The following is a 139,869-nucleotide window of genomic DNA, read 5'->3' as shown; positions in this document are numbered from 1 at the left end:
ATTATCAACCTACCTATATATATATATATATATATATATATATATATATATATAAAATCACCATTAATTGAATGTCTAAACCATGTTGAGAAACACTAACCAATAAGCACAGAATAAAATCATCACCAAAAAGCCAGTACTGAAGCTTTAACACATTTTTAATCAGCTTAATCGCGATTTGCTCTTGATAAAAGCACATGTACATAAATATTTGCAGCCTTTGCCATGGCCTTCAAAATTTAGCTCAGGTGCATCCTGTTTCCACTGATCATCCCTGAGATGTTTCTATACCTTGACTGGAGTCCACTTCAGTTCAATGGTAGATGCAGTTAATTGGACATGATTTCAAAAGGCACACGCCTGTCTATATAAGGTCCGACAGTGAACAGTGCATTTCACAGCACAAACTAAGCCATGAAGAACATTGTCTGTAAACCTCCGTGACAGGATTGTATCGTGGCACAGATCTGGGAAAGGTACGGAATTTTTTTGCAGCATTGAAGGTCCCAATGAGCACAGTGGCCTCAATCATTTGAAAAATGGAAGAATTTTAGAACCACCAGGACTTCTCATAGAGTGAGCCGTCTGGCCAAACTGATTAATCAGGGGAGAAGAGACTTGGTCAGAGAGGTGACAAAATAACCTGATGGTCAGGAAAAGAGCAGCATCTCTGCAGCACTCTACCAATCAGGCCTGTATGGTAGAGTGTCCAGATGGAAGCCACTTTTTAGTAAAAAAGCACCTGGAGGACTCTTAGACTAACATTTTTGTTGTTGTTGTTGTTGAAGCCCCCTTGGCACAAATTACAGCCTCAAATTTTGAGGAAAATTATGAATTTAATCAATTTTGGAATAAGGCTGTAACGTACTAAATGTAGAAAAAGTGAAGCGCTGTAAATAATTTCCATATGTATCGTATCACCAACACTAACCAATGGTCTGTTGACAATAGGACAAAATAACCACAATATTATTTACTTGATTTCTTTTACTAAATCATTAAATACAATATAATCATATTTCCCTCAACTTAGTTAGACATCAGATTATAATTTGAATTTTATTTTTGATGATAATGTATAAGAAGATAATTGCTATTGGGGACCTATTTCAAAAAATATCCTGATTAATAAAGAAAATGTAAAAGTGAAACACTAAAAGGGATGATTAAACAATCATTTTGAAGGTGTTGTGTCAAACCTTTGTAATTAAGGGAAATTGTGCAGGCTTGTTTTAAAGTCTCTAAGTAGACATTATACTGTATATAAATAAATATATGCCCCCTATATTTTTATATATTTTGATATCTCATGCTTTATTATCAATATATTAGAAATGACAGATATGACAGGCGACACGTTCCTGACTTTTGGTATCGTAGGTAGCATCATCAGCTTTTACCTCATAATGTAACGGCAGTCATCATCAAACATCATAACGTGTCTGTGATAGGCGTTCCTCACTGAATGTAACGGTAGCGAAAATGGGTATGTCAGGCCGAGATCATAGCTACTGAAACCCCGAACCACAGACTGTGACGTTTCTACAGCGACGGCGCATACCACAGGCAGAAGTAAGGCTTGTCTGAATATTGGAGCAGCCTCTATAGCGTTGGCAAGTTGACCACACAGTCCATTTGCAGGTATTGGTAACACACTGCACAAAAACCTGCAAGCAGGCGAAGCGGTGGGTAACCTTAAGTATTTATAAAAAAAAAAAGCAAGTGTTCTGTGGAAGAATCTAAAGCACCAATACTTGTCCTTTTTTTAAAACTTAATCACTAGCATGATTCATGAAAGACTTTAATATACATCTCAAATAATGTCTGAAAAATGTTTGGGCAATACTGTTAAAAAATAACAATTTTGTGACAATATTAAAACACATTTTCTGAGCATAAGTCAGTGCCTTTATAACGCTGCTGTTAAAGAACTTGCACAATTCCCATTTTTAAAAATTATTGAACAAATTTCGATCTCGAGTCAAATATACATTTATGTAAACACTGAATAAAAAGGACCTAAAAGTATAGCTACAATGCGTTGATCTTTGTTAAAAATACAGAGTATTGTGCTTTCACCTTTAATTAACTAATTTTGCCATATCATCGGATCTTTATCTCAATGCTAAAAGATCCCACCATCTAGCTTTAACATCCAGATACTATTACAAAACCTGAACAGCAATAAATTCAAATTAAACCCTGGCCGATATTTTGTAGGACAGTACTGTGACAGGTCACATGAAATAGTTTTGATGGTTCCAACATTTTTATTTTGTTCTAGCTTCAAGTACACCAGAGCAAAAAAAATTCACAATATCATCATCATTATATCTGAAGTTCATCAGGCAATCTTTGATATACATACGATATACATTGCTATGGTTTAGAAAGATAAAGTCTGCTGACAAAAGGTCAACCAATTGGCTTTTTTTTCATTGACAAAACAAAACAAAAATAATCTGCTGCTGAAACAAGGGTTGATTATTCTTTCAGAAGTGCAGACGACATCTAGAAAATTGTCCAGAAAATGTTATTACAATATGATAATTATAGAAATAAAGACATCAAACAGGACCTTTGCTTGTCTCATGAGTGCTACCATAACAGGGAGGTTTAAAACTTTATCCTTAAAGATCACCAACACACGTTTAAAGTTTGGCCTTGAAACAATGAAAACTAAATGTAAGTTTACATCTTTCCAAGTAAGACACATTAAACGTACAAAGGATGTATGCATGATGGTAGCGCCTCAAGTGACAGGGAAAAAGTACTCTACTCCCGAAGGTGTAGGACACTCATTAACAGGCTCAGGTGTGTCTCGGTTTTGAATAAAAAAGACGCAGATTATATCAAAGTGTTAATAGTCACTATCGTTTGCCCTGCTTCATTGCAGGTCTTCGTCCTTTGCCTTTGGGACCTTTTCCGGGACCCTTTCCGGGACCTTTACCCTTCCCTTTTCCACCCTGAGCATGTCTCCTTCCTTTCCCAGGTGCATTCCCTCTTCGTCCCTTCTTTCCTCCTCTCCTTTCTGAAGATTCACTGTCTTCCTCCCTCATCTGCTTGTTCACGGCTTTTGTGATGTCCAGACGGGGTCTCTTGCTCTCCATGACTTTGAGCATCTCCAGCTGTTTCTGCTTCTCTCCGGCGAAGTCACCGATCAGAGGCTGGAACTGTCTCTTCTTGCCGGTGTTTCTCTGCGGTTTCTCTTTAGGAAGTCGCTCCTGGAACTTTCCCACCGAAGCTGTGGAGCTTTTGGCGACGCTCACGGCTTTGGCCAGCTCTGCTTTGGACTGCTGCGAGGCTGGAGCGAGTCCCACACCAGGCACCTTTACCTTCTGCGCCCTGGCGATGTTCTTCAGGCGGTTAAACTCATTTTTGGCCACTCGCTCTTTCTTGGCCTGGTTCCTCTTGGCGAACTGGTCCTCATTCGGGTCTGCGCTCTCAGGCACCTCTATGAGCCACTCCTTCGTGTCATCTTTGGCCCGTTTATAGCCCCAGCGCCTCTTCCACTCCTTGTGCACTTCATCCCACACCAGGTTCGTCTTCTTTTTCTTCTGGATGCCCTTCAGCTTGGCGAACTGCTCCCACTTGGTCGGGGGTCTCGGCTTGGGGGCTGGTTTTTCTCGGGGTAACGGCGTGACGGGATCAGGCAGCTTGACCACGATCACCTCGTCCACTTTCTCGCTCGGAAGTTTCCAGATCTCGTTAATCAGCAGCTGAGTGTTGTCACGCGCCAGCGCGCGAAGAAACTCGTCCTTATTTTGCTGCTTGAACTCGCGAGCGTTTATCGAGTTCTTGTCCAACGCCAGCAGATTTCCGATATCAAACTCGACGTCTAACTCTTTGTCTACGGTGATGCTTTTTAATCTTTCTGCCTCGTCTTTTTCAGCTTTATCGAGCACGTCTTCGATACTGCACGCCGCCATCTTGAAATACAGAATTCACACGTGTTCCGGTTCTTTTTCTTCTGGCTTCATGCGGTTGAAGTTTTAGCCAACTGATTTTTTTTCATCGCCCCCATCTGGACAAACGTGTACATGACATGGTTTCTTCTTGAACGATATTGTCATATCCATCCATGTTCCCCCTAAAAACGAATTTTGTTACAAAAATACTTACAAATTGTTCGATTTCTATTGAAAACATTTAGACTTTAATCTAATATTGAGTGCAGTGCAATAATCGACTCTCTATCATCACCTGGCACTTATTTTACCTCCATGTGTCCGTCCTTATTCCAACTGAAAACGTTTGTCGCCCCCAGGTGGACAACAGTGCACATGGCAGCGCACTAAAAATCAAATCCAAAAAACTTTAATTTTCTTACAAAACAAACTGTTCGATATCTAAGCGACACCGTAATTATATTTTTGTACAAAATTATATAAAATTTTGATTTCTATTTAATTTTTTAGACTTAAATTTAATATTAAATTAATTGCGATAATTCATTATCTATCATTACCTTTCACTCATTTTACTTCCCTGTGATGTCCGTAATTATTCCAACTAAAAGCCCCCAGCTGGACATCAGTACACAAAACAGGGCTTTGTTTTTAATCATATTGTCATAATCATGTTCATCCTAAAATGAAGTAATTTTCTTTCAAAACAATGTTCAATTTCTATTGAAATTATATATAAAAATCCAATGTTGATTGTATTGCAATAATCCATTCTCTATCATTACCTGAGACAAATTTTAGTGTCCTTCCTTATTGTTTTAAGCCATAAATTTGTTTAAATGTTATATATAAACTTGTCACCTAATTTCTAATTACATTCCCTCATGTCATTCTTATGCCCAGGAATACACATACAGTACTTTCACCATATTATATTGCATATGTTGCATTTCTAACCTTAACCGCTAGGTGGGGGTGTTGGCTAATTTTTTACATTTTATATTAATGTCTGGGAAATGAAATGGAGATTACATTAATAGCTTAGATCACTTTAAGGAAAACTAAGTACTAGTACATTTTCATCAACTTTATTGAACATAATTAAGAAATTCACCATGAGACAATGATAAATAATATTAAACTGATTATATGTAAATTAAATGAAATCACAGATGAATAAATTAAATCACCCTTTCACTCAAAACAAGTGTTTTTACAGCTCTGAAATAATAAAAGTCTTATTTATGGACAGAATATTTGCATTTTTAAACCTCAAAAGTTCATTCAATAGTCTATTGACTGTCGTCCTCGTTAAAAATTAGGCATACTCCTACATTTCTGGTCTACGGCTAATTATTTCAGTCCCAGACAAAGCACAGAGACACTTTGAAGCCTCGCCCACCGTCCCTGGGGGACACACAGAGGGAGAGGGACGTTTTGTGAACTTAGTGATAGAAGGAAGCTGATCCTCCTTTGTTTCTCTGTAAGCGTCCCCCTCTCTTCTCTCTCATTAGTATGGGGTCCATTTTCTTTTCTAACTAGAATCCTGAACCTTTGACTGGTTTCTCCCCACAGACTCGAGGGCAACAGTACATCCTTCTGAATAAAAATTTCCACTGATTTCACATAATTGCCAGCGTTCCTAATTGTCCCTGTCCAAAAGACAGCGGAGTGCCATGTTTTCCCTCAAACTGATAATCAGACTGTGTCATAATCAAAGTAAATCATGGATTTAGAGAGAAGAAAATCATCCCGATTGGTAGATATGACAGCTGGATTGGAATTAAACCCACATTTTGATGAAATTGAGGAGATTTGTATGATCATTAGTAATGATTTCTATGCATGTGTTGAATATCAGAATGCTTTATGTTAAATAATTACATAACACTATAGAACATGTACAAGATTTGTGCATCAAAAAGGCACTAGCGGTGCTTCAGTATGTTTGAAATGCATGCACGTGTTGGTATTCAGAATAAAATGGCAAACTGAGTCAATGCTTTTTATTTGTCGTTTAGACATATTTACAGCAGGTTCGTGTTTTAATAAGGATTATGAAAAACAAGATGATGAAGGGACCTCTTCATGATTTTAATCCATAATAACAGTGAGATGTTCAATAAACTCTGCTTTAGCAGAGTTAAACATATTTTCAAAACATTTTACCCAGAAACCCTTGCAAAGTCACTTAGTTTGCTTTCATGGTCAATACGTGTGTTGAATCACTTCAGTTTATTGAAACGCAACTCAGTTTGCTTCAACATCTAAATAAGACATGAATGTCTCATATTGCTTAAACGACTCCACTTGAACGTTCATGGGGTTTAATTTGCAATGCTGAAGGCCTAGTGGAGAATCCAAGGTGTGATTTAGTATTTAGGAAATATCTACGAATTTGTGAATGACATTGATTTATTTTGAGCCCTGCTAATTAAAGGCACAATTAAGTCTTGACGGGAAAGCAAGGCTCCTGATGGCTATGGAACTGAGAGCAGGAATGACGCTACGCCACACGCCTGCAGGTACATAACTTCTCACATTCATGATTGCATTACACTTTGATATGCACACACCTTTACACCCTGACTTTGCATAATTGTTACCCCAGGCATGGTATTTCCGTACCGTGCATGTTAATTATCTAACATCCTTCCTGCATATAGACTCTAACATTCCCTTACAGCTGATGAGTCATGACTTCACGTGTCACAAATCAGCCTTGGGAATGTGCGTATCCCACTAAAGGTCACGCTGTCAGAGTGTGGATGATGGGATAATCAGTCTTCCAGAGGATTCCCCTGTAACATGATCAACAAGCATAGATGTCCATGATCCATTAATCACTGAACTCAATGAGGCCACATCACTTAAAGCACGGCTCCGCCCCCTCAAACACATTATGTTGAAATTGAAATTGGGATGTTTTTAGTGTGTGTAGTGCCAAATCGTTTAGTGGTACTCAATTTCCATTATTTCTTTGGAAAGTTTGCAGTCACATTATTTTAAATGCTTATCACAATAATGTTAATGGTTATTTCCCAAACACAGGACATTTTTTCGTCTCTAAACATTTTCGAGCATTGTCGGACATCATATTAATAAGAAATCCATTTTAGGTTTCAAGGATGCCAGTGCAGACTCGAGAAGACCCAGCTACACACACTTTACAGCATTAAAATGCCGCCGCATCATTTTCTTAAAGCAGAGATAAACTAGAGATTAAATTCGACTGGACTATGAGGTGATCTCCAACGTGGGTAATGTTGGATATTGATGACCAATTAAAAAAAAAAGCAAGCAAGAAATGTCAAACTGAAAAAGAAAAAGGTTTAGGGTGCCTGTTAATCATGACGATGATATGGAAGTTGATCAGACTGGACTTTTAGTCTGATTCCCTCACTCTGATTTATATCTATTTTTAATTACCTAGAAAAACCTAAAGGTAAATCGGGTCAAAATGGTTAATCAGACTAAAATTAAAAGTGACATATTTGTTAACAGGTGTGTTGCCTACTTGTATTCCTAGCCAAAGTGAGAACCTCTTCCTAAATAAGGAAAAACCTTCAGGGAGTGAGTGTTAGTACGTCTTAAGGGATGATGAGCTTATAATAAAATTGTTGGATTTTTCCAGCAACCTTGAAGAGTCTGAGATGTTAAAGAAGCTATAAGAAGATCAATAATTAAAAGGCGAGCAGAAGAAATGGACACGAAGATGACATTTGATATAATTTATCGTAAATTTAAAATGCAAATTTATTATAGTATAGAAATTATAAAGACAATTTATATACGAGTAAACGAAATCCATGTTTTATTAGCTTTTTTTGTATAAAAACAAAACAAAAAACTGCACACACCCTTTCAGGAATGCACACAAATCCAGTTCCATATGTTTTACAGGAATAGTCCAGTGTTTTCCAACCTAATCTCCATCCACAACATCTGTAGCGTATCTGTTGTGTGATCAGGACAGATGAGAATTTCAACAAGATTCCTTATAATGAGAAAAGAACAGAAAAGTTCTCTACTAAAAGTGTATTTCCTGTATAAATCGAAGGCCAGTTAAATCTGTATAATTCCTGCCTCCACAGCTGTTGTTACTCGTATCAGATGCTGTATGGATTTTTTTCCCCCTCTATTGCTCTGTCATTGTTGGAAAGCTAAATAAAACTTTCAAAAGGATGTTCCATTATGTGTTTCTCACCTTAAATCATATTGTAAGTTCAGATTCATGTTATATGTATATATAGATATTAAAAGATTATGAACAGACATCAACAGCTAATGTTATGCTTTTTTATACTGTAACTACGTTTGTAGAGAAACATGATTTCTATTCTTTTCTCATGATCATAAATCTTGTTGCATATACTAATTACGCATATGGTACAGATGCTGTTGTTAAAGTTTAGGTTGAAAAACGCAGGAGTTTTCCTTGAATTTCTTACCGTGGAAGAAAGCGGAGTTAAATCTGGCTGGTGTTAATCAGCACTGTCATGCAATAATACCAAAAAACACCTGAACACATACCGCCGTTAATTTTATTTCCTCTGATGTTCCTTTCATCAAGAAGAAATTCTGACGTAGTGAGACAAAAGGTGGCTATATTTAGACAGAACTAAAGCGGGATAAGGTGTGTTTAGACTTTTCTCAGGAATGTCCTTCGTACACACCCAATATAAGCAATTTTAACCTGAGATTCAACTGTGAATACCTTCATCAGAAAAAGTGAGGGGCTGATGCAGAAGTGCTAGTGATGCTGATTTACATGATGCTGCGGTTATCAACCAAGAAAACCGGAGCGATGGAGTGGAGGCTACTTTTCATCTTTAAGTTTGCACAATACAGCTGAAGTGTGGTGGATGTTCTAGGAGATGTGGCAGACACCGAGGAGAGGACGTGCAATCAGAGAGTGGGAGGAGAGCAGGCACACTGGCTGGACACGTTCCTAGAAAAGACCCAGCATGTGAGCCAGAGTCCTTGAAGTGATATTCCAAAGTGCGTTTTTTTCGCCACCTTTTTTCTTTCATGCTTCAGCAGCAGCCGCGTGGTTCACGCTGTGGTCTGGAAAGAATATAACACAAATGGCAACAAGCCCTAACGGAGGTCATCCCTCACCCGAGTAGCATGCAGGGCGTTGCACCACATCTAGTAGCACTAACTCACGAAGGGAAGCCCTCAGTCACGTTTTCACCCCCTGACGGTGAAAAACCCTCACAAATCTAACTACAATCCACAGTGTCAGTAAGGCTAATGATGCAGCCCTATAATTATTATTGCCTTAAGCCATAGGGCTACATGCTCCTTACATCGTTCAAAATTAAGTCCAGTGTTGGAAATAACAAGTATGTAAATGTGTGGTGTCTGGAATTGCAGCCAAACTAGGAACCTTGGCCATACAACCCCAGATTTATATATATATATATTACATATGTAAAACATGAACCACCCCAAATACTTAAGAGCAAATACTTAAAGGCCATTGATTGGATAATTACTGCAGTAATGTATTTTAAATTCAAACTCAAATTGAACTTTTGTCACATACACAGTCATACACAGTACGATATGCAGTGGAATGCTTATACGACTACCCGTGACCTTAAAAATAAAAGATTATTAATAGGAAATGAATATTAATAAAAAAAGAAATAAAATAGATTTATATAGAATAGATTATAGAATAATAAGAAGTAAACTTAGCTGTACAAATATGGGGAAAAAAAGATTCTTTACAATATAGAAAAATATAGAAATTTTAGTGGAAAAAAAAAAGACTGGGGGGTGTGCAAATATGCATGTGTCTTATTTAAAGTGACTTGTGTGCAATAAGCAAAAAAATTAAATAGAAATATGTAAATGTGCATGAATGTGCAGGTGAGCAGTGTACATAAATGTCCAGAATGAGTGCAAAGAGATAATGTCATAATTGTGCGTGTTTAAAAATGGTTTAGTCCTGTGTGGTGTCCTGAGTCCTGTTTAGTCCTGAATTCATCCTCAGTCTCTCCATGTTGGCCTTCAGGGAGCGGAATTGCTTTTCTGACCGCAACAGAGAGAACAGTCCATTGCTGGGGCGGCTGAGGTCCTTCACAATCTTCCTGGGCTTGGTCCAGCACTGCTTGCCATAGATTGAGTGCAGGTCAGAGAGCTCGGTGCAGATGATGTGCTCAGCTGATCGCACCACCCTCTGTAGAGCACGTCTGTCCTGCATGGTTCTGTTTCCAAACCAGGTCGTGATGTTTCCCGAGGAACACCGAGGTATCTGAAGCTGTCCACTCTCTCCACCGGGCTCTTGTTGATAACGAGGGTCTGGTAGTTTCTCTGCTTTGTACTAAAGTCCTCTATCAGCTCTTTTGTCATGCTGATGTTTAGAAGGATATTGTACCTCTGGCACCATTTGTCCAGATTTCCAATCTCCTCCAGGTAGGCCGTCTCATCGTTTGTTCGTGATCAGGCCCACCACGGCGGTGTCTTCAGCAAACTTGATGACAGTGATGGAGTTGGTAGTGGCCACGCAGTCGTACATGTACAATGAGTACAGCAGGGGGCTCAGAACACAACCCTGGGGGGCTCCAGTGCTGAGAGTGAGGGAGGCTGAGACATCCGCCCATCCTTACTGCCTGTGGTCTGCCAGTTAGGAAATTGGAGATCCACTAATACATAGATGAGCTGAGTCCCAGGTGCTCCAGCTTGGTGATGAGTGTGGAGGGAATTATGGTGTTAAATGCTGAGCTGTGGTCGACAAAGAGAATAATAAGTCATAAAACATAAGTCCCTCCTCTAGTTTTCAGGTGAGTGAGTGATGTATGGAGGAGATGAGAAATGGCATCATCTGTAGAGCGGTGTGGATTTTAAGCAAACTGTAATGGATCCAGTGTGTCAGGTAGTGAAGAGATGATGAAGTCTCTGACCAGCCGCTCAAAGCACTTTATCATTACTGAGGTGAGGGCTACAGGGCGATAATCATTGAGGAAAGCAGGATGGGGTTTCTTTGGGACAGGAACAATGATGGACTCCTTAAAGCAATTGGGGATCATTGACTGAAATAAAGGTAGGTTGAATATCTCTGTGAACAGAGGTGCTAGCTGGTCTGCGCCTGAGGTCCGAGGACTCGACCTGAGATGCCGTCTGGTCCTGCTGCTTTCCTGGTGTTCACTCTCCTGAAGGTTCTCCTCACGTCATGCTCGGAAATGATGACGCTCCGGTGCTGGCAGTGTCTTCCTGTCTGCAGCCGTTAGTGCTGCTAGCATTAGCATTGCTAGCATCTTTAGCTGCAGCGTCGAAGCGAGCATAGAAGGTGTTCAGCTTGTCTGAGTCACATTCTAGTTTGTCATACCGGATGTTGGTGCTTTGTAGTCCATTATTGTCACTCTGTTGGAGCTGTGGCTCGCAGGCTTGTACGGGTCCATGTCCTCCAACACAAGTCCTGTGTTATATAGGCAGCAGTGCAAGATCTCAGAGCGAGAAGAGATTTAGCTTGAATTGGGTTAATAACCTGGAATTCAGTTAATAATTGTCCAACACCAATAAAACGTGTAAAGATAGCACTGACCCATCAACTCCGTCTGTGGCTGTAATAACAAAAAATAATGAATGATTATGGTCAGAGATCATTCTGAGAAATCACAGGACTGGGACTAAATAGCTGTGTCTATACGAAAACCACTTATTAGTGAGACTCAAGAAAAAGACTTTAGCATTCTAGAAAGAATAAAGATTGGACTTGCAATGGAAAAAGCTCATGTGTCCAGAAGGGGAGAAGGGAAGCACATGAAGCGATGCACCCATCATGCTCATTGTTTATTGTACAAGCCTCTGGAGGCAGTTTTATGTTCTGGGGTTGCTTCAGTTGCTTAGGCATAACTGTGGCAATTAAATGAAGTCAGCTGATAAACTTAATGCTATTAAGGCTAATAATCATTAATGTACTGAATGGCCAGGTCTTAAATCCATGGAGTTTTTCGACCCTGATGGCACGTCCATATTCCTAAACACAGATTACAAAAATGTGGTTTGGGAGCATGAAGAATCATTTTGACACAGGAACTGGTCATCACAGAGTTAAACTTATTAAAAGTCTTTAGGATGTGCTGGAGAAGATTTTATGTAGTGGGTCAAGTCTTCTATTATCAATACAAGATCTTGGCAAAAATGAATACAACTGGATTATACAGTAAGATTGTTGTAACAATGCCATGGCAAATGCATTCCATGATTAATGCCAAGGGCAGTCCAACAAAGTATTAGAGTATATAAATGTCTTTGGGAAATGGGATGAGTAAAGTGCTTTGGTGTGTTAGCTATCTTGGGGGTCTGAGTAATCGTGTCCAGGTTTGGAATTTCAGTATGATCTGCTGCATTGTACTACACTTTACTACCTGAGACAGATTATTTCTGACATTTCCTTTGTTACGGGAACTCCCAGGAATTTGCGGTGTTCAAGATCAAATTGGTGTTGTTGTCTGCGTACCACTTTTCCAGATGTCGGATCTCCTCTTTGTAAGCTGTCTCATTATTGTCTTTCATGTATATATCAACAAACAAAGTCACAGTTGTGTTTGACGTGTGAAGGGAAGTGCAATTATGTTTGAACAGAATGAACAGGGCTGGCCTGAGAACACACAATATCATGATCAGTGACACAGAATGTTCAGAATGATAGTGGAAGATGTTCAATTCCCCTTTCTCACACTTTTCTCATCTATTAGTTAGGAATTCATTGATGCTACGAGTTTTTCTACCAATTTTTGAAGGATTACTGTGATGAAAGGACAGCTGAAATCGACAAATTGCATCCTAACATAAGAGTTCTTGAGCTCCATGTTGTTTTTTTATGCACTGAAATAATAATAGTAGATTTACAACCATGTCATGTTGACAGAATGAAAATGTTGAAAACAACCTCTGCTAACTGATCAGCAAATATCCACAGCCTGACACGCTGTCTGGGCCTGATGCCTTGTTGATGTAAAGCTTACTCAGATTAGATCTCACCTTTTGTGGCTGTAGTACGAGAGTCTGCTCATTCATGAGTCCCTTTATGGGTATTTCATCGGCAGGGTTTTGGTCATCAAAGAACGCAAAGTGATGATTCAGGGTATCTGGGAGTATTTTAGTCTAATGACCCTCTTTAGTTCTCCCCAACCCTTCCTGTAGTCCAGTGAGTCACTTTGCTTCAAAGTGGCATCTTGTAACCTGAGCCTGTACTTTTCCATCCAGCCAAGGCTTCCGATTATTAAACAAGTTGATGGATTTAGTGGTTAATGCAGAAGTATATGTAGGCCATAAAAGATGAAGAGTATTCCTCTTAATCGCCTCTGTGTGCAAACAAATCCTAGTTTGTGATTTCAAAGCAGTTCTGCAAGAACTTCCAGGACTTGGACATGTTTAATAGTCAGTCTTATTCTTCAGATTATAGTGTCATAAGCTGTAATCATTATCAATCATATAAGACATGATCTGATCAGACCCATGCGTGCTGATGAGTTAGCTTTGTACTGTTTGTTCCGACGTTGCCTGTATATACTTAATCCAAGAAGGTATTTTCCCTCTTTGGAAAATTCACATTTTATAATATTTAAGAAGTACTGTTTTCAGCTCTATGGGATTAAGCTCGCCTGCCAGTGATCACACATCCCTCTGGATGCATGTTCAGCTTGCTGTTAATAGCATCATGTGCTTACTCTAGGGCTAGCTTAGCATTCATTTGTGGGGGTATGTACACAGCTCTGATTATGGTGGTAGTAACGTCCAAGGAGTAATGTGTCTCAAAAATATTGGTTATATTGTGTATATATCTATACAATCTTACACCTCTGCAGTCTTGTCCATGGCCTTCAAGCTTGCTAGCTGCCTCCTACATAAAATATATAATAAATGTCATATAAATATCAAAACCCATGCAACACATACAACATATTTATGATATAACTTGAATTTGTATTTTTAATGCAGCTTATCTTGTATAGGATCTTAGAACTAGAAACATATCCTATGAAGGGAACAAACCAGAGACACCCTGGAGCGGGTCCCAAACCACAGGACACAAATGCACACACACTTACACACCTATTAATACACAATTTGAAAGCAAAAACCATTGCATTCAGAGGAAATTAGAGTATTTTTGAATCCCTAACCCTGGAGTAGAGTTAACCACTGGGCCCTTATAATGTAAAATTGTAGATTCAAAATCAGTGATATCCACGATGCCCAGTAAACCAGACATTATGCCAATAAATTTAGGAATACACAAGATAATTATTCTGTCAATGCTGATTTTTCAACTGATATCATCAGTCAGACATTAATTCACAGATGTAAGTTGACATGCTGTAATGTAAGTTTCTCACTGACTGGCTTGTCCCATTAATGAGTGTTTATTTGTGCTGAGTGACGACTTCTTTTAGGTGACAGATTGGAAAGATGGGAGCTTTTAACATCAAATCAATCCTTTGATGCTTGCTCATTTGATGCAGTCAGAAGTGACAGGGGCAGACCGTAGGGAATCTGCCCAACTCAAACAACTTACTTTTGACCAAATCTGTATTTGACAAGTGACAAACCAGCGCTTAGGGAAATATGCTGGGGTTATTATGAAGAATCAAACATCCCAAAGGGCCACTCTGTTGCTGATGTTTAAAACCCAAGTTTACTCCACATGCATACGTTTAAACGGGGGCCGAGCTGAACGAAACACTGGAGACGATCTTATTTTTGCTTCAACAAGTCATTTTTGTGTAGGCATAGACTCTCGTCAGCTCATGTAGGAAGGTTTAGAGCGCAAAGGCTTTTTGTCTGATAAGTTGTGTAAAGTTGCAAATATGAGAAATTGGTTGCTTAGAAGGTAACTTTTTTTTTTAAACAAATTATAATAGAGCACAGTTATTTATGTGGGTACATGGAAGTACATGGTGGTGCAACATCTCCAGGTCCTTGGGTTACTTTGGTCTGTGAGGAGTTTCATGTGTTCTCTCTGTGTCCACATGGGTTCCTTATGGTTTCTCCCACGTCTAAAAAAACATGCTGATAGTGGCAACTCTAAATGGCTCCTAGGTTTGATTAAGTGTGCACAGTGATGGACTGGTATCCAGGGTGTATTTACACCTCCACATCCTGAGCAGAATAAAGCACTTACTGAAGATGAATGAATCATAAATCACCTTAATGCGTCACGTCTTCAAACTGAAGTTTGCTCTGGGATACAGGCTGCGATATAAAATTAATACTTACAGACAATGCAAATATTACATAAAAAATTCCATATAAATGAGAATATTTTTTAAAAACATTTCTGGATTTCCTTTTGGTTATAATTGAGAGAAATCCCAGATGGTAAACTTCAGGAACAAACTAGTGAGCTCATTTTGCTCAGAATTCTGGTGTGTTATTTGTTTTTTCCCTTCTGTTTTTATTGAAGATGAAATTCGCCAAATATCACAAAGTGTTCTGATGTAAAACCCACTGAAACAACAAGATTATTGACTCGTTGGGTAACCTCTAATCCTGGATGCTCATCTTGAACTTATCGTACAATAGTTATGTAATGATTTTGCATAGTTTTCTCTGTATTTACTGAATAATAATCCTTGGAAATAAAAGTTAGAAATATCATATTGGTTTGAGTGATATACTATATGCTTTATTATACAACAATTATAATTGCTAATTATTATAAATAAATCTATAGTTGCAACCGAGTAATCTGATTGGATGAGAGTCATTCCATGAGTGATGATATAGAGCATAACAGCACAGAGACATTCAACTAGTTGTATTATTCCACTGTGTTACAAATGTTCTAACAATCATTAATTGCCAGCTTACATGAAAATTCTATGCGGTGCGTCATACTGGAAGTAGATGCTTGCCAAAACCTACATTCAAAACCAGTGACTGAAACACTTTTAGCTAGAAAACACATCTGATCATTATGTCATCTTAAACAACAATTTGTCTCCTGAACAACTGCTTCTAAGTCATTCCGAATTGCCTGTTAACCAACTGTGTTGTTCTGTTAACGAGCTACAAAATTTGCACAAGGCTGAATTACAAATCCCTCCCTAACCCCTGATCAAGAGGACCATTTGATGTATGCAACAAGGGATCAAACACCATACAGTATACTGATAGTGCCGTAGTTTTCCATTTAACTCTGTTTAGGATTCAGTTGATATTAATAAGCAGAATTATTAAGTAAATCTTGTATGTTTCTCAAGACTGTCCACCACCTCCATGGTTTATTCTCCTCATATTTGGGCTATATAGGGCCTGTAATAACTTAAAACTACTTTCACCCCTGTTAATTTAACTAACTGTTGGTTGCTAAAGGTCAGTCGAAAAACTTTGTCAGCCAAAAGCTCTGCCTAGTTAGTTCCACCAGTTGCAGGAGGATAGGTGTTGGTGAAGCGAAAGGGTTAAATAAACAAACAAATCATAATCTGGTGATAATGAATCAGTGTTCGTTGATTTATTGTATAAATGCAATAATTTGAGGTCATGCTCTTGTACTGAATATCAGTGAGGCTATAATATCTACGACACTCAGGCTGCCCCAAAAGACGCAGCCTGGATGCAAGTCTATTGTGGGGCACAATGCATGCACACACACACACACACACACACACACACACACACACACTTTTTTTTCTCTGTGTTCCATAGTTAGTCGTAGACTCAGGAAAGTCTCTTTAAATATTTATCTGTATTTGGCTTATCCATCAAAGATGGACATCAATTAGTATGAGTTGAAGCACTATCTAGAAGTGAGAGTGATCACAGCACAGGGCAATTAGCTCCCCTGTGGAAGCAGAAAGGCTACATTGAATGAATGTTCAGTTTACAGTCCTACGTCACCTGGCCTTTGATTCTGGCGTCCCGAGTATTGCTGATCAATGCCTCTATGATGGATGTGAGGGATGCTGGCCTCGGCTCTGACAGCTGCCACATTTGCTAATTGCGGGCCCTGCTCACTAAACCAACACTTGGCTGAACATGACAGACGCGCAACTGCGTAAAATCCAGAGGCGCTCCGGGTGACTGTAAATAATTCAGATTTACATGTGCAAAAAAAGAACTATTCTTGCTGCACAAAGCATGTTTTTTTTTCTTTATGCAGAAGACTGCCTGCTTCTCTAAAGTTACATGCATGATTAAAGGTACTTGGGTCATCACCTGGGGATCATTAAGAGTACTTTGGGGTCATCAAAGACACTGAATTAGATACTGAAAACAGCTGATTTCGGAAAGAACATGGGGTTTATTAGTATCAGTGTTATTTGTTCATTTAGCATATTATGGCATGATGAGATCATGATTTGCTCTTTAGTGACTCTTTAGTTATTTCCTTTATTTAAATTTATTCCAGTTATTTTCCTCTCTCTCTCACTCTCTCTCTCTCTGTCTACCAGCATCTTAGAAAACAAATGTGATACACCAATGCTTCGAGCTCCATGCTGTCTGCCTCAAAAGGTAGCTAACACCCCCACAATTACTGCAGGGTAGGTTCACTGGTTTCATAACCTTCATTCTGAAAGAGGGAGCTGGACGTGTTATCTAACCTTAAGGGAGCTGTTGCAGAAATGAGCAGAGGCCTGTGTAATAATTTTGAGTGGGTTTTAATATGATTTTTTTCTTTTTTTTTTTTTTGGCTTCAGGGTTAAAGGGAGCTGAAGTGGACAAAAAAGGATAGACAGCAGAAACTGTTACTTTACCAAGAGACGTCAGTTTAAAAATAAAATGCTATTTAATTTCTACAAAATACAATTTCTTCTGACACCCTTGAAAGCCACAAAAACTATTTAAGCCACTGTTAGTTATTCAGCAGTAAGTATTGGACTAGCCTGTTATGCTAGGTATTATGTTATTTAAACTGTGGATTGGCAAGCTTTTGTGTATACAATCAGCCATAGTCACAGTACATCTGCTAGCATTTCATCAGCTAGCTATTATATTGTGCTAACTAGGTTCAAGTTTGATAGCAAGTGAAATATCAATAAGCTAGTTACTATATTGTGTAAAATAACAACAATTACAAAACGCTAGCTAAGTTTGCTAGTGTAAACTCTTACAATTCCATACATTAGGTGCTCATACACATGCAAGGTAAACTAATATGGTAGTTAATGTTAGCACAGTTTTTTTTTTTAGCTTACTATTTAACAAATCTTACTTAGGTGTGCAAATGGCCACGTAGTATAATGAAAGCCATTGTAGGTTTAGTTAGCCATTCATGATTAGTGCAAAGAAAATAAATCTTAGTGTTATCAAGTCTTTTTTTTTTTTAACAAATAACCAGCATATTTAAAGAAAATGTTGATTTTCCTGACAGTTCTGTCTCATTTTTATCGTCACTATGCTTTTACTTTGTTAATATAGTAGACTCTTGAATGTATTAACTAGCTAAATAAATAACCTCAGTCAGTAGTTTATTTTGGGGATGAGTATTTCTGGATTGCCCAGCAAAAAAAAATTCTCAATATTACAATACCCATGTAAAATCACAATGTAATTTTTGATGTATGTCATCTTTTCTTAATAATTACCAACATATTTAAGAGAAATATTTATATTCCTGACAGTTCTGTCCCATTTTTATTGTCCCTCCACCCTAATTTTGACTTTACTACAGTATGTGCGAGCTGGCTGAATTGATCACCCCAGTCAGAAATTAGTTTATTTGTGAGGTACATCTTTCTGAGTTGCCTAGCAACAGTATTTTTCAATAATGCCAAACCCATGAAAATTTTGTTAGCATTCAATGCTAAGAGTAATTATAGTGATTTTTATTGTCTTTTCTCAGTAATTAACCAACATACAAAGGAAGTTCTATTTAATTTTCACTGTCACGCCACCATAACCTTGTTAATGTTACACTTTTGAAAAGTATGAGCTTAAGTGGGCAGCAAAATTGATAACCTTAGTCAGTAATTGATTTTGGGGTTCATATTTCTAAATTGCCCTGCAATGTTGCGTTTTTTGATATGACTGAACCCATCTACCTATTTAGCCGTTAATAAGTGTAATGATAAATGTAATTTTTCCTTATATGGAGGAAAATGTTGATATTTTAAACAGTTCTGTCTCATTATTAGTCACACAATTTACTTTGTCTATATAGAAGACTCTGCTATTAGTTTTCATAGCGGAGTCTTCTAAATCATAACCTTAGTCAGTAGTTACCTTACCTGCTTTATTCTTTACTAGTTAGTCTGAGAGCATTTTTTCCATCAATTAAACATGAATTAAACATTAAAGTGTATCACGTGTCTGAGTTACCATTTTCAATCCAAGAACTGGTAAACATGCTGTATTTGAATGTATTATAAGTGCGGTGTCAAATGCTTACATCTCCTTATTCTGACCCATGACCTTGTTCAAGAGTTAAAGTTCTTTTAACAGGTACCACCAATGCCACCCTGGTGATGTTTTGACGACATGGCGATGAATTTCCCCACCGTCACCGTCAAAGGTGCAGCAGAGATGGTGCGGACGGCTGAGGCACTTCATTTGCATTCCTACTATAAATAAAAGCGTATGACTCATTGCTTTGAAGAGTGTTAAGAAACACTGCATGCCAACTCTGTTTCCACTTTACAGTTGTCACTTCGAACCCTCAGGAGCAGCTTTGAATTGGACGTTGGCTTCCCTTGTCTCAAGACTCCTAATTTTCTTGGCAGACATAGGAGTACATACGCTTTTTCTTTGCAGTTTCACAGTCTCTTGTTTGCATGTGGGCGAAATGCCACCATACATAAACCAACACACTCCCAAACAATGCCTAATTCCAACTAACTGTTCCTTCTGTCGTTCCATTGGATCAAATGATGCCTAACTGGGATTAGAGGAAAGAAGGAAATAGGTCTACCATAAAAAAAAGAATCTATTTATATAAACCAGATTTGTGTTTATTGTGTGCATCAATTTGTCATTTTAAAATAAAAATAGAAAAAGATGTTCTTAAACTGTTTACATTTTATTTCTGTTATGCAAGGGGAGTGTGTATATGTGATTTTATTCCTTTTTTTCATACATTTACTTAAAGAATATATATATTGAATCTCACAAATAAAGACATCAAAACAAAAGAACACAACATGTACTGACCAAAACACAATATATAAAACAGTTTGGTAAAATTGGTGTGATGCATTGTCTTGGCTGTGAGTCATGGCTTGGCCTTTCGAACTGGTCATCCTTCATCATAGTAGTGTGCAACACAGTCCAATGAACTGGAGCAATGTAGAGGATTCGACAACTTGCTCTTTAGCTACTGTGGACCCTCAAACTTTGTTCACACCATAAGAAATAATTCAATGTGAAACTTTAATATGGCTTCTAAGAAAGAAATGTGGAAGGTTTTGACTTGTGTAAGTTCAGAGATAGCAGGTGCGGTATATAATGAAAAACAGAACGGAAAGGTGGCAAAATTTTTAACACTTTATTGCCATGTCAAATATGTCAAAATCTATGCTGATCTATATAGTATATTACTTTTTCCAATTTATGAAAGAGAGATGAAAGCAGGGAACCAGATCATTTAGCATTATTAAAATTGTTCCTGAGACTTGAATGATTTTGTCATTTATTTGTTTGCATCAACATCATATACATCTTTTATTATTTAAATTTACATCCATCTAGATGACATTGCACTTTAAAAATAGTATGTTTTTAAAGATATACATCTGTTATTCATAACTGTGCCATAAATGCAAACCATTTACTTTGTATATATATATATATATATATATATATATATATATATATATATATATATATATATAAACAATAGGCATTTAGCTAATGTATTACCATTTTAATGAAATAGATGTAAATTAAAAAGATTGAATTGTAATAGCAATAATAATGTATAAATTTTTTATTTTTAGATTTTATATTACCATCAGTTCTATTCAGAAATCTTTTAGAAAGAAAAAATTCCAAGCTCCTATATGAAGGTAGATGATGCAATACATTTCTCACAAGGTGAGACGACAGATGGATGCTTCACAGAAGATGTCTTTGTGAATGTGCTGTTAGTAAAAAAAAACAAGTAATTAATTAGAGAACGGTATAAAAAAGATAAGACCATCTCAAACTGTTTCTTGCTGTATTCTTTGTCTTGTATCATGTTAAAAATAAAATATAAAAACATCCTGTGCATATTATACACACTTAGAGTGTGTAGGGTTAGAATTAGATTAGTTTAGATTTTTATTCTTTTTTTTAATTAGTTTTTTGTTAATTATATTTTAGTTCTAATTGTCTGTGTAAATTTTATGTACAACCCGGTGAAATGCATTATGACACTGATTGAAAGTACAGTCAGGTATTGGTTGTCCCATTAAAGTCCAATCAATCTTTTAAGAAAAAAGTCTAATTTGTACCAACACTTGACATGTAATGAGCGAACTCCTGAAGAGGCTAAATTACTTGTTACTGTGTGTTGTGACATTTTTATGGTACACTCAATAAAGGCCTTTCAAGTCACGGTTTTAATGTACTACTAACGGATAGTGTGTCCCAACAAAAATAGACCCACTTGCTTTTAAGGCTCTAATAAGATGCTGTTCTGAGATGGTACAGGAAATCTTAGTATGCATTCTGGAAAATAAAAAAGATACCAAAGGATATCAATTTCTAAGATTCAGTGATTCTTTTTCATTTTTACTTTCAGGGAACATATGTGGCACAGAGAGAAAATTCAATCCTCAGTATTTATTTCCTTCATTTTCTCAAACTGGAGCGGTTCCTTGTAAGTGAGCAGTCTGTCTTATTGACTAACGAGCTTATATACTCCTCAAATTTAAAAAATAAAACTATTTCATCTTGTGCTGTTCAAAGCGAAAGACAGCTCAAGGGACAAATTCTCAAAACCTATAAAGGTATCCGTCCAGCTCTTTTGTGAAGGACTGACTCATCTTATGAGTGCAGAGGTCTCTAAATCAACCATAAAACCTGACCAGGAGAAGCATCGTCTCTGGCTTAGATGTTTCCTCTAATTGATGGGTGTCTTGTGACGTTCAGAAGAAGATGTCAGAATCGTGTCGGTAGTCACTTACGCTGATGACTTCTTGCAAGTGAAAAATAAACAGTCCACTTAATTTGATGAGAGAATGGCGAAACGTCTAAACATCCACCTGTCAAGACGAGACTGCATTTTGCCAGTTCCAAAGACTTTATATCTATGTTCTCTAAAAATCCATTTTTGTTTATTCATTCATCTTTTGTAAGTATCGCATACTGGTCAGGTTTGTCTGAACAGCAGTGGGTGAGGAGAGAGCGCATCACAGGACAGTATAGACACATATCCAAATACTTATATACACCTTACAGAAATTTGGCACTAAATGGAGCAAAGAGGAAACTGGAGAACCCATGTGAACACATGGAAAACGCATGTGAACATGTGAGAAACAAACGAAACTCTGCATAGGCAGTAACTGTAAAATGTGTAAATAATATAAACATATATATATGAAGTATAATTGATAGATGCATGTGTGTTTTTTGCAATCAACACTTACTTATTCATAGGTGTTATGTGAAGCCATGTTTCAGAGAAACATTTTACCTGGATCATTTAGATTAAAAGGGGAAAAAATACAATGGTAATCACCATTGGCCTTTATGGCCCCTAGAGTTTACTAAATGGATGAACATTGTAAAATAACACTGACAGCATTTAAAATATGCAGTAATTTTCTTTGAACAGTTGATATTGGAATGTGTCTGCTACTTATGCTCTGTGGCTCTAATATGAGGTGCTGTTTGTTCATTGATGATTTCTGAGGCTGGTAATGCTAAATGAACTTCTCCTCTGCAGCAGAGGTAGATTTGGGTCTTACTTTGCTAGACTGGTCTTGAGAGCCAGTTCATCACGGTGCTTGATGGGTTTTGCAAATGCACTTGACAATACTGTTCTTGATAGAACTATTTCAAACCAACTGCGCTTCATGTCTTAAAATAACAACTGATAAAAAATCCAGTATTGTTCTAGAATGTATAAAACAAATCCAATATTGTGTCCAAACTTTTGATTGGTACTGTAAAATTCTTTTTCTATACTCTGACACCTGAATGTTGTAGTGATTTACCATCCCTTACCTAGAAAAGAAAGCTTTCCCTTTTCACTTTTAAGCCTGGTTCCTATTCCTCTTCCTTGCGTAACCTAAATCTACATCTGGACTTCAACAAATGTACCTAATCTAATCTGGACATCTGAACTTCCAAAAATGTACCTGACCTAAAGCGAATTGAAATGCACATCCTCCGATTAAAAATAACAAAAGGGTTATTACTTCTTATAAAAATTATGATAATGCATTTTGACATCAAATAATAATCTAAAAAAGACAAGACGTAAATGATCTTATTCCATTTAGCATGTCTGATCTCTAGTCAATAATTGTGTTAATCACACTCTTGGCCAAGATTCACTTAAGCCAGAAAGTCATAAAAAGAACCAAAGATTTCCATCCTGAATCTAATGAAGACCAATTAGGGTGGAGGATGAGACAGGAAGGCCTTTATTTAGCAACACAATCAGTAGCACATGATGAAGTACGACTAGTTGTCAAAGGAGCCGCGTAATGATGTGGATGGAGGAGACCAAGGGGACCCTTTCGCATTCCAATTATACAACTCTTTAATGGCACACTACTAAGAATAATTTCCATTGTTCTTCAAACACCCAGCAAAAGTAAAATTCACACATCAGCTAATTATACACAGCAGGGTTTGCATGGGAATCGGTGTCCTGTGACTCCTTGTGAAATTCAACAGTCTTTTTTTAATTATTACTCAAGAGCAAAAAATGTTTGTCAAGGTGTTTTCTCAAGCTGTCTCTTGTGAATCTCTCACTTTCTCAGCTAGCAAATGAGTCCTGTTTCATGGAATAATGGCAAAAACAAATCACCCAAACTTGTTTGTCTGAACACAGCCACTCTGTCTTAATATCATGCGAGCCATGACACTGACATTACAGCTGGCCTGTTTTTAGCCCAAAATTGAAACGCTGCACACGCATTAGATACAGCAGGATGCATTTGGGCTGGTTTTAGGCCATTGTCCAAATGCTGTGAAAGCTTTAAAGCCAGCAGGATCAACAGACCCTAAAAGTCAAAGTGTAGTAGGGACAAGTTATATCAACTATTACCTTCAGGGCTGTCTTAAGCCAACGGGTTAGCATCACGCTGAAAAGTCACATCCAGTTTGGAAACATAAAACATATAAACCAAAAGAATACGTTTTCAAATTAATACCTAGGAAAAGTAAACAAAAATCAACAAAACAAAATGAATTATTTTAATTTGTAAATGGACACTATATACTGGATGTTGCTGTGGCTTGTCAGCAATCAAACTTACATTTACATTGTACTTTAATGTGTTCAAAATATCAGAAAGTCAAGAAAAGAGTCTGGAAAGTTTCTGAAAATTCCTCAAGGAAGAGTCAGCTGGAAGAGTGAACAAGAGGCCGACCTTGAGGAAAATGAACTTCGCAGCATGTCACTGGCATCCTTGGCCAAAGAATATGAAGATGAGTAAAAACACTTTCTGTTAATTGTATATTCATTAGTCCCAGGCTGTGCGTTGGCTGCTGACATTATGTGATCCCTCCGAAATTCGGCAGCAGCCATTAAAGCTAGTTTAAACCATCAATAAGACATCTTTAGTATTATCATTTATTATTGCATGCTGATCTCCCATGCCCTTTCCATACCCAAGTTGCTTCTGTCTAAAGGTTCCAGGTGTCTAAAATCCACAAGTGCAAGAGAAAGCAGATTATCAAGTGAAAAAAAAAAAACCTAGCAAGAGAAAGTAACCTCGAGAGGAAAAAAAAAGCAATCTAGCAGAAAAAAAGACATAGCACTAGAAACCGATACAGTAAGCAAAAGCAATTTAGTGAAAAAAAAAAAAAAAATCTGGTGAGCTAAAGCAATCTAGCAAGACAAAGTAATCTGGAAAGAGCTGCCTAACAAGAGAAAACAACCTAGCAAAAAAAAGCTATCTGGCAAGATAAAAAAAACACGACCTAACAAGAGAGAAGAAAAGAAAAACTAGCAACCTGGTAAGAAAAAAAAAGAGCAAGAGAAAATGACCTTACAAGAGAAAGCACACGAGTGACCAAAAGCAATTTAGCAACATAGCTTAACCTTACTCAGAAAAGGGAATCTAGTTAGAAAACAACAAATAACTGGCCAAGCAAATGTCTACCCTATGTAGTCAAAGAGCGAGGAAAACAAACCAAGTGGACAGTCCTGTAAATCTCATTTCTCTTTGTGTCTCCATTTATTCCTTTTTTAGAATTGCATCAGTTATTGAACGGTTCTGAGGTTAAATCCCATTAGTGTACAATGTAGGGTATAGAATCCCTCATTTTACAAACCAAGTAGGAAGAGAGATATAGATAAATAGATAGAAAAGAAACTTCCTTTGTTGAGACAATTGAGATCCAGCCTTGTGTTAGAAGCTAGTTAGCTTTGTAGCTTGCATTAGCCGTGAACAAGGGGTTGAGGCACATCATGAACCTGTCAGCGTGCTGACGAATGCTCTTGCTTATGTAATGAAATATTGACACAACACAACACGGATGGTTCAGAAGCAATTCAAAACGAATTAGAAGCAAATAATAAGGAGACAAAGTGTTGTTTAAGCTGTTATAAAGTTAACAGACATGTTTTCTGACTGTAAGTGCTTCTGTGACTGGTTTTGGATTGGGTATTGGCAGGAAGCTGCTCTCCCTTATTTCCAGTCCTGAATATTTAAGTGGCATACAGTACCACACTGTACTAGCCTAATCACTCCCATGATAAAAAGAGAAATAATTAAGCTGGCAAAAGTTAATCTAGCAAGCAAATGTTAATCTAACAAGCAAATGTTACCTAGACCATGAAAGCAACCTAATGAGAAAAAGCTAGAAAGTATATAAAGTGAAATTTGACCTAGGAATCCAAATTATGTTGGTTGGTATATGTTGGAGTGAACAACCCTGATTCATGTTTCTTTTGTTAAGTTTAAGGTTAATTTGCGATAACACTTTCAATCAAACAAAGTCATTAGTCAAAAGTTAGGCAATGCCCACCCAAAAGATTCCTATTCTTAATATTTGAATAGCGTTTCCATCATCTTTCAATCTTGGCTCTTTTTAAATCTGCTTTGCAGGTTGGCATTACACATAACATTTCTTTTTGTCAGCAATACAATTGTTATTGTCATGGATGTCTGTGATTTGGATGTGGATGGCACATTTATATGACAAATTGCCTAAGATTTTATTCCTTTAACATTTTATGTTCTTTGATGTTATACTGTAACTCTTGTACAGAATATTTCACGTGCAATATTTAACATTTTGTCATGAGGTTTTATACAAATTTATGTATATTCAAAAAAGCTGAATAAAGGTGAAAAGGTATCCTTAATTTTTGACCACACTTTACTGATTATAATTGCCAAAGTTTTAAGTTTGCATGCTAAGTGTGCAAATCTTTTAGGCACACAATTTGTGTAATCCATTACAGAAAAATCACAAGCACAGACAAACATTTGCATTTTTTTTTCTTATATTTTTATGCAATTAATTAATTGTCAGATGTGTTTTTTAGGCACAATGTTTTTTTCACATTAGTTTTTTTACACCTGATTCATTTATTTTCACAAGTTGATGTTTCACATGTAGGACATTTGGTATTATTTCTCACATATTATTCACTAAATGCCACGTGGTTATTTCAGGGCATAACGCTGAAATATCTAATCACATGCGCAAAAACATATAATCACATGAGAAGTATATGGTGTTTTTTTTTTTTTTTTTTTAAAGGAGTCAACTGACTAGTCCAATCCCACGGTCATGCTCATAAGGAGAATTGAGAGAGGAGACATAACTGCTTAAAACAGGGAGGCTGTACAAACTGATGAAATATGCAGGAGAACGAGAGAGTGTATTTCATGCCCTTTATCACTCAGAGAGACACTGTGTGTATGTGTATGTGTGTGTGTGTGGGAGGGTGCAGCCGGTGACAGGACCCAGCTGCACACTTCGTGCTTGCTCATGCTGCAAAAGGCCACAAAACATTGATTGCGTGTCACATGGACCTGATCGAGGAACAACCAGATGACACATTCGCAAAGGCGTTACACTGGCTAGTTTAGTTAGAGAGAGTTCGTTATACAGCTGTTTTCATAGCCAACTCCTGGGGTCGGGTATTGAGTCATTGCAAATTTTATTGACGTTATACTTTTATCCTAAGTAAAGTACATATGGAAAACCCAAATGAGAAATGATGTCTTTAGGACTAGATGGACCTGCATCAAGTTTACACAGGATGCTGAAAACAATCCCATCTGACTTTTTCTTCCAAACATAATAACTTGATTAGCTGTTATGCTAAGGAGGCGGCATTTAAATCTTCCAGATTGCGCCACTAATTTACAGACTTGGTTAAAAGTTTCAGACTTCTGCAATATCTATATTGTATGGGTCACATTGTTGAACAGAAACAAGTCACTTGTGGTGAACTACTTTTAGATGGTTAAGGAATAGATGTTAAAATAATTATTTAATATATCTTAAAATGTTAATATATCTTAAAATGCACGGTTGCATGTTCTTTGTAAATATCTCTTACCAGTAATATTACTAATAGTATTTGGGACTTATAACATATATATATATATATATATATATATATATATATATATATACATATAATATGTATATATTTAATCTGCACCCATTCTCACTGATCTAAAACCACAATCACTAAGCTCTAATCACCAAATCAACTGCAAATCAACTTGTTGCAGGTATTTTAACTAACAGGTTTTGTATGTTGAATGATTTTTCTCATTAAAGCAGAATTCAAAAGTTTCAGGCGGTATTATTTTTAAAACTTTGTGAAAAAATATTACTTTTTTGTGTATTCATGGCAATCCAGTTATTTACATTTGTACTGCTTTTACTTTCTCTTCATCTTCGTGAAAGATGTCCTTTTTGAGGACTGATTGAAAATAGTATTGGAGATAAAGCTCGACTCTTTACTGTAAAAATTGAATACACTTTTGACTGATCAAGTTTGTAATAAATGGTATAAACTTGATGTTTTCTTTTTTCACATCAGAGCCTCCTAATCACCTTAAATAATATTTTTCTCCTTTGATATTTACTTTTTTTTCTTAGTTTTGTTCATTTTCTTACATACTTTCCACAAATATATATTTTCTTCAGTATTCTATTCTTCCTATCATTTTTTCCATTTCTATAATCTTTCAATTCTTTCTTTCTCTATTATTATAGGTTTCTTTGTCACTTTTTTATTTTTACTGTCTTTCTCTTCATCTCTTTCCAACTTTCTTTTATCTTGCTCTTTCTATAAGTTTATTTCACTCACTCATCACCACTTAATCCTTATTCAGGGTCACAGGGACCTGAAGCCTATCCCAGGAGACTTAGGGCACACAGACTATGAGCAACTTTTGAACACCAATTAACATAATTTACATGTCTTTGGACTGTGGGAGGAATGTGGAGGAAACCCACCAAGCACACAGAGACGGGAATCGAGCCTGTCCGGGAATCAAACCCGGACCCTGGAGGTGCAAGGCGACGGTGCTAACCACCTCACCACCGTGACCCCTTAAGTTTATTTCAAGTTTCTTTAAGTTTTTTTCTTTTATTGTTTTTCTCTTTTCTAAATGTTTGTAAACTTTTCCTTTCTCTTGAATTAAAAATTTAATTCAATATCTCACTCTTTCATGCTGTTTTCCCTAACTTTATTTGATTCACACTTCTCTCATAATCTTTTTATTTGTATTTTTATGTTTTTATGTTTTAACATCTCTAACAGTCTTTCTTTTACACTGACTGACTTCTATCTTTTCGCATTTTCCTAGCAGGAAATGGAAATCTAGTATAACAAAGATCTAGCCTAACTATGAAGGAGTGCAAAAAATAAGATTCAGTGATGAGCATTTAAAAACAGACGTCATGACTACATTTCTGTACACTGTATATGGGTCAGCTTTAGTTCCACCTTGTTCTACACTGACCCAGATATAAGTGAGTGTGCAGAATTGTGGGCTTCGGCAGTCCGAGCTCAGTAATGGTTACGTGAACAGACGTGTGGGTGTTTGAGTGACCACAGTCAATGTTTGTAATATTCCACCACAACAGTTGATGACTGAGCAATTCTTATTGTCAGAACGATGATTGTGACCCAGATTTAGTGGCGATTGCTTGAAGGAAATAATTCTGAAATAAAGTTGCAGCTTACTTGCAATTTTCAACTGAGTGGACGTCTTTACACCAAACAAATATAGCACACCATACCACTCTGTATGTACAGACTTCTCTTTCTGTCTTTATTGTGACAGAGGTAGAAAAGGACAGCAATAACATTTATTAGCATAATATGAGCAGAACATACAAACACACTATTATTACATAGCATGACCTTGAGTGTGATATTGCTTTCATACAACAATTCCATAAACACCATTTATTATCAACAGATTATGATTTGTTTATTTATTTAACTAGCTATTTTGCTTCACCAGCACGTATCCATGGTATACAGGAAGTTACTGGTAATCAAATGTTAACGACCAACAGTTATTGTGGGTGATTAATGGGGGGAATGTAGTTTTAGGGTGTTTTCAAACTGGCGTGATTCATAAGGTTAAATGTTCCAGTGCTGTTTTGCTCTATCAGCACTTGTGGAATGTCTCTTGTCCAATTAGATTACTTAGTCGGAACTAACTGTAACATAATTTATTGTCGTAACACTCATGGTTTTAACATGCAAAATAATTGATAATCGTGTAAACTTGCATAATAGTTTGCTCTGAGGAGCCTATTTTTAAACATTTATGGAAGGAGTCTCCAGTGTCAGCACTTAACAAAATTTACGACAGGAAAATCTTCAAAAAGTAGGAGTGGTCTTTGGTAGAAATGTATTTTAACAGAGAGAGCAAGAGGAAGGGTGGTGTGTGTGTGTGGGGGGGGGGGGGTGTAGGGGAGGGTGATGGTGAATGCCACAATGTACAGTAATCAATAAAGGACCTATAGTGTTTTATGGATGTTAATGTAATGAGAAACAGATTAATATCCAGTATGTTGTTCTTTAATTAAAATATGGTGAATTGGTGAACAGTGTGTGCTCTGGTGTACAAACAATAAAAAAATTAAATATGTGCTGTTATAGGAAAATTAGCAACTTTGGCACAGTTTTGTGTCAGGTGCATCACACCACTCCACCGTGTCATAGATTATTCTTCTGTAACAGCACACGTTGTTATATTTTTCTCCTTACTTATACTGTAGCTGCACATTTCGCCTTCTCCAAATCTCGAGCCATGATCCATTTTAGAAGCTATTTTTTACAATTTTGTGATCCACAACATTCAATTTATATTTTATTTAGAGTCTAATATGGATCTTTTTTGTGTATGGTGGTAGCCTTGCACAAACATTTAAAAAAGAAAACATTTGAGACTAATCCAATCAAATCTTTACCTACTTTCTACACATGGTCTTATAATAGAAACACATGGTTTATTTAGTAAAATCCCCAATCAGGTTTATTTTCAGCATCTTTCTTTTTTTGGGACAAAGTTGCAAAGGAGTCTAACAGGAAGTTGCAGGGCTGTGTTAACTAATGCAGCTGCTGCGATGAAAATAGGATTTGTGCTCAGCCTGATGATGGGTGATGGTGATGAAGAATGCCTGGGTAACAGTGCAAGTACTTTTTAATGGTGCAGAAGGCTTTAGCATTTCTGTGGGTTTCAGACTGTTGAAGTGGCATCATGGCTACACTGGAGCTACAATGGGATCAATAATCTTGCTGAACATCTCTGACCTTACTTGCTCTTTCATATATACATGAATATGCTTATCCGTGGACCAAGAACGCTTAATCTGCTTCATTTCTTTTACTCATCCACAGCAAAGACATATGAAGGTTCAGTGAAAAATAGGGGATGATAGTATAAATTGCATTGAATGGGGTCAATCCTGTGCATGCACTGGTTAACGAGTTCTGAGCATATTCCGTCCGGGTGGTAGTCGTTCCATGAAGTGCTACAACAGGAGCGTAGAAAATCACTCTAATTCCTGATTAGGGGTTCTCTCCAGAAGTTTGACTCTCATGCAATTTTAACAGTTTGCAGAATGATTTCCACATGAACGACGTGAACTATATAGACCCCAATCAGAAGCAATGCCTCCGGTAAACCTTACGGTCTGCAAACATTAAATTGAATAACGCTTCTGCTGCCTCAGAAGCAGAGAATAATTTCAACAGAGAAAGTTAGAATGGCTTAGGAAACCTGTTGGTGATCACCAGAAGAGTGGTGAGACCTAGAGAAGGGAGTACGTCAGTAAAAAAAATGCGTCATCAGTCACGTAATACCTTGAAAAATTCACAAGATTGCAGACCATCATTGGTAGGAATAGTGCCCCCTATGTGTGGGAAATCATTCTCCTGAGGTCTAGTTTGGTGCAAATGGTGTCCTTGCTTAGCTGTTATGGTGGCAGGAGGGGTCTAATCAGGGGGTTCCTATTGTAAAATAGCTTGTATTGTATTGTCTTAAGTAACAATGATAGTACAGTAACATCAAGAATGGGCTTATTTTAACTTGGGTGTTCATTTGTATAATGGGGGGTTCAAGATAAACTGGGACTTTCGATATTGTAGAATAACAGAACAAAGTCACATGATATACATATCCCAGCATTTCACTAGTGGTGTTTGTGAATAGTTCTTTGTACAGTTTCCACAGACAGATGCGTTTCTTCCACACGTTGGCGTCAAGTTATTCATCAATTTTCAAGGATCAGGTGTTCCACTCGCTGAATATTCACAGGAATGACTGCAGGGGGCCAGAGCCATCTCATCCCAGATTAAGACTTTAGTACAAAGCAGGAGAGGAACTACCAGACCCCCGTCATTAACATGAGCCCAGCGGAGAGAGTGGACAGCTTCCGATACCTCGATGTTCACATCACGCAGGACCTGTCATGGTCCTGTCACATCAACACCGTGGTGAAAAAGGCCCGGCAGCGTCTCTACCACCTCGAGAGACTTTAGACTGCCCTCTAAGGTGCTCAGGAATTTCTACTCCTGTACCATAGAGAGCATCCTGACGGGAAACATCATGACCTGGTTTGGTACCAGCACCATGCAGGACAGACGAGCTCTACAGAGGGTGGTGCGATCAGCTGAGCGCATCATCCGCACCGAGCTCCCTGACCTGCACTCGATCTACAGCAAGCAGTGCTGGACCAAAGCCAGAAAGATAGTGAAGGACCTCAGCCATCCCAACAATGGACTGTTCTCTCTGTTGCGGTCTGGGAAGCGATTCCGCTCCCTGAAGGCCAACACAGAGAGACTGAGGAGGAGCTTCTTCCCGCAGGCGATAAGGTCTCTCAGTCACACCACCATACAGGACTAATAACATCTTTTAAACTCCCAACATTGACTGGACAATCATGGACAATAATGAACACATTCATACACACTTGCAATACATATTTATACATCTGGACCAATGCACAAGACACTTTAGTAAGTCACTTTTCATGCATATTTGCACAACCACTGTCACTTTTACATTTTTATATATATACACTTTTTTTTCTTCTATATTTCTATATTTCTATATTTTGTGTTTTTTTTATTATGCCCTTATTTGTACAGTTTATTTTACTAGTTAAATTTATTTTTGTTTGATATTTCTTTTTATTCCTATTTATTTCTAACGTATAAGTTTTTATTTTTTAAGGTCACTGGCGGTCGTATAAGCATTTCACTGCATATCGTACTGTGTATGACTGTGTATGTGACAATTAAAATTTGAATTTGATTTGAATTTGAAGATCGTCTTTCACATGCTTCATGTTTATATGAAGCCACTAGCTGTAAAATAGCACCATTTCCATTATAGTGAAAGCAAAAGTGCCATTTTGGTCATCTTTTTAATTTTTTATTATTGCAATATGTCTTATAGAAATGGTTCTTTACCATAAATACACTGCTATAAGACAAGATTTTGTACTATCAACTAAGTAAATGTGGTGTAAACTGTCATTAGGTTGTAGCAAAGAGTTTTTATGTATTTTTGTCACCAGATATTAGCTACGGATTGCAAAAAAAAGTGAAATATCAATATTTATTTTGTTGTCTTTATGCAGTGGTGGGAATTTATGCCTTTGCTGTCACATAAAGTCAACAGAACGTACTGCCACTCTAGATCATAAACAGATTTATTACCTATTACACTGAACAACAGTTATTGGCCCTGTCTTTTTTGTACAGGTTTCTGTGTACCTTTAAAACTTGGTGAATGCATCGTAAATCCAATATTGTGAGCACTATGAATTCATTTAACCGTATCAGGCCATTTGACCTAGCACCCCTTTGAGCTGAGAGATGAGCTCTTCGGTTGAATCAGAAGGCCATGTACAAGGACCAGAAAGATTAGCAGGACTCGCAAGCCTTTTTAAATTCTCATTTGTAAGTCTCATTTTATTTGTGTTCACTCTCATTTGACCAAAAGAAAGAGCGTTCTTTAACAATGCACCTGTTTAATCCGATGCAATTACCCGAGGATGCCCAAGCTGGGAGTCGACTAAGGAAATGAATGGAAAAGTAAAAAGAAACAGTTTTGCATTGGATATCAATAGCTTTTTAAAGAACATTACTCTCTGCATTTGCTGATTTGAGCAAAGCCCTGACGTATAGAAAGCCATTTGGCTAAGTATCCTGGACCGCTAATGTAGTGTTCGTTTTATTGCACGCGCATAAGGACATTCATATGAATTCACTGTGATAAAGAGGACCAAAATCAAACTGGCCTGATGATTTTGTGGTGTTGTGTGTTTTTATCACAAAGCTTCAGCGTCTCATGTCACACCTTCGACGCTGAAGAAGAAGAAAAAAAACAATTGCTCTGTTTTGGAACACTTAAGCTTTTGACCCGGGTGCTTGATTTTTGAGCCTGCATGCAATAAATCAAAATGAAGTCTCCCACACATGCCTAAAAGCAATAAATCTGACATATAAATACATTTCCAATGGATGTGGAGGGGCGGTAAATTTCCTTTTCAGCTCAAAAAGAAACAATGGGAGGCTGCATATAGGAGTTGGAAAAATTAATAATTAATTTACAGGAGTGATTCACTGGGGGTAAGCTTGAGCGAATTAACTCAAAACTTTTTTGACAGACTAGCTCTGCTAAAGATCCATAAATAGAACTAAGATGGCTGCTGCCTTCTGCACCTGTCAGCTCTGGCTTGAGATGGATGCGGTCATTATCCTTAATAACATCATTCGCGAGATGAATTCACTTTTTTTTTCTTTGTTGTTTGGCTCCATTATCCCTAGGGTTTCTCAACAAAACTAAAGAGTAATTACCTTTTACCCTTACCTTACTTTAACTTCAATAACTTTTTTTTATCCTACAGAACGATAAAGAAAGAAATTGCATCAGATTTGTCTTGTATAATTGCTAAGTCGTAAGTAGAAGTGTGCATAACATCCTTGTGGCATTTACACACAATAGGTTGTGCGTTATTAAAAAGACAGGCTTTCACTGAAAAAAAGGGAAAAACAATGCATATATTCAATGATTTATTTCTTTCATCATGCAAGTCTGGGAAGCAGGATGGAGACTCAAGAATGCACGGTTGACATTCTGAGGGCACTTATGCAGCAGCTCAGGTCAAGGTGCTCCATCTTCATGCCTCCCTCCAGGACCAAGCTGAATGAAAGCGAGAGAGACAGCCATGACGTTGTCCTGCTCCTCTGCATCTGTAATGAATCTCAGCAGTCCAGGCTGTTCTCTCACTCAATGACTGACAAGCAGCAAAGTTTGCCAAGACTTTCCGTTCCAATGTTGAGAAGTGCTGTTACAGTATAGTCAAGCCTTAAGTGACTTGAATAATTCATAGCCTCCATCAGTGAACACTTGTTCTGGGGTATTAATATAGCATGAATGACTTTGTTCTCCTGTGTGCAAGTAAAACATGCTTACATTCTTATCTTAATCTCTAACCTTTACCTCAACTCTAAAACAAGTAACAAGCATCATCGCTAAACTATTAATAGTAATAATGTTTAATTTATAATGTGCCTTTCTCAAAATTGAGGTCATTTAATTTCCAACAACATCATGAAAACAAACACAATCTCACACAGCAAGATTTGAAGTAACGTAAGCAGACAGTGACTATTTAGCAACGGGAGGCTGGATAACTTCAGAATTATTGGCACCCTATAAAACAAAACGTACCAGTAATTATTTAGATGTACACTTTTTAAAAACATTCAGAAAGGTCTGTGACACCTTAAACATGCATTAAATTACCAGTTGCTTTTGGCCAAATATGAGCTTTCAATATTGCAAAATTCCTTTATCATTCATCACCATGATGATGGCAAAAGAAGATTCAAAGAACTTTATTAATCCCAGAGGGAAATTGCTTAAACATGTAAAAAAAAAAAAAAAAAAAAGTACATGATTGTTGACCAGCATATACCAGGTAATGGACATGAAATATACGGTATATACAGTAAGCAGTGAAAAATACGATTACTTGTAGTTTAATTTTTTTTAAATGCACAATTATGCATCACTTCTTGAAGGATCGATTGCAATAGATGCAACACCCTTCTGAGAGCAAAACTCAAGTCTGTTGCCGAACAGCTGCTGAATGTCAGCAAACGTGGCATACTGTAAAATACAATTTGAAAAATGAAATGAAAACAGCATTGAACACGAAAATCTACAAGCAAACTGCACAATACCATGGTGAATAATTTTTATTTATTTATTTGTTTGTTTGTTTATTTATACAGCTAGTGTTTCATGGGCTTTTGGAAAGATCAGCTGCATTGTGAAGCCCCAAGATATGTAACTTGCCTCTGCCAAGAGGTTAAATATTAGGTTTAATATAATGACTCCGAACATACAAGACATCCAAACTGATGCAGAAATCCTCACAGAACACTAACGAGTGTCTTTTAGAGGCCATGACAGTCTCTGGAAGTGAACCTTGAAAATCTTGAAAATCTGTTGAGGACAAACACAAGAACAAAATAAATAAAGTACCAAGTTCGCTATGATGGATTTTCAACCTACAGACTCAGTGTGGCCATTCTCTCCAGCAGAGGCTTCACCAAATATCCATTCATTTTCAAATCAGTGTTACAGAAGTACATGCACTACTTAAGAAACCTTTGATAAATAATTACTTGAACTAAAACCAAAGCGTAGCTCCATATGTGTTTAGGTCTGTACGTTAGGTTAGAAACGTTCCCAATAATTCAGGACTGTGGCATGTGTGTAAGATTAATTAATTAATTAATTAATTAATTAATTCAATCAATCATTTTTGAACACTCTTTCCTGGTTGGAGACACCTTGAATCCCAGGAACACTGAGCACGAGACAGACATGAAAAAACAGAGATTGTTACATGCAAACGAAGTTTTGGTCGTTGAAACTTGTAACGTTGTAACGTCACCTAGTGTTCCGATGATGTCATTGTCTGTGTGCTCGTGTCCTTGATCAGCGTTGTTTATGAGGATATTTTGTGCAGTAGTGGACTTACGTACAGTAAACTAGAGATTGTGTTGGCGTTGCTTACTGGCCTTTTTTCACGCGTAGTTACTCACACATTACGTTAACGAACAGAGACGCCTGAATGTTTTATGAATCTCACCGCTGCTACATACAGTAAAAAAAAAAAAAAAACCTCCGACGACACAGACCCCACGGACAGCGACGGCCGTTTTAAATGAGACCCGTCGGACTTCAACAAATCGCAACCGGTAATGTTTTGTCTAGGCTGCTGATTGGCCCCCTGTTGATTAGGGAGGCTCCTAACAGCACTTAACAGGGCGTTCTGCGTTTTCATGTGGACGAAGATATTTTTACAACATAGGTCGTGTGAACAGAATTATTAAAAAAAAAATCCATTTTTAAATCTCCATTTTTAAAAATACCCGTAGCCGGGTAGGGCAAAATGTAACTATCTCTATAAACGAGTTATATACATCAAGGCAATTCATTCTGTAATATGATACAAATATGCTTATTAATCTGACAAACACAAAGCATATACAAACAAAAGCATCTGAGAGGGTGTCACGCATCTTTAATCTAGCACAATTAGTCTGTCTGAGTTCAACTACGCAATGGTTGCTTTGTTGCAAGGAATTAATTACTCCAATTAAACCCACTTAAAATGTGTTTTTATAAACAGTGATGCATATTCATTCATTTTTGCACAACAGTTTCTAATGAAGATGTTAAATTCATGGTGCAATGGTTAAAGAATGTCTGTCTTGTATATATATATTTTAATGCACATGTATAGACTCGGTAAAACCTTTAAATCTTAAAATCCAGTTTATATTTAGTCATAAAAATGCACTCCAGAAATAGAGGACAGGAAAATAGAGCTTTTCTGTATGGGAAGGTGTGAAATTTAACAAGACATTCATTCTTACTTGAACTTTTCTACACTACCTCTCCCTTTATCTGGTAAGAATGCACACACACACACATACACACACACACACACCTCGATGACTCATTCAGATTGCAAGCAAACTGCTCTCTTACGTTCATTCAGGTCCACTCAATCTCCAGGGCGCATGCGCAAAGACTATATAAGCCCAAACTCCAGCGCCTCCAGTGAAGAAGTTACCAAAGTCTAATCTTGAAAATCTTGACAGAGAGCTGCTGAGGGTGGAGAGTAGAGTAGTAGTTTTAAATAAGAAAAAAATCCCGGGGATACATCATTTACACATACCAGGTACGCATTTTTTAATTCAATGAGCTCTTAAAAATGTATATTGCTAGTGTATTATTTGCATGTTTTAAGATAAACGGAAAAAGAGAATTTGCTGCTTTTGGGGGGTAATTTATAGTCTATAAAGGTGCCGAAGATGGTGCGTAAAACTGTCATGGATAGATACGTCCTAAACTCTGTACTACTGTACTAAGTTGTAAAGTACATCAGAGGTGAGTATGTGAGCTGTTCTGTATTTTTCTGACATACTACTGAGTATTGTAGTAAGCGGCTAGGGAGCAGCAAAGACTCTTAAATTCATTATAAATATGGCTGGCCAAAAAACACTACTTGTTCCATGAAGCATCTTTGGTATTCTAACCATTTTTGTCTATTTCAGAGTTAAATGTTGTTGTTTTTGTGAAAGTAAAATAGACAAAAAGATAAATATATTCCAAAGACTTAAAAAGATAAAAGTTAGTCGGTAATAATTTAAACCTTTAGACTCACCTAAAGACTCACCTTCTAAAGGTACCTACATAAGATGTGCGCGTGAGGGTCCCAGAGAGATACGATCCAAACTAGAACCATTGTATTCGGACAAAACCTGTCACCATCATTAACTCTCCTCAACTTTTTAAAGCAGATCCCACTTCCGAGTCAACCGGCAGCGCGCAGATGACCATAAGCGCGCGTAATTCTGATCGAGTTATTTTTCTGTCCTGCAGAATCCCCTCAGAAATGAAGCTCCACTTTCTCTTCACCACCGCCGCCGCTCTGCTCGTTGCCTTCCCTCCACGCATGCATGAGTGTCGAGCAGTGGACGGTCCTGACCGGCGGGCTTCCCTCTCCTCCGCGTCCCAGGAGGAGGAAGACCAGAGGCGCACACGGCCCATTTGGGCACGGCTGGGAGAGGAGTACTTCATCCGGGTGGGCAATCAGCGCGAGCGTGAGTCCGAGCCTGAGACGCGCCCCGAACCGGCATCAGCGGTGTTCAAACGCGCTCTGCAGCTCAGGCTTACGCAGCACCTGCTCCGCGAGGAGGACGAGGTGGCCGAAGCGGCCCGCGGGTTGCGCGGCGCCCCAGCGGAGAGACCGCGCCGCGCAGAGGAGCCGCCCATCTCCCTGGACCTGACCTTCCACCTGCTGCGGGAGGTGCTGGAGATGGCGAAGGCCGAGCAGCTAGCGCAGCAGGCCCACAGCAACAGGAAAATGATGGAGATTTTCGGCAAGTAGCCTAAAATCTGACCAGGAGGATTTTTTTTTTTTTTTAATTTAGCAAACAAACCATGACATCCTGTACCACAGTGCTGCTTTTCCATCCTAATGTATTTATATATTGTATTATTTATTTGTAGAAAGAAATAGGAGAATGAACATGGACACTGGTGTCACTTTCCATAATTGCTGTGCAAATGCTAAATCAAAACTGTAGCATCAAAACGACGGTACATTACTTTTCTTTAAAAAAAAAATATTATATATATATATATATATATATATATATATATAAGGAAATATTTTCAGAGTTCTGTACTGAGAAGTTGATTTTATCTGGACAGATATCCAGTTTCATTGTACATTATAAAATACACTGTAAGTTTGTTAATAAACTAATGAGCAAACAGTAATTTTCTGTTGTGCAAGAGAATGTTCTTATTTTTATATTTTTCAATAAAACATTAAAAGACATTTTTTCACTTCTTGTCTAGATTTTTGATGTATGACCATAGTTGTTAATAAATGTTAATACAATTGCAAAAAAGAAAAACCCATACCCCAGCTCTTTTTTTCCCTAGTCCAGACTTTTGTGTATTCATAATCCTGAAAAATTATTAAATATTCTCTCGGCTGTACTTGTACACCAATGACAAGAGCAAAACAACATGACTCAGATGTGAGTGTGTGAATACACACTTGACACATCAGACTGATAAGCAGATAAACAACCTACATCATTTCATGAATTTAGATGTTCTTTAAAGGTAAGCCATCAACATACTGACCAATAATTAGAAATACTTTTATGTAAAAGGGATTAAAGACTTCAAAATACATTAGGAAATAATGTACGAAATCATTCCAGCCTTCACTGTATGGGTCATTTTAACATCTAACATCCAATCCTGAGATAAATCCCCTGAGAGCAAATCTCTGCACAATACATGCAATAGAAAGAAAATCTTTTGGGGGAAAATGAATTGCCCTAAAATGCTGCTACAGAAAGCACTGAATTGCAGTCGCGAAATCACATCTAGATTTCTGCAATGACGACTCATATTATCATCTGTCATTTCAGGACATTCTGTTCCTTACAGAGCCATCACAGTGGAGTATACAACCAAAATACTTTCAATAAAAAAAATCTCATAGTTCTACCAAATAAAGACTGTTATAATTGCTATATGCTCACACTGCACTCCTTGACCTGAGGTCAACTCAATCAAATTAGCTGCTGTAATTCATTATGCACTATGTAGCACCTGGAGACCTTCTGTTGAGAATAAGCATTGGATTGTAGTTTAAGTTCTCTCAAACCTATTTGACTCTGGTTAGAGGAAACAGGACACAGGGCAGGGTTTTCCTAGATCTCTGGAACTCATTACAATCAGCATTAAAGATGATAAAAACCTGCACTTCCTCATTTTCCCCATTTTATAATGGATAGATTATGCAACAGTAAGGATTATTTCAGCTCATTCATTAAGAACATGAACTACCTTTCCCTTACAGTTAACCACATCAGCAACAGGCAAGGAGATTACGTCCGTGCAACAACCCATGGAGTGTGAAGTCTGAGAAAAATGATTTCCATGGTGTGAGGATGAGAATAAAACCACCCTCGACATATCCCTAGAGTAGATAGAGAGATAATTATGGAGTAATTAACATGAATTACTGAAACATGTTATCTTCTACATCAATGACATCAGTAAAGATAAGACCAAGCATGTGTTGAGAGGAGATCTTGTCATTTATAAAATAAACAGTTTTAAGGTGCCAACTTGAGTAAAAATATCACACAAAAAAAACATCTTAGACGATCTTTTATGAACTGCAAAGAATTATATTTAACTTTTTTGATTTAAAAAAAGAAGAAAAATTCAGTTATTTGTGAAGCATGTGTTGTTTAGAAGTGCAAACAAAAAAATACTATCAGGCCAAAAGAAAAAAAATAGCATACAGTATGTTAATGGACATGACTGGAGCATTTAAAAACAAAAAGACAAGTCCTAATTATTATTTTTTTTTTTACCAAGCAAAGAGACCACTGTCCTGCTTTATTGTTCCCAGTTGGCTCACAAGGCTGAAGCTTGTGGATTCACTAGTCACTTTCACCAAGATAAAAGCAGCTCGTCCTTTCTCCTTCAGTAAATTGTCTTTTGTACTGGGTGATTTTTATTCACAGTTTGTCTGACTGTTTCATGTATCACCATAGCAAAAGGTCAAACAGTGTAAATTCTATGGTTGTAGATGATGTCACTTCTGCATATACAGTAATTACACTTATAGGTGCCTAAACTTTAACACATTTACTGTAATAATCAAATTTCATCTGTTCTAGTAAATATAATATATTTAAAAAAAACATTAACCACACCCCTCACACACCAAATTAGCCGTTGTTTCCTTTTTTTTCATACAAATCAAGCTCCTGAATTGCAACAAATTCTGACGCTGGTGAGCTATGAGCTGGCGTTTTGGACTCGATCTGGAGGAAGAGGAAGAGGAGCGGGTTGGCTGCTTAGCAACCCTGTATTTTCTCCTCCTGAAGGAGCCAGGTCTTTGTGGACATCCTTCTCCTCTTCCACTACAGCTTCATCTTCCTCTTCCTCATCCTCATCTGGAATGAGATTGTGGGGAAAAAAAACAAAGCAGACACTGATTTTAAAGTTGTCACATGTACAGGAACATCTTCTCTTATCCAGTGTTATCCGGGGTGAAGTTAAAGCTATGAAATACATTTTTACCTGTGATGAAGTTTATAGCATTTAGAGCTATATGTTCTTTCTTGAAGTCAACACGGTAATGGTCCATGTTCTCGTAGCCATAAGCCACTTTTTCCAAGTGGGACGTATTTGTGGCCTCGATCATCCTGGCCAGTTGGTAAACAAACCAATCATTTAGAATTTTTAAAGGCAAAAAAAGTGAACACAACTACTGGTTTAACTATTAAAAAATACAATTTCTGCAAATATTAATGTATTTATATTTAACAGAGTTTAAAAATGCGTGTACAAAAAGTTTGGACACCCTACCAAATCATTACTTAGTGAAAGCCCCTTTGGTAGACACCACAGATTGTAAATGCCACTTTTGTCGAGCAAGAAAACTTTTTTTCTTGTTTAATAAATTCTCTTCCAACCATCCTTGCAGAAAACCTTTAGTGTAGTTATGAGATCTCGAAATAGCACTTACACAGTATGTTTAAGATCCACCTCTTATATCAATGATGTTCAAGTAAAGGGATTGTGAAGGTTATTCCAAAAGCTTTAGCTTGCATTGCTTGAAGTGCCTGATGTGAAATATATTTTGGATGATTGTCCTGCTGTAGATTCTAATCTTTTTTCATCTTTATTTTCTTAAATGATTATGTCAAATTAGTTTAAAAAAAAAATACGTATATATATTAAAATCTATTCTTCCATCTACCTGTGCAAGGTTTCCATTGCCACTGGGAAAAACGTTTAATACTTGCCAACGTGTTCATCTAATCTTTTTTGTCTCCAAGCATACCTTTGGAAATCGAGGTCCAAATGTTTAATATTTCTTTCATCAATCCACAGCACTTGTTTCCAAAATGCCACTGGCTTATCTCGATCTTGCTTTGCACACATCAAGGATTCTTTCTGATGACTCTTTCATGCAGATTGTGTTTGTGCAAACAGTGCTGCAGAGAAGAACAGAGAACCCAACTCCTGCTGTGCCAGCTAAATCTTCCTGCTCTCTGGCCAGCCTACAAGCAGTTGTATTTGACAGTTTTCTTGTTCTGCCAAATCCGGCCAAAACTGCGATCAATGAAACCAAGAAGTGGTCTGATATCTTTTAATTGCCTTCCTCTGCTTTCTATGCATCAGTTAGCATACGCTTTTAAATCCATGACTGGCCTGGAAGGGTGTAAAACTTCATTCAAATCAAAACAGGAACTTTCTGGTGAATGATGGCGATTGTAATTTATAGAAGACATAAAGCACAGTACAGTGATAAGACTCTTAGCCAAAGTAAAACGTTTAAATGCGAAATTAGTAAAGAAGGCAGATCTTCTGTGAAATACTTTACAACCGCAGTTGTTCTTGTGAACATTCCGCGAGATACCTTGTCGCCAAATTGCGGAAGAGACCCATCTGTCTGTGTGAACTGTACACACAATCATTCACCAACGCCACTTGCTTATTACAAGAACTCGGCTGGGAGTTATTGCCACATTCCCCGTAGAGTCCTAACTTTGCTTCAAGACATTTCCACATGTTTTGGGTCAGGAGTCCCTATGAGGCCAGTGTTTCAGAGGTGAAGCAGGCAGTCGATCATGGTTCCGGCATACTGAAAAACTTTCTAGCTTGATGGTGTCCAAGCACAAGTGAAACACCGGGATAAGTGCATTAGTGTAGCAGGAGATTACAGAAAGGAATAAAGGGAGTTCTTACTCGTATAACTGTGTTCTGTTATTCTGCACAATCAAAAGTCCATGTTTGACTTGAACACCTGTCGTATTATTTAAATTAATAAATGAATAAAATAGTTTCTTTAGCCAAGGGTGCCCAAACTTTTAAATACAACTGTAAATAACAGATATCAATAAAAAAAATTATAAAACCACACATGATGATGGATAAAAGTGATATCTAATGTTATGTAAATGTATAAAAATGATAGATGTAAGGAAAATGTACTTACTTTTGTAACAATGGTTTTGCAGCCTAAAGAAAAAAACAAATGTAGAATAATATAAGTGCTGATAATCAATTAGTGATAAAATCTAAATAGCTTACCGTTTTCGTCCAAACACTGGGATGCACATCTGGTTCAGGGCAAATGTTTTCCTGAACTCAGGTACGGTCCAGGTGTTTTAATTTGAAAGTTGGCCAAAACGAAAATCATCAGCTCATGTGTGTGATAGAGGAAAATTAGAGTAAGAGAATTTGTAGCAGAGCCAGCCAGGTGAGGATGTCTGGAACGTTTTTTTTCTTTCTATTCAGCTGTTTTCATGTTGCTCACCATATGTAGGTAAAGGAAGTCTTATGTCCGTTTAAACACTGATCTGTAGTTAGGTTCACAGGTTTGGGCACTGAATCAACATCGACGCGGTTTCAAATACATTTTGGGGAGGAGAACAAATATAGTACTTAGTATCGTCAGACTATTCTGTACATAAATAATGTTCAAATGGAATAACTAAAAAAAACCCAGACTAAATGATTTTTTTATGTAAACAAGCAGCACTGACTGAAATGCTTCATGAATGGTTAATTAGCCTTGTACAGCAAAGTACACTAAGCACTAATTTACTCAATTAAATAAACATTAATAAGGATGAGAAACAATTGTGCCCATTATCTTGTGTTCTGCGAGTGAACATCAAACCGTGCGTCAAGCTGCTGTGTCTAAGCAAACTTGGGCTGAACACGTCCTCTCGAGACGATACCAGAATTGCTCCTGGGTACATATTTGAATATTCTGATCTGTATGAAAAGCCTCTTAATAAACGACTGATAGTTGATAAATATTAGGAAGTAAAATGAACTTCACTAACCTGTAAGAAAACAGCCATCTCAGGTTCCTCCATCGTTTGAATCCCTGACTCCACGATCTTGGTCACGGTCTCCACATGATCTTCGTACTTCCTTTTGAGTCTGCGGATGTAGTTCAGCTTCTCCTCCTGCTTGGCCATCACTTTAAGACTCATCTCCGTTTTTCTGTTCTCCATGATGGCATAGAGATGGTCGAACTTCTCACACAGCTGCGACTTTTGCCTCCTGCCATTCTCCTGCAAGATGTATGTGAAGGAGTTCAAAAATATATCAAATTTGTGACAAGGTGTTGATTCATTATCTTTAATGGCAAATCTGATCGTAGCTCAGGTTTATTTTAATGTGCAAGGTCTTACTCCATATAATCTAAAACTAATACTAAACCAATCATAATGGTGTGCAAGGAAAAACAATACAACACAATATTGCTGATATGGTTGATATGGTGAAGTCTGCTCTAAGGAGAATTTTCTTTTTTACTGGTCATGCTTTCCAGCCAGGACAGAAATCTCCCCTGGATTAATGGATTTGTTTTACACCTTCAATGCTCTAGTCACATACAAACCTTCATGCTTCTACGTTTACACTGTCATCGAAATTCTGATCACGAAATGTTGACACCGTCTTACTTGCCATCTACTTTCTCTTTTTCACGCAAGACTTGTGGTCAGCCATATGCACAATCAAGGAAGGAAACTCTCTTCGGTTAGCTCGTAAGTCATAAAGGCTCCAAGGATACAGCGCTGAGAGGGTGGGAACGCTCCAGCATCCTATCTCACCATCTCATCAGTTTAGGTTTGAGGATGTCATGTGGACATCGAGGATCTCGTGTTTATCATCAATAACACTGAGTAGTTTTTATCAGGGCACTCGAGCACACATGGTGCAACTCACCTCTATGGCGTGGCAGGTCTCCTCCAGCTGACTAATGATGCCTTGGGTCATGTCTTGGTTTCCCATCATCATTGCTATGCTGTCTGTCAGCTCTGTCTGAAAAGGATGGCACACGTGAAATAAGAATATATGAACAGTTTGACGGCAAAATGAGATAACTTAATTAACAATTGTTTTTAATCAAGCAAGAAGTACTGCCAACTGATAGAATATTTTGTGCATTTTCTGTTTTAAAAAGCCAAAATATTTAGTCAAAAATGTTTGGGTTATGTAATTGAATTTTGTGTGATTTTGCAAAAGCTATAACTCCATCTCTCGCAGTTTTGGTGCATATTTTCAATAAAACAATACAGCAAAGTCATCCTTTGATTGTGATTTTGTAGTGCTTCAGACCGCATGTCCATCAATCATCCCCTAAGATTTATAACATTACAGAAATAGCGGACAGAACTAGACAAAATGAATGCATCAGCTTTCCACACAGTGCATACATCTCATGTCTCTTGTACACAAATTGTTTGTGCATATTTTAGGTTTTGTAGCATAATTTCTCTGCTTTACCACAGTGCTTCCACTTCAGTAAATTTATGTGACAGACCAACACAGAGTGGCACATACGTAGTTGTGAAGTGGAAGGAAAATGATAAATGTTTTACAAATAAAATATCCGTAAATAGAGTCCACCTGTATGTAATTGAATCTCAGTATAAATACAGCAGATCTGTGAAGCCCTCAAAGGTTTGTTAAAGACTATTAGTAAACAAACAACATCATGAAGCCCAAGGAACACACCAGACAGGTCAAGGATGAAGTTGTGGAGAAGTTTAAGGACCATGGTAACTCTGGAGGAGCTGCAGAGATCCACAGCTCAGGTGGGAGAATCTGTCCACAGGAACTATTAGTCATGCACTCCACAAATCCCACCTTTATGGAAGAGTGGCAAGAAGAAAGCCATGTGGGGGACATAGCAAACATGTGAAAGAATGTGCTCTAGTCAGATGAGACCAAAATGGAACTTTTTGGCCTAAATCCAAAATCACATGCACTTCACCCTGAACACAACCCTGCCGTGAAACAGGGTGGTGGGAGCATCATGTTGTGGGGATGCTCTTCTTCAGCAGGAGCAGGGAAGCTGGTCAGAGTTGATGAAAAGATGTATGGAGTCAATTTTCGAAAAAGAATAATGTTAGAGGCGGAGGTTCACCTTACAGCAGGACAACCACCCTTAACATACAGCCAGAGCTACAGTGGAATGGTTTAGATCAAAGGTATTCATGTGTTAGAACAGTCAAGTCAAAATCCAGACCTAAATACAATTGAGAATTAGCAAAAATTTCACTTTCTAGATGTGCAACGCTGGTACAGACAGACCCCAAAGAATTGACTCAAGGGCGGCTGAAAACCAATGCACACCACACTTTTCAGATTTTTTGTAAAAGATACAAAATTAAAAAAAACATTTATAATTTTTCTTTTACTTCACAATTATGCAATTACTTCACAATTACTGCCACAATGTGTTGGTCTATTATATAAAATCCCAATAAAATATATTTACATTTGTGGTTGTAACATGACAAAATGTGAAAAAGTTAAAGGGGTATGAATACTTTTGAAAGGCATTGAACATATCTGTTTGGAAAATTTAAAATTATAATTCATGACGTGAAAAATATTAGTGATATCTAAGCACATCTAACCAAACAACCTCAAATCTTTGCTCCGTCCCAGGCCACAAGAATGCCAAAAATATAAAATTCCTTAATTCTTTTTATTAAACGTTTTCAATGAAAATAATTATAAAGAAAACTGAAATTAGAAAGTGCTTAAGGTTGGGTTTTGTGAAGTCAGACAGTGTTCAATTCCAACTTTTGTACCTTCTGAACTTGATATACACTTTTGAGAGGTTCCACTTCACAGTCCTTGTGAGCGCCGAACACCTTGCACATGGAGCAGGTAGGGGTGCTGCAGGTCAAGCAGTAGATGTTGATCTTCTCATCCTCATGCACCTCACACATGGGCTGGTCATCTGTGCTCTGTGGAGCAGGTTTGCTGCTGTGGAATAACACTTATTAAACCTGTATGTCAAAAGGTGAACTGCTTAATAAAAAATGCAGAGGTTGTATGCTCTAGTGTGGAATTATCAAGCGCAGAATTCCCTCCGTATTGGACAAGAACGGGAGCATTAGTCACGGCATAATTAAAGGAATAATAGAGTGAGGCGCATGGGTTGCGTGATGCCAGGTAGGTCTTGGCCACAGGAGGCAGCTCTTTAGACCTTTAGCCCTCTGATCCACTCCGAGGAAAGAAATATTGATATTCTTTCTTAGAAACAAGACAGACTGTTGTGATTATGAATATCTTTAGAGAAATCAATATATATATAGTAGTGCTCGTCTAAAAGTCTGGTCATGCAGTACAACCTATGTGTAGAAGACAAAATAAATATAAGAGTTAAGGTTTAAGAAATTTAACATATATAAAGTTTTTTTGTAGAATAAAATTAGAAAAGAAAAAGAGGTAGAGAAATTGCTAACCAACTGATTACATTATCAAGTCTATAAGTTTTTATTTAAGAGGTTCCCACTGAATGAAAGGGTTCACCACCAGATGATGGAGACATGATGTTTTTGAAATAGTTTTCGGGAATAGGGTGTCTCCATATGCTGTTGCATTAAAATGTCACTTAATTGGAACTAAGAGGATCAACCTGTACAAAGCAAGCTCCATAAAGACATGGTGTGTTATGGCTAGATGGAATATCGGGAGTGTCTTGCACAGAACTCTGACTAAACTCAACCCCACTTAACACTTTCGCAATGAACTGGAACATCATTCCAGGATCAGTGCCTGAGTTCACTAATTCTCCTGTAGCTCAACACCTAAACATTAACACCTTTAGTTTTGAAAAGTAGTGTTTTAATACTCAATTGTCTACATAATTTGGGCCTTTTTGGTGGCATAAAAGACCTTAATGTCGTGCTATGCTGTACTCTTTTCTGAATTTCAGCACCTGCTGCACAAAAACCAGTAATTTGTATGAAATGTAACTGTATTAATGCACATCATTAGCTTACAACACATTTGACTTATGACAAAATGTTGCTGCATTTTTGTCTAGCCTTTTGTGGAAACCAGTAATCACAATGGAGCTTACAATAACTAAAGGGGAACATTACTACGGTTAACATAAGAGGATTATATGTAAGAAAATATACTTTATAATGTGGTTAAGTGACTCATATTATTTTTTCTCAGTCAAATAGCACATGAGGTTCCTTCTTCTCATGAGGGAACTTCTTGCACATCATAACCTCTTTAAATACAAAATCTTCTCTGTTTGAACCAGAACCGATAAATGGTTTGACTCATAAACAAAGAGAAAATGTTTAAAAGTGGAGAAGAGTGACAGAGTGACATCAGACGAAAAACGTACAGCCCTAAGGAATTCTGTTCTTAAATGCAAAGTGTTTAAAGTTAAAGAAAGAAATACATTCTTTTGAACACTGCATTAAAAGCCACATCAGACAAATGCAAATATGAGGGTTGTTCAACTCAAACCTGGACTTGAAATGAAATTTCAGGGGAATGAAGGCGTGAAAGCGATTGACATTTACAGAAGACTTCAATCACAGTACGGTGAAACACTTGAACGGGGCAAACGTTGAAGGCAGTACGTCCGTGAATGACTTTCCCGGCCGAGATGGCTCGGGAACTTGCGGAAGAGACATCTGTCTGTGTGAGCTGTACACACAATCAATTACACAAATCATTCACCAACACCACTTGCACATTACAGGAGCTCGGCAGGGAGTTATTGCCACATCCTCCGTACAGTCCTGACCTCACTCCAAGCCATTTCCACATGTTTGGGCCATTAAAGGAGTTCCTGGGAGGCCAGCATTTCAGACGTGATGTCTCCGGCGTACTGAGAATCTTTCTAACTTGATGGTATACAAGCACTGAGATAGGTGCATCAGTGTAGTAGGTGATCATATAGGGAAATAAAGAGAGTTTTTACTCTCATAACTGTATTCTGATATTCTGTTTGACTTGAAAACCCCTCATAGAAATCAAAAGGAATGAATATGAATGCACATCTCACATTAATTGCTCTTATTAATTGAATCTCATTCTGGCTTCCCTTACTTGATCATGCTCACCTGGTGGACTCCTGTTTGTACATATCAATGATGTTTTCCACCAACAGATTCCTCTGTAGTCCATAAACCCCATGGCGGTCCAGAACAACCTCATGCCTGCAGGATGGGCATCTGAAACGGCCACCTGAAGTGACTGTTCCTCCTCTGGTGGGAAGGTATGGATTTGATGACTGTTCACAAGGTAAGGAGCCATGTCAGTAAATAAGTATTACACAATCTCATGTTCTTCATGTTGTCAAAAACACATTCTTGTATTAGAATAAGAGCTCACTCTGTCCTCACAACAAATCTGCTCTATAAAGTTAAATTCGTTATTTGGAACAGTCCATTTTCCTTAATGGTATCATTTTAGGGAAGTTTGTGAAAGGCCTGGTCGTCTGTGGCCTGTATTTAACCTTGTGATCTTTAAGGAAACGGAGGTTTTATCAGGTGATCAGAGAATAGCTAAATCTAATATTTTACACACACACACACACACACACACACACACACACACATATACACACACACACACACACACATATACATGACCATTTAAAATATGAAAGATTAAGGACATGTATATAAAAGCAAAATTGAAGTCTACTGGAAGCCTGTTGTTAGAAGAGCTTTAAGTTAATTATTATTTATTTAAAATAAAACTCCAGCTTCTGGAGAAAATAAGGGTTAATTGAAAATCAGACAGACAGACAGACAGACAGATAGATAGATAGATAGATAGATAGATAGATAGATAGATAGTACCTGAAATATGTCATTTGCACATTTCCGGCAGAGGTTGTGTTGACATGGCAGAATCACAACCGGTTTTGTAAAGATTTCCAGGCAAATTGGACAAATCAGCTGCTTCTCCAAAATATCCATGATAAGAAAATAAGAATAAAGTTATACACAGTGACTTTATAACTGATCACACTGTGTATAGTGTCTGGCAGCTGGTTTCCTCGCTGTGTGTGTGTGTGTGTGTGTGTATTTCTGACCCTACACTGTGACTGTGACCCAGGGCCTGTTTTAGAAACAGTCACGTCAGTTGCCATGTTTACTTTACCATATATGCATGCCAGGCAAAGCTGGGCTGTTGAGCAAAGCCATTGGAATTACAGACAGGAGGACATGGAGGTGATGCAAAATGTCGCAAATCACAAACTAAATAGTGGATGTATTTTGAGGTGCGTGATAAGTGTGCCACAAATTGTTATTTAAAGAAAACAAACGTTTTAATTGCATACAGAGTTTAAAACAGGGAAAATGTTCTTTGGAGAATGCGGGCATCGATCCCGCTACCTCTCGCATGCTAAGCGAGCGCTCTACCATTTGAGCTAATTCCCCTACTTGCGCAGGTCAGTCCTAAATTATAAACAAATATATTCTTTAATGTTTCTACGAATTTAAAAATTAATGATTAGAATTTTTTTCATTATAATTTTTTTCATTATTAAATAACATTACAAAAGAATATATGCATGCAAGGAAAAAAAAGTACACGCCAGACCAGTTATAATTTTCCCCGTTTCCGTGTTATTTATTAATTAACGTATTTTATATATTTAAACATTAATTTAAGTATTTATTTTTTTTAATAAACTGATCTTACCTATGCAATCTCTATTCTTGCTAACTACGTTTTACTAACAGTACATTGTGACACGTTCCAGTAGTATAGAGGTCAACTCTATATTCGAACCGGAAAGCGACTCACCCGGCCCTTCGATAGCTCAGTTGGTAGAGCGGAGGACTGTAGCGGTTAAGCAGAGATCCTTAGGTCGCTGGTTCGAATCCGGCTCGAAGGAGTCATCAGTTTTTTTCTTACTTGTGTGAAATCTAGTAGAAGGTTATTAAGAAATGTAAAGGACTAATCGGAGGACAAACGAGTTCAGTTCTCCTAGGACTTTAATACAGATGTACAAAATGCTTTTGTCTTCTACCACGAGTATGCGTGATGGCTCATACAGCATATTTTAGTTCAAATAATAAAAAAAAGCCCTGGAGAATGCGGGCATCGATCCCGCTACCTCTCGCATGCTAAGCGAGCGCTCTACCATTTGAGCTAATTCCCCTATTACCGCAAACTTTAATAACAGTTAATCTTTCCATTTAAAATGTTAAAAAAAAAAAAAAAATAACATAATTATGTCAAATAGTGTTAAAAATCGATCGTGCCTTGCCCATCCCTCAATCCGTCTAAACTTTCATAAGCAGGACCCGAATTTAGTAATAGACTACATGAAGATGACCACACGGCCCTTCGATAGCTCAGTTGGTAGAGCGGAGGACTGTAGCGGTTAAACAGAGATCCTTAGGTCGCTGGTTCGAATCCGGCTCGAAGGAGTCATCATTTTTTTTCTCTAACAAATGTAATGAAAAAAAGCTGTATGTTATTGTTAAATGTTTAACATCTTACACCCATACTTCAAAACTTCGTTTAAATTCTTTACGGAAGACTGCACCAGATCAGGCTGACCTGAGAGACATGTCAACATTCCTGATTATAGATATCTACATACCGCCTGCATGCGTACTTTAAGTTCTTCCTGTTAATCTACCAAGGCCTTTACTTCCCCTTATCTTACGCAGTCCTGTGCATAGACCTGTTTCTTACAAAATGTATTAGACGGTCTTACTGGCGCCTGTTTAGGAAATGCAATGTGTCTGTTTTAGTCTTCTTTTGATAGTGATGCGCTCGCTTTGATTAAGTCCTAAGATTCAGGTCATTTGATAAGAATGAACTTGTCTGTTTTTTGTCAGGTTGGACTTTCTGCGTAGGCCTCAGTTCAGCATTCACCCCACTTTTCATGTCATATCAGCTCGACCGTTATAAAAGTGTTTATACAGTGCAATGCCTTTTAAAAGTATTTATACTTTTTGAACTTTTCTACATTTTGCCATTACAACAACAAACATAAATGTACAGTACTGTGCAAAAGTCTTAGGCACCATATTATATGATGTACCAATTTTGTTATATATGTTTATAATGTCTGTATAATAATGTACAAAATCATTCAGTATTTCCATACAGTGGGGGAAATAAGTATTTGATCCTCTACAGCATTTACAGCAAGTTTGCCCAATTACAAAGGAATGAAGGGTCTATAATTTTTATCATATCGTGTATGGTAAAGGATTGAGAGAGAATATCAACCAAAAATCCAGAAAAAGCACATGATACAAATGTTATGCATTTCAATGAGGGAAATAAGTATTTGATCCCCTACCAACCAACAATAATTTTTCCTCTCACAGACTGGTTATGTGCTCTTGTGGTACACATATTAATTTAAGAATCTCTATCTTCTATTCAAACCTCACCACCATCGGCAAGACCAAAAAGCTGTCAAAGCAAGTCAGGAACAAGATTTTAGACCTGCACAAGGCTGGAATGGGCTACAAGACTATGCTCTCTTTTCGATTTGACAAAAAGGGCAAGTAATATGAATTGTATTGTTCTCCATAAGTTTTAAGATGTCATAATGAGAGCAAAAGGAAAAAAAAACAGGAATGGGATGTTCAACAAACATGTACAGTATGGGTGTATGAAGGATACTGAATCATCATCTGAATCATTCATCTTTGCTATTTTCAAGTCATATTACATGGGTGGTGGTTTATTCCCAGTACATTATAAACCAAGATGGGTAGTGGTTTGGTGTGTGTGTGTGTGTGTGTGTGTTAATTGTATAACGAATAAAATATATCAGAAACATTTTTCTTTTAAAACTACTAATGGTAAACACTTTGTCATGTTCAAAAAACAAATTGTACAAACTAAAATTTCCTACTTTTGTGAAAAGCTTTTTTATTTGTAATATATCAGGCATCAATCACAATACATTATAATAAGTCATATTATTTGCAGAAAAAAATATAATAATGATAGTTTATTATAAGTTATGTACAGACAGCATTGGTCGAAAAAGCTCCATGTTTAAAACTATGAAATATATTGCTAGTGCACTGAGTGAGTACATCCCCATTACATTCCAGCGTTAACCTTATGAGATGTGTGATATTTTTAAAAGTTATTTAAAGCAGAAGCATATCAGTAGGCGCTGAAACACTCTCTTTCTCCCTCTCTCAGGTGTACGTCCGGTGTCCGTCCCCGATCAGCTGGGTCTTCTCGCTTGCGTTAGTTGGCTGATGCATTACAGGAGTGTCACCATCTGGCCAAGCACAAACACACACATAAATACAGGTAAATATTGGGTGATCATCATCAAGCAAAATGAGTCCTGCTTCTCATGCAGGGTGACACTAGAACATGGACTGTAATTGGGCTTCCTGCTGAAAAAAATGTGCTTTCCATGGAGTTCAAGGGCGTTAAAGCACTCAGTCCCTTCTCCCAGTTTGACCGGCGGCCTGGTGAGATGAATAAATCCTCATCACCAAGAAAGTTTTGAGTCTCACACCATGAAAAAAGTTTTAAAGCAAATCATGCATGTGGTATTATTAACAATCTTTGCTAATTCCTACCTCTCTGAATCATCAGACTCGTGTGTTCCTGATAGAAGCGACTCAAAGTGATTTATTAAGGTTTTCTGTCTACTGATCTGCCTGAGATTTTCCCAGAGGCCAGGAAAAAAGAAAAAAAGAAAACATGTTGCCTCTTATTGTTGCGTGATAAGTAAAAATAACCGGTATGCAAAACTCTCTTGGAGAAATGACTCAGAGGCGGTAATTATCAGCTTTGTGAGGGCCTTGAAAAACCTCCTACTGTGAACTGGCGCAAAGACAACGGTTTATATCCAAACATCTGGCTCAGAAGTATGGTGTCTATTTATTGTCAGTAACAGGGTGGGTGTCGGGTAAATTGTGTATTTTAAGCTCTGTATTTTGCGGCCGCTGATACGAAAGGCGTCTGCACACCAAAAAACGTGTCCACGGGTAAGATTTAGCGCAACCTGGACAACATTTAACACACGACATATGTCAAATATTCGGATTTGTAAAAGAAGTACAATATGTAAAAAAAGTCAGTCATTCAAGAATGCAGGTTTGTTTTTTTTGTTTTTTTTAATTATAGGTTAATATGTAATGATATCTATTTAAAATTGCAGTGCATTTATATTATGTTTAATTCTATTCCAATTCTTTTTAGGGATGGCATTATTTGTTTGCGATATATATTTGTTTTACAAACCTTTATTTTCATATCAAGAAATAATATAATAAATACACCATAATGTATTTGAATATGCTAACCTCTATATATTCTATTTTTCTTTCTGTTTGGTTAGAAGGTAGTTGATTGTCTATGACATAAGCTCTTATGATACCTTACTACGTTACTGTATACTGTATATATTAAGCTTATGACAGTAATAAAGAGAGATATTGGGGGGCTTGAACTTCTTTAACTAGCTTGTTTTGAAGATGTATGGCAATAAATGTCACTATAAAACTATGATATTGTGGCGTGGGCGGGGCGGCGGCTAACGACCAGCATATATTGATATTACTGCAGTACAACAGCACTGCTATACAAAGTGATCCTATACAAAGTGATCTTAAGGAGCATAAAGATTCTAATAATCTAGATATATCTTTTTTTTTTTTAAAGTGCAGACTCTTTAAAAATGTGCTTAAAAAGTGTTTATATGGAGAAACATCTGTATCAGATGAGCTGATATTGGGATGTCTTGATCAGTGTGTGTGTGTGTGTGTGTGTGTGTGTACACTCACCCCTTTCTGAGTCAGTACGGATCTGCTCTTCCAGGTCTTCTGGAGACACGTAGCTCTCGGGGTCTTCCTCTCCCGGAGTGCGAGGCTTACACTTCCCACAGCAGCAGTTGAAGCAGCAACACAGACAGCAGCAAAAATAGCAGCCTGTCAGCAAGCCGCAGATGGCAAACAGACCCTGTAGATAAGTGCATACACACATAACACACAAATACTTGAACACAGGAAAAAGTAGAATAAAGTGTGCGCATTGTGCATGACGAACAAAAAGAACGGTATGAAATACAGTGCTATGTGCTGGCCTGGAAATGTCACCTTGGCCCACCAACTGGATAGCATAAAATAAGTGGTCACGTTCTCCTCTCCAAACTGCTGGGCCACGTAGAGCCCCAGCGAGCCATATTTGTCGTAAATGTTTCGTTTTGTGACATCCGAGAGCACGGAGTGAGCATTGTTCAGCTCCTTGAACTTCTCAGCAGCATCAGGGTTCTCCGGGTTCTTGTCTGGGTGATGTTTCAAAGCGAGCTTTCTGTTAAAAAAAAATAAACAAATGAGGCTCTTGAGTAAATCTAGCATCCAAAATTCATCGGAAAATCAATGGAAAGATATCAAAAAGGACCAGAAGAAAGAAACTGGTTGCGCCATGACATTTTCAGGCTTCAGATTAAATCTGGAAATGTGTAAAAATCTGCAAGATACAGTATGTCTGGAATAATACACGGTGAATATTGTAGCTTTTGAGGATCCAAAAGGGGGGTCATAGATACAGAAGTATTTTTATGGATGTGCAAGATGTTAATTAATATTCATATCACATTTATTAAGGAAGAATGATATGTTTGAACTGTATTTAGATTTTTTTTTTCACCTTTTTATTAGTGCTGATAATCTGAGAAGCCTAACACTCCTGGTGTCTTTGGTGTGAATGATTTGTCTTTGCCTTCGTCACCCGTTTTAAGGGAATACAAACTTTTGCAATCGACAGGCTCGGATTGCTAAATCAGATTGTTAAATGTTGAGCTGGAAATAAAAAAGGTTTTTTGTTTAATCATGTGATGTCGGTGCTGGAGCTCAGTATTAGGCAGATGTTTGCTCGGGAATAAATGCCTTCTTTTTATTTATTTATTTATTTATTTATTTATTTTTACACATGCCAGTTTAGTGTGTGTAAACTGAGACTCAGACTGTGTTAGCACTGCGTCACCAAACCTTCCCTTATTAGAATCAAACTGTAAGTGCCATTCTTATTAAGTTTACACACCCTCGAGAAAAAAAAAAGTGTGCAAGTTGAGTACCTTTCTTTTGAATTCTCCTTAAACTATTTCAGAGTTTCCCTGTTGGGAAACGAAATCTACAGAGCCGTCGTCAAATATGTTCTTCCAGATCATCATGAAAGTGTTTATACAGTATACTGTAAAAACATACACTTTTAAAGTTCATCCGCTTTCCAGACATTAAGCACTACAAAAGCTTTAAGCTCGGTTTATATAATTGACTTTCTTACCGCTGCACTAAAATCTGTCATTTCTCATCAACATTTAATAATGCACCAAACACGCATGCTCATTAATTTTTGATTAAGCTTACGGCCTCAGAAAGAGTTGCGATGATGACATATTCATTAAGCACAAGCATGTGCTGTTAAAATACTTGAACATCTAAATGGCTCTCAGAGGCAGCACGAATTAGTGCACTTAAGTCTCTGTAATTGTTGGAGCACCACTCCGGCTTCGACACAAACTAATGTTATGAAGATTGTCTCATCAGTCTGTTGCATCAGTGTTTTTAGTGCTGATGATATTTTTAGACAAAGTGAGTGCAGGGTAGCGGAGTGTGACTTGATAGATGATAAAAATGAGAGGATAATATATTACAATACCTGGTGACTAGTATGTTTTTCAGAATTTCTTCCTTCTGTGTCTATTGTAATATTTCTCCATCTGCTTAGCTTGTGAATGCAATAAAAAGTGGCTCTGGAGTCATTTTAGTCATTATGACGTTCTTAACCACTGACAGATAGTGTTTCCACACTGCAAGTAGAGCATCAGCCTGACATTTGCTCGCAAATTTAATCCTGGGATCTGAATCAGACCCGCTAGGCTGTTTACAATCTTATTTAAAACAAAAAGACACAGCAAATCAGAAACCGTAGCTTAAAATAGATTTTTTTAAAAATGTCCAATTTCTTCTTTCTGTTTGCCTGCTTGTACGTTCCATCGGATTAAACCCTGTTTACACATCCAGGAACAAACAGCCAATCAATTTGCCACCAGAGAGACATTACAAGATCTCATCTTCAGAAGTGGTGTTGTCATTCGGAAAGCTCGTAAACAGCGGAGGACCTTGGAACCTACCTGTAGGATTTCTTGATGTCATCATGGGTGCAGTTCTTGTCAAGGCCAAGCACCTGGTACAGAGCCTCGCCTGATGTGGACAGGGCTCGCTGTCTTTGTTCACTCATGTTCCCTGAGCATTACCTTCACATCACATACGCTATAGATTAAAAGTCTGCAGATCGACAGGTTTTCATCAGAGCGCCAAAGGTCGACTATGTATTATAAAAGCAGGCTTCCTGTAGCCTGGACAATTGTTATATCTACAAACAACAAGACTTCACACACACACACACACACCAGTATATTTTTACGTACTGTCTACCTGAAACATTCCATCGCTGATACTGAATATTTAATAGTATACATCAGTGATGTTTCTCAAGACGTTTTGAATACTAGAAACCAAAAACACAACCAGAACCTAATATATAACATCAGAAACGATAGAGAAAGAAGGCCATTAGCTTACCTACCTGTAAAACCCAACTTTGCAAGTGCCGATCCTTTGCGAGGGTTTTGCAGACGGGTCACTGGAGTCAGGTTGCTTCTCTATAACTGAGTGGATCACTGAGCAAATGAATTATACATGGACTGAGTCATGAGTTCAGGTAACGGCCCTAAGCTTGATTGGGTTTCAGTGGGTACATGTGTTTGGTGGACAAGAAGGTGTGTGTTTGGAGGACACTGGGATGGCTAGAGGGACAGATGGATGATTGCCGGGATGCACGGATGCTACTGATGATGAAAAGAGAGAGTTTATAGAATGATAAACATCCAGGTTCTTTTACGCAATTATTATATCTAAAGTCCTACAGGTATGCCTGAATATTTTAGTCTTTGTAATTTAGTGGAAGCATGTCAGACTGCCATCTTGTGGTGTATTTGTGTCACTCTTTGCAATGTGACACACCTACACACACACACACAGTGGCCTTTTTAAGCAGTCATTGCCTAAATAATTGGATTAAATGATTATTAAATTTGTGGTGCATAACATCAAAAAAGTAATAAATCTTATGGAGGAGGTGCAAAAGTCTGGGCAGGCATCACCAGTCAGCGCACAACAGATTTGGTTATTGTACATGGTCACTCAGTCACTGTATGTTCTTACCTCAGAAACATCACAGAACCCATCATCATCCCCCAATTCCGCCAGCACACCCCCAACTTTCTGTTCATGCATGATAATGCTCCACCACATCGTGGCAGAAAAGTCACAGCTCAACTTTAGGAAGGTGGAGTGCCTCATATGTTCCCTGACCTGAACCCCATAGAGCACGTCTGGGACCAGTTGAAGCAGAGACTGGACGATCGTACCCCACCCCGACGTGACCTGGCAGAACTGCGTGTAGCACTTGTGGAAGAGTGGAACGCATTGCCTAAGAACAACATCATGAGGCTAGTGAGGAGCATCAGACGTCGCTGTCAAGCTGGCCTTGCAGCAAATAGTGGAAACATCCGCTACTGACATTGTTAATTTTTGTTATTTGGGGCTATCCCTGTTATTGTCTAAATTATTGGGGTCATAAATATTTAACTAATGAAAATGATGTTTTTTCTCATACATTATTAGTAATATCAAAGGAAACTTTTACTTATTTCATTCAAATTCAAAGCGAATAGGAAAAGCACTCATGTTAATAACAATATCCCAAACTTATTGTGAGTAGTGTATATATACAGTATAGATATAGATTTCTTTATTTTTTCATAAACTATCCAGTTACACTGTTTTATTTTAAGTTAAATATTTTAGTATACAAGACAGCCTTACAATATGTTCACAATATCCTAGCACTTTTTTCCCAAAAATATATCAACTTATATATTAAACACACAGTAAAGTGACTTCATACTAAGGAGCAAGAATATACAGCATTATTTATTATCTTGTCTGCTTATTGAAACTTGTGTCCGCTGGTTACATTGATCTTTTTGTCATGTTTTGTCACATTATAATATTTTAAAGGGTGCTTTTACTATTTTACAGCCCCTAAGGCCTGAGTCCAGTCTCTATATGATATACAGTAGATCATTTACTGACAGACTATATATACTACAACACTGAAATTATTATAATGTCTTTAAATGCTACTTTCTTCTGATAAGTTATCTGTTTATTATACTCTCGTCTGTACTGCTCAGACAGTACATGTACACACAGCTAGTATTTATTTTATTACGTTTTGCACTCTGTAAATGTGATATGCACAAACTGTGAATATTTGGACACGCCTGGTCTAAATATCTGTTACTGTAAATAATAATGTGAGTGAAAGATTGAACTTATCTATAAAATAAATAAGATTAAACATGAAACATTTCTTTAATTTTTTTTTATTCTCTAGCTTTTCTAGATTTTAATCAACAAAGAAAGAAATGGGCTCGTACTATTGGCTGAAACACAAGCCCGAAGCACAAGTGACCCACCCGGAAAAAACACACCTTTTCTCCTTGTGGCTGAAAGTTCTATTTTAACTTCATCAAAACAAAGGAATTGTTTAAAGGTTTATTTGCTAATGCTGGATTTTTTGGTAAGGAAACAGGAAAGCTTTTGTTCTGATGACTCTTCAAGAAGGTCATATTTGTGCAGGTCTCCCAGGACAGTAGAACAGAGCGCTATCACTCCAGCATCTGAGAAATCTTTTAGGTGTTTTGGAGGTCAAACATTGGTGTTGATTTGCCTTTACACTAATCCTATGAGCAGTTCGCTCATATCTTCTTATAGCGTTCTCTTCCTTTGTGACAGCTCACGCATGGCTGCTGGTTGTTGAGACAAACTTCGAGGAGTCAGAGAATTTAAAAAGCATTGACATTTGCATCAGGTGGCCTTTACTAATAGCGATTGTAGACAAACTGTATCCCTAATTGTTATCTAAAAGTTCATCAAATTAATAAAAAAGAATCCTTTACATTTTTAAAAAGAATGTATAATCATTGCTCAGATCATCTTCTTCTGGCTTACTATAACTATTTGCTGTAACAAAAATTTTGACCAGACCAGGGGTGCCCAAACTTTAGGGGATGGATGGATGGATAGATAGATAGATAGATGGATGGATGGATGGATGGATGGATAGATAGATAGATAGATAGATATTCTTTTTGCAAATATTTTTGTTTCCTTTTCTTCTCCTTCTTATGTCTTTTTTTATATCACACAGCTATTTTTTTAGATAATTTTTTTTATTTTTCTCTCATATTTGTCAAAATTGTCTAAGTAAAATTATTTCAAATTAGAAAATCGAAAATTTGTGTTTTTATGATAGCATATTTACCTATTTATTTGTTTTGTCTTTTTTAAAAGTATTTTTGCTGAACAGAGTGATGCAAAACAAGCATGCTGTGTAAAAGAAAAGACCCTTTGAGGATAAATAATCAGAAACTGTGCTTGTACGCTTACTTATTAGTTTCTACACTTTAACTCACATGATAAGCAGCATTTTTTTCTTTCCAAATGCATGGAGGTGACTTTACAATCCCTTCTATATAGAGACTGTGCAGTTGTGTGTGTTATATATGTGTATTGTGTTTTGCTGTTCCTACATCTTTAATGCATGTGTTTCATTAATACAACCACAAGATGGCGCAAGATGACACTGATTACTCTCAAAAGCCCCAAAACATAAATGCTTTTGATGCTTTACACATAAAAAAAACAACAGTTTTTTGCCAACATTTAGCTTCTTGTACATTCATGAAGACAATAGACTAATGTTTTAAATTTCAGTTAGCAAGGTAACACACTTCACGTCAAAGCAACACTTCTTTGAGTAGAAAGAATCCTGCTTCCAAAATGTCATCGTTTTTATCGTATCAATAGTTTGTGTTTAAAGTACATTTTAAAAGCTTATGTTAAACATAATTAGCACCTTACATTAAACCGCTAGTCGGTCTTTGAAAAACATCAATATTATTTCAGATGTTGAGGTGGTTTGAGAAAATGATAAGAAAGCTAAGCACAATGAAGATGTCTAATTAAATTGATTTTGGTAGGAAGAGACTTCTGCGACACCTTAACTCCCTCACTCCCAAATGCGTCACTGACGTTCCCAAGTGGAAGTGGTGAAGGGATGTGAATAGAAGCAGGATCAGGATCGGGACTGGGCCCTGCACCATGCCTGACATAAACAAGCACTGTCAATTATGCAGTGTGTGTGTGTGTGTGTGCGTGTGTGTGTCTCAGGGGGAATTAACAGGTGCTCTGCTTCCCTCCTCTCATCACAGCACACTTCCCCTGGGGCCCTTGGTGAAGCTGATGCAGGAGCATGAACACTGTGTACTGCAAACAGTGCTTTAGAAACAAATCATTGCTAAATGGTTTCCTCCTAGTTAGGGAATGAGGAGCGTCCCCGATGAGCTCTACATGGAGACTGTAGCACATTGCATGCTGTCCATCATTGCTTTGGTTAAAAGCTAAACGCATAGTACTGTATGTGAGGGTTAAAGCGGTGCCGTGTTATTTTGTATTATCCAAATCATCATTACAGCACATATACACAAATGGCTAACATCTAACATGACCAGAGGGTCGGAGTAAAGTAACTAAAACTAAGTTGTAGTAAAAAAAAGTAAAGCATCCATCCATCCTTGCTGTCATTATGAACAATGGTTGCAATGACCTATGAGTTCACACCATCAGTTCCTGCTGCAGGGGGGAGTTACCATTCTTTGGGGCTGAGGATCCTAACCCTCTTGCAACCTACAGCACCACACACAATCACTCATATGCTACAAAAGCACCAATCAGGCTACACTGCAACTGTTTGGACAAGGGGGGAAACCAGGGTACCCCGAAGAAACCCAAAAAGCACTTAAATGGCAAAAACTGGAGGTTCAAGGCTACAGTATTGAGCAGACCCAAACCAGGCGCTAACCACTAAGCCACTATGTCATCATACAGTAAGACAACATAAGGGATGCAAAACAGGGGGGATGCAAACATTTTCATGTTTTTTTTATTCAAGGCCTGACTATAACAATCAAATGTGAATACAATACATTGCTTATAATTCATTTTAGGATTTAACATACTTGTGTTCTCATATTTATTAGGCTTTAAAAAAATGGACAATATGACTAGAAAATAAATACAAATATAATTTGGTTAATAATAAAAAAGAATCATCTTAATTGTGCATGCAGGTCTAAACAAGGTAAATGTTTACTGTACACAAGCACAGGTTTATTACATATCCAGTATGCATATGAATTATTGTACAGTCTGGTACAGGTTTGGGCTTCAGGAGGGTGAAATTGATCTACCCGGAAGAGGCTCAGGGCTGCGTGGCAGGGGGTTGGGATGTGCTGAATTGTTTTCTAAGCTCCTAGGGAGGAGGTGGGAGCCAGTCATTGTACCCACTATTGGCATACGGCCTGATTGTTGCCATGGCACGGTGTGCTATTGTCCCCTCGGCCTCCTGCAATTCAAGTTAAAACATTCAAACACTCTAAAGCCAAAACATCTTATCTCTAATTCATTCCAACAAATCAAGCTCAGGTCTAAAAGTAAAAAGTGTTCTTACAGCGTTGGACGTGTAAGTTTAATCCTGGATATGATGCATTGTTCAGTGTGTAGTGCTATTGGCTAGTCACCTTCATTCCTGGAATTTGAGGGGATTAGAGGCTTGAATAGCTTACTCAGTTTACACTGAGACAAGAAGCCAAGTATGAAAAAAAATAAAACAAGTAGAGGTGTATAAATCCAAACAATAGCTGTGTTAAGATCTGATAATTAATGTATGAAAGAGTAAAGATAATCTACAAACTCGTAGACTTTGCAACACCCTTCAGAGGTCGTGCGTTTTGTCGGTATAGTAGCTAAGCCGGCTGGTTGGATTGTTTCTATTGATGTTTCTGGTTATAATCAAATAAAAAAAAAAAAAAAGTGTATGAGGTAACATATGAGTCAGTTTAGAAAGATTAAAGAAAGTGGTTTAGTCTCATTAGAAATAAGTACAAATTCAATCAAATAACTGGGTGTGCACCATGCACTGAACTAAATATCAGTTAAAAAACCTTTCCAGTAAGGATATATTTATTTATTTATTATAACTGAAAGGAGTCTCCAGTGTCAGATCATTTAGGGTGGAAGAGTTTATGCTTTCTGGTTTCTCAAAAACATTGCTCTTTAATTTGAGGGGATTAGAGAGAAACAGCGAAACAGGTGAGGAATGAACTGTCTAGAGATTTTATAACTATAAATGATAATTGTAATTGGTTTCACAGATGATCCACAACATTTATAAGTGAACGATGTGTCCCTTTTTAATAAATTAAAAGTCGAAAAATTACTGTGGCGTAAGAGCGTCTTCGGGACATGCCGTTATTGGAAAGTAATCCATTTTGCGTCAGGCTTCACCAAACCATGTAGTCGATGATTCTTTTCTATAGCATCACATCCCTTAGTGATTAATTCCTTACTATTACACACTATTACATATTGGATAGATCATGGATAAAATAAAAACACAAAGAGATTCTGGTGAAAAATTCTTAGTGGAAACCATCAACCCGTTCCTCTAAGGAAATGAAAGAATAACTGTAATGCTTTCTAACAATCTGAATCTTGACAGGTTAATAAACAAGGCCTTCTCAGCCCATTCCCTGTGGACCTTTGGGGAGCCCCTTGCCTTCTGGGGGCCCTTGAAGTCATTCCCAGCTTCAACCCTGCTGTACAGCATTCCTGTCATCAAGGTTGAGTTGTGGCCGTGGCCTGGCAGGCGGATTTGGATGAGTTCATGGTTGTCATTCCATGCTGGTATATGAGCCATATGAAGTGGTAAGTGCGGGTCAACATTTGCCCATGACTCATTTTCCGTCAAGGATGCTAAGCATGCTAAGTATACTTACCGAGGCATTAGTACATTATTATTTTTAAAAGGTTAAAATGAAAACAATATGGTGTAGAATGATGTATCACGTATCCTGTAGATAGTTAAAACCCCAGATATATTCCGTATGTTGACATACTTCTTTTTAAAACAGGAGGTCAGTGACAGTGTGTTGAAATGCTCGACTGATTTACACAACAGCCAGCAGCATGCGAAATATGTAGCACCAAAACAAACTTGCCAGGAGCTTTACAAAGTAGCTAAATATGGTCTGTGACAAGAGTGTCTTCAAGTATTCCTCACCACTGCCTGTCCACCTTGGCACAAATGGAAACCTAGACGAGGACATGCTGCATTTTATGCTGTACACGTATAACATGAAGTTAATTGTCAGAGGTGCTGGTGTCACCAAATAAACTTGACTAGTAGATAAAATTACATTATAACTGTGTATAAATTCTTAACACCAGTCGGTTTTGGTAAATACTCTTCCATATAGTCATAAACTGTAAGTGCCAAATTGTGAAAATCCCTGTTTTAAATAAATAAATATCCAACTGCTAAATGAGCTGCTACTGTACAGCAAGACACGCCCCCCATGCTTAGCATATACAGTACATTCTAGAGAGAAAAAAAACTTCCTGATTATAGCCCTGAAAAATATTAGCTTTTGATGTTCTGATGAGTTGTGCTGCCTTGTTAAAAAAAATCTATAATATAAATACCGTATTTGCATGTTTAAAAGTCAAAACCTTACAACGAGATTTTTATGGTAAAATTAAATAAATGAAAATGAAGAAATAAATTTTATATTTATGTATTAGAATATTTATATAAGCATGTTATTAAATTAAGTCCATAATTTGCAATGAAGATAAAATTTTAGTGGTGAAACGTATTAGGTAGCATGTTTCGATGCATGTGCAAAACAGCTTTTAAATTTCAATAGGAAGCATATTTTGAAAAAAAGAAATTGGCTCGTCCACTATAAAGCAAATGGCCCTAATTTACACCTGAATTCTGCAGAAACTGTCAACAATTAATGTAGTTAATGAGCTCCTTGAGGAGAAATTGAACAGAGGAGATAGAGTGTATATGTCTTCATACATAACACAAGTATGAAAATAGGAAAACACCTATTAGTAGAAATGCAAGACTAGGACAGGGTGAGTTAATTTATTATTAACTGGAAGTCACAAACTATATAATAATAATAATAATAATATCTCCAAAAACGATTGAATCATGAACGATTGTCATGTTGAAGCTTGTTGGATCTTTTCTAACATGGGTTACTGTCTGTTTAGTGCTTACGTGGGTTTCCTCTGGGTTCTCTGGTTTTCTTCCTGCCTCCCAGTAGGTGCATGAGGTGCAAACGAGTATGTATGAGATGCACTGTTGGTTTCACCCCACCTCATTCCTTGTGTTTCCAAGATCTTCCACAATCCTGACCAGGTACTGATGATGAAAAAATGACTATTCCCCCCCTAGACATGCTATCTTAACTATATTAGTGCCCATAAAAGTAAGAAATAACTTTTTTTTTTTGAATTCAGGGGCACTTTAAGTGAGAATGTGTGTTCACTGAGTGACTCATGCCAGTGAAGGTAATCACAGTCAGGCGGTGATGTAGGGCAAACCCCGGCGTGTGGAATACCCTCGCTGAGGTCCATACAGTCGGCACACACACGACTGCATATCAATCAAGTCGTGGAGTTGCCCAGGACGTCCAGCCAATCAGATCGCTTGTATTGGAATCGCGTTTCTATTTCGTCCAATCAGATCCGGGTTTAGACGAGAAGCCGAGCACGGATTGGGTGGATTGTTTCTCTTTTTTTTTCTAAGGGGATCTTTCCGACAGCCTCCTGTCTGCATGCTCGGAAGCAGCTTGCAGTGTTTTGGGGGGAAAGAAAAAAAGAGAGAGAGAAAAAAGGCAAGCCTGTGGAGTTAGCTGGCTGTGCGTGTTTTTGTTTTTATTTAATTTTATTTTATTTTATTAAGTATTGGTTTTAATTAATTTAAGGAGAACCAGATGAAAGCAGAGGCTGGAAATTATTATTTTTTATTTCATTTTTTTTGGTCAAGCAGACACACTGGTGCATTGAGTGAGCTGTGAGAGCAGTGAGGTCTCTCTCTCTCTGTCTCTATCTGCATTGAGGGGAAGGAAAAGGGACGGAATAAGCAAAAAAAAAAAAAAAGGATGGAATAAAATTCGGCGCTGATCTTGAATGCAAACGCTCGGAACCCCTTCGAGCCTCTGCTCATCTTGGCGGATTCCTGGTGGATTCCTTTCTTCCCTTTTTTTGTTTTTGATCTCGTGTGCCTTTTTTTTTTTTTTTTGAAGTGGTCATGCCTTTTGTCTTTTTATTCGGAAACGTCGCGCGGAGCCATTTCACGACGAAGCTCGACTAACACACACACACACACGCATGCACATAAATACATATTTGCATACACTCATACACACTGGAGTTTAAAAATGAGGAAGCATTTTTTAAAAGATACTGAAAGGATCCAGGCCTCGTCCTCGACACGGCCCGGTGCGCTTGACAAACGGAGGAAAGGAATAAAAAGCGAATAAAGAAAGAGGGGGGAAAAAAATGGACCAGGCGCACAAGCGAACACGGACAGCACCAACGACGACGGCGGTGTGTGCGCGCGCGCGCGCGAGCGAGTTTCTCCTCGAGCCGAACAAAAAAACGAAACGCTTCGACTCATGAGCGTCGGATAATTGCGTTTCAAGAAAGAAAAACAAACTGCAACAATATATCCGCTTTGTTTCTCTTTCCATGCCAACAATCCTTTGAAATTTTTCTTTTCTTTTTATCTGTTTATTAAATTTTTTTTTTAAATGTAATTTTTTTTTATCCGGATCCAGCGTTCATATTGTTCAATGGAAGTATGTTATCAGTTACCGGTGTTGCCTCTGGACAGGCCGGTTCCCAAGCACGTGTTGAGCCGGAGAGGAGCGATCAGCTTCAGCTCCAGCTCCTCTCTGTTCGGTGCTCCGGACCCGCGGCAGCTGGCGCAGGTAACAATCCCACTTCACTTGTGTGTTCACACTAGCGTTCCGGTTCAAACCGTATTTATGGTGCAGGATTGTTACTAATGCGTTTTACACTTAAGTTAGGTTATACTTACATCTACAATGGTATAATTGTTCTTTTATTTTGTTTATTTACATAATACTGGAATGGTTAGTTACATGTCATGTTCACACTAGGAGATAGTTCCGCACCGAATTTCTAATATACTGTACTCTTATACTTTTATTTCATACACTGTTTAATGGTATATTATAGCTACTGCTGGGTGTATACCGGAGAAATTTTCTATTATTATTATTTTTTTTTTACTTATAAAGACAACATACTTTAAATTATTGCCAGCACGGTAATTTAATGGTTAGCCTTGTCACCTTGCACTTCCAGGGTCCGGGTTCGATTCCCCCTTAAGGTCTGTGGGCATGGAGTTCGCATGTTCTCTCTGTGTTTGGTGGGTTTCCCACGGGTACTCTGGTTTCCTTCCTACAGAGTAAGCTAATTGGTGTTCCTAAATTGCCCATAGTGTGTGTGTGTGTGTGTACTGTATATGTGTGCCCTGCGATGGATTAGCACCCTGTCCAGGGTGTACCCTGCCTTGTCCCATAAGTATCCTGGGATTGACTCCATGCCCCCTGCGACTCTGTGCACAGGATAAAGTGGTATAAACGATGAGTGAGAGTGAGTTTTGTCACTTTTTTACGTTATGATTATATATTTGTACTCTACATATTGGCTGCACAGTAACTTAGTGGTTAGCCTTGTCACCTTGCACTTCCAGGGTCCGGGTTCGATTTCTCCCCTCGGGTTCTGTCTGCATAGAGTATGCATGTTCTTTACCTGCTTGGTGGGTTTCCTCTGGGTACTCTGGTTTCCTCTCACAGATTAGGTTAACTGGCGTTTCCGAATTGCCCGTAGTGTGTGAATGTGAATGTTGACCAGAAGTAAAAAAAAAAAAAGGGGAATAAATACAGTGGTCACAATTGGATGCAGAGTTTCCTATATGGATGGATGGATGGATGGATAGATTATACAGAAATGTAATCCTAGAAATGTTTAATACCTCTATACTTCTAGGGTTCACACAGGGTTTATACAAATACTTCAAATTGCATTTGTAGGTTATATGATGTAGTTACTCAAATGAGCTCAGCTACAAGGTTTGTCTTTGTTACTTTGGGGTTTATACAATTAAGAATTCTAGAATAGTTTAATACTATATTAGCATTCACAGTGGGTTTTTACTTTGTTTATATTGGGTGTAAAGTCTTTATGATTATGAAGTTATACACTTTTGAGTGCATAGCTACTACAGGGTTTATACCTGAGATAAATCTTTTAAATAATTGTATTAATAGTTCTAGTGTTTTATGTTTCGGTTTATAGACTAAACTTGGAGCCTATTGGGTTTGTAGGTTGTACTCTTGTTTTATACACTGTTTAGATAATAGATAATGCAGGATTTGCACTTAAAGAAAGGATTTTTATTCTTGGGTATATACACCTAGGGTTTGTCCTATTTGTATATACTGGTATTTTGACTACAGCTTTGTATACTTTAGGGTTTATGCAGCTAAAGGTTTTAACATGTAGAATGGTGTGATATTTTTGTTTTATTATATCCTTTATCTTTTTATATCTACAGATTCGGTATTTGCTATTCATGTATCCACAGTAAACTCTAAAAGAGAAATACTAGAATGACTTGATCCTTTAGTTCATACTTTTCGAATTCACACCAGGGTTTGTTTATATTGGGTTTGTAGGTTACATGATGATGGTTATGGTCATGTTCTATGTTCATTTGTGTGCATACCTACTACAGGATTTATACTTCAGACTTTCACTATTAGATCATTTCTCATTTCATTTTATGTTCATAAAGGTAGGTTTTGTCCCTTGTTTGTGATGTGGAATTTACTTTTGGGTTTACTCCGTGAAAGTTATACTTATGTTCAGTCAATTCTACGCTTACTGTACAATACAGGAACTTAGTACTGTAATGATGTTTTGTACTCAATGGAATTTTTAAGGTTCACGCTTGGGTGTTCTTTGTTTTTGAATTTAGGACTTTCTACTACAGTATGTCACAAAGTAAAGTTTATACAGTAAATATTAGAGTTGGGAATCACCAGGGACAAGCCGATATGATATCACGATATGTAGGTGCCAATTCGATTTTGTACTGTGATTGTTAGTATCATTATCTTTTGCTCCTATATAATAATAATAATAATAATAATAATAATAATGATGATGATGATAATAATTAGCCGCAATTTTGAACAAACAGCGAAAAAGTTGCTTCCACCGCACAGGGTGCTGTGCTGCTTGCCGCTGTGTGAATACTTTAGAGCACACCACCTGCAGGAGTATAGAGGAATGGCAGCATTTTACCACCTTAAATGCAATTACTGTGTTTGCAATGGTTAGCTGCGCGTCATGTTCACACTGGGAGTTGGTTCTATACTGAATTTCTTATTTACAGGGTTACTTTTATTTCATACACTGTTACACACATACAACGTTATAGCTTCTCCAGGGTTTATACTGGAAATTTTTACTATGTTTTTTTTACTTTATGATAAAATTAGGCATGTATTCAAAAATTCTTAATTTTTTAAATATACTTTATGTAAATTTTATGATCTAGCGTTTAACCTTGGGATACTCCCAGTAAATACTTCCATACTAAAACGTTATTTTGAACAAATTTCTACTCTTATCATCCACAGTTTGAGATTAATATTTGGGGATTATTAAGTATATAAAATCTAAATACTAGATTCTATTGTAGAGGTCATATTTTAGGGGTTTATGCTACCTTCATTTTTACATTTACAGAGTACAATTTAAACAATAAAAGTTGTACTTTGTATAAATATACTTTGTGTTTTGCTCTGGAGGACGGCGAGCAGTGAGGCGGCTGTATTTGTCGAGGGCCAGAAGAAGGAAGAAAGCCAGATGCCTGTTGCTAGCATTGCTATGAAATCCTCACGTACGCGGTGCTGCCTCATGACGTCAGCAAGCGTCTTGCACATTCACAGAGGAAAAGTGTCCCATGACTGTTCCCATTCAAGTCATTGGATATGTATCTGATCTATGAGACTTTTATACTTTTGGGGTTTGTGCTACAGCCGTGTGTTCTACAGGAATTTAATATAAGAACGTTGCATACTTTCGGGGTTTGAACCATTCTGGAGTTTTAAAGACTCGTATTATGAGGATTAAGTTAGAAAGTTTTAAGTATTGAGTCTCTTATGCAAATGAGGATTAAACTTTGGGTTTAAACATTCCATTTTAGACTTTGATGCTCATATATAGCACATATTTGATGCTCGTGGAGTACTGGCTATACTCTGCACTATACAGTAAGCTTCATGAATATACTACAGAAAGTTTAATCCTTATGCAGTTGGGACTATCGGGGGGGGGGGGGGTCAGACTCCTAGCAAGGTTTAACACCCATGTCTTTTCTTCTCCATATGTATACTCTGGCAGTGTTTATGTTTCGGGGTTTACCCTCTGACCTTTGTAATGTTCGGTTTATACTCTGCTACGCTCTGTGTTTATACTCCCTGGTCTGCAGTGCAGGTTGTCTTCTATCTTTCGGCTCTGTGTGCTCTAAGGCCGTAATCTTTACAGTCTGCCTGGTCTCTTATCTTCAGCTGCAAGTTTGTAAATAATATAAATTGAGCGGCGTCGCAGATGTGTTTACTTCTCAGTCTGTTTCTATTGGAGCTGGAAAAACAAATGTAGTACCCTTTAAGCCTGTGAAGGTAGCCGAAGTTATACGGCATGTAAGAGCTGTTTCTGACTTTCGCTCCTTACTTGGCATCGATAGAGCAGCGGATTTGCTTCGCCGCTGATCTCGAATCATGTACAAAATTACGTCGGTGCATTTTAAAAATTACGTCAGCCAATAGGGTGTGTGCAAAATGTGTCCTGTTGCAAGCAATATAAAATTTGAGCTAAAAACTTGCTGTCTAAATGTCTTTATTTATACATTTGGAGTTGCTCATGCATGCTTCTAGTGTTCAATACCTTTGATTAAATCCATACCGTGAGTTGTGTAGAAAGTAACCAAACAGCCGGTTGAACATCTCTGAGTGGCATTATAAGTTTTATCCCATCATCCAAATAGCCACAAATGGACCGTGGTTAAAAAAATAGAAAAAAAAGAACAAGGTTCAACCGTCAGCTTTCTTACTGTTTAAGAATTGATTGGAATATCAGTCGAATGTGCGTGACGTGGGACTTTCTGGCCTTTAAACCAGAACGCCTCCAGGGCTTTTGGCTGGAATTTCATGTGTGTGTGGAATGTGGGATGGAGCCCTGAGTCCAAGCGTAGACTTGCCCAAGCCTTTGTGCTCTTGTCAAATGTAAACACGTGCATGGGAGGGAACTGTTGTGACCAAGAGACTTGGGATTTGTGTGTTTTACGTCAGAGCGTTGGCTAGCCTCGCGGTTCATCCCTAAAACAGAAACATCACAGTAATATGGAAGGGACGAATAAAACGGGTCTGAAAGTCTCACAGCCAATAAAACTGACCTAAATCTGTGCGAACATGTAACACAAAGTGACGCACGTTCATTTTTCCCTGTTGCAGTTTTTTGATGATGATTTTTATTTTTTTTCCCAAGTTAGTTTATGTCATATGTTACGCAGTTTAGTGAAGAGGAATTCTCTCTGTCCTGGGGCGAGTCGAAGATGTTTTTACTGCATGAAACCGAAAACGGATCCGAACCGCTCTCGCATGCACAGGCGCAGTCGTTCTAGCGACAACAATGTGTGTAAATCCTCAGCCGTTAAATGAGGGAGGATTTTATGTGAGTGTTTCTGTCTAAACGAAGTCAGCGCTAGATATTTCACAAGCTGCGGAGAGCAGTTAGCTTTTCGCAAACATTGTTTTTGTGCAGTCATAAAACGTGAGTGGCTCTTGCAGTGGTTTGTGTGTGTGTGTGTGTGTGTGTGTGTGTGTGTGTAAGGTTATTCCATGCTGCCATGTTTGTCAGGACTGAGGTGGGCCCTGGTACAGAGTGAGGCGGTGAAACATGTGCTCGTGCATTAGACGCAGGGGTTTGGCCGCTTTCCAACTTCACAGATGGCCGGAACGCTCGCTCCCTTTCTTTCTCTTTTATCCTCTTCTTTATCTTTTCACACTTTCTTTCTCTCTGCATTCTTTGCACCGTTTCACTACTATCACTCCGTCACCCGTCAGTCCCACTCTCCCACTCTTGTTCTTCTCAAACAGGCGTGTTTTTGTGAAACAAGGCGTCTTCTGACATGTGGGGGACGTTTCACATAATTCAGATTTCCACAAAGAGAGGGTTTAGTCAATCCAAGCGCTCTGTGTCATCATGCACTCGGTGAGCTCGGACATGTACAGCAGGATGGAACCCATGTTAGCCTTTTGGGGAATGCAATACGTGAAGATGTAAAAAAAAAAAAAAAAAAAAAAGGATAAATGTGCTTATAGAGCAAAAGTTTTATATCTCATGATCTCGAAATCCTTCTGTAGTGCCAAAGAATATTTATCTATAGAAAGTTGAAGAAAAAAAAGCCATAATATAGATGTGCTCATGTTTTCATATGTATACGTATATGTATATGTGTATATGTATACACACAATTCTTGTGCATTTTAGGGCTTTTGTGATAGTAGTTTAGAACTTTTGGTACAGCTGCGTGATGTACGATCAGTGATAAATCACAGCTAGTGAATTAATGGAGGCTACAATAGAATGAATGATGACAGCAGGTGGCTGAAATAAGTTCCTTAGGAAGTGACGGCAACTGAGAGTGAAAGAGAGTTCAGCTATTTAGCACCGCGTTTATTTATTAAGGAAATAAGGTCATTGTTGTCATACGAATTTTAAACCTGAATTATGAAGCGTTGAAGCAGCATACGGCAGGATTACTCACGTAAATACTTAACATTGATACCAGAAACAGTTCACTAACAAAATATAAAGTACTCACATTGATATTACACCAAAAACATACACTGCAAAAAGTGAAAAGTGAAATTCACTAGTACGTGAAAATATCTTGAAGGTAACTAAGCTTATTTCACAAATGTCTAGGCATAAATTTCTAGTTTGGTTGGTGATTTATCTTGCTTCTTTCTAAAAATAAATGCTTTAAACTTGCAAAAGTATTTAAAAAAAAGTAGCATTTGCCTAGAAATATTACCTTTTATTTTAATATTACTTAAATAGGCTTAATTGTATACAGTGTATACCGCGACATACTGTACGAATGGCCTCCCTTATGAATTTCCGCATCAGCATACGAAGAACGTACGAATGAACTGAACGCGGCCTATAAAAAATAAAAAAAAAATGTTATTATTATTTATTTTAAATATTAATAATATTGTTGGGTGGCTGGAACAGATTATCTGCATTTATATTATTTCTTTGGGGAAAATTCATATTACAGTATCGCTCCCAGAACAATTTTGTATGTTGAGGTTCCACTGTATTTGGACTGTTGTCATTTTAAATCAAGAAACGGTAGATAAATTTGACTATATTTAAGAAATTTTTTACTTGCTAGGTTGTTAGTTTTCGTAGGGTAAAATTGAGATCAGAAGTTTTCCAGGGAACTTGGGAGTGTTTATTATGAGGCAAAGGATTTTGGGGGAATTTCAATTAATTAAATAAGTAGATTTTTTTCATCAACTTGTGCAACGGAACGTAGCTAGTAATCTAGCAGGTGTGTGTGTGTGTATGTATGTATAATGTGTGTGTGTGTGTATATATGTGTATATATATTTATTTATTTATTTGTTTGTTTATTTATTTTTAAACAAATGAAAGAATATTAAGAAACATTTTTAAACCTTATTAATTTTTGGAGAACGCCATTAATCTGTGCTATTTCTTCCCCTTATTCTTTGATTTAAGAGACCATGTACATTTGCCAAAGTTAGCCAAAGCCTATTTTTATCTGCAGTCCATCGCCAATTGTTAAAAAGTCCTCCCTTTAAAAAAAACCCAATAACATTACAACAGATTACAATATAACCTTAATCTAAAACTTGTACTAAAATACCAGACATCAATAATATAAACCTTAAAATGAAAATAAAAACATTGGCATAAACTATTCAAACGAAAACAATCTGAATAATCAACTTCGTTCCACTTAACATTCGGTAAAAAACGCATGGTTTTACAAGTTAGCGTGATATTTCCTAACGATCACAGGACTGATTATCGATCATTTCCTTTTTTAGTTAGCTAGCTAAATCTAGATTGAGACAAATTTAGTTATCTGCTACGGTAATTATTTATCATTATTTTGGTCCGCCCTGTTCGACGCACCCGAGATTACGCGCCTATTTATCAGCATTGACGAGAAAGTGGTGTGGCAACAAATACCGGTAATGTTTCTTCCTCAATGTTGTTTTTGTTGTTCTGATTTCCTGTAGTACCGTAAACACTAACTGGATATAAAAAAAGAAAGATGATGTGCTATTTGGAGATGTTGCTGTATTTGGAGCGGCCTCTCAGCTGGACTCGTGATAGATTTCCGTTATCGGTCACACGGATACGCCGGTCAATGGGCGTGATGTCGGCTCACACGGGGAGTTTACGCTGCTGTTTTCGGTTCTCCGGTGGAGCTGGTTCGTGTTGTCACGCTCCCTGAAAACATCCTGCTGTGTCTCATTAGAGTCGGTAACTGTTTCTTGTTTTAAGCGAGACCATCCTTTCTGCAGCGTACCAAAAACGACCCCGGTGTGTGTGTGTGTGTGTGTATGTGAAATACTGTATACAAGAGGCCCTTCATCATACAGGGATTGCCGAGTTAACTGGATTTGATTAGGCTTGATTTAATACGATCCAGGATTTTTCCGTTCTTTGAAGCCGTTGTCGAACATGGATGGTGCCAAGACCACAAACTCAGACATGCTCAGGAGATTAGATCACACAGTTTGACGTGACCATTTCGGCCACAGAGCATCTATCGCTCGTACGCTTTTCCTGCCATAAAGTGCGGAATTCTGAAGGCTTGCGATCCGATTGGTTAACCAGCCCCGAAATCGTTAATATGAACGACTGAGTGTCACAAAATGTTCAGTTGGTGTGCACAAATGAAATATAAACTTATGCATGTATTTATATATTTTTTTATCACAGTATCACCAGTTATAGCATTTGATGCATTTAGTGAACAACTAAAAATTAACAATCAAACTCAGGAGCTCTTGTTAGTTGGAAAATGTTTTTGCTCTAGCGAATTGGATTTTCTAACCCTGTGTCTTACAGAAATATTCCTGCGAAGGAATTATGACAAAATTTCCATGTATTCAGGCGAATAAACCAGGGCCATTGAGAGCAAAGTAAAGTAACTGGAATATAAATAACAAACAGGCTGACGCACTACAGGAAAAGTCTGCGGTTGGTTGTCTGCCATGTCAGTAAAATTGCCTCTTCCTGTCAGTGTCGATGCTGCTTGGCCATGTTTAGCACCAACGTACCAGAAGTCTGGCTAGTGAGACTGCACGGAAAGTCAGTTTTACATTGTTACGAGAATCGTTCACGTTTTTGGTTAATGTTTGCGATTTGATGTCTGAGGAGGTTGAATTTAACATTGTTTTTCTATTATTATTTTGCTTATTCTAGGAGGCGTTAAAGTTCAAGGACTTTTGATTGTGCAGAATAACAGAACTCCCTTCTAAGAGTAAAAACTATCTTTATTTCTCTATATAATCCCCTGCTACACTAATGCACTAATCCCAGCGTTTCATGAGCGCTTGGACTCCATCAAGGTAGAAAGTTTTCTCAGTACACCCAAGCCATGATCGGACTCGCGTCTAAAACGCCGGCCTCCCAGGAACTCCATTAATGACCCAAACATGTGGAAATGGCTTGGAGTGAGGTCAAGACTGTATGGGCGACGTGAGAATAACGTCCAGCCGAGTTCCTGTAATGTGCTAGTGGTGTTGGTGAATGATTGTGGTGTGTACAGTTCCCAAAGACAGATGCATCACTTCTTCGGCGCAAGTTGTAAACATTGTTTTTCAAGGTTCAGGCGTTCCATTCGCGGGATGTCCTTGGTAACGATTGCAGCGAGCTCCGAGCCACCTCGGCGGATTGTGATTTACGGATGTACAGTCTTCTTTAAAACACTTGTTGACTTTAAACACTTGATGTTTAAATGTGCAAAAATTGCATTCTTTGTACAAACGGTTCTGTCTTTTTAGGAGATTTAAAATGAGCTAAAATGACCTTAAATCAATTTATTTGTATTTGATGCAAATCTGAGACTCGCTGGGTTTCAATTCACGCTCAACCTATTGCTCGATTTGGGGAGTTGTTTAACCAGACCGTGGCAGAACAACTGGTTTTAAAAGTGTGTTTACGGTTTAAAAAAAACCAAAAACTATTTGTCTTATCAGCTGTACACACTTCAGAATGCATCACGCTTCTTTTGTTAGCCGACACATCATTAATACAAGAACAAGGAAACAAGTTCCATCGGCGGTTGTACACACCCACGGCGTACGATAAGTTGTTACGCTTCAGTTCCTTCCTTCTCCGCATTCTTTCCATCATTCCGAAACGACATTTCTTTGATGTCTATAGGATGCAGCACGTTTAACACCCCCCCCGATGTTTTTTGCCTTTACTCTTATCTAAACTCTTATCTGATCCTGTTCTCGAGGCTCATTTGTTTATATCTTATAGTAAACCCTATGTGAAGTCTTCTCTTGATTGTTGACTTCGACCTTGTTGACATTTTTGCTAAATCCTACGAATAAAGCTCTACATTATGCAACAGTTCTTAAAAGTCTGGCTTGAGGAGGGTCCCGGGGATCTTATGACGCTTGTTTGAGAAAATACAGCAAAGCATCCAACTGCCTTTAAGACGAATGAGGAAATAAATCTAAATCTGTACTTTGGTGCTGCATAACGTCAGTCTTCTGAATTTCTCGCTGTGCGTGTGGTACACGTGCAGCACTACGCTGTATTCCTTTCTTCCTGTTTCTATCATTAGTGTTATCGTGTGTAAACTGAGATCCAAAACCAGCCTGTATCATGGTACTGGTAGGAAGTCTGAAATGTGAGAGATTAGCTGTTTGCTGTATTCGTTGGAGGCCTCCTCTCTCGTGTTCAGACGTTCGTGTTTTTTTTTTTTTTTTTTCTTTTTCTTTTCTCGAATTTGTTTATCTTCAGCGAGGCGATAAGGGTTTCATGCAGAGCCGTTGGATTGACGTAGTTTCAGGATGTGGTAAGAATGCTGAATGAGCTGTTCAGTGTTTCACAAGTTGTTGTTTTGCATGTGAGTGTGTGTGCATGTGAAACCTCAAGTCTCATACTCTTTCTGATATTCATGTTGTTTTGTAACGTAGCATCAGGTTCCTTTATAACTTATATATTTTTTTAAAACAACTTTGCTTCCTACATGCTGTGAATTTTGCATTTGTTAGACTTGGATTTGTGCATGCAAAATTCTGATCACAAATGATCTAAGAAAATTTGTCTGAAGCAAAGACAAATGTTAAAAACTCAAAAAAAAAAAAAAAAAAAGTGTTGTGCATCACATGTGACTCCATACACGTCACCATCATCATGCACAGCCTGTAAATAATATTTACAAATGATCACATGTAGCCAAATAGCTTATGACTTGCGATGGTTGCGTATAAAAATCAGATAATTACATTATTATTCAACTTTTTTCAAAGCATTACGCAAATGTTATTTGAATGTTATTTGAATATTATCTTTTACCCACACATGCATGCAAAATGGTGCATGACACAAAACATTATGCTCTTATCCGCATGCACGTTTATGTGTGTGTGTGTGTGTGTGTGTGTGAGAACACTGTGTGACAGTTTTAAACTTGCTACAACTGGCCCTCTCCATCACGTTTCACAATTAAACTTCCACTTTGCGCAGTGTGGGCCGAAATTACGCCTGTATGTCGTTGATGATTTTCCTGTAACAGCATGCTTTTGTGCGTTTCCTTCATCTTCCTGATTGGTCAGTTCTACAATACTGCAGCTCCAAATAAAAAAGGCAACGTCTTTATATTATTAACTTCACACAAGGAAGCGGTTTGTCAGTTTGTAGCTGAACTAACTTGTTCTGTTGGCATTTCCCAGCTCTGTAAATGGAAAAAAAGTTGATGTCGCACTTTAATTACAAAATAACAAAACAAAAACTGTGGTATAAGAGGAAGTAAACACAAGCACTTAAAAAAAAAAAAACAACAACAAAAAAAAAAAAAAAAAATATATATATATATATATATATATATATATATATATTTCGGTGTATTTATATCAGTGTAACTATTAAAACTATTTAATAAACTCTGAAATGCTGTGCAGCTCATGTTGTTGGTTGTTTAATTGACACGTTTTATACAGCCAGTAATCTCGTCCTCCTGCCCTCCTTCCGCTCCACACTCCAGTCCACTAGGTGGTGTTAATACACCAACTGCACATAAACTCAAAAGAAGAAGAAGCAGCGATCCCCCTGCAAACCCCTAGTATTTGCAAAACCTCCAAGTCGAGCCAATGTTCATATTTTCTGCCAAAAGCTGTGTTTTTTCTTTTTTATTCATACATTATTTGAATTTTAAATAAAACATTTGTAAGTTTATCTAATAATCTAAAAAATATAAACTGCACTACCTAGTTTTGTATCTTAAATTTATAGGAAACTTGCTAAATATTTATTTATTTATTCACTATAAATATTTCTGACCTTAAAGCCTCGTTCATGAGCCTCGGATAACCTCACCCACCCCCCCCCCCACCCCCCACCCCCCAATGAATGTGATGAAATGCGGTTTAATTTAAAAACAAGCAATTTTTTGTTATAAAATGTTGCAACGAGTCCAATATGAATTTAAGCTTTGAATGAAGTAAAGTCACACGACTCGCTCCTGATATGAAACGGTCTATAAAAAGCAGTTTGCTCAGGGTCAGGGAACACGCGCCGACCCGTGTTCGCAGGTTTCCCTGACCTTTTTTTGGAAGAAGAGGGGAAAAAAAAATTACCATCAAATTAGCACTGGATGGAGATAATGTCATTTGTTGATTCATGATGCTTCGGTGTGATTTGGTGTGGACGGCGTGTACGTGTGTGTTTATTGCTTCTCATTGTGCTTGTTCTTCATATAATTACATAATTGCTCACAGTGGATAAACGCCCTGTATGTTTTGCTTTGTCGATTCAAAAGCAGAAAAAAAAAGGGATTGCTTTGCTGTCTGGAACAATAAACTGCTTGAAAAACACATATTGATGCATGATTTTTTACTGAGTGGTTATGATCATATTTTTAAAAAACAATGCGTATTTATTATTAATATAATTCCTGATAATTCGACCAGATTATTTATTGAACTGATGAAGTAGGGAACACCTCTTCTCTGTTTTCATTGGCTGCCATATTTTGAGCTTAAAGACGTGAAATGAGTAGTATAAATAATAAAAAATATACATACCTAATATAGATGTCTGTATACCTTATACACCTAAATATAAAAAATAAAAAAAAATTAAAATTCTTTCGGTTAAAATATAGTGTAGAATTATTATTATTATTAATATTATTATAATAAAATTTTATAAATAAAATTAAGTTTCAAAGTAGGTTGTATATTTATTAAACAACCAGTTTTTATTTTTTTAACTAACGCTCAGATGTAAGCTTAAAATGCAGCTTTTTCCATATAAAATTTTTTCGAAGTAAGGATATAAGATTAGCTACAATTTTATTCCCTTGGAGGAAAATTTCAGGATATCTGTAGCCTAATCTGAAGCTTCCACAACATTTACCGCCAATATTGAGCAAAAGGTCAGAGAGTCATATTTGTGCCCTGCTCTGTGCATCTCCTTTGTCTCGGTTTGGTGCTAAACTATTTCGAAAAAGTTTTTTTTGTTTTTTTTTTCCTCTTCTGTGCAGGCAGTAGGTTTGTGCGAGGGGCCGCTCAGCTCCATTAGCAGTGCTGTAAAAGTCTCGTCTGGTTTATGGCCCGGCTCCTACAGGAATGTACTGTGCAGTCATGCAGCGTCTCACAGCGGCCTGCTATAACTCATAAAGGAGCTCTGAATTTATGAACCCGAGCACTGTTCCTTTAATCAGAGTCAGGCTGAGAGTGAACAGGAGTCGGCGCGGCTTCCTCTTTCGCTTGCTCTTTTTTTTTTTTGGCGTGTGCCTGCAGCTGATAGCATGAGGAAGAATGAAGTGCTGATAAACTGACCGTTATTACGCTAAAGGGGAAAGGAAACAGAAACCGTCTGAAGGTGTATGAAGGAAGGGACGTGACGCCGGACGAGGCGACCTCCGCATGGACACTTTATGAAGAAGTGAATGTCACGTCCTGGAGACCTTTGGCGGACTTATATAGTCAAACATTATATAAATATATATATGCATACGAAGGTTACGCTGTATACCGGCAGCAGAATTTCACCACCGGATATTTTTTTGTTGAGAATGATTAGGAGGTTGTCTGCACAACAGCACAACAGATTTTTTTAATTTTTTTTTATTATTGTTTCTCAGCAATTTGAATGTGAATTAACATCAATAAATGTTACTAGAAGCTCTTAAAGTCAAGGAAGCTCATTTTGTACTAGAAGTGAGCACCTGCTCTGTGTTTACGTCTGCACGTCTGAGCGGCGAGAAAGCCAGTGAAGAAGTACACAGCTGTTTTATTATATTCAAATTTTTTTTTTTACGTTTGATTTTAAAACCATTCCTTTTAGCTTGTAATAATATAATATGATAATTTATATTAAATAAATTGAATTAAATAATGAAACCTCTTCACTGATGAATTCTTTATTCTGATTGGTCAGAGGGTTTGGTTAAGTTCCTATTCCAGAAACAAGATGATATTGTTCTCATTCTAAACCATCTTCATTTCTATAGCAACAGAGAATTCACAAGGATTTCTATTATAGCAGGCTTTCCAGATAGCCAAGACTAGTGAAATACAGATTTAAAAAATGTCTTCTTAAGCATCGTTCAGGTCAAAGCAGGACTTTTGATTTGATTGTCTCCCGTTATTTCTCTATGTAATCCCCTGCTAGAATAATGCACTTATTTTAGGGTTTTACTAGAGCTTGGATACCATCAAGGTAGAAAGAAGTTTTTTTTTTTTTTTTTTTAGTATACCGGATAATTGGAGTGCTGGTCTGATTCATGTCTGAAACACTGGCCTCCCAGGAACTCCTTTATTGCCTTTTTTTTTTTTTTTTTTTTTATAAACATGGCTTGGGTTGGGTCAGGACTGTACAGGGGATGTGGCAATAACTCCCAGGTAATTTCCTGCATGTGCAAGTGGTGTTTGCGAATGATTGACGATGTAGGTTTTCCAGGATCAGACGTTCTACTCGCTGAATGTTCACGCGAAGGAATGCAGTATCCGGTATGATTCATGGATGTACGGCCTTTTTTAAAACGTTCAAATGTTTTACTGCGTAGTATGCTCCAAGGAGATGTTTTTCACATTTTTGGAAGGAGTCTCCAGTATTAGCACTTTGTAATTGTTAAGTAACACTAACAAAAGTCAGACTACATTATTTTTATTGTGATTTTTCGGTTTCTTGAGTCTTAACTTCCAGAGAAAGTGCAGTGATGACTGCTACTACACTGTAAGTGATAACAGGAACTAATATATATATATATATATATATATATATATATATATATATATATAAAATAACTAATTATACTAAATGTATCTAAAAACGAATAAAAGCATGACATGACACTGTTGAATAAATAAAAATGCCGAAGCTGGAAGATTCCTGTTGTGGAAGAGAAATAAAACCCTTTGGAAAGTGTTGGTGATGAGGCGGGGGGGGGGAAACCCTCTTTTACACCACTGTGTCGTTGATTATTTTCCTGTAACAGCACAACACTAAGTTTATGACCAGTGGGCGTGGCCACTGACCCAGTTGCAGTCTGTCCCCGAGATAACATTCATGCTTGAATGATCAAGCAGCTCGCAGATAACATGTGACCGATGGTTTTTATCATAACGGAAGTGTGACTCTTCTGATGACTGTCATCTTCGTTTCCTCCCTCTCTCCCGGGGACACGTGGTCACACGCAAACATCTTTAACATTTCCTGTGTTTGGTTTGGGAATCAGCAGTTGCGTGCTTCATCCCTCGAACCGCAGGCCTCTCGCCCACCCACGTCTCCGGCAGCTCCCTCGTTGTGTGTGTGTGTGTGTGTGTGGTTCAATATGTGACCCTGTGAACATACAGAGATGAGTTTGCATATTCAACCAAGATAGAGTCAGAGTAGGAGCTCTCTCGTGTGGGTGTGTGTTCAAGCTCAGGGCTCGTGTGTAGAAGATTATTTCCAGACAGTAGAAGTCGCAGTTAAAATCGCACCCTTTAAATAAGTCCGCGTCGTGTGGAAAGTCATGTGAGAAACAGCGAGAAGTCTTGTGTGTGTCGTAGCGCCCGCGGTGCGGTGTTCGGTTCGCCCAACGTGCTGCGAGTCTATTTGTGGAAACTCTCCTCCACAGACATATGTGGTGATGTCAATGCTACGACAGGCCTAATTTGGGCTGCGGGAGAGCGTTTGATTGCACACCTGTTCTCAAAACGAGGTGTTCGCAAGGCCAAGGCTGTGGCTGGGAAATGGATTTGAACATGACGCATACTTGGTTAACAATGGATATTTCATTTAAATTCAGGTGTAGTCACGATGCCCTAGATTTGCTTCAAAACTACATTTGAAAATGACATTGTTGCCAAAAAAAAAAAAAAAAAAAGCCCCCGCCATCTTCACATTTGGTTACGCTCACATGGAAAAGCAATATATTTTAAAATATGCACTATACAGTCAAAAGTATACAGACACCTAAACGTTAAAAACCTCATATTCCAGAACCATGGTTGTTAATATTGAATTGGTTTTAATTTGTTGTTAGAAGCTGCATTTTTCAGTTCCGGGAAGGCTTTCCACCAGATTCTGGAGCATTGCTGTGAAGGTTTGTGTTCATTTAACTACAAAAGCTCATGGGAGGCGTCATGATGATGAATACGGGGTCAGACCTGTTGGGTTCACTAAAGGGAATTTGTAATGCTGCAGCATCCAAAGCCATTCTGGAGAGCTGTGTTCAAGAAAGAATGACTCATTAGGTGTTTGGCGATATGGAGTACGGTTTAAATTATAGGGAAATATTTAAAATCGCTCCATATTGACCTGTATAAAAACAAGTAATATGGATGGTGTATAAATTTCCTTTGTAATAAATTGTATGTCTGGACATGGAAATGTTTGTAACCAAGATAAAAAAATTTTTATAATGCAGTTCTTCTTAAAAATTGTTTTTAAAATATATACTTTTTTTCATTTTTTAAATATGATGCTTTATACTATATGGGCAATTCCATATTAACAAATATCGACAATTATACTTATCATAATTTTTATAGGTTAATGTTCAAGTTTCCTCTAGGAAATGTATATTTAATGTTAATGGAAGGAGTCTCTATTGAGTCTTCATGACTGATGATTAATCAATATCACACTTGTGTGAGGGTGATGTTGGTATCACAGCCATGATGATATTCAGTACAACATCATGACCTCGTGTGAGATATTGCTTTTATACAACAGTTCCACAAATGCTGTTGTTCATTTAACCAGTTTTTTTTTGCTTCGCCAACACGAAGCCTAGGGTCAGGGGTAGCTCAGTGGTTAAGGCATTGGACTACGGTTCAGAAGATCCCAGGTTCAAAACCACACAAGCACCAAGTTGCCACGGTTGGACTCTTGAGCGCGGCCCTGAACCCTCAACTGCTCAGATGTGTAATGAGATATATAAAAAAAAAAGTAAGTTGCTCTGGATAAAGTCATCTGCCAAATGCCTAAATGTAATTATCAAGTGTAATTAACAGGGGTGGAAATCGTTTTAAATTATCATCAGTACTATGTAGTCAAAATTTGAGCAGGATAAACCATGCAGGTGGTGGACAGTACTGTAAATCGCTTTATATTTCTACTTATTCCACTTTAGAATATCACCTGCATTAACTTCCGGGTTTTGGTTACTTTCACCCCTGCTGCGGCCGACAGTTAGTGTAATTACCGACTGTAGAACACATGGGACGCCGAGTGATGCAGATAATTAAATGCCTCAGTGCCTGTAAAGTCTATCCTCATTCCTGGAATCGCTCTCGCCCAATCAGATCACACTGTCGGAACTAACTGTTGTATAATGAATATGAAGTTCATTATGCAACGTTAAATGCAAATAAAAATTTATAAAATTTCTATATTTAGTAAATTGAAACAGTAACCTGCATCACTGTGGAAAAAGTTAAAGTTCCCAATTTCTTCATGTTAACTGATGTTGATTAAATGAAGGGAATAGGACAGACTGCTGGGTGCCCGAAGATACAGAATTAAAAATTGTCTGTTTATGGAACAACCTCAGCAGCGAGCTCATTTCCAACCATTCAGCATCACCTGTACACTAATCACCGGCCGATCATCTGGCATCATCTGCACCTGTTTCTCACTGGGTCAGGACTTAAATTAGATGTTTTTTACACTTGAACGATTTCATAGGTCGCTGTGTGGCTGAACAAAGGTTCAGAGCGACCAATCAGCACGCGGCATAACCGGCAGAACGGTACAAAAGATCTTTCTCAGTAAAAGCTAATATATATAAATAATATTAGATTTATACGATTTTAGACATAACGCAAATCATTGTTAAGACCATTTAATATTAATGAGCAAGGAGGAGTCTGCTAATGGGGGCATGTGGAAGGCGATGCGTTACTCAAAATATAATGGCTATGTATATAAATAATGTCACAGCTTTTAATTTAAATAAAAAAGGAAATAAATAAAGGAAGGTGTAGGAAAATGCAAAAGTAAGAAAAACGTTGTGTCCTAATCATTCTTTGTGATGCTGGAAGTAGTAAACAGAGTGTACAGTGTGCATTAGCGCTGCGCTGATGAGGAGACGGGAGCGTGCTCGGTACATCCGTGTCCCTCCTCCTGTATGCGTCAATGCGGCCGCTGCTCTGATTCGCCGTCGCTTGGAGGCTGCAGGGGGTTTTTGTGGGGTGCGTGGGGGTGGAGTTTATTCCAGCGAGGCATTCATGGTCATCATGGACAGCTGGTTTGTGTATGTCTGTGTCTCTCCATGGCGCCTGTCCCATGATTGTGCGGTCAGGTGACGGCAGCACGGCTAAGACAGCTGCACTAAGCTCAGCACTCAGCACGCTGTCTGGGCCTTAAGCTGGAGACTCTGATACACACACACACACACACACATACGCACACGTACGCCCACACTCTGACACGCACAGTAACACACACTCCCACACTTGGAGTCCGAGACTATGCTCATCTGTGTCCTCAAGGTCCAATGGGAATAGCTCTAATCTGGTCTGTAATTGTCTTTCTAATCAGATGGATTTTCTGCAAGGTAAGTTTTGAGTTCAACTCTAGCTTTTTGCAGATTATTATTATTTATTTTTGTGTCACTAATAAAACATCTAACAAATTCTTTTAGTGTGCTTAACCTCTATGTGCATGACTCTGCCCTCTTTTGGAAGTCTTTGTACCCGCTGCGTGGCACAGCTGATCAGTGAGTGAGTGTGTGCTGGACTCGTCCCGGTTACAGCCATAACAGTCACCTTGGACGAGGGAATGCCATTGCCCTCATGTTGGAAATCGAAACTGATCACTGTTTATCCAAATTCAGCCCAAAATCCGTGCCTGCAGACGGTGTACAGTTCGGCCCATCGTTAAAGGATTCTTTGATTACGCATCGGCATGAATCTCTCGCAATCATCCATGAGCCTAAAGAAAACGAGACGAGTAGACGGGATGGATTGAGAACAAAATCAGACTCGAATGGATGAATCATGTTTTATAAAATAGATTAAAACTGTATAACAGGTAGCTGGTTACCTAGGGACCGAACAAATAAATTGGAATTACTGAAATTATTAGAGCTGCAAATCAGGTTTAATGTTATTATTTTTGCTCTTATTATATGAGCAGTAAGTCCACTTCATTACACTGATAATTTTTTTTGTCAAGGCAGACCTGAAGCGTTTGCTTTTCCTACGTGATTGCTGATAATTTTAAGTTTTTCCCAATAATGTCGAACCATGCAGGTTTTTCTTGATGGTTCAGTAAAGTACTACATCCTGTCTAAGTACTGCACAAAAGTCGTAGTGGTTAGCACTGTCGCCTTGCACCTCCAGGGTCCAGGTTCGTTTCCCGGCCAGGCTTGATTCCCATCTCTGCGTGCATGAAGTTTGCATCTTCTCCCCATGCTTGGTGGGTTTCCTCCGGGTACACCGGTTTCCTCCCACAGTCCAAAGATATGCAGGTTAGGCTAATTGGCGTTCCCAAATTGCCCGTAGTGAGTGAGTGTGTGTGTGTGTGTGTGTGCCCTGCGATGGATTGGCAAGCTGTCCGGGGTGTACCCTGCCTCGTCCCCTGAGCCTCCTGGGATAGGCTCCCGTTCCCCACGACCCTGAATACAGGATAAAGCGGTATAGAAGATAAGTGAGCAATTATTCCAACACAAAATTAAAAGTTACAGTCAATAATTGCATGATAGAAAAAAAAAGCAGCACATGATACATGCAACCGTATTTTATGCAAAAGAACAAAATGAAAGCTGCAAAAAAGAAGCAGGAAGTCACTGTGAACTGTGGGTGGTTTTGCAGGATGCTCAGTAAAACTGCCGTTTTATAAGGGCTCCTCGAAGCTCCTCAGATACTCAAAAGTTGGCAAATTCCTTAAACAAACCCCACAGAAAATACAAATTTCGTATATTTTCCCCCAAATACCCATGATTTGTGTTTCTTGTTCTTTTGAAATCATGGTTAATTAGTGCGTTAACGCCATCTGCTGGACTGGAGTTTGAAAAAGAAAATGGTCGGGAAAGTATTATCGCTTTGTATGACATTTAATCGATACGTTTAATAGTAGTTACGCAGCAGTTTATGTTTATTAGGAACTTTTATTTGAATTAGTGTCGCTTGAGACGGCTCAGACAATAGACATTGAATACAATTGACAATAGCTATGGAATGGAATTGGTCATCTACCCATAATTCACTTCTCTAGTCTTGTAACTAGATGAATAGATTTGGACCAGATTTCTGTATTATGTAAACAAAGCAAATTAGCTCATCAGATTTGACCATCATTTTCTTGTAAGGTTCCTCATTTTTCAGCATTTTTACAGAACATGGTTGCTGCATCCAAAACCCCATGTGTTGCATTTCTTTGAAAGATGTTACACTAGTTGATTCTCATTTATTAAGAAGGGAATTGTTTAGAGAAGAAAGAAACCCAAGCGTATTATTCTTTACCGGCTGACTGTAATGTGCAGGCTGTGCGTCTGCGCTCCGTCGCTTGGCTCCAGCATGTACGTGAAAACTGACAAGAGCCTTTAACTTGGTTCGCACCTCGCTGTTGTGTAGCAGTTGGCATGCGGCTCCGCAATTCATCGCCCAGCTAACCTGTTCAAATAGCGACCTCAAAGCGGGGCTGAAATTCCTCATCAAGTTTATAAATGCTTCTGATCGTGCTTTTGTTTTGTACTTTTTTTTGTTCCCCCCCCTAAGAACACAAAGCAGGTTTGTATTTGCCGAAGAAGAGGAAATATTTTTGTTCTCCAAAATCCCCTGAAGTCACAGGATGTCCTCATGAGGCCTCGCGATGGCCCGCTGAGAGTTTTCATGCTAAAGCAGGTGACGTTATTCTGCTCTCCTCGGGGTTATACCAGTCCTCGGTAACACCCGTGCCATATGGGCACGCTCTTCTCAGCACCCCCTGCTCGTGATTACTCACACGCCGAACGCCGTGCGGTGTGTGCAAACACACCGCTTGTAGACGGAGAAATGACTCAACAGGCAGCGTGCTCGTCGCTTGAAGTCTGCCTGTTCAACCAGAAGTGTTGTCATGTCCCCTAGCAAGTCGCATGCCGTTACTGCACAGAGCCTGGTTTGAATCCTGCACTGGACACAGACTCCGAGCAGTCATCCCTGGGTTTATCTTTTATAGAGGCAATTACAAAGACGTACACACTCGAATCACAGTACAAGCCTTTGTTTAAGGAAAAAAAAAAAAAAAAAAAAAGCGCTACATTTTGGTTTCCGCTAGACGGTGCATTAAGTATGATTTTTAAGATTTTTTTTTTCTTCTGCATTTTGTGCAAAAATCATTTATTTGTTTTGTTTTTTTGCTCGGAAGGGAAAAAAAAATATGCTTTCCTTACTTTAAATGATTTCATAATTGTGTTTGCGGAGCCTGAAAGCAAAGCAGGACTGATAATGGCTAAAAATCAAGTATGCAAATTGGTTGTCCATTGACGTCAAATGCTGAATTGTGTGCCATCTGGGGACACTACGTCCAGCCATCTAAAAGCTGTACTAGTGTGTGTGTGTGTGCGCGTGTGTGTGAAGTAAAGCCAGTACAAGACGAGCCAGGTCTTTAGCTTTTCAGCCTCGTCTCCTTCCCTCCTGCGCCATCATGCAGAAAGATTTCTGAATAGTTCGTAGGGTTTTTTCTTTTTCTTTCTTTAACAGTTCTTTGAAATGACTGTTACATTCACACTCAGTCGTTTGTCAGATGGTTTTAAACACAGCAAATTGTAGCGAAGAGTAGAAGGCGAAATGTTAATTCGCTAGAGGACGTACAATTTAATGAAGGCTTGCATGAGATAGTAACAACCTCATGGCATTGTTTTTGGTTTACATTTAATTTTGGTTCAGGGTGCGAATTGATTTGTAGTTGTTGATGTTAGAGTTTTTAAATGAATGTAATATGTGTGCAGTATGTGCATTGGACATTTGCTTTAAAATGTTATATTTTAATATAATATGCAATTATAAAAAAAATGTTTTCTTCTCTTAATTTCTGTGTAGTCTGTAGGGTCGTTCAAGTCAAAGCAGGACAGAGTTCTGAGAGTAAAATGCCGCTATATAATCCCCTGCTACACTAATACACTTATCCTAGCGTTTCACTACCGCTTGGACACCATCAGGGTAGAAGGTTTTCTGCTGGCCTCCCAGGAACTCCTTAAATTGAGCAAACATGTGGAAATGGCTTGGAGCGAGGGCAGGACTGTGATGTGCTGGTGAATGATTGTGTGTACACTTCCCACAGACAGATGTCTCTCTTCCTCAACTTGGACGCAAGTTATCGATGTTGATATTCAAGAATCGGACGTTCCACTCGTCGTTTCCATTCAACTATAGTGGGCTCTGAGCCACCTCGGCCGGGATCGTCGTCCACGGACGTACGGCCTTCCTTCAAATGTTTCCACCGTTTAAATGTTTTATTGCGAGTAAGAGTCTCATCACCGCACTGTCGTTTGTAAACATCAACCGCTTTTAAGTCCCAGTTTGACCCTCGTAATAAAAATTATGCATGTATTTAAGAGGCATAATGCATATGTAAATTATTATGATGTATATATTTATTTCTTTATTTATAAAAAAAATAAAATCTGGAAACTTTTTGCAAAAGAGTTTCAGAACTAATTTTCTGTTTTCTAGAAGTTGCTTATGTCAGGTTGGTTGAAAAAGTATGAATGATGGTAATTTTGTTTTTTCTTTTAAATTAATTTGTGATGGAGTCCAGTCTTTTTTTTTAAAGAGTGTATGAATTGTGGTCCTTTTTTTTTTTTTTGGTCAATTGATTCAAGACAGAATTGTCTGTAATGGGGTTATGATACATTTTTAGATGTATTTTTTTTTTTCTTTCCCCCTTTTATTCCTAATCTCTGTGGTGTTTGTTTTATAGATGCACGTAAGCAATAGGGATCGGTTTGGACGGTGAGGTTTGCTTTTATTTTCTCACGTTTGCGCTGGATAACCTGCCCTTTTGTAACACACTCGCTTCACGCGACGAGGTGCGAGGTGGTGTTTGTGTGTTAATCACCTGCCGGCTTAGCGTAGCAAGGCAGGAAATGGACGAGAAGATTAAACAGGAGAGATGAGGCGTGCTTAATTCAGAACCTTGTGTCCTCCTGTGGAGCTGAAGTTACTGTCTCTGTGTGTGCGTGTGTGTGTGTGTGTGTGTGCGCGTGCGTGTGTGGATCAGTGTTTGTGAGATGGTCCAGTCCCTGAAGGTTAAGCACTATTCTGTAGAAGTACAGCAGTGTGAGGAACACACACACATGCTGTTTGCACTTAAAAATGGCACCTCAGAGTTACTCGAGGAAAACATTGTGCGTTTGTTTACGTTCCGGCGTCTGGCTGCGTCTGTCACATGATGCGTGAAGTCTGATCGGAGGTCAGCATCAGTCACGCGCTAAATCTCTTTGAAGTCGCTGAAAGGTCAAAGGCTATGCTTATGTTGTTGTTGTTTTAATTTATCGGTGTGTGTGTTCTTTAAAAAACAAACAAAAAAAAACACTTATTGCACCTTTAAAAAAAAACAAAAAAAACACCTTATTTGCTGCTCTCCTTGCATCATGACACAATCTGATAAAAGTACCATCAAAACACATCGCTAGAATGCCTTAATGCTGCAGGTAAATAAAGATAATCCTGTGTGTGTGTTTTGAAGGTGTGTATGCTTTTTTTTTTTAAGGCTGCGCCTGTATTTGTTTAAACTTTTAAGCTTTTTTTTTTAATCAATAAAAATGTACAGTAGGATTTTAAACAAACCCTTGGCAGATTTAAATGTTTCTAAAGTAAATAATAATTTTTTTAATGTTATAAATTATTTACACTGGATAAGTTTCTGTAGGAAATTCAGATTTTCTACGAATTTGGTTTAAAACTAATTTCGAGGTTCTGCTAAATGTATGAAGCTACAGAGAAATAAAACAAAACAAACAATAAAATTAAGTCATAACAGCGTTATTTGTGCATGATTCATTTCACCCCACTTGTGCTAAGATTGCTGATTGTGCCTTTTAATGCAAGACAATTTTTTTTTTCTTTAGCATAAAATTTCCAAGTGATTTGTCACCACTCACACCTCTTTTCTTTTCCTCTTCAGAGACGAGGCGCAATCTCCTACGACAGTTCTGATCAAACTGCTCTGTATATTCGTATGCTAGGTAAGCGAAGTATGTACTAACACACACACACACACACACACACACACACACACACACACACACCCTGATCGCACCATTCAGTGTGTAGTGGATACCTGAACCCGTCAATCACACAGCCTCGGATAATCTCATCGGGAGAAGAGTTTAAAGCGCTTCAGGATCTTGCCTTTGAAATCTGGTGTGATTTGATTAGAGTAAATCTGGTTAACAGAGATACTACCCAGATTCCCGGTGACCTTTTGACCCCGGCTCGATGGTGAGACCAGCTCATGTTTCCTGTTACACAACGCTACAGTGACATTAAACAGATGCTTCTGCATTTTTTTTCCCGACAGAGCTGTACTGTGAAGAAATCCGACACTGTTTACGCCACTGTTTTGTGCGACTTTTTTTTTTTTTTTTTTGTCTCCCGCAACATCCTGGTCCTGACGAACACACCTCAAGGAGTCCAAAATATCAAGTCAAACATCCTTAATTCTAGTTATTTCCAACACATCTTAATATCCATGCTAATGGAGGAATTTTTATTAATCGTATTTAAACTTCATTTTTTTTTCCCCTCTTTTTTTTTTCAATTCTTGTTAAAGCCTCCTGTTAAAATTTATGAGCAATAATTCTCAGCTACACAAACATCGCCCCTGAAGGTCGTGTAAACGCGCAGTGAAATTTTTAAAAGCTTTGATAAACGGTACTTTCCGAAGCCTCGAGCCAAAAAAAACACCAACCTCACCCTGACCCGCTACTTTTATTTCGAGCCGCGAGCGATAAACCAGTCCAAACAGTCTTGTCGTAAGAGTAAACAAGAGCGTCCAGTTATCACCCCTCCACCCCACCCGAGGAACTCCTCCGCGCAGCCGGAGCGCGAGGCAGGCGTCGCCGCTGGAGAACGCACCCGGTGGCATTCTCGCCTAACTCAGGACAGGTTTACAGGGCTGAGGTCAAAGGTCACGTTGCTAACGAAACCCGGGAGTTTTTGCCAGAGAGAAAAAAAGCTGCTGTGGTTGCGTAACAACGATGCCCGTTATCTAGCGAAACCCCTCCACCTCACCCCACATAACCCCCCTCTCGCCCTTGGCTTGTCCATCCTTAGCGGCTTCCCCTACTCCTGCATGCGTGGTCTGGTGTGGTTACTTCCTGTTTGCATGCGTGATGTGAGCTACTACACTTTGGTATATTTTTCTGTCAGATCTTTTGAATGCTTTTTAAAAAAAATTTACTGCCTTTGTTTGAATGATTTCTTAACTTTTCTTTATTATTTTCTAAACAACGATAGTGTTTCTTTATGTAATAGTAATTCACAGTTTTGGTATTTTGCTAGGGGCTTGTGTTATATTCAAACAGCTGTTTTCAAGTAAGTAAATGTACTGGTGGGAGGCTGTCCTTTATTTACCTATTTTATATTTATTCACGTATTTAATGCACATGTACACCAATCACTAGTGACTTGACCTGTTGGAGGCTGCCATTACTCAGTACAATTCTATGCAAGCTTTATTATTATTATTATTATTATTATTATTATTGTTATATTTTTTCCTTTATGTTTTTCCCCCTGCTGTCCCTGATACACAGTCTCATGAAAAGCCCTATTGAATGAGAACTTAACAGATGTGGCTCGAGAGCTTTGGCCAACCTCATTGAAGTCCCTTTGACTCCCCATCCACCCCCCCCCCCTCCCCCTTTTTCATTCTGACTTGGGCTGAGGCACAAGCTTGCCTTTCTTCCCTGGCGTTTACCTCGCTTGTGCCAGTCTGAATACTAATGCCTTTCTCATCCCAGCATGGAGCTGCATGCTTTCTCTCTCTCTCTCTCTCTTGCTCTTCTTGCCCTTTATCCCACATTTTGGCTCTGTGTATATACGTGTGTGTGTGTGTGTGTGTGTGTGTGTGTGTCCAGCACTAGGCTAAGCCTTTTTTTTTCGCTTACAAACCTCTTGAGGAACTTTGTGTTGATGCCTTCTAGGAGATGTGAGAGTGAGGAGCCAGGTAGGATTCGAACCCGAACGAAGAGGCTCGCACCCGTACCTGGGTGTCGATTTCCGCACCTTACACTGTAAGTACCAGACGATGGAGCAGTTCTTTACACATACGCTGTAATATGAGCTGCTATTTTATACACTGTATACTGGAAAAAACTTAGTTGAGAGAGAACATAGTAGGTGCACAACCCAGGGACAGATTGTATTTATTTTTTGTGTGTATGTACTCGACTTAGAACCATGATTTCAGAAAGTGATGGTGCGAGAGCTTTTCGTAATTCTATGCAAATGTCAGATTAAAGCAGCTAAACCTATGCGGTCGGCTCTGACGGTCACTCGTACCAATCCCGTGACATCGTGTGGTCTTGCCTTTCTTCAGTTCCTCACATTAGTTCCTACCTGAAATCAGTTCCCATTCACTAGAAAGAATACTGTAGAAGACAAACTTCCAACCTGACATGGGTTTATCTCGTCAAATACAAATACAAATATGCTCATTAAACATGCATAGGGTCCATTATACACAGTACTGAAGTTGATAAAGCTTACAGGAGTATATTCTTTCATTTGAGTTTATATAATTAGTTCGGGATACTAAACATTAGACATGGGAATCAACAGAGGGACCATCCGATACGATATCACGATATCTGGGTGCTGATTCAGTTCATATTGCGAGTTTGTAACTATCAATTATATTTTCCAGAAATTTTTCGTTACAATTCTAAACATCCTTAGCAAATAATTTGCTCCTACCACACGTGAGGCTGTGCTGCCTGCCATATTTTGACCAGTTTAGAGCGCCACCTGTAGGATCATAAAGGAGCCTCAACCACCTCCACTCCACCTGCTACGGCTGCTACTGTTTCTAATGGAAACATAATATTCTCTGGATGAAGTATCCTGGTATCACTCAGATTTATGAATAAGTAGCCGGTTGAAAACACTGTCTGTTCAAAGAAGAAAAAAGTAATAAAATCATAAAATCTTGATTGTTTGATATTTTGCATAATGATGTTATGAAAATGCAAATCAGGACTTCATCCAGGAACTGTGAAGTTCTCGTCCGTCAACTCATTAGCTCTAGAAAATGTTCCCTGTAACCCTGGCCGAAAAAAGGGTTGTACGCTCTAAACTATTAAAACCCAGGAGTCACACATTATACTGGAGAACTTCCCAAACCAGTGCTGAGACAGGATGGCTGGCTGTTTAATATTTTATATCCGAGCTGTTCCTGTTCGTCACTGTGTTACACCCGCGTCAGGCAGGAGCTGAACTTTTTTCGTACCTGGCAGCAGGGTTTTCATGTGAGTCACAGCGTCAGCACTCGGCCCCTTCGTGCCCCTTGGCAGCAACAAGCACATTTCTTCTTGCATAACAATGCAGCGTTAATCAATCACCTCCCTCGTTCACTTTAATCCACGAAGTGCACAGGGCCGCCTCGGGTTATTACCCGTAACGCTGGTTTATGACCCGCTGCCTTTCTTCATGAAAAACTTTACGCCTCAGGCTTCTGAATGACGTCGGATCCATCAGAGGAAGCTGAACACGACAGATGGCATAACTCCAAATGTACGTTTCTGTGCATTAAAGGAATACTTCAGTGCTTTGTCTTGACTTTGATTTCTATCTGCCACATCTGGAGCGTATGACGGGAATCTTGATCCAGTTCCTGTTTTTAAAAAAAGAAACCCAGGGGTAAAAGAAAAAAAAAAATACCAAAAGCGTTTCACTGTATTGTAAAGGGGAGTCGTTTATTCAGTCAGTAAACATTTCAATATGTGACTCGACCATATAAATGCAAAACTAAAACCTTTACACTTGACACTATGTAAACATTTTAGTAAGAGACAGGCATGACGTGAGGAAAAGGATTTCAACAACTACGCAGTCATAATTTGATCCAATTATCTCACACTAAGTGTTTTCGAGTAAAAAGAAGTTTCAAGTTTTAAGCTTGATGAGGAACATTTTCCTTTTAAAAAACGACCTCCAGGTCAGAAAGACTGAGTGAGACAAATTTGGAGTATTACCGAACTCTAGACAAGTTTGACCAAATTTGGGGTATTTAAGCATCTGCCCTGCATCTGGCGTCAGACGTGTTTTAGAAGTACATATTTGGAATAAAAAAATAAAATAAAATAAAAAATAGTTCTCCTTAGTTAAAGGAAAAATAGGGAAGTGAATTAAAGCCCCATAAAAAATTTGCTTTACCTTTTTTCCCTCAGAGTTATGATTTCCGACTTTAAACTCGAAATTATAACATTTTCATCGGAATTCTGACTTTTTTTACCTCCGAATTTTTGACGCTTCCCCACAGAATTCTTAAAGATTTCTTTTTCCCCAACATTCTAGATGTTTTTTTTTTTTGTTTTTTTTTTTATTCAAACGTTTAAATCGGAATTCTGGTGTTTTTCCCCTCATAATGCTGACCTTTTTTTCCCCCCAGAATTAATAAAAAAAATTCCTTAGAATTCTGAATTTTTTCCCCCTTTACCTTTACAGTTCTTATTTATTTATTTTTTCTTAGAATTATTGATGTTTTTTCCTTCAGAATTCAGTTTTTTTTTTTTTTATCCCTCAAAATTCTCGATCTTTTTCCTTCAGAATCCTGACGCAGAATTTTGACTTAAATTACAAGCCAGAATTGGCAAAAAGTGTTAGAATTCTGCGGAAAAAATTTAGAATTTCAAATGTTTTTGTATATGTGGCCCCAAGTGCTTGTCTGTGGTAAACGCACATGTGCGCCCACACAGCGGAAAATTCCAGACTATTACATGGTGTAATTACCTGCTGCTGTAATGATTTCACAGCGATGTGTGTATGTGTTTTTAATGTAAAATTTTTTTTTTTTTTTTTTTAGCCCGTGCCGAGTCAGCGGGATCGATTCCGGCCCGGAGGATCCGCAGACTTTTTAGTTTCCAGCGTCACCTCCTGTCGTCCCGGTTATTGCGGGGAGCTCCGCACCTGAACCCCCTGCACATCCTGGACGACGATTACTGCGGACAAGCCAGGGTGTGTGTTAAGTCCTCCCTCACACGCGGCTCAATCCGACAACCAAAAGCTCTCGACGTGGGATGTTTAGCGTTCAGGATTGTACAGCCTTCTTTTGCATGTGTAAATGTAAATGTCATGCAAATGATCTTATTCAAAGCGACGCTTTGCATTTTAAGAGATAACGAGCCAGTAATGCGCAACTGCTTCCGTTCTTTACTGTATGCCGGGGTAAAAAAAAAAGTTATTTTTGTTTAACTTGTGAATCAATCATTAATGTTTGGACATCCTTTTCAGAAAAACATGAGTTAAATAGTAAATGAATACAAAATGTGTGTAAATGATAAAGCCATTAGTGTTCTTTAAAATGTCTACTCGTGTCATCTGAATAATGTCACGGTGATGTGTTTAATAATATAACATATTTATCAGGTACAGTTGGACCAAATATACACAGTTTTATCTCTTTTAACTTCCTGCTTATCTCTTTTTTGCAGTGCATGTTGGAAAAGGTTGGAAGCTGGAATTTTGACATTTTCCTCTTCGACAGACTGACGAACGGTAAGTGCTTTAAAAGCGTTCAGGACCACGACGCTCGAGTAAGTGTGTGTGTGTTGGGGTGTTCAGTGCATCATGCTGGTATTCGCCTCTTAAAAGCCACAGGCCACTGAGACAGATGTTCAACTCTGTGTTTTTGATCAACGCTTCCATCTGCTGGTCAGATAAAGCATGTGAATGTGCGCATCATAACGGGCGACTCATATTTGAGCAATATAAATGAATGTTTCTGCAGCTAGAACGCTTATTTTTAGTGTTACGTTTTTCTAATTCTATATACAGTACTGAGCACAAGTCTTAAGGTCTTCTTATGTTTTTCATAATAAATTAAATGATGCAGATTAAAGAAAAGGGAACAAATGTTTTATTTCCTCTGAAAGACTGCAAATTGCATAGAATACAATTCAAGAATTGGTTGTTTGTGTAATAACCACAGCAGCAACCTTATTTCCCCTCTCGTCTATTCCACCCACTCAGCAGTCAGCATCACTAGTATATTAATCTCCGGCCTGAAACGGCCTACACCTGTTTCTCACTGGTTCATGCATTAAGTTAGGTGTTTTTTTTACGCTTGAATGATTCATAGGTCACTGTGCAGCTTAACAAAACATAAAAACTCCAAAAACATAACTGAAACTGCTCAGGGACTGGACTGAAAACAAGAGACAAAAACCCGCCAAAAATACACCTATTCCTGGGCTATTCTAACAAGTTCTTCTGAAAGGCCTGGAGAACTATTCCTCAAGACTACATTAAAATAAAAGAAAGTGTATATAAGGAAAATTACGTTGTTGAATTTCAGTATGCAACATGGATTAAGGAATAGATTCAGGAGTATTTAGGATTTGGAAGAATGGTTCCTAATAGGCGAGCCATGCATGCAAAATTTTTCTTTTAGAATTACAGACTGATATTTTTGTGCATCGTTTATACATGTTGTGTAAGAAAAGTAAGAAATGCAAGAAAAATGCAAGGTATATATACTTTTGCATTCAATTCCATTCTATGGTATGAAGAGGTATAACATTAACTCTTATGTCTTTCTTTCCCCTTTGTATTTTTCAGGAAACAGTCTAATCTACTTGACCTTACACCTGCTAAATCATTACGGCTTAATTGAGCTCTTCCAGTTAGACATGGTTAAAGTACGACGCTTTTTAGGTGAGTAAACACGCACATAAGGAAATCATTTGTAATGAATAAATCCCACCCACGTGTGCAAAGCAAAATGATGTGTTAAATGTTTGGAGACCCTTTTACTTCCTGATACAGCCTTACAGTATTTAGTTTTAACATAAAACAGGTGTTCAAGTCAAACCGGGACTTGCGGTGAAATTTCTGGTCTATAAAGGAGTAATAGCATTTGACATTAACAGAGGACTTTCAAGTGCAAACTGGTGATGGGACGGTTTGTCCCAGAAAAAAACATTTAAAGGGTGCAATATTTTAAAGAAGGCCGTACATCCGTTGATGACGATCCCGGCCGAGGTGGCACAGAGCCAGATAATTTGTCATCAACTTGTGCAAGAGATGCATCCGTCTGTGGGAACTGTACACACAACCATTCACCAACACCACTTGCACATTACAGGAACTGCCACGTGTACAGTCCTGACCTCGGTTTATGCCATTTCCACATGTTTGGGGCATTAAAGGAGTTCCTGAGAGACCGGCGTGTTCACATGTCGATCGTGACTCCGGCGTACTGAGAAAACTTTGTACCTTGATGGTGTCCAAGCTCTGGTGAAACACTGGGATAAGTGCATTAGTGTATCAGGAGATTATATAGAGACATAAAGGGAGTTTTTACTCTCAGAACTGCGTTCTGTTATTCTGCACAATCAAAACTCATTACTGTAATAACTTTTTACAGCTAAATAAAGAGGAAAGAAAAGAGTAATTAAGAGCCGAGACAGTAAATTAAAAGTTAATTAATTCATTCATTTTCTAATTCAGTCTTTGTTGCTGGTCTTTATTTCTCACAATGGCACTTTTCTATCATATCGAATAATTTTTTAACAACATTAACATTACTATTATACCATTCCTAAATATATATTTGGAATGAAGCCTGTTTGCATGTTTAACGATTTCACATTTATGTATTGGCGCTCTTTTCAGTTCTGGTTCAGGAGGATTACCACAACCACAACCCGTACCATAACTCGGTCCATGCTGCTGACGTGACCCAGGCCATGCACTGTTACCTGAAGGAGCCGAAGGTATACCTCTCACACTTCTACACATCCGTAAATGCTTTCTGCATGATGTTCTATTCGGCGTATGTGTCTAATCGTATATTTCTGCAGCTTGCCAAGTCCCTCACTTCCTGTGATATCCTCTTGGGCCTGCTGGCAGCAGCCACTCACGACCTGGACCACCCCGGGGTCAATCAGCCTTTCCTCATCAAAACCAACCATTACCTAGCCTCTTTGTACAGGGTGAGACTTTAAAGCATTCTTGTCTCGTTAATCTTAATCTAGTGCTGTCCTAACGGTGTGTGTGTGTGTTTGTGTGTGTATAGAATACCTCAGTTCTGGAGAACCATCACTGGAGGTCTGCAGTGGGTTTGCTACGAGAGACGGCGCTCTTTTCGCATCTTCCGAAAGAGGACAGGTCAGTATCCGCGTTATGCGCATTATACTGCTGCCGCGCCTAACCCGTGTCCGTGTCTGAGCTGGTGATCTCTCTGTGCTCAGTGTGAACATGGAGAGGCAGTTGGGGTCTCTGATCCTGGCCACAGACATCAGCAGGCAGAACGAATACCTGTCCAGGTTCAGGACACACCTGGACCAGGAGGAGCTGTGTCTGGGAAACGCCTCTCACCGTCACTTCATCCTGCAGGTGAGCACGCTTTGAAAAACAGACAAAGACAATCTGCGGAAATGATTCACAGGTGGACAGATTGATATTTGGCATATGGGTTGAAGTCCAAAGGGGAAAATTATGGATGTGTTTTTATATAAATAACTAAAAATATGTGTGTGTATACAGATGGCCCTGAAGTGTGCAGACATCTGTAACCCGTGTAGGCCTTGGGAACTCAGCAAGCAGTGGAGTGAAAAGGTGACAGAGGAATTCTTCCACCAAGGTACTTCCGCACACCTTCGCCATGATGCGAGTGCTGACAGTTCAATCAATCCGATCAAACCGATCAATCAGCGTGACACTTTTCTTTCCTGTGTGTTTAGGAGATATCGAGAAAAAGCACAAACTTGAAGTGAGCCCACTGTGCGACAGCACCGCCAACTCCATAGCTGATGTTCAGATCGGTAAGACTGCCAGCGCGGACACGGGGACACGGCGATCTGTCCGCCGCGAGGTCTTGTAACCAATAAAATCAGGGTTTACGTTATCAGGAGGCGCCATTGGATTTATCTCTGTTATAAAATACAATAAGCTTAATAAACGCTACCTCGAACTCCGACATCAGGGACGCTTTTTCATTCTGATGAAGGACAGCGAGCTTATCGTTTAACACGGCAGCTATCACAGCACGTCTAGACAGGAAGTTTAGAACCTCGATCATTTAGTCTGTTTGCGTCACTTACTTTGATTTTGAGAAAGTGACAATGCTGGATATAGGATACAGATATATCGCAATTCATTAGGATAAAAAATTTAATAAACAACTAAAATGCATAACTGTACATAGAAAAGCTAAAACGCCTGCGTTAGGCATTTCGTCAGCGGCACCTTGCACCAAGATGCCACTTTGAGAACCAGCCACGAAACGACAGCGTAATTTAGTCAGAAATCCATTTTTCTCTCTCGTCTCACATTTTTTTATGCTATATTTATACAAAAAAATATTGTTTCGATTTCTAAAATTTGCAAATAAAAACTCCTGTATAGATCTTTTGCACTTAATATCATGACGTCTGTCTGCTATGGTCCTGCCCATTTCTGCATGGCAAAATTTACCAGACACCAGTCCCAAAACACAGCAAGAAAACACATCCGACAACGTTATATCATCTTAAACAACACTTATCCAAAGTAATCACTCCTAAGGGAGTCGTACCGAATCGCCTCTGAACTGTCCGTGATGTTCGGTTGTGTTGGCAAACACACAGCTACGAAGCTGAGAAGCTTCTAATACAAGGCTGAATCCCAAATCCCTCTCTAAGCCCTGATCAAGGCACTACTTGGTGTATGGAACAAGGGATTATACACCCTACATAGCGCACTAAATTTTCATTTAACGCTATTGGGGATTTAAATCCAGAACAGCTAGTTAGCTGGTAATTAGAGAGCTTGAAATGTCAGTGTTAATGTTACTTAAGTGTAAAGCACAATACGTTCGATAGCATCGTCTTTATGATCCGCGGCAACCTACTGTACGAGTTGACGCTCATGCCGACGCTAGCGAACGCCATTAAATCCAGGAGGAATCACATTTTTGCACGGCGTCTGAAGTAATCATGTTATGAGAACACATCAAACTACATAAAAATTAATACTCTTAATACCTTCTTCATCCATTTTTACATGCTTGCTTCTCTTTTAAATGATCTCCAAAGTCCAGAACAAAATACCGCATATGAAAATAGTCAGCAAAACAGGAGCCGCGGCAGCAGAACAGTCGCTAGGTTACTCTTTTATCTGTTACGAAGCGTCAGGTAATCACCTTTTTCGGCTGAAATACACCTCAAATGTAATCATCAACAAAAATACGTAGTAGCCTAATTGATTGAAGTCATGGTAGTCATGTGACTGCAGCAGGTCTATAAAAAAAAAAGAAGCCTTCTGATGGTTTGAACAGTGATGATCTACACGCTGATGCCGATTTCTCTGTCTTCGTATCTTCCTGCAGGTTTCATGACGTACGTCGTGGAGCCGCTGTTCGCCGAGTGGGCTCGTTTCTCGGACACGTGGCTCTCTCAGACCATGCTGGGTCACCTGTGCCTGAACAAAGCCAGCTGGAAGGCCCTGCAGCCCGAGGAGGCCGAGTTCGAGCAGGACAGCGGCTCCAGAGCCTTACCTCAGGGAAGCGTCGAGTCCTGACACTGCCTCGCCTCGCCCCTGCCCCTCCCCTGCCCCGCCCTTCCGCTTTGATCACTTCTGATTTGCTCACCCTCCCCATCTCAAACCAACCACTGATTTAATTTATTTAATTTTAACTCCTTTTTATTTTTTTCCCTTCCACATAGAGCAATACATGGATACCTCATTCAGCTCCTGCTGCGAGTTTTCGATCTTACTCTTACACCTTTTTTTTTTTCTTTCTCCTTTTTAACGTCATGTTTTATTTATTTAAATTGTTTTGATTTCGTTTTCATCCGGGGAAAGCCTCGCTAATCGAACTCAGCTGGGGGAACTGGGGAACGATGGATTGAACCTGATGGATCCCTTCTGCTGGGTCAAAGTGCCATTCCCCCCCCCCCCCTAAAAAAAGAATCACTCAAACACCAAGAGTATTCACGCGACAAGTTTTTAAACAACTGCGCCAAGAGACAGTGTGTGTATGTGTGAGTGTGGGTGTGTGTAGGTGTGTGTGTGTGTTGTTGCATTTTGCAAACGAATCTTCCTTCTTGTGTACAAAACTGAAAGAGAAAAAAAAAAAAAAGACAAATGTGAAGAGCCCAGTCATTTGCTGCCTCTACGAAGACTGTTTACAGATTGTCTTTTTTGTTGTCATTGTTATAAATGAATCATGTTGGTTCTGTGATTTCTTTTTTCTTTTTTTTTTTTTGCCTTTAAGCACAGATGTGAAGAACCACTTTTACATGTTTTTGAACTGTTGTGTTACTGCTGATGTACTGAACAAAAAAAAAAGCAACCGAGGGACTGCACTCGAGTCGGTCTGAAATGCCAGATGCCATACAAGCGCCATTTTGTGCTCCGTCGTAAAATTCTCTCCCTGCACTCCAGATTCTGGTGCCACATGATTCGGACGCGCAGCTGCTTCTGCTGTGAAAGGACCAGGGACCGGCTTTCCTCCCTTCCCCTCCGACACTCCACACATCCATCCTCTCTTGTCCTCCTTCACCCTGCCTCCTGATCCTACTTTTCCCTGCTGTCACTCAATTCCGTCACGCCTCTGTTTCACTCTATCCTGCGATCCCTTTTTCATCACTCCACGTTATGATCCTCCTCTTCTTCTCTCCTGCTTCTCTCACTCATTTTCCCCTTCTATCCACCCTTTCTCCTCCATCTCTCCGCCACCTGAATCTCCCTTTTCCATCAGTTATTCTAATGACTCTATTTTCTCCCCTCCATCATTCCATCCACTGATCCACCATTCGTCTTCAACCGCTCCACCCTCTGAACTTTACTTCCCTTTGTTGTTCCACCCACTCGTCTTTCCTTTTTATCCTTCCATCCTCTGATCCTTCCTTTCCCCTCCATCTCTGTCATCGGACTATCCATTTTCCATCAGTTACTCCAACCCCACATTTCCCCCTACATCATTCCTTCCACTGATCCACCATTCACCTTCTATCCCGCCACCCTGACCTTCACTTCCCCTCCATCACTCTGCTCACTGATCTACCCTTTCCTTATCTGTTCCTCTTCCAATTCCTCAGAGTCATCGCCTCCCTTCCTCCTCACCTTTCCCCTCCGTCATTCCCACCACTTACCCCCCTTTTTTCCGCTTCCGTCACTCCACGTACACGCCAATTCTCCTGAGCCCTGGATCGAGCCTCGTGCCACACGGGACATGTAGCTGACTGGAATCTCCACGGATCTCGCTCAGGGTCTCGCAAACCTGCTCATCACTCCGCTGGAAGAAAAGAGGAAGCGAAAAGGTGCCTTTTATAGGTAGCTGTCCCCTTCCCCCTGCCGCCGGCTAACCGCAGACGACAGACGTAGATCTAGACTCCATTTCAGAATGTGTCTCAGCCACAGTCGAGCTCTCCATCCGGACGACTGCTTCAAAACGATGCCTTAAAACTATGCACAAAGCTAAGTGACCAAACCAGCTTGTATTTTCATTAAAGCGCATCATCACGTCCGTTTGATTCTCGTCCAGCCCTTTGCCTTCTGTCATGGGAGATTAAAAAAAAAAATTTAATATATGGAGGATAAAATGATTTAATAATTAGTTGTTTTTTTTTCAACATTGAATGAACATTCCATTCTTTTTTGTTACTCTGTACAGGTGGTGCAGTTGTGGGTGTTTTTTTTTTTTTGTGTGTGCATCTCTTTCCAGTTTGAAAGAGAGCAGGTGCTTTTTTTTTTTTCCCTTTTCTTTTTTTCTTATTTTAGCTGATTTGTATTTTTGTTGTAAGTGCTGTAAGACTGTTGATTAAAAAAAAACAAAAAAACAACTGTTTACAATTTGTTGTAACAGCCATTTCGGGGAGAAGACTTAAGTGTCAAGCCATTTTGTAAAGGCTTTGTCGTACAGACTTTTTGATACATGCTTGTTGCAGTTGCATTTTTGATGAATAAAAATGGTTGACATGATGTTTCATGGTACTGAATGACAAAATCTGGGTTTGTTTCGTTTTCTTTTTCTTTAGCGGTTGATGAATATCACCCCCTGCAGGCTGATGGTGATCGAGATGACAACTCATTGCTAACTTAAAGAAAAATACTAGCGCCTTAAGTAGGATAAAACTCAAACTTCTGGAGCATCCAGCTGAGGTTCATGTTGGTCTTTTAACTCGCCATTCTGTTGTATAAACTTTATCACATTCCAATTTTTTTTTTTTTGAGTCAGTAGTGTCGTACAAAAACGGCTGACCTGAAACAGCTCCAGATGAATAAAAACATCACATTTTCCTAACCGAAGTCTGGACCTGGGAATGGACAGCCGCTATTGGAAAATATCCTCCATTAATAAAACTGGTTCTAAAATACTGAAATGATTCTTTAACCATGTAATTATTTGGCATTAGAGGACATAATTCAACAGAAAGAGATTTACACTTGGCACTGTTAGGGAATTATCCTTCAACTGTAAAAGCTAATCTCAGTGAAAGCCAGTCCCCCATAGTGATTCCCCAATACAGTAAAGATGCTCCACTAGGAAAATAATAACTGAAAGTTAGTATATTCCTCTAGTAGTGGAAATGATTCTTCAGTAGTAAAACTTATTCTCTACTGAAATGAATCATATTTCTGGTAGCGAATCATTTTTAGTATTGGAGAATCAGTTTGAATTTTTGAGTAATATTTCTTTAATAGAGAACACTATTCTTCAATAGTGTAAATGATTTTCCACCAAATAAATTATTCTGTGACAGTGAAATTGATTCTCCAGTAGTGTAAATGTCTATCGATAATAATAACTGATAAAAAAAGAAATGATTTTCACTCATTGTCTATACCACCATCATGTATACAGTCACAGGGGGTCTGGAGCCTATTTCAGGAGACTCAAGGACACGAGGTGGGGTTCAACCTGGACCGGGTGCCAATCCATCAAAGGATAAATGATTCCCTGCCAGAGACTTTTCCCCCCAATTGTGTAATGATATGTAACGATTCTCCACATTTGTAAAATGATTCTCTAACAGGGAAAATAAATTAGCAGTAGCAAAACTAATCAAAATCTCCAGTTGAAACAGTAGAAATTTACCGCACTACATTGTTACTAGTTGTCTCCATCTATCAGCAGGTTGTAGTATTACAGTTTAAAGTCATGTTTACAATCATACTTATAAATGACAATTTTCAAATTTAAAACCAAAATGTTGCAGCTTAGAATAAAGAACTGAAACTCAGTTTTGATGTAATTCTTTATTCTATTTTTTTTGAAAGCTTATTGCAACAATAGAACTGTTCTAGTGTTTCAAACAAAAGATATTTCATTCTGATTCGCTTTATTTATTATGTGTTCCAGTATGTTCACACTGAGCGTACCGTACACTCAATATCTCAAAGTGCTTCAGTTAGAGTCAACTTCGCTGTATCAAACAAATGACTGTTATAGAGCCGAATATGGACCATATCGCAAAAAAACTAATGCCAAGCAGCAAACGCAACTTTAGGGAAAAGAGGGGATTCGGTGTAAGTATTTGGATCTCAAAATAGCCAGTTGTTTTTTTGGAACTGTAAGTAGTCTTACAGGGTAAAACCGTACTGCTTAAATTCGTTATTTCCCCAACACTTAAATTTAAAAAAAATAATTTAAAGACCTCCTTTAGCAAATACATTGTACTGATTTAGTTAAAAAAAAAAAGAAACGCTATTTAAAGAACTACAGTATTCTGATTTGTAGTGTGTATTTATGACTGGCATCTATCAGAGAATTTAAATTATATCCTATTAACAAGACTACATTATTAATATCTAAAAAACATAAATAAGATCCCAAACTTTATAAACACTAACAAACTATGGAAAGTTTACAGAAAGTGCTATGATCGTAGTTTCTTCTTGCAACACGGGACCGGAGAGGAAACGATTAATAGGAATGCGTGTGTTTTTATATAACCAGGAACATTCATAAGAACAATCGACACACTTTTTGCTAGCAATTAATAAATTTTAAAGGAATGAAGAAAAATAAAATGAGACCATGTTAAAAATAAAACAAAACGAATGCCAATGCTCTTGATTCATCGCTCACCTCTGAGTTGAGAAAATAGAATAGTGTTTTAAATGTCAGCGCCGTAAGGCAGATGTAGAATTGAGCTTTTTAGTGTTGTCTTTAATTATTTAGTGAAACTTGGAAATATGATTTGGCTAACTCCTAGCTATCAGAGCCAGATTACGGAACAGTATCATTTTTCATTTTGTGCAAATTGCTACAGAAATTATTTCTCGAGTTGGATGAGATCAAGAGCTCAATGAGAAAAACACAAACAAAACAATTTACATGACTGCTATCTTGACACGAACACAAACATGAACACACTTTGGTCCTTTGCATTAATGAGGCTTAAACACAGCAGGCGCGTTCCTGCTGCACTCTGCAACACTCTGGTGCAGAAAACCTGACTGAGCGCTTAGCGTCCCGGGAGCTACGCGTCTTCCTGCGTGTACACACTCGACACTCGGCTCACGGTTACGCCATCACACGAGTTTCCTGATTCCTGTGGATTTCAGCATGTGCTGCCCGAACTGCAGAGGCACAACAACAAACAAAAACATCAGTGCTGATAATCAGAGTTAGAAGCTCTACCACTTCACACATTAACCACATACTAAAGTGTTTAATTCCTCACAAACAAATAGTATCAATGATTGAACAGGTACATTATACATTACTGATTTATTAATGATAAAAGTCTGATAAAAGAATCCGATCTTACCGCAGGCGTGTCTGCATGCGGTTTGGATTCTCGAGTGGGGAGACTGAAGTTGCTCTCACACTCGCTGTCGTTGCGGTAGCGATGGGCGAACTTGCGCTTCAGAGCCTCGGCGATGAGAGCAGCGGGATCTACGGGTTCACTGGCTTTAGATTTGGTCTGGTCTTCCTCAACACGACTGCAGAAGAAAAGTTTGAGTTTATACACGTGATCAGACAAGAACCGGCTACTAACGCTAATGCTACGGGTAACCTCACATCCCCATGGCTAACTGTCTGGTAACAGACTCAGTCCAGGTAACTCGGTCCAGGGACGAGAAAGACAGATTTATAACTGTAAGCAATCTGAAGGGACCTGAACAGAAAACTTACATACTGTGTATATTTGGTGATGGGACAGATAATCAGAATTTACACATATCTTGATATCAAGATGTAGGAAAAGGGGGATGAAGGCTGGACCATCTACAGTTTGGCCTGTATGATCTGTTTTATCAGGGAAATGGAAAGGAAAGAAAAGCAAAAAGCCAGAAATGGAAGAAATTAAGTTAGGAAGGAAGGAAATATTAAGATTGGAAGAAAGGAGTGAAAAATAAAGGGAAAAAATTAAGTATTAAAGGAAGGAAGATGTGACTAAAGAAGAAAAGAAATAAAGGAAGCAAAGTAGAAATTAAAAAAATGAAGTGACAAATTATGCTAGGAAGTAAGGAAGGAGGGAAAGAATAAATGGAGGAAGGAAGAAATGTAGGGCAGAAAGAAGGAAAAATGAAAGAAGAAATTAAATAATAAAGGAAGGAGGCTAAGAAGAAAGGAGGAAAAGAATGAACGAATGAATAGAGAAATCAAGAAAGAAAGTGAAGTGGGGAAGAAAGTCAGAGTAAGGAATAGAGGAAGAAAGAAATGAGGTGATACATAAAGGAAGGAGAAAAAGAATAAACAAGTGAAGTAAGAAATTAAAAAAAGAAATGGGAAGTAAGTAAGGATTGAAGGAAGAAGGAGCGAGGGAAAGAATAAAGGAAGAAATAATGGAAGGAAAATATGAGGCAAGAAATGAATAGATAGACAAGTAAGAATCTTAATGAGAACTATTTCACAGACTACATTTTAGCCTCCATCTAATAATAATGAAAATAATAAGAAAAAGAAGTAAAAATTTCCTAAAGTGCTTTGCTGCCTTAAAGGCTCCTGCACCTTTCAAACACTCAAAAATCACATCATGGCTCGTCCTGTTAGTTAGCATTAGGGTACATTAGGGTACCTGCAACACAGTGCCTCCTAGTACCGCATTCATAGCAGTATAAGCACGCTACTTCTATTTAAAACAAACCAACTAGTATCACATGACAGCCATACGCACGTTTTAACAGAGCGTAACTTCACTTTGCCCATGTCCTTCAGCACGTCTAACATGTTCGGCATCTCGGGCTGTTTAGGCCCCGCCTCCAGCGCCGTGTTCTGATCAGACCTTTTACTGCGCCGCTCTTTGATCAGATCAATAGCAGAAACGCTTCTCTGCATGCCTGGGGGTGGGGGGGGAGGAGGCGGAGGAGGTGGAGGTGGAGGCGGAGGAGGTGGAGGTCCAAGACCAGGTGCTGCAGCAGGAGGAGGAGGAGGAGGAGGAACACCTGGAACAGGAGGAGATGTTTAAATAAAACATGCACCAAGATGTTGTTTCACACCTGAGCGTCATAAATCACTGTGTGTTCACCTGTGGTGTGTGTGTTTACCTGCGGTGTGTGTGTTTCGCTCCTGGGCCTGTACGATCTGAGCGATCTGTACCCGCAGTTTAGCCAGTTCGTCCTCCAGAGCGCTGATCTTCTGGATGGCCTGATCGTTCACGAGCGCCTGGCTTTGCGGATCGGGCGCTACCTGGTGCATGCTGGGTAAGGAGCGTCGACGTCTGAGAGGTGGGTGCTGCCGGGTGCGAAATGCCAGCCCCGAGACTGCCTCCAGCCTGGAGAGACATTAGACACACACATAAACACACACACAGGAAATAAGATCTAGAGCTGCTGTTATTACCAGGGCTGAACTGAAACTGAATTTCTACCCCAAAACTGTTTTCTTATTTTAATATAATTTTCTGTTTTTAAATGCTTTAAACGTTTATTCTATAAGATTCACTCACTGTGGTCCCTCAGAGACATCGCTGTCCTCTTGCTCGATCCACGCAACATCAGCTAGCGACGTGACGAGGCCACCGTGTCCTCCTGAACCCCCCACCCCTCCTGCTCCACCCTTGATAGTGAACGTCTGGAGCTATAAAAGAATCACAGTGTTAAGCTGAAGAATAAACACACTAACATGCACTAGATCAAAGCTTTTAAAGTAAACCATGCTGTCAGTCCATCCTAAAGCATAAGGTCAAGCAAAAAAAAAAAAAAAAAAAACTACTTATAAGTATGGGCTTATTTTAGATGTAAAGCCTGAAATGTTCAGCATTTTAATGCAGATTTTACACAAATTCTACAATTACTGGTTAGTAAATGAGCGTTAGTGACTATGAACATTTTTTCAGGACAAATAATACGTAATAATAAGCATAGTAATGCTCAGGCAATGTTATGGCCTTGAAATACAACAAGGATTTAAAATAAACTACGTATATTAAGCTGGTTATGTTTTAAATCTCCTGGGTGGTCGATGATGTAGCAGATATATATATATATTTTTGGTTTACCAACAAACCTGCGTGTTTCTAATTTGGATAATGTGTCCATAAACACTAACTGATATGTTTATGTGTTTATGTGTTACTGTGTGGGTCACTTAGAAGAAAGGAAAGAAAAAGGAAGACTGTGTTACTGTTTAAACATCACACTGAAGAGATGAACATATTCGAGTTGGAGGAGAAAAACCGACTCGTGTCAGGATGTCCTCAGGACAGGAATGAGACACTCCACCCTGGATGCAAAGGTTCCAGGTGGAGCCACGAGTCGAGGAAAAACACTCTGGTGCAACAGTTTGTTAGAGAAACTCACCTGTTAGCTCTGATCTGTTTGGGTCAGATTACTGAAGGAGCACGTCGAGAAGCTGTGTTACGTCGATGTGAGATGGGGAAAGCGATCCCTTAAATAATAATATCACAGACTGCATAAATAAACTTCAGCATTAATAAACCAGTCATTATTAATGTACGGATGTTTTCTTTGTGTTAGGATGGCCCGACGTCTTGGTAAATCCATCATAAGATAAAAATATAGTAAGTGGAAATGTCCAGTGTTTAGGGCGTCTGCCATAATTTGTCTGTCTGTCTGTTTGTGCACGCATCACGTAAAATCTACTGAATTCATTTTAATGAGGTTTAATTTCCAAATTTTCCATTTTATTTGGCCGAGCTTGGGGTGTAACATATAGGCATTCAACAGTTGCTGTTATGGCGTTATTATTTAAAAAATGTGCTTGTGAGTGTGCAATTAAATTCCACATGGACGAAGTCATGGGCACATCTATTATACACACACAATTTTTTTTGTGTGTTGCAATTTGTTTATTACCAAACTGACTCCAATAAATTTAATCTACTGTGTGTATACACACAAACAAACAAAAAAATATCTGCTGTATATCTGTATATCTGCTTGTATCTGCTGGTCCCTTGTGATTATCATCTCCACAAAAACAACGATGTGCTTTTGTAAGAATATTGCCATCGTCACAACTTTTCAACTTGCAGATTTGTACTCCAGTAGCATATTTTGACGAGGCGGCACAAATCGCCAACCCTTGCAGTTACGCAGAATCATTGCACACATTCTGACCAATCAGACTCGAGAATCCATGCGTGCTGTTTTGCATAAAGTAAATATTTCACTGTTTAAACATTAACAACATTTGCACTGAGTGAAACAGATTCACGTTAATGTGCAATACTTAACAGACAGCCTGTTCTACACACGTGCTGTTCACGTAAGTCACTAAGGAACTCATTTTCCTCCGTGCTTTATTAATGTTTCTGATATTGTATTAATACTGAAGTTCTTGCTTTACAGGAAACCAAAGCGTTCCCATTAAATGTTAACATGTGTCTTTGGAAAATACATCCATTTCAGAAACACGTTCAGGACCTAAACCATGCAATATCTGCCGTGATTTACCTGAGGAGGGTCTGTTTCAGACAGGTAGGCAATAAACTAACCTAAAGCAGACAAGCTGCATTCCTTACAGAGGACAGCTGGAAAAGCAGGAAGGGAAAAGAGAAAGACAGACAAGAGTGTTAGATATCACAATGAGAGACTTTAGTCAGGATCATGCAAATCCTGTAAGGCTCACGAACTTGTTTATGATAGATAAATAAATAAAATAAATAAATAAATAAAATCCCTGGACATTCATCTGTTTTCATTTTCAAACTGTGTCTAAAGCGGCTTCACAGCACTGAATCACTCGGGGTGGAAATGTGTGTACTCACTCTTCTACTAAAATCATGTTCCATCTTACTCATAGTGGGGTTTTTCAGAGTGACTCACATCTGCCTACGTTCTGTACGCTTAAATAAAATCTACACCACACGCACAAGCCAAAAAAACAACCCATTTACTGACTTAAACACACACACACACACACATATAGATCTGAAGATAGCAACTGCAGGAGCATGTTTTATACTGTATGTAATTCAACAGGTAAAGTAAAAATTATAAAATAAAAATGATTTGGTCACAATGGAGTGTCGTTAAGAGCGACACTATTGTTAGTGTGTGAATGAGGATGTGCGATTGTATGGCTGTATGATATAATCTGTAAAAGTTGTACGCTATAAAGAGCATCTCCAAAGTCTGAATCCATATTATTGGTACTATATTATTGATATTATTGCTTATATGAAATATGATATCTGGGCAACTTTACTCAAAGGTCAACCTTACTAAGTGGGAAAAAGGCAGCCAAACAGTACTGACATACTTAAAATACTACGCAAATACTGTACATCTGCTTATCCTGAGCAAACATTTACTTGTAGACTTGACTGTAAAGTCCAATGCTGAGCGTCCAAAGACACAATGAGGCACAAATATAATTTAAAAAAATCTTAAAAAAACATGCAATAAAAATCTTAAATCGACTGCAGGACAGAATCGAATGAAACTCTTGCAGTCCTTAGATATCAGCCTGAAGTTTAACCTGCACCATAAGTGAAATAAAAATGTTAAGTAAAAGTGATGTTATGAACAGTTATATGTTGGATTTAATAATCTACTTTAAATTAAGCTACTAATGCGCATATACTGTCTCAATGTAAACAAACACCTGCACCAACAGATATTAATTGAAAAAGATAAAGTGAATATTTTTACTGGGATTAGTTCATATTTCCACTTTGGCTGAAATAACAGCGCTGAAGTGGTATAAGTGAATTTTAACACGCTGGAGTGGTTTTATGACAAAACTTTATCTTTACTTTTTCCATTTCTCATCTGTGATTCACTCTTTGATTACCGAACAGGGAGTGTATTTGGCTGACGATGAAAGAAGTACAACTTGGTGTAAAACAAGGGCTAAGTTACTCAAACTTGCAGAATGTGATTTCTTTGAATTAATACAGACAGACGTGTACGTGGGCTTCAACCTGATATAACAAAATCACTGATTACATTAAAGATCAGCAGATGATTTTTAGCTTTAACCTTTTAACTATTTCTACAAACTCTTTAACCGTCAATGATCCATACTTTCGCTAGTATTTTCAAATTTTTAAGAATTATGTTTGTTTGTAGCTGAAGCAATTACATAAAACAATTTGCCAGAGTAATTCACTAAATGAGAGTACTTGTCTGTACTCTGTGTACTTGTCCACGCTTATTTTCAAAATAAACTTTAGAAGACCCAAGATATCTTCCAATCTAACAACAGGAGATGGATCAGAACCAAACACAACCCTAGTAATCTGTGTAATCAGAATCATCCCAGAACGATCATTGCGTTAAATGAATAAACTATACCTATGTATAACATTATTAGTTCAGATATATTAATTATTCACATATTTGGCGTAAACACTGACACAAGTGTAGCTGAGTTAGAGGCTGTCTGTTTGCATTTCCACAAATTTACACATTGAAATAATTTTTTTGCATATGGATCCAGAGTTTTGCTCCATCCTGTATATCTGACACCGGTTTCATTTTCATTCATTCATCTTCTATACCACTTATCCTGTACATGTTCGTTGGCGGCACAAAATTGGGTACATCCTCGACATGGTGCCAATCCATCGCAATTTGGGAATGCCAATTAGCCTAATCTGCATGTGTTTGGACTGTAGGCGGAAACTGGAGGAAACCCACCAAGCACGGAGGACGTGCACACAGACCTGAGGCTGGAATCAAACCCTCAACCCTGAAGGATGAAGGCAGCAATGTGAGCATTGTGAAAATGATAACTATCCTCACATTAGTGAGACACAAAGTGTGAGTGGAGAAGCATAAACTTAAAGATCCTTTTCAAAAAAGAAAAACTTCTTCCTGTAAAATGTACAGCTTCTGTTATAACGAGACTCCTCAATTCTTTTCTGTCGCTTTGTTCCAGACCAGTTTGAACTTTAACGTTCACCAAATACAGAAAGTAAATGTCTTTGACCCTGTAAAATCCCTTGCACGTAGCGGTGACAAATCCTGTTTATTTACACTGTTAACACACTCTGAGTAAAGGGAAACTGAAAGTCACGTAACACACACACACACACACACACACACACAGTTACCTGAAAGTGGACCCGTGGGCATGGCGCAAGAGGGAGGGTGGAGCCGATCCACCTGACGATGCTGCGTGCTGAGCCGCAGGGCTTCGCTGATCCACACGCCTGCGGAGTGAAGAGACGAGAAGAAGCGAGTCAGAAAACAGATTGTAATAACATATAAGAATTAAATCAGAGTGAGGTCACACAGCCGTGAGAGACGAGGAGGGGTGGAGAAGATTAACAGACCAGGTCCATTTCTATCCTCGCACCGCTCCTGTTCATCGTCAGACTGAGTGGATTACAACTGCTGCCATGCTGAGTGTCTCATCTCCATCACCTGCACACACACAAACACACACACACACACAGCGTTATAAACAAGCTGCAAAGATTATAACAAATGGATAATAGGTTAATGGTTTACAAAGAGAGAACAAAAAAGATGACCATTAATATCATAAGAGAAGAAGAAGGGCAGAAATACACAAGAGAGGGAAAAAATTAGAGAAAGGACAAACATGAAAATGAAGGAGGAAGAAAATAGAAAGATGAAAAGAGAGGAGGAAAGAAACAAAGAGAGGGTGACCAAAATAAAAAGTAAAAACAAAGAACAAAAAGAGAGAAGGTAAAGAAAAATATGAAGAAGGAAGGAAATTAAAAAAGGACTGAAAGAAAAACAAGAGGACAAGGAAAATTAAAAAGAAAGGAAAAAGTAATCAAAAAAACATATGACAAAGGACATTTAAAATGAAGGAAAAATTTAACATGATAGAAGGATGAAGAAAAAGAAAGGAAGACGAAAACAAGGACAGACATTAAAAGGAAGAAGAAGGAAACAAAAAGTCAAGGAAAAAATTTAAAAGAAAGGTAGCACAAAAACAAAAAGAGAGGACAAAGTAGATAATACGGTGGAAATAAGAAGGAAGGAGAAAGAAAAAAGAAAAAAAGGGAGAAAATGTAGAAGAGGGAAAAGAAGGAGAAGGATGATGAGGAAAGAAATGAAAAGAAAGAATGGAAAGAAAGGAAATGAAAAAGTAAGGAAGAAGAAAACAAGGAAGTACATTTAAGGTAAGAAAAAAAGAAAGGAAAATAAAGGATGAAGGACATTAAAAGTAAGAAAAAGGAAATGAAAACAAATAAAGAATAAAAGAAAATAAGGAAAAAAGACAGGACAAAGACGTGAATAGAGAGGACGATGGAAATAAATAGCGAAGGCAAATAAGAGAAAGAGAAGAGGGAAAGGTAAAAGACAATGACAAAGGAGGAAAGAAAACCAAGAGAGGAGAAATTAAAGGAAAAGGGGAGGATAAAGGAAACAAAAATAGTAAGAAATGATAAAGTGAAGATAAATAAAAAAAGGAAGATAAAGTGAAGTTAAAGGAAAGAAGGAGTGATATGAAGAAGTGACCAAGGACAGCGAATAAAGATGAAAAAACTGGAAAGATGAAGAAACAAACTGCAAAAGGTAAGGTAAAGTAAGGAGAAGAAAATGAAAAACAAAAGTCCTATTAAAATTAATCAATTAAATTACTAGAAAGTAAAATGAATAAGTTGAAAAGCTGTCAACCTTGAACATTTCACCTCTTACCAAACTGTTAGCAGTTAGCTCAGCCTCCGGTTTACTTCCTACTTTTTATTTCCTATTGCAATAATATTTATAAAACTTAAACCAACTACTTTAACTTTCCTCATCTCCACCAGCTGCCTGGGGCTAAAATCCCCTCACTGACACTCACACACCTTTACAATCCAACTACCCTGGCTCGATCCCAAACGCCTCTCTCTCACACTTATAGGGCACTACTCATGGCACAGGGTCTCTATGGAAAGGGAGTGTACCTGTATGGGGAGGACGGTTATATGTTGCAACGCGGTCCTACAGTAACCTACAATCCAGCCGGGTGGAGCTAAGCTAACTGTAAAAGTTAATGTTTGCGGTGAAATATATTGTTAAAGTTAAAGACTCACAAACTTTTTTTATTCTTCGAGTCAATCCGCTAAATCCAGTTTAGCTCCATACACACCGAACAGCTGTTTTTTCCCCCTTCTTTTTCCAGGTCGTTAACTCAACACAGCTCGTTGCTAACGAAGGAGTGAACAGAGACGACGTCACCCGAGAGCCAATAGGATTCGACATATAGGGCGGGACAACATATATAGTCTTTGATTATTGGTTTAAAAAGTGACGAGCAGCTGAATGGACCAATCGACCATGATGAGTATTAGCAAAAAAGAAATTACAAAATAAATACAGGGAAATACCCTTATTTAACGTTATGTATATATTTTAAAGATTTGTCCAAAAGTTATATATAAACACTTTAATCGACGCATTTCATATTTTTTATTTTATTTTATTTTTTTTAGCAAGAGTCATTCCTATTGGCTAGACCGTCAGCCGTATTGTCCAATCAGCTTCCTGGAATCCAGGGCGTGCTTGTGTGTTTCATGGACGGGGAACTGAAAAATGGTCAAGCGAACATTTTCCCCCTGGTCGCTATTAGTCATTTATGTAGTTAAGTTATAAAAATAGTAATGTTTATTTTATCTCTATAATAAACACATACGCTCATATAATCATATAATCTTTTACGAAATATTGTCTGGATTTGTGGAGGACGTAAAGCCCGTCTAGAGCAAGGTAACGACCCAGATGTGCTACCTAGCTTAGCTTAGCTTAGCAGGTTAGCTTAGCTACCTTGCCTGTGTTTTGTAAGGTTATGCACAGACAGCAGGGCCACGAAAGCAAGTGGTCAAGGTTAACTGTCATACGTGCTCAATGAGTCCGTTTTGGCAATTAATTTGTCTAATTAAAGTGATGACGTTTAATTTACGCGACATTGATTGTTGTTATTGTTCAGGAAAAAAACATGTAATATAACCAATAACAACAGTTAGCTGAACAAACAGCTGGATAGCTTGAAAAAACATTCCAAGACATTCCACAAAAAAGTAAGATGAAAATCATAATCCATGTTTGTATGGAATTAATCCATAGTCAATGGTCTGTACTAGCTAGTCATAGATGACGTCACTCCCTGACCATCCTGGCTGCTGCTGTCCCTTATAATCAATTTTTGTGTATTAAACATTAAAAAGAGCAAAGGTTGGAACAGGAGTGTAGATACACTTATGATATGACAAAAGTATGTAGCCAAACGTGCGAATTACTGTTTATAATTCAGGCCCCTTATCCCCATTGCAATCCTAATGCTTCGGCATATCATGACATCTTGGACAATGCCATGCTTCCAACTCTGTGGCAACAGTTTGTGCAAGGCCCTTTTTCTATTACAACATGACTTTGCCCCAGTGCACAAAGCAAGGGCTATAAAGACATGGTTTAATGAGTGGGACCGACCCTACACAGAGCCCCGACCTTAACCCCATCGGGCACCTTTTCAATGAACTGGAATGGAGATTACGAGCCAGGCCTTCTCGTTCAACACCAGTGTCTGACCTCATAAATTCCCTACAGAATGAGACCAACAGAAACAGACCAAAATCTTGTGGACAGCCTTCCAAGAAAAGTGCAAGCTGTTATAGCTGCAAAAGGGAAACCGACTCTGTATTGAAGTATTTGTATTTGGTTTCAGTGTTGTATGCAGGTTTGGCCAAATACTTATGTCCATATACTTTATATGTGTGTGAGTGTGTTTTTGTTTTATGTTCCAAACACAGCTCAGGAAGGTAGCCTGGTGTACATGGCACTACATGTGGCTGCACCATGAGTGGTGAGCCAGACGCCTTGGCTGTGGTCAACCAGCTCCGAGATTTAGCCGCTGACCCGCTGAACAGGCGAGCTATTGTCGAAGATCAGGGTTGCCTGCCGGGCCTCATCCTCTTCCTCGATCATCACAACCCACAAGTTGTCTACTCGGCACTGCTGGTGAGATCCTCGTATATACTGTTTCAGCTAAACGAGGTTAGGTTTCCTAGACAGAGCTGGTGCTCAAGGTGACCACTTAACAGAAAGGCTGTGTCACATGACATGACCGTCTCCTGCTGCTCAGTGACGTTACAGCTCACACACACAAACACACAGTTGCACTTTCAGGCCCTGACGCCTACCTCGGAACCAGTACTGTTTCTACACCTCTCATTATTAAATTATCGTTATGTTAATGCATTGTTAATATTTTATGAACTGTTTGGCCTTGTATCAGAATCCTGTTTAGACGTTCGCTTCATTTCAGAGCCATGTATGTATTTTAAAGATTATAATGCAAGACAGGAGACACGTCTTATTAAATGATTGCGACATTATTAATTTATATGATTTACTAGTGTGTACTGATTTATCATAAACAAATAGGATTTAATTTTTAATTTTTGTCTTTCTGGTTACTTGATATCTTTAGATTTATGCCTAATGACTGAAATCCAGTTTCATATTAAACCTACTTCGTTACCCGTTTCCAGTTTATTATTTAGGGGTGCCAATATTTTTTACCTTAAGCTGTGTGCTTTCTTTTATCCCTGCGTACTGCATGTTTTTAAGTTATTTATTGCTTCTCCTTTATATGTATTCTATACAAAGTCAAGACTATGTTTTAGTTTTATATCAATTCTGGATTAAAAGTCTTGGCACTTCTGGCGGTAAATGGGGGTGTTTGTAGCCATCAAACGGCACGAGTGCTTCTCTTAATGCGTATGTAAACAGAGCATGACGCTGCACAGTAGCGATTAGTCTTTAAATGACCTTTAAGTGCTTGGTTTAGTGTGTGTGTGTTTCTCCCATCAGGCCGTGCGCTACCTGGCAGAATGTCGAGCCAACAGGGAGAAGCTGAAGGGCGTTCTGGGAATGATGCTGAGTCTGCAGAACGTCATGCAGAAGTAAGAAGTCTCTCAGATCGCCTCCTTGATCCAGTGCCTGTTTTGACCTGCCGTTAAAAACACATTTTAAGCACTAGGGGGCGCTGATTAATTACAGATTACCAGCATGTATACGGGCGTTGGCGAGAACACAGTCGCTCAGCTGTAGCGTTATTCAGGGTCAAAGCAGCTTCTTTGGTGTCGGAGTGGAAAACAAGAGGCAGGAATGTACTGTAGTGATTAACAGTTGTGTTATAAGTGTTTTATGTTTAAAAGCAGTATGTTTTATATGTTTTGTTTCATTTGAGAATGTGAGGCTTCACTTTCTTCTTGTTTTTAATGAACTTCATCATTCCATTCTTCATAGAATTGTTTAAAATATACTAGTTGCATAAAGCTAGTCTTATTCATTTTATTAATATCCCCATTGTGCTGTTCAGGAGCACGTCCCCCGGGGAGACCAAACTTCTGGCTTCAGAAATCTATGAGATCCTGCAGAACTCGAGCAACGCTGAGGCCGAGCAAGCCGAAGCGGCCGCCTCGTGCCGCCGTAAAGCTCAGTTCTTCCTGGGAGCCACCAACAAGCGCGCCAAGACTGTGGTGCTGCAGATCGACGGCTTGGACGACCCGGTGAGGACAGACTTCCTGACTCCTGGGGCACCGTGACTCATCTTCATGCATCTTGATGAAACGCTTCATAATGTGGACGCGGCGCTATTATTGTGTTGACTCTTGTTTTTTTTTTGTGTGTGTGTCAGACACGAAGGAGCCTGTGCGAAGAGGCTTTGCTAAAAATCCGTGGAGTCATCAGCTTTACCTTCCAGATGGCTGTTAAGAGGTGTGTGGTCAGGATCCGGTCCGACCTGAAGGCTGAGGTGAGGCTCGTGCCGGTTAAAGGACAAACAAGACGGTAGTCATTTTTATATAAACAGCTGGAGTTTTTGTCTGCAGGCTCTGGGATCGGCCATCGCGTCAACCAAAGTGATGAAGGCGCAGCAGGTGGTGAAGGGAGACGACGGTAATGAGGTGAGCGAACACGTGATGTCTAACCTGCTCCAGAATACCGCAGGATTATAAGCGTCAACCTACATCACATGACTGTGTCAACAACAACAACATCATTTACTTTTTTTTTTACAATAAGAGCTGAATAGTTCTTAAGGTTTTTTTATATCAGGATTATTATTAAAAACATAAATATCCAGGAGGAAAATAAGAGGCTTATGGACAATGCTAGACTTAATACTCTTATTTATTTATTTATTTATTTATTTAAAAGCAGAAAGCAAAAAAATATGTTTTTGTCATTTGTTTTTCTCCATCCCTCAATCACAGCTTTAATATCTGTATCATGTAAGGTATTTTTTAGGTTAAGGCTGAGTATTTAATATTTTTAAAATGCATAAGGGATAGGCACACACTTGCGTACACAAGTGTTTTACACGTAATTCAGACTGTGTGCTGATTAAGCGACATTATCTCTCTCTCAGACTTAAAAGGATGTTTTTACTCAAAACTATACACACAATCTGTAATAACCTTTACCATAGCGGCGAAGCCGTCTGATTTCAGCCGTGTTCCTCTGCTGTCCAGCAGGTGGCGTCATGGTTCACGTTAGACACCCTTACCTGATAAATTGAAGTCAGTATTCACATTGTGACTAGATTTTATTTATAAAGCGCTCTGTGTTTATCATACGTTTTATTTCCTATTATGTAGTTCTGGAGTCTTTTTTTTATTTTATTTTTTATTAGTGAAATTAGTCCTAACTTTTACCCTGTACTTTATTGTATTGTTTTATTCTTTATTTGCTCTTGTTGATGCTCTGTGTGGCATCATGATGTCACCATGCTGCTTTTTCACCAGTGTCTGATTTTATTCTGGCAAACTTTTTCATCTGTACTGGTCCAAAGTCTGACACACCACTATGAAGTTTAAACCTGCGAACCAAATGATACGGGGTTAATTTTGTCTTTATCTGCTTGTGGAACCTGGAATTCTCTATGTCTGTATGTCCGTCTGTCCAGTACCATAGAGTGACGCTTGTTTGTCTGTCTGTGGTGTAGATGGTGATCCCGTTGCAGGAGGATTCCGACGTGGAGGTGGAGCAGAACATGGACTTGCCGGATTACCTCCCCGAGGACGAGAGCCCGGCTCAGGAGCAGCACAAGGCCGTGTCTCGTCTGGGCTCCATGCAGGACGGTATGGGCTGGCTGGGCACGGCCGCCAACTTCCTTTCCCGCTCGTTCTACTGGTGACCCCGCGCCACGTACCTCCGCTCCGGTACGGAAACACTACTGCAGGCTGCTGCACACTAACTCAAGTCCTCCTGAAGCCCACGCTAGCGCCCACGCCACAGAGACACCAAGCCTCAGAACAACAAAGATGGCTTTCACTACGAGCGTCTTCTCCATAGCTGCGCTCGTGCTCTTCCTCTCTCTCTCTTTTTCTCTCTGTCTCTCTTTTTCTGTCTCTCTATTTTTCTCTTTTTCACTCACTCAGCTTCTCCTTAAGCCAGATTTTTTTTTTAAACGGTTTGGTCCAGTTTCTCCTTATGGGTCCATGTGTGATACCAAACAAACTTTTTTCTTTTTGGGACACTCAGTGCTCTGCCAGGTTGCGTAATCTTCCTAGCGATTGATTTTCAGTTTTGTACGAAGGAACTTTTTCTCATGCATGAAGTTAAGTACTCGTTTTCCCCTCTCTTTTTTCTGTATCTAGCCTTCGCATCTCACTTCTCGTGTGTTTTAACGTCGTGTTCTCTCTTCACTAATTTGAAGAAAACTGATGATCCATTTTAAACTCACCATAACCCCACGGGGATTTCTTGCTATGACTGTTTCATCCTCTTTTGAGTCTTTCTCTTTTAGCCAATGTGTGTTTGAGACTTCTTGATGCCTTTTCTTGTTTTCTTCTTAACTTGTGAAGATTTAAACCACGTCCTTATTCATATATTGACCTTTTCAGTCATATAGACGGTTCAGGGAACCGGAGAAACACCATTCAGTCAGTGAGCAAAGATGTCTAACCTAATGACTTGATGATGAGTGCAGGGAGAAAAAGGGATTTAAAAATAAACCCACACACACTCATACACATGCTATTGCTCTTTGGACTACTAACAGTTACTCATGCTTCGTGCCAACCTCTGTAACTACTCTAAAGATTAAAACCCCAGAGCTGATGACTGAACGGAGTCGGAAGGATAGGTTGGTTTGGGAGCTTTTGCTTGTAATTTTTTGCATACGCTTTTCTTTATCATCGACTGCCTGTAACATGAGTATTGGGAATTTGCCAAAACGCACAATCAGTGCCTGTTACTCCTACGTGAAAAGAAAAAAACAAACACCTCAAAATGAGCTCAATGTGATCTCTCAGATCCATGAACAAAAAAGGCTTAAAGTCACCATCAGTGTTAATGAAATTCAGCATCACATAATCACGAATCACTGAAACTGTCTTGTGCTGTTGTGATTTATTTAATTTAATGCATTAAAATCTTGGGATAGGTTTAGCTTTTAGATTCACCCCCAGGTAACGTCCCTGGCTCCAGAGAGACTGTTTAGACGTAGACGCTTCTCATGTACAGGGTACGTCTGCTGATACTTGTGTAAAGAATTTCAGCCTGTTCACATTAACGACATTATTAAATATATTAAAAAATAGCACGTGTTTGGTGTCGTGTTTAATTTTTTTTCTCCTTTTCATTTTTTGTCCTACTGCAGTTTAACTACTTTTTAAAAACCAAACACTACACCTGGGAGTAATGTAAGATGCTGATCTCCAAAGTGACTTCCACAATCAAGGTGTCTACAGTGTGTGAACTCGAGCATTCAGGTGTGTTTAAGTGCGAAAACTGAAGCTGTGCGATTTAATAAAAAAATTAGTTGTTGTTGAGCAAATAAATCAATTCAGTCAATCCAATTAGGCCAAGTGAATCAATCAGTGCAGCAGTTTTTGATTTTAGATTTGATTTGAAATTATTTAGGTAAACGTTTAAATGGTAAATTTTTTAAAACTTGATGAATCCCTTAAAAATCTCCCACGGCCTCCGCAGAAAATGCAAAGTGCTTCCCATCTTTCACAGTATTGCTTCTTCTTCTACTTTAGGTTTATGCAGTGTTGCCAGATTGTCAAAACCAAAGAATCATGCAAAGACCCCAGAATATTTTAGGGCAAATTTACATTGCAGGTTTTGCTTTGAAGTTTCCATCAATGGATAGCGTAAGGCTGGTTACTAGATTACTAACCTATAGCAACCCTAGCTAGCCAGGAGGCCAGAGCGACTGTCTCATGAGATCTCTGTAGAGATGTGAATAATTTACTACAGATCCAGAGTCAGTATTTTGTGATGACAGAGTATTTATAAAATATAAAAACAACTGATTCCAAATCAGACCCCTGCTGTTGACACCAAATAATCGTTCGTTTAGAGATTTTTTTTTTTAACCATTACTGATTGTACATCGTACAGAGACCCAAATTATTGTATATCTGGGAACAATTGAGTTTATGAGCAGTTGGTGCAATGCTGAAACCTACTGGACTGTAGTATGGTGAAGGAAAATAAAAAAGATATTTGCTTTGTATTGATAATGGCTATTTGAGTTACGATATTTTAAGAAGTCAACAAAACGTTACACAGTATCTCAATGCATAGTGGCTGCTTGACAAATCCAAAAATTAATGTTAGCGCTGTTGAATTGAATCAATAATCTACCTGATGATTCACAGCCATACTGGAAAAGTCTTGATGCAATTGATGCATATTATGTTCTATAAAGCTCTGGTCTATCTTGCTGATCTCCCAAAGCAGTACAGCGCATATGGCATCAGATTCGGCTCAGCTTCTCATAAACACAAATCAGGAATCTCATACGCAAACCGGGAATATTTAGAAAATGCATTTACAGATTTTATGTACTTTTTTTGCATTTGCGATTCTTGTTTTGTGATTTGCAATTTGCATGTGCATGAAGCTGAGCCCAATTTGCACCCTGAGCTGATCAATCCTCTGTGTGAGGACTGTTCATATTTAATTCTTCATGGATCAATTAATCGAGCTTGAGATCACTGCTAAATGAATATTCAAGGTACTTGGTTGTTTTTAAATCCAGGTTAAAACCATGCAAGCCACATAAAAAAAAAAAAAATACAGAACAGTGGATTTTGTTGGACAAAAGGGGGTGTGACATTACCTTATTTGGTGACTGGTGAAGAAATGTGTATGCTAAAAAAATGCCCCAGTTCAGATCTTATTCATTTACTGTATAGATATATTGACAGTTTATTTGATAGATATTTTTTGTTAAATCTTTAACGTACTTTTACACACATTGACAAAAGTGTTGGTACTCTTCGATCAATAAAAGAAAAAACTCACAATGGTCACAGAAATAACTTTAATCTGACAAAACTAATGAATAAAAATTCTATGAATGTTAACCAATGAAAGTCAGACATTGCTTTTCAACCATGCTTCAATGGAATAAAAAAAAAAGTGAACTCATGGAACAGGCCTAGAAAAAATGATGGTACCCATAACCTTTCGAGGCAATCACTGTGATCAAATGATTCCTGTAACTGTCAGTGAGACCTCTGCACCTCTCAGCAGGTATTTTGGCTCGCTCCTCATGAGCAAACTGCTCCAGCTGTTTCTGGTTTGAAGGGCGCCTTTTCCCAGATGGCATGTTCCTTCCACAATGCTCAATAGGATTGAGGTCAGGGCTCATAGAGGGCCACTTTAAATAGTCCAATGTTTTCCTCTTAGCCATTCTTGGGTGTTTTTAGATGTGATTTGAGTCATTGTCCTGTTGCAAGACCCATGACCTGCGACTGAGACCTAGCTTTCTGACACTGGCCAGCACATTTCTCTCTAGAATCCCTTGATAGTCTTGAGATTTCATTGTACCCTGCAGAGATTCAAGACACCCTGTGCTGGATGCAGCAAAGCAGCCCCAGAACATAACAGAGCCGCCTCCATGTGTCACAGCGGGGACAGTGTTCTTGTCTTGATATGCTTCATTTTTCCATCTTTGAACATAGAGCTCATGTGCCTTGGCAAAAAGTTCAACTCATCTGTCTATATGAAGCTTTGCGGCTTGTCAACATGTAGTTTGGCATATTCCAGTCTGGCTTTTTTATGATTTGTTTTCAGCAATGGTGTTCTCCTTGGTCATCTTCCATGAAGTTCACCTTGGATCTCTTTAGAAGTCTTTCTGGACTCTTTTGTTACTATTTGGATTATCCATCTCTTTGATTTGTCATCCATTTTCCTCCTGCGGCCACATCCAGGGAGGTTGGCTATAGTCCCAAGGATCTTAAATTTCTGAATAATATGTGCAACTGTAGTCACAGGAACATCTAGCTGCTGGGAGATGGTCTTAGAGCCTTTACCTTTAATATGCTTGTCCATAACATGTCCCTTTGTTCACATTATTTTCAGTCTTTCTAGGGGTACCATCATTTTTGTCTAGGCCTGCTCCATGAGTTTATATTTTTAAATAATTCTGTTGAAGCATGGTTGAAAAGCAATGTCTGACCTTTATTGGCTAACATTCATAGAATTTTTATTTATTATTACTTTTGTTCTTTCATTGACCGAATGGTACCAACAATTTTGTCCACGTGTGTATAACTTAATTTTTTTGACCTTTTAAAACTTGCATTAAAATAATTTTTTTAAAATAGCTATTTATTGCATAATCTTTTCATCGTATTTCTTCCAAAAAAAAAAAACATGTTTTTGCTATATAGTACATCTTTTGCTTGAGGACGAACTGCTTTCAAAGTGCTAGCTGCATTTCGTTTAGCTGCCGCTGCTGTGGCAGTAATGCTAGCTAATGTCTTGTGGCCAGTAACACCTTAGTGAGCCAGCTTTCAGTAATCCACTAAAAGTGTACTTTAGCAAGCCATGTGGGAGACCAAAAGCTTTTTTTGGAAAATTTATTTTGCAGCCAGTCGAGTCCCGTAATAGTCAAGTGTTGAAACGCTGCTAATTCACTTTACATCAAGTTTATGTTCATCTACATGAGCTTTAACAAACATGAGCTCCCGTGTTTTTATAATTCTTTATAGCCATAAACATAATCAACATGTCCATCCTAAAACAGGACGACTCTTAGGACATTTTTTGATATCTGAAGTCGTGTACAGGTTTGCAAAACTCAGCGCTCAGTTCTGCTAACGTTCTACTCTGCAGGACGGGTCAACCGCGTGTGAAAACTCAGAAGGTGTGTTGCATTAAAATTTCTCAACAATTTCTCTGGAGAAATTTCTTAATTAACGTCTACAGAGACAAACATGTTGGCTCGGCTGTCTTTGTAAACAGCAGGGGAGCTGGGGAGAGATTTTGGCTTCGCTTCTTACGAAAGACCCGTTTCACCCCAAAAGTTCGTATAAAGTCGGAAAAAAACTCCAGTCAAACATGGGATTATTTGCTAAAGTGAAGTTTTACTTGAAGGAGAACTTAGTGATTTTGGAAACATGAGAAGTTTTCAATTGCAGAAAGTAAAGTCCAGGAAAAAAATCTGTATTAATTAATACAGAAAAAATAAATTCTGTGTGTTGAATCCAGCTTTTATCTTCCTGTAGCCTGACTGCAGAGATCCAGATCAGACGTTTCCAGTTAAAACTAGATTTTCTTCCAGTTTCTTAAAATCCTATTTTATCCTTTTGTGACCTCATATAAGACACCGAAACTGTTGCATTAGGAGGAGGAGTGAAATAAAGAACGTTTGAAATATGAAGAAGAGGTGTATTTCAGATGGAGCATTAACACACACACACACACACACACACTTTGGTGGAGCTCTGAGACGTGTTAACTTGGTAATAAAATAGTAGTATATAGGACCTTTAAATGTTTAAATGTTTAAATAGGTTTAAAATTTCTCAAAAATAAATAAATAAAGGTGTAACACTGCTGAACATTATGATGGGGTTTTATTTATGATTAATAAAGTTGCAGTACACTTTTCCGAGATATTGTGAGTATAATTATACATTTTAATAAATTTTGAATTATTATTGCAACGGACCAGAACCGACTGATTTTATGTTTCTTAAATTTTTTTAAAATCATTTTTATTATTAAAAAAAGAAAAAAATATATATTCTTGAACTTTATTGTATTGTCCATAAATAAAGGTTATTCTTAAAAATATCTCATAGAAATGTCCTTGAGGATTGTGATCTTATATTTTTGACATTTTACCCAGCACTAATTTGTACTGATGATGTCAGGGGTCAACATTTTTTAAGAGCTACAAGGTCAAAGTTCAGCAAACTTTTCAAGTGTGACGTTTTATTGGCTGTACTCGAGTTCTATGTTTAACAGCATTTACTGTAGGAGTCTGGTTCGCAGTCTTTATTCATTTTTCTGTTCACTTTCTTTCGGACGTGCGTGTGTGTGTGTGTGTGTGTGTTCAGGATGTACAAGCTTCCAGCATCATTTCCTGAACAAAACACCATTTCCACAAAATGTTGAGTGTAAACACATCAGCGCTGTTTGTAGGCTGCATCAGACAGACTCTGTTTGTGTGTGTGGGTGTGTGTGTGGGTGTGTGTGTGTGTGGGCCTTATGGCATGTCACTGGAGGATACATTTATCCAGTTTACACAATTACAGCAGGACTGAACCATTTTTAAACCACACCAGGTGGTGTTTTTTTTTTTTTCTTTCTGGATTGCGATTACAAAATCCCAAAATGACACGAAGCCTCTGTACTGTAGATCATACTTCATATCCCTGATTATATGATGATCGGCTGCATTTGCTGTTAAAAGGGTAAACCAACATGTAGACCATGCAGGCAGCGGTCTGTGGGAGGGAAGTGAGCCAGTTTAAAGCTGGAAAAAGCAGGAAAATCAATCAGAGCTCTGCACATAACCAGGACAATGTTTTGTAATGTCTCGATAAAGACTGAAACCACTTAATCGCTTCAGTCAATTTAGAGGGAACTTGAAGTTTTACATTAATGACGGCACTTGAAAAAAGCAACACATTTGTACAGTGCAGTCCAAATGAAAGCTGTATTTAGAAATACAGTAGTATAAAATAAAATATTAAATATAAATATGAAATTTTTAGTCATGTTCAGACATTTAGATGGGTCTCCAGTGTGTGTGTGTGTGTTTGTGTATAAACGAAACATTGTACGTGTGTATTGGCTGGGATTTAAAAAATCCAAGTGTATTTCCCCTTATGTGACCTCATATAAGAAGATAATCCAGCCCCAGTTTGTTGCTCAGTTCTACCGCTGCTCTCGTGGGCGTGTCTCAGCAGGAGCTCATTTACATAGACACTGAATCAGTAATGCATCTCGAAGAGAAAAGAAACAGATGGAGTCTGAGAGGTATTTTAGCTGGAGACTTAACACACTCTTTAGAGGAGCTCCGAGACCTGTGTTAACTTGTTAAAGGAATCGTAACATATGGGACCTTTAAATGTTCTCATTGTTGCGACTGTTGTTAACAGATCATTTAAGATATGAACAATGAAACATTACATCATTTAAGAACATTTTCAAACAACAGAACATTTATGTTTTAGGAAATTAGCTTTAATAAATAAAGAATATATTTTGTTATTTTGTGTAGTCATAATGTTCAAGAGTTGGAGTAAAAGTAAATTAAAGCCTGAAATCAATCATTTCTATATTGTGTATTAATTAATGATGGACCTGTGTGTGTGTGTGTGTGTGTGTGTGTATACATAGACCATAAATACACATACATGGGAAAAAATGTCTGTCTATTTATAATTTATTTATATTATTTTAAATGGGCGGGACCAATCATACAAGATTGTGTTAACATTCCAAATGTGATTAATTGATTAATTGATTGATTGATTGATTGATTGATTGTTTGAATATTACTTGTTAAATTTAACCCCTTTAAATGTACTATTAAATAATAGCAATTATCACATTTTTTTAAACATTTCTTCTTATAATAAACTTACATTAATTTTAAACAGTATGTTTACATTATGTAGATTTAAGTTGCATACATATTCATTACGCTTAATCTTAATTCATGTACTAATAAACATTTAATAAACCTGAACCTGAACTGAACACATCTAGGTTGATTGCAGTGAATTTCTTTTCCTGTTCTTTAACATTTTTCCACTAGGGGCTGGAGTTCGGTCCGACAGTGTACCCGACCCCGGTATCTTGCACTGACGTTGAATAATCACTTGATTAATTTAATATCTCATTTTCCCCTCCTGTCTTTGACAAACCTCCAGCTGCCCTCCTCCCATCACCTCGCCTCTCCGCTGGCAGAAAAGCACGCAGGAGGAAATCCTTCCAAGACCGGGCCGAGCTCATACAGCTGGAGGGAAATCCATCAATCTTCTCAATGTGCCTGAGCAGCATGGTGTCCAGCAGAGCTGCTCCTTCACCTCCACCCCTCCGGCAGCCGGGGGAAGTAGGTCAGCCTCTTCGGTAGGGTTTTGCTCCTGGAAGACCCTTCACTGGTGTCCTGAGCACCGTGCCCATATGGAGTCAGGGGTCCATATGCCCAGTACAGTAGGAGAGGTGTGTGTCTGAAAGGCTTTTAGTCTCACAAGAGCCAACAGTGCCGGGGGAACTCTGGGCCAGACTGAGGCCTGGTGTTAGTGATGACCACTAGGGGGCGTGAGTCAGCTGTGATATTCCTGTGATATATGTTTAATTATTATTGTTATTATTATTATTATTATTATTATTATTATTATTATTATCACAATAATAATTAACTTCATATGTTTAAATATGTAATATATATTTTAATACAGAAAATGATTACTTTATATGTCATGATAACAGTATATACACAGTGAGTCAGTGCAAAACTATTTACACCCCAAGACAAAAACAAACTTGTCATTAATATATTAAATGTGATTAAATATTAAATATTACTAATGTTAGTATATGACTAATTTGTGAACATTTTTATATTTAGTTATTAAATGAGAAATTAATAAATATTTCATTTACTCATCTCCTATGCTGTTTATACTGTACAGGGTCATGAAGATCATCTTGGGGCAAATTTTTAAAAAATTAACATTTTCTTGTTTCTTGGCATTTTGGACACTTTGGGATTCTATTCATGTTCAAGTTAAGTTGTAAAAAATATTTATTTATATTTCCTCATTCCCATTAAAAAAAACCACAGGGAATACAAACTTTTGCACTCAGATGTGTGAATATATTTTAGCCTTAATGAGAGGGAATAAATGAGGAATGTTGAAAAATATGGATACGGCAGCGCTCACAATGGAGCCAGCGTTCATTCGGCTCGCTCATTAGAACGTTCCCCGTCGTCCTGTTCCACACGTCTACTCTCGTTCCTCCAAAGAGTCTCTGAGCACCGCTTAGAAACAAACCGTCCTCTCGATCCTACAACACCAGTCCGGCTAATAATGCACCATGTTGCGTTTAGTGAATTTTTTTTTTACCGTTTCTATGGCAACAGCTCATTATCAGGGACGACAAACAATCGGTTATGTGCTGATACTGTACTTAACAAAGTAATGAAGATGTGTAAGAAGTTTTATCAAAAGTGACATTAATTCTGTTTTTTTGTTTTGGAGAACGAAGGCTGTAATGTACATGAGAACTTTTATTGTCGTAACAAACACATTTCTATATTAGTAGAGTTTGTGGTTCCTGCAGTATAAAAGGAATGAAACAGTTTCGAATGTGGTTTTAGAAGAAACGAATCGATTGAGGATCCATGTTGATTAGTTTCCTTTAATGGCACATCACGAACAATGTTGTACATCTTGAATTTCTCTTGAGATAAGGACCCGTAAGCTGTCCCAGGCTGGCTCTCTGAGATATCGCTCAGCCTTGCATGTTTGTGCATGAATGTGTCATGTGTATTTGCATGGTTAATCTTCAGGGCTGATATCAGAGAGAGAGAGAGAGAGAGAGAGAGAGATGTGCGTCTCGTCCTGAGAGAGGGCGGCTGCACGCTTTTATTCGAGCTGCGACTCTCAGCCTGTAAATTACATCCAGTGTGCACCGGAGAAATGATGTGACACCTGTAATTTACGTCAAATAACTTCCGAGGACGTAAAAGTGGCCAGATCGGATCCAATCAGTCTTCGGCGCCGGAGCCGGGTAGAGGTTTAATTGAAACATTTTTCTTTATCGTTTGGGATGATGGAGCTCTGAGGAGGGGTGGAGGTTTTGTAGAGAGCGACAGGGTCTTTAAGTCACGCTAAATGTAGGGTCGACCCCAGGGAACAAGACAGGAGAAACCTGATTAGGACCAGCTGAATAACAAAGTTATTGGCCTGCTAGAACAGTTCTTTTCAAACTTTTTCTTTTCATTAAACTCTTTATCTTTTCACGCATCACATTTTAACCTTCAATGGCAAACTCGACATTCCTGAGATAGGCTACATATGATACATTTTTTTTTTTTTTTACCCCCTCGATTTTCTCCCTAATTTAGTCGTGTCTAATTCCTCCCCATCACTAGGGGGCTCCACATTAAGGCTATTACTACCACTCAGTCGGGAGGGCCGGAGACTATCACGTGTTTCTGTGATGCCAGCTGACCGCATCTTTTCGAACTGCTCGCTCACGCACCGTTGGGGGCGGCGTAACACACTCGGAGGACAGCGCTATCCGCTCCTTCCGCTTGCGCGAGCTCACAGACGCCCCTGATTGGCTGTAGAGCCGTGAATAATGTGGGAGCACGAAGTACCTCTTATACCTCCCTCTGCTCGGCCAATCAGCTCTCTCTGGACCTTCAACTGCGAGAGGTTACAGCATCACCCGTATCGAACCAGCGATCTCTGGATGATAGGGCGAGCATTTTACCACTGCGCCACTCGGAGACCCGAAAACGTGTTCATTTTAAAATTCAACAATAAAGCTAGAACAACTTGGCAGTCATGGGATTTAAACCTGGGACCCTCCGATCCATAGTCTTTCACTGTAACGACAGGTACAATTATAACAGAAAACGTGACAGTGATAGAAAACTAACAAGCGCCCCCTGTGACTGGAAGGTGTACTGCAGACATAAATTGCGACCCAAATAAAATCTCCTGAGACCCAGCTGTGCTTTGAAAGTATACGTGTGTGCTCTATAATTATTGCCCCCCTCCCCCACCCCCCACATAACAATTGTATAAAATACATAGTCGTATTAAATATTAGAACGTATTCGAACAATTGGTGAAATTTGTCCTGGGAAAATAATAAACATCTTAGAATTTTATAAGAACTTTGCTACTTGATATGTTTGTGTCAAAAGTATTGCCACCCCACAACACCCAAAAACATCCTCCACAGAGCACTGTCTTGAACAAAATGCTACAAATCCTTAAAAAAAGTATAACCATTCATTTAAATCAGATTCAACAGGATTTATTCCTGTTCTATAAATATCCTGTGGCACATGTGGAAAATCCCTTCAACTTCCAAAGCCATGCAGAAATCACTTTTGAAAAAGAGATTTTAAAAAAGAAACCATAGTGCACTTTTCAGTGTCAAGTAATCATACATAGAGTTTAGGCTGAATCACTAAGTGCTCTATCAATTAAGGTAATTGTTAGTGGATTTAAATAAAATAATTTATGTATGTAATATCATATGAATATTTCATGAACATTCATTCATTAATTTGTCTTCTGAGTGTAACTGCTTATCCTGGTGAATCTGGAGGCGGATGTGGATGTACAGTATTCAGGGGGGTGAATACTTATGCTGTGTCTATGGCAGAGTTAATAAAATGCGTGAGCACAGGAGCTGATAGTGGCTTTATCTCCTTATAGCTCCCAGATGATTTGGTAGCATGGTGGTGTGGATAGGGGGTGGGATGGTGGTGGTGAAGGTGGTGATGGTGGTGGTGGTGGTCGATTTAACCTTCACCCGACACCGCCGCAGCCTCACTGCAGCATCTCAGACCCTGATTGGCGAGATGAAATATCTCTGGTGAAAATGAAAAGGTCTCGGTGTCAAAATAATTCATGATATGCATATCTTCCCCCGCTGATGAAATATCTGGTATGTGGATTAGGGAGGATAATAAAAACGTTCAGGCGGCAGTTAGAACTGTTTCTGTGAGCGGGGACGTTCATTTTGTCAACGTCGAGTGCAGGGTCAAGATGTGTATGTGAGATAGCAAGTGTGAAAAAGAGAGAGAGAGAGGGATGCGAGAAAGAGAGCTCAATATCCCACCTGCGATTTGAATATTCTGCAATAATTGTCCTAAAATGTCCCATCAGTGGATCTGCCGGACACCATTACGCCTCTACAATATGGTGTGACATTCAAATTCGCCCCAAATGACAGGTTATTAGAAAGCGAGAGCAGCCGGCATATAATTAAGCACCATAACTTTGACCTGGAATGGGAAGTGATGGCAGGATTGTAATAGAGAGGAATGAAACAGGCGCTGAATGGAAGCGGCAGGGGTGATGGGAGTTCCTCTGCGGATCGTCTGGGATTATTTCACACAACCTCTCGTCGGGTTTGTCTTTGTAACGGCCTGTCATAAAGATGTTAGGAGCGACGCTGGGATTTCTGACCGCTTCGCTCGGAGGTTACGGGGATCACCGTGCTGCTCGGCTGATCTCGCCGGACACGGGTGCGGACGCAGCGACTGTCTGGGGGAGAAATACGGCGCAGTGTGATTTCCAGTGTTGGGGGACGTTACTTTTGAAAGTAACTAATTATATTACAAAATTACTGTCATTAAAAAGTTATCCGTTACATCACAGCGTTACTTTCTGATAAAAGTAACTAGTTTGAGTACTTTTACATTGCAGAAAATGAAAACTCCTTTGTGATTCCTCATGCATGTTGTTTTAGTTAAGACCTTTATAATTATTCTACTCAGCCAAGTTTGGCCCATAAACTGTTAACCGCTAATACCGCTATCTCACCTACGCGGTTTCACGCAGTTACCATAAGTACGGTTCATTATGATTCACTGCGAGTTTTGGCGCTGTGATTAGGTTTCCATGCTGTCTGAATAACGGATCACATTTTTGAAAACATAACTAAATAACTGAGTACTTAAATGGTGGACCTAATGCGTTAGATTACTCGTTACATCAAAAAAGTAATACAAGTACTCTAATCCCATTTTATAACGCGTTACACCCAACACTGGTGATTTCTGAGAACTCTGATGACCTGGAATTTGCTCAGGAATGAGAAAGCAAAAAAGAAATATGTTTTAGTTAGATTTGGAGCCACATTTTTATGGAAAAGTCGTCATTACGCAAGTGGTCTCGTTCGCATCAGTGGAAAGCCATGTGAAGCGTGTTCATATATTTTTTTTATATTTTTTTTTCTTTTCATCATCATGAGATGATGAGAATCATAAGAAATGTGGAAATACAGTTTACCTTTAAAACTCATTTCACACACATGATTGGACCTGCTGTAACTTTACAATTACATTTACAGTTTCGTGCAAAAGTTTGTATACCCTTTGAACAAAATGAAGAAAACAGAAATTTAATTTAGGGCATGAAAATAGTCTAATAATCTAAGTTAAGATATAATCAATAGAAAAGAAAAGAAAACACACACACATAATTATACCTATGAATATTAACTGCATCAATAAACAGCATATCCTCTGTTTAGTGTAATATCTAAATTTATGAATTTAACATTTATAAATATTAAAAAACTGCTTTGATTAAATCAGATCAGGGATTGGGTCTAAAGAAGGTCAGAACTGTCATCTTGATTTGTTTACAAATGAAAGAAAACAAAAAGATGATTGATTGTACATTCACTGTTGCGTAAAATACAAATAACGGAAGGGGTGCTAACTTTTGCACACGGTTTGTAACTTGTCGATGCAAAATGGACGTCTAATTTAAAATTGTGTAATCTATATCAAAATGTGTATTTTTTATGATGTTATCCTTATTATTATATTAAATAAAGAAGACCTAAAAATTCCTCCTTGAGCCTTTCTGTTGCGTAATGTGTTCGTGTGATACAATACACCCTGTGTGATGAATCCTTTTTGGCCTGAACTACACCAAGCACCAAGCAACCAAACTCCCACCTACACAAAGCATTGTGCGAGGAAAACAATGCCGGAGATTCGCACACGATGCTGATGTCCGTGTCGAGAGCGTGCTGGCTCCATTTCCGGTTTCTTCTTCTTCTTCTTTTTTTAATGACAACTGGACGCTTTGATGAGCAACGGCCCCCATCTGCTGCCGACATTTCTCCAGCTGATGTGTGAACGTGATGCGATAGGGTAGAGGGTATATACCCATTCCTATTGGTACTTCTCTGATCAAAGCAACGTAAATTTGAGGTGAAGTGAGCTCAGAGCGTGTACATCACACCTACATCTTGAATATTATTTTTCTACGCTTTTTAAAAAGAATTCGATCAATTCTGCATGTCTATTGTGTGCTAGTGGCATGGCTGCTGAACAGAAGGTCTGCTGTCTCGGTGCGCTCTCTTGACTAACCCATCCTCACCCCCCCTCCTTTCATAACGATGGCAGATGGCTCCCGATGAATCCTTCATAATCATGTCAGGACAGCTCCTCCGATCCCAATTCATCTTTTTAAGCACATTTCATCAGACGGAGAATTTACACAAAGATTGAAGGCGGCCACCAGACGACAAAGGCTCATGGAGAGGGGGCGAGCGTTTTCCTCAGCTGTAATCCCCCTTTTTTTTTTGTCGGGTCTAGGTAGAGACATTGGGTGTAGAAATATCATATCTGATTTACAACATCATATTCTTATCTATCTATCTATCTATCTATCTATCTATCTATCTATCTATCTATCTATCTATTGTCACTCGCAATCCTGCCAACCTCATCATTCTCGGCGTGTAACGTCGTTAATTGTGGATCAGGTGAAGTTTGTTTCAGCTCATTTCAAGGTCATGCACCAGTAGGACTATTTTCCAGACTCGAAAGGGCACGTAATTTCACACCAGCGTACTCCTCATTAATCCCTCCTGAGTTGGTGCTTAGGAAGTTCCAGATCACAGGTTTGTTTAGTTCCCCGTTTTCCGACTCGCTGCCTCTTTACCCCCTCCATCGAAACGTTAACCCTTGATCTCGAGCCCCCTCCTCAGCCGAGCCATTTCGCTTTTACACACTGTTTAGGAGTGAGTTACTGCCTCCGATGATGATGATGATGATTTGGCACCAGTCCCCCCTTTTATCCATCTCTCAGATGGATTCCGGGTTAAATATAGATTACCAAATCCCTGTTCCTTAAAATCATAGTGAATAGGTGAGGAATAAACTCAGGGCTGTGCTGTTGTGGGAAATTAATCAATGCAGTGAAGTGGAGTTACCGTAGCTACACTAATGTTTTTATTGATTTATTATTTAATAATATCACAGCAATTTATCAGTTATTTATTCATTTAAAAAATGACACTACTTTTATACTTTTCCTCCATTTATACTGTAGTTACATTTCTATATACATGGTGTAGAAGGAAGTCTATTAAACAAGTTCCTGTTCTCACTTAACAGCTAGAAACAACTGTTCCATCACCAGCATCTTATTTTTTTTCTCTCTTAAAGTTTGTAGTTTCAATTGTAATAAATAAATCATGAATATTTTTATAAAAATAATAATTTAAAATAATGTAAAAATCAAATGTGAAAATATGTGAATTGTGTACGAACCCAATGTAAAAATTCATTAGGGGGCAATTGTAAAAATAAGTAAATCATGTGTAAGGATCAAATGTAAAAACTAATTGATCAAATGATAAAATACATGAATCATTTGTAGGAATTATATTTGAAAGTAACTGAATCATATATAAGAATCAAATGTATAAAAAAAAACACATAATAATCATCTGTAAGGATAAATTTAGATAATAACTTTGTAAATTTGTAGCGATCAAATTTAAAATCAAGTGAATAGTGTTAAAATCAAATCCTAATATAAATGAATCATTTATAGGATTTGGCAGATGCCTCATATCCAGAGCGACTTCTATCCAGTGGCAACTTGATGGTGCTGGGGTTTGGACCTGGGACCTTCTGATCAGTAATCCAACCCCCCAACCTAATTAATAAATGATGTATAAGGTTCAAATATTAAAATATCTGAATCATGTGTAAGAATCTAATGACTAATGTAAAATGAATCTAATGAATGGAAAAATTTATGACTTGTGTAGAAATCAGGTGTGGAAATGCATGAATCATATGTTAAAATTACAAGTAAAAATAAATTAATAATGTGTAAGGATCAATTTCGAAAATAACTGAGTCATTTGTAGCAATCAAATTTTAAAATAAGTGAATAGTGTAAAAATCAAATGTGAAAATAAATAAATCAATTGGCAGACGCCTTTATAAATAGCGACCTCCGAGCAGTTGAGGGTTAAAAGCCGTGCTTAAGGGCCCAACGGTGGCTACTTGGTGATGCTGGGGTTTGAACCTGTTGAGCCTAATCCAACGTCTTAACCACTGAGGATTAAATAAAAAAAAATAAAAAAAACATTTTTAATAGTCAAAAGAGAAAAATAATAAATGTTGGGTCAGAATTAAATGAATCATGTGTTACAATAAAACATGAAAAAACTAAATCATTTGTAAAAAGCAAATGTGGAAATAAATAAATCATGTGTAAGAGTTACATGTAATTTTTTTCTTGCAATAAAAAATGTCCGGAGACTCCTTACAGAAAACTCGACCATATCAACAATTATACATTCATCTGTGTTGCAGTTTATCATCATGCACGTGTAATATTTTATCAAAGCTGCAATTATTGTAAAAAGTTCGACCCTCCTGACCAATCAGATTTAAGAATCCTGCAGTGTTGTTTTATAAATGAAGATAAAATAAATAGAAATCTTAGGCAAAGTTTTGCAAACATTTTTAGACGATCCAAATGAGAAAATTAAAAAATCCTTTTTGTCTAATCCTGCACATGACGGCTTTTGTATTTAAATCCCTCCACTCCATTTGTGTTGTTTGTGTCGTCTCGGTGTCTCGCACCACTTTTCCACTTCTTTCAGTCAAACTTTTTTTTTTTTTCTTTTGATGTATGAATAATTCATGAGGCGAAACTGCAGCTCTTTCATTAACATGAAATAACAATTTGCAAATTTATGGAAACCACTAATTACACCCCTTATTTGCCATGACTATGATATTAAATATTCATAAACGTGTGATTATTTTCTCTGATTTGTCTGGGGTTTGGTCTCAACCGGCGTGTTCATTAAAGCAAAGTGGAGTCGCGCAGTCTGAAGCGGGAAACCAGGCGAAGAAGTTATTTTCTCACATCCTGGTTGTGCTGAAAGTTTGTACGTCCCAGAACTGATGTGAAAGACACGAGCATTTTCATGATCCGGCCTACGTTAGAATTTTTGCAATCAAATCAACTTAGAGGAACGCTAAGAGATTTTGAGCGACATTGAGGACGTGCACCGCGCTATCTTTGTGTTTTTTTTTTTTTACGTTTCTTAAATAAAGTCGACAGCGTATATAGCTCGTCTCGTGTCTCCGTGTCGCCAAACCGCTCGAGATTTCAGTCCCAGCTGGGACTCTCCACCCCCCTCCACCCTGCACCCCACCCCCAAGGTTTAACACACGCGTTTAACCTTAGATTTACGGCTTTGTTATATCAGAATTAATTACGGATACCTCCCCCAAACTGAAATGACGCTGACGAAAACACTGAGCGCAGGCAATTTAGTTCTATTTGCACATTAATTTGGGCCCACCTGTGATGCTCGATGTGCTAAGTAGCTACATCAGTTTTCATTACGGCTCTCGCCGAGTGGATTTACTCGAATTACCGTATTAATTATCGAATTCACTCGGTACCTGAGTGACAAACGCTCCGGCAGTTTGCAGTCGCCTGCAAAAAAAAAAAAAAAAAACACCCTCAAAAACACTTTGCGTGTCTCCTTGGTTTGACCTTGAAAAATCTGGAAGAAAACTTTTGAGAAACTCTTAAAGATTTAAGACTCAATATGACACACAACACACACACACACACACTAGGTAAAAAGCTCTTGGCTGGAGGTTTTCACACTGTAAAGCGGTGTATTAATCATAATCAAGACAATACCATTAGTCGATGTCATTCCATCATCGCATTAAGAAGAAGAAATCGCATTATCATATGTGTCATTAATTACGTTTCTAACCTCGTCGATCCAGTCCAAAACAAGAGACACTTCGAGAGCGCGCTCAGGAATCAGAGGTAGAGAGATGAGGAGGAGGAGGAGGAAGAGGAAGAGCAGTGAGATACAGAGTGCAATAACCCACAAGAGGGCATTTGGACGTGTGAGATGTGTTTAAGATGTTTAAAGAGGTTCTAGGAGTTCTGGGCAGGTTTAGGGGTCGGGGTCGTGAACATGAGACTGAGTCCAGGAAGGATGAACTGACACTCAGATCCTGCGTCAGGTGGATCAGGTTTAATCGTCGGAGTGTGAGCGTGTGCAAACGTGAAGTGTTCTCCTGACGTGCACACGTGAAAATAAACGAATCCAGTAAGAATCACATATTCAGAATAAATGAAATAAGTAAAAGAATCGTGTGAAAATAAATGAATCATGCATAAGAATCAAATGTAAAAATAAATTAATTGTTCATAAGAATGAGTTGTGAATATAACTGTAACTTGTAAAAATGTGAAAATAAACAAATCACGTGTAAGATTTACATGTGATTATCCTCTCTGTTTATTATTTTTTTTTCAATAAAAATGAAAACTAAAAGCATAAAGCGAAAGTGCCGGAGACGACTTACTGAAAACCTGATTATATCAACACTGACACATTTTTCTTTGTGTTGCATTTTTTCATATGAAAAGAAATTAATTGTGTTTAGAATTTACATGAAAATTTATTAATATTGTACAAGAATCACATATGAAAATAAGCGTAACAATTCCATGTGATGATCCTGCGAAAAAACAGAATTATTTGTGAAAAAAGTGTAAAAAACATGTTTAGTGTACATTTCACATGTATATTTTCTGTAAGTTAAATAATCCTCTGTGTGTGTGTGTGTGTGTGTGTGTGTGTGTGCGCGCGCGCATGAGAGAAGTGCAGTTCCACACCGAGCCGAGTGTTGGCCAGAATTCTTTCTGATTTTGGTATAAAACATGTTCCAGATATCACTGTGTAAAGATATTTGGCAGCAGCGAGCCTTTGTTTCATTCCAAGAATCTAAATTTCCAAA

At 38.4% G+C, this 139,869-nt stretch overlaps 7 protein-coding genes and 3 non-coding genes across 19 annotated transcripts; 5 read left to right on the top strand and 5 right to left on the bottom strand.

The window, feature by feature from the left end:
- Positions 1-2,247: 2,247 nt before the first annotated feature.
- rrs1 (ribosome biogenesis regulator 1 homolog) lies at positions 2,248-3,956 on the bottom strand. Its single transcript, XM_053487505.1, has one exon. The coding sequence runs from the start codon at positions 3,927-3,929 to the stop codon at positions 2,871-2,873; it is 1,059 nt and encodes a 352-aa protein (XP_053343480.1). The 5' UTR covers positions 3,930-3,956; the 3' UTR covers positions 2,248-2,870.
- A 33,678-nt stretch (positions 3,957-37,634) lies between these two features.
- On the top strand, positions 37,635-38,988 carry crhb (corticotropin releasing hormone b). The gene is made up of 2 exons (XM_053488007.1): positions 37,635-37,736; positions 38,441-38,988. Exon 2 carries the CDS (start codon positions 38,454-38,456, stop codon positions 38,946-38,948), a length of 495 nt encoding a protein of 164 aa, XP_053343982.1. The 5' UTR covers positions 37,635-37,736; positions 38,441-38,453; the 3' UTR covers positions 38,949-38,988.
- A 1,791-nt stretch (positions 38,989-40,779) lies between these two features.
- trim55b (tripartite motif containing 55b) lies at positions 40,780-50,475 on the bottom strand. Of its 2 annotated transcripts, none has more exons than XM_053487807.1 (8): positions 50,263-50,475; positions 49,519-49,688; positions 47,233-47,410; positions 45,356-45,451; positions 44,464-44,697; positions 43,608-43,630; positions 41,684-41,808; positions 40,780-41,556 (listed from the first exon to the last, which is right to left on the bottom strand). In XM_053487807.1, exons 1-8 carry the CDS (start codon positions 50,380-50,382, stop codon positions 41,399-41,401), a joined length of 1,104 nt encoding a protein of 367 aa, XP_053343782.1. In that variant the 5' UTR covers positions 50,383-50,475; the 3' UTR covers positions 40,780-41,398. The 2 variants fall into 2 exon arrangements, with proteins under 2 accessions (XP_053343782.1, XP_053343784.1); XM_053487809.1 differs by having other exon boundaries at positions 47,233-47,407.
- A 299-nt stretch (positions 50,476-50,774) lies between these two features.
- trnaa-agc (transfer RNA alanine (anticodon AGC)) lies at positions 50,775-50,847 on the bottom strand. The gene has a single exon. It is a non-coding gene; the product is annotated as a tRNA-Ala (tRNA).
- Positions 50,848-51,222: 375 nt separating this feature from the next.
- On the top strand, positions 51,223-51,308 carry trnay-gua (transfer RNA tyrosine (anticodon GUA)). The gene is given in 2 exon segments: positions 51,223-51,259; positions 51,273-51,308. It is a non-coding gene; the product is annotated as a tRNA-Tyr (tRNA).
- A 452-nt stretch (positions 51,309-51,760) lies between these two features.
- Positions 51,761-51,846, top strand: trnay-gua (transfer RNA tyrosine (anticodon GUA)). The gene is given in 2 exon segments: positions 51,761-51,797; positions 51,811-51,846. It is a non-coding gene; the product is annotated as a tRNA-Tyr (tRNA).
- Positions 51,847-53,499: 1,653 nt separating this feature from the next.
- dnajc5b (DnaJ (Hsp40) homolog, subfamily C, member 5 beta) lies at positions 53,500-57,655 on the bottom strand. 2 transcript variants are annotated; one of them, XM_053487811.1, is made up of 4 exons: positions 57,549-57,655; positions 55,510-55,723; positions 55,192-55,372; positions 53,500-53,678 (listed from the first exon to the last, which is right to left on the bottom strand). In XM_053487811.1, exons 1-4 carry the CDS (start codon positions 57,653-57,655, stop codon positions 53,593-53,595), a joined length of 588 nt encoding a protein of 195 aa, XP_053343786.1. In that variant the 3' UTR covers positions 53,500-53,592. The 2 variants fall into 2 exon arrangements, with proteins under 2 accessions (XP_053343786.1, XP_053343785.1); XM_053487810.1 differs by having other exon boundaries at positions 55,198-55,372.
- Positions 57,656-66,236: 8,581 nt separating this feature from the next.
- pde7a (phosphodiesterase 7A) lies at positions 66,237-104,402 on the top strand. 5 transcript variants are annotated; one of them, XM_053487645.1, is made up of 14 exons: positions 66,237-67,394; positions 91,399-91,459; positions 92,778-92,810; positions 93,425-93,511; positions 96,301-96,452; positions 96,929-96,992; positions 98,055-98,150; positions 99,111-99,211; positions 99,299-99,430; positions 99,514-99,605; positions 99,689-99,833; positions 99,984-100,080; positions 100,181-100,261; positions 101,806-104,402. In XM_053487645.1, exons 1-14 carry the CDS (start codon positions 67,257-67,259, stop codon positions 101,994-101,996), a joined length of 1,470 nt encoding a protein of 489 aa, XP_053343620.1. In that variant the 5' UTR covers positions 66,237-67,256; the 3' UTR covers positions 101,997-104,402. The 5 variants fall into 5 exon arrangements, with proteins under 5 accessions (XP_053343620.1, XP_053343619.1, XP_053343622.1 ...); XM_053487644.1 differs by having other exon boundaries at positions 66,238-67,394; positions 93,422-93,511; XM_053487647.1 differs by lacking the exon at positions 92,778-92,810 and having other exon boundaries at positions 66,239-67,394.
- A 1,713-nt stretch (positions 104,403-106,115) lies between these two features.
- Positions 106,116-115,972, bottom strand: mtfr1 (mitochondrial fission regulator 1). 4 transcript variants are annotated; one of them, XM_053487324.1, is made up of 8 exons: positions 115,841-115,972; positions 114,119-114,209; positions 113,897-113,995; positions 109,322-109,452; positions 108,921-109,147; positions 108,551-108,818; positions 107,198-107,372; positions 106,116-107,006 (listed from the first exon to the last, which is right to left on the bottom strand). In XM_053487324.1, the coding sequence occupies exons 2-8, from the start codon at positions 114,152-114,154 to the stop codon at positions 106,959-106,961; spliced, it is 984 nt and encodes a 327-aa protein (XP_053343299.1). In that variant the 5' UTR covers positions 114,155-114,209; positions 115,841-115,972; the 3' UTR covers positions 106,116-106,958. The 4 variants fall into 4 exon arrangements, with proteins under 4 accessions (XP_053343299.1, XP_053343300.1, XP_053343302.1 ...); XM_053487325.1 differs by having other exon boundaries at positions 115,845-115,972; XM_053487327.1 differs by lacking the exon at positions 115,841-115,972 and adding an exon at positions 115,630-115,724.
- Positions 115,973-116,321: 349 nt separating this feature from the next.
- armc1 (armadillo repeat containing 1) lies at positions 116,322-122,352 on the top strand. Its single transcript, XM_053488268.1, has 7 exons — positions 116,322-116,513; positions 117,554-117,761; positions 118,617-118,708; positions 119,128-119,317; positions 119,446-119,562; positions 119,639-119,713; positions 120,754-122,352. The coding sequence occupies exons 2-7, from the start codon at positions 117,600-117,602 to the stop codon at positions 120,943-120,945; spliced, it is 828 nt and encodes a 275-aa protein (XP_053344243.1). The 5' UTR covers positions 116,322-116,513; positions 117,554-117,599; the 3' UTR covers positions 120,946-122,352.
- Positions 122,353-139,869: the final 17,517 nt, after the last annotated feature.

The sequence above is a fragment of the Clarias gariepinus genome, chromosome 26, assembly GCF_024256425.1.
Source record: "Clarias gariepinus isolate MV-2021 ecotype Netherlands chromosome 26, CGAR_prim_01v2, whole genome shotgun sequence".
Classification (NCBI taxonomy): domain Eukaryota; kingdom Metazoa; phylum Chordata; class Actinopteri; order Siluriformes; family Clariidae; genus Clarias; species Clarias gariepinus.
The sequence above is the reverse complement of the archived record's forward strand: the minus strand, read 5'-3'. Positions and strand labels throughout refer to the sequence as shown.

Coding starts and splice junctions, on each gene's coding strand:
- pde7a (XM_053487644.1), top strand. CDS start 67,257: ATGGAAGTATGTTATCAGTTACCGGTGTTGCCTCTGGACAGGCCGGTT. Junction 99,431..99,513: donor ACCTAGCCTCTTTGTACAGG/GTGAGACTTTAA, acceptor GTGTGTGTATAG/AATACCTCAGTTCTGGAGAA. Junction 99,606..99,688: donor CATCTTCCGAAAGAGGACAG/GTCAGTATCCGC, acceptor CTCTGTGCTCAG/TGTGAACATGGAGAGGCAGT.
- mtfr1 (XM_053487324.1), bottom strand. CDS start 114,154: ATGAACAGGAGCGGTGCGAGGATAGAAATGGACCTG. Junction 108,819..108,920: donor GCGAAACACACACACCGCAG/GTAAACACACAC, acceptor CTCCTGTTCCAG/GTGTTCCTCCTCCTCCTCCT. Junction 107,007..107,197: donor CGCATGCAGACACGCCTGCG/GTAAGATCGGAT, acceptor GTGCCTCTGCAG/TTCGGGCAGCACATGCTGAA.
- dnajc5b (XM_053487811.1), bottom strand. CDS start 57,655: ATGAGTGAACAAAGACAGCGAGCCCTGTCCACATCAGGCGAGGCTCTG. Junction 55,724..57,548: donor GACATCAAGAAATCCTACAG/GTAGGTTCCAAG, acceptor TTTTTTTAACAG/AAAGCTCGCTTTGAAACATC. Junction 53,679..55,191: donor TGACTCAGAAAGGGGTGAGT/GTACACACACAC, acceptor GTGCTTGGCCAG/ATGGTGACACTCCTGTAATG.
- crhb (XM_053488007.1), top strand. CDS start 38,454: ATGAAGCTCCACTTTCTCTTCACCACCGCCGCCGCTCTGCTCGTTGCC.
- rrs1 (XM_053487505.1), bottom strand. CDS start 3,929: ATGGCGGCGTGCAGTATCGAAGACGTGCTCGATAAAGCTGAAAAAGAC.
- trim55b (XM_053487807.1), bottom strand. CDS start 50,382: ATGGATATTTTGGAGAAGCAGCTGATTTGTCCAATTTGCCTGGAAATC. Junction 47,411..49,518: donor TACAAACAGGAGTCCACCAG/GTGAGCATGATC, acceptor GTTATTCCACAG/CAGCAAACCTGCTCCACAGA. Junction 44,698..45,355: donor AGACCTGCCACGCCATAGAG/GTGAGTTGCACC, acceptor TACATCTTGCAG/GAGAATGGCAGGAGGCAAAA.
- armc1 (XM_053488268.1), top strand. CDS start 117,600: ATGAGTGGTGAGCCAGACGCCTTGGCTGTGGTCAACCAGCTCCGAGAT. Junction 117,762..118,616: donor TTGTCTACTCGGCACTGCTG/GTGAGATCCTCG, acceptor TTCTCCCATCAG/GCCGTGCGCTACCTGGCAGA. Junction 118,709..119,127: donor CTGCAGAACGTCATGCAGAA/GTAAGAAGTCTC, acceptor TGTGCTGTTCAG/GAGCACGTCCCCCGGGGAGA.